The 119,085-nt window shown below is 45.6% G+C and overlaps 3 protein-coding genes across 5 annotated transcripts; 1 reads left to right on the top strand and 2 right to left on the bottom strand.

Annotated features, from left to right (window-relative positions):
- The first annotated feature begins 17,179 nt into the window (after positions 1-17,179).
- On the top strand, positions 17,180-38,533 carry CHRNA4 (cholinergic receptor nicotinic alpha 4 subunit). Its single transcript, XM_051803400.1, has 6 exons — positions 17,180-17,751; positions 18,990-19,141; positions 22,731-22,775; positions 22,866-22,975; positions 31,655-33,035; positions 37,939-38,533. The coding sequence occupies exons 1-6, from the start codon at positions 17,691-17,693 to the stop codon at positions 38,062-38,064; spliced, it is 1,875 nt and encodes a 624-aa protein (XP_051659360.1). The 5' UTR covers positions 17,180-17,690; the 3' UTR covers positions 38,065-38,533.
- A 5,910-nt stretch (positions 38,534-44,443) lies between these two features.
- COL20A1 (collagen type XX alpha 1 chain) lies at positions 44,444-95,723 on the bottom strand. 3 transcript variants are annotated; one of them, XM_051803123.1, is made up of 40 exons: positions 95,617-95,723; positions 92,388-92,472; positions 89,935-90,045; positions 88,120-88,263; positions 87,734-87,892; positions 86,618-86,818; positions 85,230-85,385; positions 84,169-84,288; positions 83,840-84,004; positions 82,460-82,624; positions 80,997-81,169; positions 80,250-80,379; positions 79,602-79,747; positions 77,859-77,982; positions 77,246-77,385; positions 76,519-76,648; positions 75,850-75,992; positions 74,646-74,778; positions 69,046-69,188; positions 68,300-68,429; positions 67,685-67,741; positions 64,837-64,875; positions 62,641-62,779; positions 60,780-60,922; positions 60,297-60,406; positions 59,462-59,620; positions 57,394-57,471; positions 56,673-56,759; positions 54,471-54,524; positions 53,414-53,509; positions 52,849-52,902; positions 52,447-52,500; positions 52,070-52,123; positions 50,623-50,694; positions 49,907-49,942; positions 48,498-48,564; positions 47,473-47,661; positions 46,113-46,190; positions 45,305-45,460; positions 44,444-44,808 (listed from the first exon to the last, which is right to left on the bottom strand). In XM_051803123.1, exons 2-40 carry the CDS (start codon positions 92,458-92,460, stop codon positions 44,795-44,797), a joined length of 4,422 nt encoding a protein of 1,473 aa, XP_051659083.1. In that variant the 5' UTR covers positions 92,461-92,472; positions 95,617-95,723; the 3' UTR covers positions 44,444-44,794. The 3 variants fall into 3 exon arrangements, with proteins under 3 accessions (XP_051659083.1, XP_051659084.1, XP_051659085.1); XM_051803124.1 differs by having other exon boundaries at positions 80,997-81,136; XM_051803125.1 differs by lacking the exon at positions 64,837-64,875.
- A 2,755-nt stretch (positions 95,724-98,478) lies between these two features.
- Positions 98,479-113,654, bottom strand: LOC127478018 (DEP domain-containing mTOR-interacting protein-like). The gene is made up of 9 exons (XM_051803145.1): positions 113,413-113,654; positions 107,370-107,548; positions 104,186-104,309; positions 102,730-102,908; positions 101,919-102,104; positions 101,414-101,554; positions 101,078-101,148; positions 99,901-100,005; positions 98,479-98,744 (listed from the first exon to the last, which is right to left on the bottom strand). Exons 1-9 carry the CDS (start codon positions 113,496-113,498, stop codon positions 98,616-98,618), a joined length of 1,200 nt encoding a protein of 399 aa, XP_051659105.1. The 5' UTR covers positions 113,499-113,654; the 3' UTR covers positions 98,479-98,615.
- Positions 113,655-119,085: the final 5,431 nt, after the last annotated feature.

Raw genomic sequence — 119,085 nt, 5'->3', positions numbered from 1 at the left:
GACAACATGGCACAAATTGCCAGCAAAAGTAGCTTGGAGAGCATTCAAGCCACATCTAATGACACCACTCAGCCCCTAAATGGTTGTCACTCCCATTACAGAATTAGTCCTGACAGGGAGTCATTCTCCCTGCAGTAAACACACGCAGAGTGTGCAGCAGGCTGCTCCCAACTTTATTCCTGTGATGGTGCTGCTGAAGCAGGCTGATGTTTGCCACCCTGACGAGGTGCAGTGAAAACAATGGTGATTTTCCAGATGTGTTAACAACCCCCCAGTTCTAACTTCCTGCTGAGCCACAAGCACAGGGGCTCAGTCTGTTCTTTCCTGCCATAAATTCACTTATTTGTTTGAAGTACACACCAAAAGGATAATTATTTATCACCTCGGCTCACCTGTCTTTTCCCATGCAGCCCATTTCTGGAAACCCAAGTGCCTTCTCCTTGGTGCCTGTCCCTCCTCTGGGGCTTCAGGTTACTGATCCCACCAGAAAAGTGGCACCTGCATCTCTGTGAATCAGCTTCCTCCTGTTTCATTTGTGACAAACAGAAAATATTTGGAAAGGTGGTTTTTAGGGGAAAAAAGACTGCAGAAAAGACAGAACCCTCTGGGTAGGTACTATCAATTAGGGACTTAGAACAGAGAAGATCCACAGTGTTAGACTCCGTCTTTTCAGGGTTTTCCTGCCTTCACTTCATGCCCTCAAAGCTGTTGTTCCCCATGAAATTTCATTCTTTAGTCTTATCCCTTCTTTTCTTTTTTTTTTTTTCTTTTTTAATTTTCTTAACTGAGAAGTGAAAAGAAAGAGAAATACAACCAGGACTGATAGGAAGCTGAGCTTGATCTTCTGCCTGACTCCAAATACATGGAGAGGCAAGGAAAGGGTGGAAGCACCTCATTGCTATGCTGTTGTTGCATGCGAGGGAAAGGCTGATGAATACACAAAATGGCCCATTCCTGCAGGGCAAGGTTATCTCCCTGCTGCTCAACCCCCCTGGCCTCAGCAAGTTCCTCTGCAGAAGACAACCAAAGTGCCACTGAGCCGGAGGAGGAATTAGGAATCCTCTTCTGCTCAGCATGAGCAAACAGCTCAGATCTGAGTGTTGTCCTCTCTCTGAAATGCCTTAGGCTTTCCAAACAAATACAGCACACAGAAATCACAGTTCTCTGCTGCATCATAATCCCAACCAGCAAGGTCTGAGGGTTAATAAACCCTAAAAATCTCATTCTCTCCATGCACATCTCTATAAAAATATGAAGCTTTGTTAACCCTGTTAACACAGACCTCACAATTTGCATAGATTCAGTGAGTTCCTTCTTGCTACAGCCTTCCTTATCTCCTGTTTCCTCTTTTAAGAGGTGGAGAGTTACCCTCAGACTCTGTTCTGCAGCAGATCCTGTGCAGAGGTGATCCTCTTGTGAGGAAGGTCTCACATTTCTCAGGAGTTTAAATCCACTGCAGACTAAGTGTGGATGTAAGTTTATTCAGGCAGAGGCTGTCAGCAGCAGTTTTGCTGGAATTTGTTTGGAATTTTGTTTGGAATTTGCATCATGCTGCAGAAGTCAAGTAGGTTGGTCATAAAGCTGTGAAGTGAGAAAACAGCCATGGCTTGTGTCCAAGTTCAAATCCCACTATCCCTGTCCTGCCTGAGCACTTCTGGCTCACAGTACCTTGTGTTTAGAAGTACCTAGATAAAGAATTTTTTCTCTGCTATATGGAGAAATCGGATGAGCTCTGCTCATCTGGAAAATGCTCTTTCTTTCTGGAGTCTGTTGCTGGTCACTTGCAGGTTTAAATTCCATGCAGATTGGGATCAGGTGAACCAGTTTTCATCCAGTGCTTGCCAGGAATGTGTAAACAGCACTAAATAGGAATCGTTCACCTGGTGTACAAGAAACAGTTTTTACACAGCTCTTGAAGACCTTGTGTCATTGACTTCATGGGATTTCCCATCCCATCTCTTCCCAGTGTGGGGTGGTCCAAATTGTTCCTGTGAGATTGGGCTTTGCAAGTATCTGCAAAACTGATCCACACAAACAAAAATAAGGAATTGTATTGACTTCCTGAACTCCTGAGAAACCTCTGGAAGAGTTAGACATGACTTTGAAGCTTGGTTCCACCTTGTTTCCCCCTATGCTGTTTGGTACCTTTTGAAGTTTCCTCTCATTGTTCCTCATGGATCAGTCTTTGATGTCCCTCTCAGTGAGTGACGATAAAAAACAATACGTAAAAATGTACAAATATATATGTGCATGTTATATTTATTTATCTATATATTTTTATATAAAATATATATTTTATGTGTCTATATAAATAGGGTGTTTTAAGTGAGGCTTTAAAGAGTTTCTATTCCCTGCTTAAAAATAAAAAACATATTTATGGAAAATGCAAACCTATAACTTCTTATGACAGTAAAGTTATGTTTATTTAACCTATTTCCTGTGCTGGCTTTCAAGTCTTATCCTGGAGAAAATGTTTTGCCAATGCGTTATCATATTTTCACAACTTGGACTTTAAAGGAAATAATCATCTGTGAGCTATTTTTTTTTCAGATCTTTGGAAAATTTAAATAGCATTTCTCTGCCTTCATCACAAAACCAGTTAAGCACTATCTGACTGAAATGCACCAGCAGAAATATCTCATTTCGTTCAAGCTTTTAAACTCTCCCTGTCAACAAATGATTTGAGCATCTCTGAAAAGTGTACTGTCACTTCTCTGCCATCTGTCAGATGTCACTCTTTCTCTCTCATTCCCCGAGGAGAAATGTCAATTGCTGATTTATATTTCATGTTTTCCTTTACGAAGGAAAATCCTGTTAAGATACAAATGAATTCTGTGGCTCTTACTCAACTTCTCAGAGGCTATTAATTGTTCTCTTCCAGGCACTATGTAATTCCTTCCTACTGACATATTCTGTTTGTCTCCTTTTTTTTATAATATTTTTTTTTTAGCAAGCCATACCTTCTGTTCATTTGAAAGTAAAGGAAGTGTAAACAAGTTTCAGCAAAAATACTAATTGTTTGTTGATACTCCTGGGAAGATGCTACTGTGGAATCAAAGGTCTGTGGATAAGATTAAATTAGAAGGGAGAAACATTATTATAACTTCTCATGTCTAGGACAGCCTCAGACTCACAATCTTTGCTTTTGGAAAAAATATTTTTAAATCACCCATGACAAGCCATTTCCAACCAGCTCTCACTTACTCTGGGGTGGTGAGAGTTTGCATATGGGCTGACGTGTTCAGATGGAGATAGACAGAATTAAGAAACCCTTTTGATTTTAAATCTAAGCAAGAGAGAGGGAAGAGATCCTTTTACTGCTGTATATTTAAATTGATCCATTTACATCCATGGTCTGTCCAGTTTCAGTTCATAAGAATAACTGGTAAAATGATGGGTTTCTACCCATGGAAAATCATTGTTAATTTTGAAGCAGAGGACCTCCTGTTTAGCAGTTTTGGCTCAAGAAGTGTGATGACAGTGTCTGACCTTCCCTTCTCCTTGGATGCTCCTGATGAGCTTCCCATCATCTGGCTCAGAGCCTTGTGGGATGAGTAGTGACAGAGGAAAAGGCACCATGGTGCCAGAGGGGAGCATCACAGTGGGTTGTATTGGAGAGCCAGAAAGAGCCCAAATTTAGATAAATTGTTAGAAACCCTTTTGAAACTCTCCATGCTCTTACTGCCTTTGAATTGTGTGGGCAGTGGAGGAATCCCAGATGGAGGCAGAGCTTTTGCAGCAGGAGTACTTCACTGCAACGACCCTGGAGGAGGAAAGCCGGGCTGGTGGTGCCCAGGGGTGGAGTTTTCCCTCTATAGGGGTGGGGGGCAGAGCTTGGAAATTTCCAGAAATTTTGGCCACAGTCTATACTTCACTCTCAAAAGAGATTTACTCTATACTTCACTCTCAAAAGAGATTTACTCTTTTGAGAGAAGAAAGTTTTGGACACAACAGGTAAAGAACCCAATTCGCAAATTTTAATAGTTCCCATGTGTTTATTTCTTCTCCATCTGCATTTGATAATTTCTCTCAAGCTCTTTAGAGTCTTCAGTTGCTGGGTAGGATTTTCACTTTAGCTTAGAAAAGCTGATGGTTTCAAGATTTAATTAAAAGTAGCATTTATGAAATTTCCCCATTGCACGGGGAAGTATCTGCCCCAACCTGGTGCTGTACATCAAATGATGCTACTCCATCTTTGAGAAGAGCCTTGGCTTGGATCAGCAGTTCTGACTGTGGCTGTGAGGTGAAATGGACACTCTGGACTGATTATTTACAACCCACCTCCCCTGCCTCACATTTCTTCCTTTACTGGAAAATACCAATTATCTTCTGTTTAAAATGCCATTAAGAGAAGCTCAGTCTGTGGGGAAGCAAACCAGGAGCTCTGGTAACCTTCAGTTGTACCCCTATGGTGGGATTCACTAGGAGAGAGCCACCCAACACCCCGTGCCCCTCCATGGCCTCACCAGGAGCATTTTCTCACTGTACCAGAACTCTGCTCGAGGTGAATTGTGCAGTTGGATTTTTGAGCTGGGCATCTTCAGCAAGAACAGGTGCAATGGGAAGCTAAATAACAGATGAATAATTTTAACAGAAAAATGTAACACATTGCCCAGAGGTGCCTGATGATGTCATTTGCCTTGTTTTCCCCATGCTTGAGATGATGTGCTGTTCCCAACAAAAGGTGAAAGACTGCTCACCCCTCCGGATTCCTGCACGTTACAAATTAGATCCAGATGAAGCTGACTTTGATTTAAACACCCTTGCAGCAGGAACATCGGGGAGCTAATTAAACTTGCAGCAGTTCACCTTTGTGAGAGCTTAATTAGCTGAGATACTGCCTTCTCTATATTTATCTCCTGTAGCTTCCAGAGATACGTGTCAAAACGGGGTTTGATTTGCAGGTTGTGTAACCACGAGTGTGCAGAAGCTCTTCAGTTCATCTCCCTGGAATGCTGGGTGATGTGTGGGGTCAAGGGTAATTTTTTTTTTCTAACATGGAGCCTGAATATTCAAGGTCCCTATAGGTTTTCAGAGACACAAGTCCATAATTTTAACCTGAGTTGCACCATGAGATGTATCAAACCCTTGCAGCGTTTGAATTGCAAAAGCAAAGCTGTTGCATGTCCAGAGTCTTGTGTTTCACCTCTGCAGGTGTTTGGATCAGGAGCACGAAAACCCAGTTTGATAAATAGTCTTTATTTCCAAAGCACATCCACTTAAATAAAATAAATGTTTATTTGTTTAAAATTTTTATTTATTTGTTTGTTTAAAATAAAGTAACAAAAGCCACTGAAATCCCACATCATCCCTCTGCACAGCACATGCCTTGCAGCAACTTTTCTTCTCGACTGGGTTTCTTGGGGTGTTAAATTTCTCCTTCTCTCCCTCTCCTCTGTTCTTTCTCATGTGGAGATGTAGGTGCAGGATTTCAGTGCACATGGGGCAGGTACTGCCTTTACTGAGGGCAACATGTGATGCTGGGTGGGAGAAGGACATACTATTTGTGCACAGCACATTTTCCCCAAACCCATGTGTCTGCCAGTTCCATGAAAATCTTGAGGAAAGCTTAAAATCATGAGGGTCTAGAGATGATCCAAGATTTGTTTTCATGTTTGATCTGCCTGTGATTTCTTAACCTCCTTTTTTAATTTTAGCTGTGAATATCAGATTTACAAGCTTACATTACAAAATAAAAAAAAAAATATAGATTGTTTTATGGCTCCACAATCTATAGTTTTAAAGGAAAGGCATTTCACAGGCAAGCTTTGTGAGAGTTGAGTTTGGAAAGTTTTGTTCATTTGTAGCATTTTTTTTTTTTTGGCAGTTACCACTAAAATCCTCCCAAATGCCATTTTGGTAGCCCAGACTAAACTAAAGTGACTCAGCTTTACCTTCTCTCTTTGAATGGTTTAAAGGCTCACATCCCAAATACGTGAGCATTGTGATTGTGTTTCATTGTTAGATTTGTACTCTCTGGATCTGGAAACTTTCCACTCCTCCTGAGAGACTGATACGACCAGTGGCTTCATTGAGCTGGCACAGAATGACACACACAGCCCAGGGTGCAAATAGCACCTTGATTCCTCAATGTATCTCCAAATAGTTTAGAAATAGCAGGTGAACACTATTGTCATTAAGGTCAGGTCACCTCTCATATATATTGTGAGAGAAGTCATTGTACTTGCCGTAAAAATTAAAAAAGTTATATAGAAATCATATAAATGCCACAGATCACTGCAGTTCTGGAAAAGAATTGCTTTAAAAGTACATATATCACTGCCTTCCCTCCAAAAATACCAGTGCTCTTGGACAATACCTGTGAACAGTCCATAATAGGGCAATAAATATTCATCAGGGCTTTGGTGGATGGCTTTGGAGGACTTCTAATTACCTCTAATTAGGCTTACAAAGCCTCCCTTGTGCACACTTAACTGGTTCAGACTTTTCTGGTTGTCAGTTCTTTCCTCCCCTGAAGGCCAGCTCAGGGCTCTGCTCACACCTGGCACCTTCACACAGTGTCCTCTGCCAGGAGAAGGAATCCAGGGAAGGGAGGTGATAAATTAAAATGGGGACCTGAGGAAAAGGGACTGTCCTGCTGGAGGTGGGGGGGGCCAGTGCCATCTCTGGGAAATGCAGGGAAATCAGCCTTCCTCCCAGCAGTGAGGGAGCATGGCTGGCACCATGTGGCAGACCACAGCCTGAAAACATGGATTCCTCTGGAAACCAATGCCCTGCTTGGCACTGGGTCATATTTTGCCAGGAGCTAAATGTCCCAGGAGTGATACTGGAGTGATCCCCAGGAGATGCTGTCAGCCCTGGCTTTTCCAAGCTCATTCTCTCGGATATCTCTGTGCTCAGTCTATGATTTTTTTTATCTGATTTATGCAGCACCTGGTGGTCTTTGAACTGGAAAGTGTTGCTCCACATGGCAGCCTGGCCTTTTTGGATGTGAGCATTTCCCTATCCAAGGAAGGACTAAAATCAGCATTGAGTTAAGCCTTGTTAAGAAAGTTTGTGGGTGGCTGTGGGACCCTGAACACAGACCTCATGAGGTAAGGGATCATTCCCTTGCTCCCAACTCCAAGACAAGTCCAGGAAGCACTTGATCTTTTGTAGGATGCCATTAGAAATACTCCCTTTGGAGCACTATCCCCAAATACTACAGTCCAACAAGGATCCCAGGTTTTCTGGGCACCAGTCCCTGGTGATGCTCTCTCACCACATCCACCACCACCAAACATGGGGCTTTCCCCTGTTCACAGAATCCTGGAATCACAGACCAGTTTGGGTTGGAAGGGACCTTAAAGATCATCTCATTCCAACCCCCAGCCACAGCTCCTTTGTTTGGCTTTCATTCAGGGCAATCAACCACTGCACAGCTTCCATGTGTTGCCATTAGTCAAACCCTAGCACAGCAATGGCAATGTTGCCTGTCATTACATGACCAATGAGTATCTGAGGAAAAAGAAAAAAATAAAAAAAAAGGCATTAAATGGTCTGATAATGGAACCTGAAGCTAGGCAGGAGGCACCCAACAAAGCTCCCATTATCCCAAGGCCAGGTCATGCATCTTGCTCCAAAGGGGATTTCTGTGTGTCTCTCAAGGTGGTAAAAGGGGAGGTTTTCTATGAAAACATCTTTTTTCTCCAATTGATTTCTTCTGGCTCTGCCTCTGATGTGCTTTCACTGCACTGGGATCATTTATGAACTGCTGATCCTGCCAGCCACGTGGGAATCTTTACCATGTCCAGCACTGCCATGCAGGAGGATGTGGTGGGACAGGTCCTACCCTCATCCACCCTGTGGGGATGCCCCTGGCCATCTCTAGCCTTGGATGCCTTAAGCACCCAGCAGCTTTATGGGAGTTGGGGTATAAATTTAAATTTTTGGTGCAGTAGCATCTGAGGGACAAGGAGAGCCTTGGCAGGGCTGGACAACACTATGTGGATAAAGCTAAAGGATGTACATGGCTCTGAGCTCCTGCACTGTGACCCACACTGCTGACCCCCTTGGATATCACCTACACAGAGATCTGTGCAGGGACTGTTTTGCAGGCATCCTGTTTCCCACCTAATCAATTCCCAGGGCTGCCAGCAGCTACATTATTTGGGTAAAGCTGTTTGCATCTTGGATAATCACTGAGAAGCTGAGGTGCTGATCTAGAGTGATCCATCCCCTCAAACATTTGAGGAATTGCTTGTAATCAGTTGTTGCTATGGCTCTGGACAGATTTCTCTGTATCCTAGCAATGATTGTCTCTGACTGAAGCTTTGACTGCTACAGTTGGGATCCTGATGGAAATATCCAGACTGTCAGCCCCTTGACTGCTCTTGTGCCGTCTCTTCCACGAATAATCTCCTGCCCCCTCCACAAAACTGATAGCTTGCCTCAGGCAACGTCATTCCTTGCAGCCAAGCAATTTACACCTTGCTGAAACGATCGTGATATTAAAATAACATCACTTCTGCAAGGGACCTGACTGGATTTTTAATAAACCATGGGGCTGCTGTGATCAGTGCTTATGAATCACTGACTGTAACAGAGAGGAGCCACTCGCTGCCTTCCCAGCCACTATCAGTGAATCCCCTTCCAGAAGCCTCATTGATTTTTTCCTGCATAATTTATACATTTGTGCTTTCCTTCTGTGTGACTAAAGGACCAAACAACGGCAGTACTTTGAAGCAAATATCCCTCAACGAAACACCTTCATGAATTCCAAAACTCTTTCACTGACAGAAGGAGAAAATGCTAAGTAGCAAATACCAGCAATAAAAAAATATTGATGTTATGTGGGTTATCAAAGCCAGAAAGTTTTCCACAGTTCCAGGAAACAGCATTTTCCAGAGTAGGGCAAGCCATGATGAAATGGAGCCAGAGGTTTGCCCTTTCTCAACTTGCTTCCCCCTGGAATTCTGCAGCAGTGTCACTGGCACAGGCTGAATGTTGTCAACACCTGGTTAAGGGCTGAAGTTTGGGGCTGCCAGTTCTTGGGGTTACACCACAGGGCTGGTGATGACTGCTCAACAGCCTCTGCCAGTGAAGTCAAACAAGCATCTGACAGCCTCTGTTTTTTTTCCTTTCCTAGAGCTGTAAAAAGTTGTAGCAAAGAAATTAAGTATACGGTGTCTGTAGGATGGGGATAATAAAGATTGAAAAGAACCTCATATATGTGTATCATATCCCAGGATTTTTAAGAAAAACTCCTGCTCTTTGGACTATGACCCGTGTTTGCAGGCACTTCTCTATGTTAAGTGGTCAGCACTTTCTTCCTTGCACAAAGCAAAGCTCAGCACAGTGATTTGAGTCTTCATGAAGGACTGAGATGAGAAATCTCTCTCCAGTAGAAAGGAGATGCCCCACAGGAGCCTCTTCTGCTGGAGGTGTTTGAATACACGGAACAAAATGGCTCTTCAGTCCTGCAGCACAGCCTTTATATTTGCTGTTATAGTTGATTGATTTTTCACTCTGTGCTGTGTGCAGCTCTCTGTCTGATTTCTATTTAAACCCCCCGTTGCTCAAGGAATTTATAAGTGTTATATGTTATATGATATATATCCAAAGCCAAAGGATCAAACTCAGTTGCTCTCACGTAGGAACAGCTCTGTATCCACCAAAATTTTCAATCCACAAAATGGACATAATTTGTGATTTCAGTGTTCTCCTATTCCAAGAACCTGGCTTGATTCCACTGCCAGTAACAGGATCATGACTGAGAATATTTGAGGATTGCAAATATTCTATTATAAGCACTTTCTGAATAGGCAGAGGGAATAATTTCTCCATGACCATCTTTTTTCCTTTACACAAATCTAACTTCTTGCTACAGCCCACAAATTAGTCAGATCCTCTCTGCCTGCAGGAAAATGTTTTCATCAGGTTTTCAAGAAAAATAATGTTAGCACAACCCTAGCTATTAATGAGAAGGGGGATTGTAATCTGCTGCACATTTTCATGTGTGAAAAAGTCTGGGGAGTCCTTTTTAATTTCTCTTCTAGTCCATAATGGCAAAATTTGAAAGAATGGATGAACTTTTACTCCAGATGGTCTGGATAGTCCTGAGGACTTCAAGGAAAGTAAGCAGAGACAGGTTGTTGTGGGTTTGGAGATTGTTTACAAAAACAAATCATGCCAGTGTCCTTATCTTCAAACTTCTGTTGAATTTGGTTGCATTTCCATCATCACAGATGAGAGAAGGTGGTAGATCTCATTCTTTGGGTGTACTTTGGGTGTTGGTTTGCCATGTGGGAACTTCAAACCCATGGAGCAGGAGATTAATCATACCAAGAGTTGTGTTCCATAAGGGAAGGAACCGTTTGATTTTTAAACCCAGAAGCCAGAGATAGGAATGGATTTCTGTTCCTCCAAGTTCCATCAGAGCTGAACCTCTGATCTGAAACCAGTTTCCAGTTGGAAATGCTACAGGAGATCAAAAGAGGAATATTTCATCCCCTTAGAGAACAAACTTGCTCAGTGTAGAAAATGTCTCCTTCCTCTTGAACAGTGAAATAAAAATGACATGACTGTTTCCATTTGCCAAGAGCATTTTCAGCCTGAGCCAGCCCAAAGGCACAACTTGGTATTTTCAAGTGTCAATCATAGATGCTTTCCCTTCAGCTGGTGCAGGGTCCAACAATGGGCCATATGGGACATCAGTCTGTGCCAAAAGAAGAAGAATAGAATCAGGAATAAAATATGTCAAAGTATCTTCATGCTAATTCCAAGCTCTACAGTCACAGTGATGGGAGTCGTTGTAGTCATGCCAGCCCAATCATCTTGGTTGGCAAAATTAGAAGCAGCCCAGGTATAAATATCCCTGAACTTCTGGATGTTTGGAGTGGCAGGATGAGGCCTAAAGACATCACGATAAATTGTTTTTGTAGACAAGTGCAAAAAATAACCGAGTTCTTAAATAGCATGAGACTGCTGTGGTTTTCTGACAATTTGCTGGGCATGGTCCAGATCTCCAAAGATATTCAGGCACTTGAAATCAAGTGTTTGTGTTCCTCTACTCAGACTGAGCAGTGTGTAGTGCTGTAAATAACTGCTGTGTAAATACAAGTGTTGCACATGAATCTGAACCCAAGTAAAGGCCAGTGTGTCATTACCATGCAGGAAAAGAAGCTGTAATTTTAGAGGAAGACACTATAGTTTTTTGGAAATCAGTGGGAAATGGATGCCTTTTGGAAAAACTTCCTCCTTAATCAACAAAACTCTTGTGATCCAGAAAACTGTGGGAGTAACAGATGGCTGATGTTTCTTTTCCTGTGGGCCAGTCAGCAGGAAAATAATAGAAGCATATGTCTTAATGAGCAGAAAGAAGATGTGAGCCTGGAGGTACCAGTAGCATGGGAGGTGGATGCAGACAAGTCAGGTTGTACCTTCCTGGTTATTGAAGGGCTCTCTCATCTGTTGCACAAAAAGAGATGTCAAGGGAGAAAGGATCTTTGGCCCTAATCCAGGCTTATGGCATGTCTTTCTGGAGCTCTTGGATTGCCCCTTCTCCACCTTCATAGGTGCACACTGGGGAGATGCAGCATCCACATCAGGTACCAGTGAGCGTGGCCACAGCCTGTCTGCAGACATAAAAAGCTCTAAAACCCCTTTTTTATTATTTTTAAACTATGAACATAGAATTTGTAGTAGGTACCAAAGGTATCTCAAATGGCTTGATCATAGCCAGGCAGGATTGTAGCATCTCAACAACTCCCAATTCCATACATTTCCTAAAAATCCCACCTTTCTTTTCCTGTTTGTGCAATATTTCTGAAGATTCACATCCTGAGACTGTCTGTCAGCTACATATGAATGAATCCAGCCAGTAGTGAGGAAACTGATGGACAAAGAAGAAGCTGGAACAGAACTGTCATTACATCTACTGCAGGAAGCTTTTGGATAGAGCTTAAGGAATTATAAATATGTATTTTTTTTTCATGTCAGTTCTTCCTAACTTAAGAAGGAAAAAAATGCTGTTGAACTCTGGAAATCAGAAATCAGAGTTTCAGGGTTGCTTCCAAAGCTGTGGGAAAGCTGCCCTTATTTCCCACACAAGCAAGGCAGGACCTTGGTGCCAATGAGTGTGAGCCAGTTACAACTCAACTATAATTGAGATTTAAGAGCTATCATTTCCTATTGGTTAACCAAGGAAATATTTATGGCCAAAGCTTTGTGCCAAGCACAATATTTATGACCAAGTTTTTAGCACTGGCTGCATTTTTTAATGCTGATTCTTGCACAGAGGGCACAGATCCCATTCACACTGGTGTGGGCATGAAAACAAAGCCTGAAGTCATCAAGGCAGAGCTTGGAGTGGCAATGGAAGCTCCCAGCTCCTGCTCTCCAGATGGATGGACAGAGCCCCTGCCCTTCATAGCCCAGGGTGTTCAGCAGATTTATGACACTTCACATCACTACATCAGGCCAGGAGCTCAGAGGAGGACAGGTTTGTACTGGCTGGGAAGATGTGATCTGTAGCTGCTGCACATTATGGAAAGGAAAGGGAATAGATTTGTCAACCAGTCAACTCCAGATTTCCTTAGTGAGTAAATTGGGCACTGTTTGCCCTCTGGTGAGGAAGGACAAGAGCCTAATTTAGATCTAAAAGCTGAGCAGTGAAACCAAAGCTATCCTTGGAGAACAAACTTGTCTGGAGAAACATGCTTCTGTTCTCTAATTTAAAAATCCATCTTCTTGGATCTTAAGAGAAGTGAAAGCCGCCTCCTTGCTCTTTAGGGGCTCTTTACAATGAATTCTGGCATTTACAAATAAGACATAGAGGTTCATCTGATCTGTAACAAGAGCTCTTTAATAGTTGTAGAGCTGGAAGCCTTAATGAGGCCATGAGTTGCTGCTTTGCTTCCTTTCCTCTTTCAATAGTTGGCTCACTTTGTTGCTTTGTTTGAGCATAGCCAGAACCACAAATCCTCCTGTTGCTGTATTAATAAAGAACCCTATTCAGAAATTCCTGGGATATGTCTGAGTGAGCAACAGGAAGAGGAGAAATCCAGAGAAGAAGAAATGTCTGTATTAGTGCATTTTGTTGACATCATGAGTCATTGGTCAGACAAAAACAATTATCACTGTCTTACACAGCTGTGGACGGGAGAGGTGGGAACAAGTCAGGAGACAGAGGGGGTGAGAGAATTCCCCCTACTCTCCATCAGCACAGCCTGTTCAAAGGTAAACACAACTGGATTCTCCCCAGAGCTTCATTATGGAGTTAATCCTGCAAGGTACTGAGCTCCCTTAACTCCCAGCTCAGCAATGCGTGAGAATTCCAAGGCAACACAATAGGTTAATGCTTTAGGGCTCTTGTGCTTGGATTCAAATCTTAATGAGCACAACAGAGAGGAGGGAGAGATGCTGCATTAGCCCTCCTGCCCTGCTGTGAAGTGTATGTATTGTCTGCTCCAAGCCCCATTGAGCATCTCAGCAGGGCTGGAACAGAGGGGGCTGCCCAGGGTCAGGACTGGGGTGTCCTCACAAGACAACATGTGCCTGCAGTGTCCCAGGAGCACAGGGCTGGCTGCCAGGCTGGGGGCTGCCAGTGTTGTGTGCTCACTGGGTGACTTTTGAGAGGGAAATGAGTCTAGAAGGGAATCACGTGGGTGATGCAGCTTTGGAGCACCTCACATCAGACATGTTGCTCATGGCCAATGGACATCTGGGTTCCTCCTGTGGGTACTGTAGGTTCTGCAAAACCAAGGCACTACCTTTGTTTGCAGAATCTGGACATTGCCACGAGGATGCTCCAGGAAATAATAAGAGGCTACATTAGTATTCTGTGGCTGGAAACCCACCCACTCCACAGCCAACTTCCAAGAAGGCAAGAAACCTGGGAGAAGCCTGGGTTCCATAGACATATCTACTGCTTTGTAAATAGCCATTACTGCATTTGCTGCTTCACTCTGTTGTGTTACTGTTGTTCTTACTCCCATGCAGGTGTCTTGGCTCCCTGGCATGGCCAGAAGTCTCTTACACAGGAAAAATCTTTGATTTAGTTAAAAATGTCTTTCGAAGTCTGCTGTTGCTTCAGAGACAAACTGAAATAAATCTGAATAAATCAGAGTCACTCTTGTGAGGCCAGCAGTACCTTGCAGATTTCCCCAGAGGCAGATGGAGCCCGCTCTGCTGAGAAACAGCCTTGCACATCCCTCTGCTCTGCTCATTTCAGTGCACTTTTCACTGAAAGGAGATCTCTGCCCCTTCAGTGTTGGTTTTCTCCTCACTGCTTTTGCTCCACCTGAAGCCTCTGTTGATGACAAAGCAGTTAGGAATAGGAGAAGGAAATCTTTATCATAGGAATGGAGACAGAAAAAAATTCAGATCACCTTTGAATGCAAAGATGGTTTTTCTCAAGCATTCCATTAACCTGCTTTGTCCCCTGTGTCAAGCCCAGACAGGGAACAAGTAAGGGGATATTATCATTATTATGTCTCACTTCTGTAGATTTAAACATTCAGACGACATTTTACAAAATAAACAGAGGTCAAGGGCTTGCCCTGGAGAGCTGGCTGTGACATACAAGACAAGATCATGGAGAGAGAGGGCAAATTCAAAGGAAGTGTGCAGTCCTAGGATTCCCTGTCAGTGCAGCTGCCTCTGCCTCCTTCAGCAGCTGATTTTTTTTGATATTGAACTAGTGCTGGTAGGAGAGGGGGCTCAGACACAGTCTATGTGCAGGCACCCACTACTCAGGGACATTCAATCCCCTTCTGTCAATGCCTTTTTTAGGATAAAAATTATTTGAGAAAGGGCTAAAGTAGACAAGAGATTTACAGGAGTGCAGAATGCAAGGCAGTGCAGTCAACACTTACCAGATCCTTGCAAAATCATGGAATTCCATTAAATGACCCCAACCACTTAAAACTGAGCTTGTTACTGGCTTTCTCGTATTCCAAGGACAAGTTGAGATTTCACTGAAAACCTTGGGGAAAACACTGCCTTGGTTCTGTTTTGTTCAGTCTTCAGTCTTCAATAGCTGGGATTTTTGAGTCAGTTTTTGTGAACATCTGGATTACCCAAATTATCTACATCTTTATCAGACAAAGGAAGATAATAATAATGAGAAGGCTCAGAGCTGGGTGCCTGGAAATAAGGCTGGAGTCACAGCTTTCTACCACAATAAAAAAAAATCATTAAAACCTTTAAATGGCATCTTTTGTTCCAGTCAGAGTCCCTTGCACATGTACCAGTGGAAGTCGTCGCCTTCCAAATACACACAGGAGCTGATGGAAATTTTGTTATGGCCCAATGATGCAGAAAGAAACTGGCAGTGAGATTTAACAAGGTCACTTCAAGGCACAGAAACCTCTGTGAAATATGCTCATTCCCCACATGGCCAGGGAGGTGAGGGATAAACCTTTCACTTATAGGAAATAGTGATTTACTATTAATTTCCAGAAGAAGGAAATCCTTTTTTAATCAAAATAATTTATAGGGTTAATCTAAAGGCAGTGTTTGCTCACCAGAACAGAAACCAAGGCAAGGTGAAGATGGATGGGGTTCGTCCATGGGATTTGAATCAGCTCAGCACAGGAGGGCCTGTAGTCAAGGATACCTGTATTATTTATGGCCAGGGTTTTCAAAAGGGAATAGATGGCCTCGGATCCCCTGGGTTTGGTCGCCCAACGTGTGACCTGTGCAGAGTACCAGCCTCCTTGAAAAAACAGCCTTTTGAAATCCTGTTTCCCACTATTTCCTTCGAGAATCCATAAGATTTGTTGTATCTGGTGCTTGTTGCTGGTTGTAGATGGGCTGAAATCCAGGATTCCCCAATTGAATGCTGCTGGATTGCAACTGAGCACGGCTGAACCCAGCAAGGAGCAGAGGAGCCTGCAAATTCCACAGGGAAAAAGGGTTTAAACAAATGTTGGTTTGGGGGTATTTTTTTCTGGTTGTTTTTTGGGAATGTGTGGCTGCAGTAGGTGACTGAGTGATGCTGGTTTTGCCCCAATGAGGAGTGATTGCCCCTCTGCTCCCCTGTTCCTGGCTATGGGAGAGGTGCTCAGTGCTACACAGGACCTGGCTCTCAGGATGTAATCCCACGCTTCAGCTTCGAGTTAATTTGATCTCACATCTGCTGCTTATTAAATTAATGCTGGATGGTTCCCTAAAATGAGCACTACAGATTTTTATAGCATATCACAGGTGCTCAGGTGCTGCACTGAGGGTCAGGCCACCGAAAGCAAAGCAGGGAACTGTACAGGAGTCCACACAACCATGGGAAAATACAGTGTGGTTTGTCACTGGAAAGGCTGACAATTGCTGAGGAAGAGATGAGATAAGAAAAACAAGACAAGTTGAGTTTGGTACTACACTGATGTTATTTATAATCTCACTACAGACCTAATTTCTCTTGTGACTGTAATCCTCCCCATTTGTAGCAAGCAATTTATTATATTGGAAGATATTTGAGATGCTTTGGGAGTAGCGAAATTATTATACATAAAATATGTAGCTAATACTATTAGAATAGACTTTGATTAATTTTGCAGCTGGCAACACTACCCGTGCCTGAAAATTAAATCCATTTGCTATCCGTGTGGAAGTAATTGTGTTAATATCAAAGCTAGTTTTAAACTGAAATGGGGAGAGCTCTATTCCATGTCTCCCATGCAAGGAATCAGGGATGAGAGATGGAGGGCTAGAGTAATAATTTGTTGCTAGCACAAGGAATTATCCTTTTCTCCACAAAATTTCCAAGACTTCAACAGAGTTTTTTTTATTACATATTTAAGGTATATTCAAGCATATAGATAAATTCAAGTGACCTCATCTCAGTCTCACCTTTGATTTGCAATATTGCCCGTGGGGCAGAGACTAATATTTGTATTTGTACTACATGTTTGTACAGCACCAAGCACAGCAGAGCCCTGTTCTCATGGGCAGGTTCATCACCCCGGTAAATACCGACAGCAAAGATACGTGCCCAAGCCAGAAATATCTCAGTCTAATTACACTGGAGTGATTTTGAAAAGCAGTTGGACAAGATTAAAGAGACAGCTTTCGTTAATTAAAGACTGTTTGGGCTTCCGGTGCTGTAATGATCCCAGCTGGCCCCGTATCCTCCACCTCTGGCTGCAGCTGGGCTTTGCATATCTCCCTCTTTATTTCTCCTGCTAAAAGTTTTCTTCCCTGCAGCCTGTTTGCTGGAACGCAGGGCTTCTCTCCTCCTCCTCCTCCGAAGCAGGAGGTGGGCAGGTCTAACTACATTAAATATACAAACATACTGTGCTCACTCTCTGCTTCAGAGGCATCAGTGGCCCATCAGCATCAAAATCCGAGCACAGGCTGCCCGAAGGGCTGGGGGAAGGCTGAAAACAGCAGCAGCAGCAGCAGCAACAAATAAAGCCAGCAGTCAAAGCGCCCCGTAGGAAAGGGGAGAGGAGCAGCAGGAGAGCCCAGGGAGGTTGGGCATTCCGGACTCTTTACAGGAGCTCTCTGCAGCCCTTACGCATCACTTGTGAGTGTACGAGCATCAGTGTCCCAGGAAAGAGCATCTTTCCAGGAGCAAGAGCTGGAAATCTCTCAGAAGAGAAAAGGAAAAAAACCAAAGCACCAGCTGTTATCCCTTCCCTGAGGGAGAGAGAGTGAAAGGAGTTTAGGGGAATGAACCTGGAGGATCCAGAGACTCAGAGTGGAAAAGTTGCCCTGACGGGAGACTCTGCGTACTAGAGCTCTGCTCCACGATGGGATTTCTTGTGCCTAAAGGAAATCTCCTCCTCCTGCTGTGTGCCAGCATTTTCCCTGGTAAGTCTGAGAAAGCTTTTCTCCCCTGCTCTGCTCTGTAGCTCTTTTCTCCCTTATTCCTCTCAAAGACACGCTGTGGAGACCAGTCTCTGTCAACAAGGAATTTCCCTGACTCCTCCATCCTCCTGCCCCATCATTTCTGGTCCCCTGAACACCAGCCTCTGCTGAGCAATGCTTTGCCTTTATTTTCTGCTCCTTGTATGAAAGGGTTAAAGCCGCGGTGGAAAGGGGACAGGAGGGAGAACCCAGGCAGGGGCTCAACATCCTGCTTCTTGCCAGGGTTTTTCTTCCCTGGGTAAAGTGTGTTAATGTGTCTCGAGGCTACATCCCCGGCTGCGGAGAGCACAGCCAGCGCTCAGCTAATGCTTCCCTTTGTATAATCCAGGGCAGATAAAGACTAAGTAGAAGCCATATTCCACGAGGGACGTGGGGAGAGCCCCCGGCTCCCTCTCCCCGCTGTCTGCTACAGCCGGCACAGGAGCGCAGCTCCTCCGACAGCCCCTGCGTGAAACGTGGCTTCAATTTTTAATAACCAGCAGGCACCTCCGACAGTTCCTGTAGCCTACGTGCAGGGTCAGGGCTGCTCCTTGCAGCCTCCAAGTTTTAAAGTTGTGCCTGAGAATAACTGCAGTCTTGTTATCCAACCTGTGCTCTCCCCTGTCCTCCTCCTTCCCCCTTAGTTTTTGTGAAATTACAGCTATGAAGGTTAAAGAGCTGAATTTCAGTCTCCTTTTTTTTTTTTTTTTTCTGATGCATTTGGTGCCAGTTTTAATGTATAAATATGATCCAAACCCCCTATCTCCCAGCAAGAGGCTGCTTTTTCCTTTTAGGCTTGCCCTTCTAGTATCACTCTTTCCTGCTTGCAGACTTCAGCACTAGAAACTTGCCATAAAGTGACCATAAAAATTAGATTCAGGGAAGAATGGCCCATGTAGTGTTTTCCAAATGTGGTATTATTGGTGGCCATGCTGTGTTCAGACCAGTCCTGCTCTGCAATGGAAACCCAACATTAGGAATTGGCCACTGTGGGTGAACAGAGTGAGAAATACACGGAGATGTATAGCAGGATGTCAACTCACCCGGGTGATATCATGTGTCCCCATGTGCCCGTTGCTGGGGTTTGCCACAGTTTCCCCCCCAGAAGGAGCTGGTTGTCTGGAGCCAGAGAAGGCTCCAGCTGTGCCAGCCCTTGGAGCTGCAGGTGTTTTATGCTGCTGTGCCCCGTTCCTTCCCTGCAGCCTTCAGCCATGTGGAGACCCGAGCCCACGCGGAGGAGCGGCTCCTGAAGAAACTCTTCTCTGGTTACAACAAGTGGTCCCGTCCCGTGGCCAACATTTCGGACGTGGTCATTGTCCGCTTTGGCTTGTCCATCGCCCAGCTCATCGACGTGGTGAGTGCAACCCGTTGGTTTCGTGTGACAAGAGGCCCAGAGTAGCCAGGCTGGGGCTTGGGGAGAGGCTCCTGGTGCATGTGGGTTTTACTGGCTGATCCAGAGTTGGGTTGGGAAGACTTTGCTCTCAGCAGAGAATAGTGATTGTGCAGCCAGCTCTGCTGAAAGAAGGCATGACTCATGTGAGTAGCTGGTCATCAAAGTGGATCCTTTATTCTTCATTTACTATATCCTAAATTCCCTATCAAAAACCCATGGGACTGATTACAGCAGAGCAGAGGAGCAATTGGCATAAATGCCAGAGAATTCTGGCTAAGGAGAAGATTAAATACCTCACTTGGAATTTGAGCCATAATTACTAATTTACACCAGCTAATGGGAACAGTGCTTTGCGTACCTTGGGAAGAGACCTTGCTGAAGAACTTTCTGCAAATTAAAGTTTTGAGGACTTTTAGCTAATCTGGCAGATATTAACGAGAAAATTGTTTCTGAGTGTTTGCTCAAATAGAAGTTACACGTGTGCAAACTGCATGTGCTCTGAACAGAATGACGTGGTCTGCAAGCAGACTGATGTGCACTGAAATGGTATTTAAGGGATTATTCTGTCACAGTATGTTGAGGTCAAGTGTTGGATCCACAGGACGTCCCTGCAGGGCTGCAGATGTCAGGCACAGTCACAGGCTTTACAGCCTGTGCAGATCTTGCTCCCACATGCTTCTCCTTCCTGTCTCTGTTTGCACCTGGCACTTCCCAGGACAGCGTGTTTGGGCACCTGCACATTTCTTGAGCAAGTTTCAGAGAATCACAGAATAGTTTGGGTTGGAAGGGACCTTTAAAGGTCATCTAGTCCAACCCCCTTATTTTTCAGAAGAGGAGGCTCCCTGACATTTTTTACTGTGTTGATGTGGCAGAGTAAAAGAAGTGATAATGCCCCATCCCTGGAAGTGTTCAAGGTCAGGTTAGACAGGGATTGGAGCAACTTGGTCTAGTGGAAGGTGTCCCTGCCCATGGCAGGGGGTAGAATGAGATGAGTTTTAAAGTCTCGTCCAGCACAAACCATTCTGTGATTTCTACGATAAAGGAAAATATAATGCGACTTCAAGACATTACTTCTGTGGGACAATCATAACAGATGACTCTCCACACCATGACATATTTTGAGATCACAGTTTTGAGATGCAACGGACACAGAGCCAAGGTGTTGCAGGAGGTGGGGAATCAAAGACACCAGTTGCTGGTGAGTTGCATCTCCTTGGGCAGAAGCCATCAACGTTCAGCTTTGCAGCACAGAAATGGTCTTCCATTCCCCTCCTCGCTCTTACATCAGCCTGAGGGATCCAGGGCTGTTTGCAGTTGCTAATGTTGAAGTGGTACAGTTCTCATCTGAATAATTGATAAGACTAAAGATGAGACATTAGTGACTGTGGAAGCATGAAAGAGATTTTCCATTATGCAGCTGCTGAACTGTGGAAGGGGGGGATCGATACACCTGCTCCATAGTGCCTTCCCAGTTTACTTAGGAAGAATTAATCTTCTTAAAATCATGTCAGTGGTTAGAAGTGCAACTCACAGGCAGATCTGTGCTGAGGCCTGTGGGCATGGCTGGAGGAGAAGTCTCAGCCCCTCCTGCCCCAGTCTGTGTGGTTGGGACTGGTGACACCCCTGCCACCACTGCGGCACTTCAGCTGTGTCTCTCCCTTCCCGACAGTGACAGTTTTGGTGCAAACCCTGCTGCAATTGTTAGACCCAATGTTCAGCTCCCAAAGACAAGGAGTCTGAAAGAGAAATCAGAGCTGTATTCAAACCCCAGCTCCTGCTGACAAAAGCTGGGGGCAGGGGAACAGAAATCAATGGGGAACTTGACATCCCTGCATGTCCTTACCTCACCCTGGCATGCTGAGGGTTTTCTGAGCCCACAAATAAGTGGTGAGGGATCAAGCATGTGCCCAGGAGCAGCCACTGAGAGGCACACTTGGATTCCTAAGCCTGTTTCTCTTCAGGACCTCACCTACTGTGTTCACCTTGAGAAAAGGGGCCAGGCAGTGCAATCCCCCCATGGCTGCAGAGTCACTGCTGTTCTCCAGGCTGGCTCTGTGAGGAGCAGACAGCTGTGCTAGTGGCACTTGGTCATCAGCACATTGCAAACCTCCCTCCTGAGATAAACCCATGGGACTGGAGTCATGCTGCACTCAGGTCAGCAGGATGGCAGAGCCTCAGGTGGGATGGGCAGGAACTTCCACCAAGGGGGGTTCCAGAGAGAAAAATTTAAAAAAAGGACAGCACCTGAGAGACTGGGGCTGTGGTGGAGACCCTCAGGTGCTTGAACTGCAAAGTAGTGAGAGAAGCAGATGTTCAAGGATCGGTCCAGTCCAGGGTGTGCAGCCTCCTCCAGTGGCATTCCTCATCTCCCATCAGCACCCAAGAAAGTAGCTGGATATTTTGTCTTCCTTTGTTGCTCATTGGAGTGGTTTTTTATGTTTCTCCTTCCTCCATGCCACTCTGGTTCCTAACCCCCGAGGAGAGTATCTCTGATCAGGTTTTACACTTGGTGCACCGCAGCAGTGAGGGGGCTCAGGAAGGAGGAGGCACAGCTCCTCCCAAACCTCCTGGTACTTAATGTTCACAATCAATCCTGTACTGCCACAAGAGCAAGGTTAATGATGAGCAGTTTGCTTCCAAATGAGCCCTGCCAATTCAGCTGGGTTTGATGCCAACCAAAGAAGGAGAGAAAAGAAATAAACACACAAATAAGCTCTGAGCTCTGGTGTGACACTTTAGTCAGAGCAGCACTGGGCTCTGCCCTGGGTAAGTCATTTCAGTTACTTATAGAAATGTTGTAACAAACACAAAAGGCAAGCAGCAAGCAGTAATTAACTCTACTACAGTGCTACCAGCATTATATCTGCCCTATATTTTTTAAATATATATGTGTACAGTCATACCTTTCCATACTATTTCTAGTTAGAGTCAGGAAAAAAATCTACCTGTTGGCAGAATGGGAATACCCCAGGCTGTCCAAGTGTTCCATGTCAGCAGAGCAGCTTGGATTTATTCAGAAAATCCAATCCATATGCTCTCCTTCATCTATTTGGTAAAATTAAAACCGCTGCTGAGCTTCTGGTTTCCAGAGCTGTGTTCATGGGTAACATTTCACAGGAGAAGTACTGAACACCACTTGCAGATGAAGCTGTGCATTGTAATCCACCACACTTATGAGCAAGGGTGTATTTATCCAGAACTCCCTTCCTTCCGTGCACAGGTCAAAGCCAGGCTGTGGAGGTTTCTCCTCTACCTGGCATCATTGTCCTGGGCTTAATCCATCAGCACTGAGGAAAATCCCAACAAATTCCAGTCCATCTGCTCACAGGATTGCTTAGGTGCAGGCTCAGCTGTTCGGTGGTATCAGGCAGCTGTGCCCTGTCCCATGTCAAATGACAGAAACATCTGCTTTTTATTTCCAGGATGGGCCTTACATTTATTGCAGAGGTGATTTGTAATTACAGAAATGATGTACAATTAAGAGAAATTTAATGAGTCCTTCGGGCTGCTTCGTCTGCTTCCGTAACCAATATCTGATCTTGCATTTCAGGATGAGAAAAATCAAATGATGACCACGAATGTGTGGGTGAAGCAGGTGGGTGTGACCAAATATGTATATTTCCGTGTTCCATTTCAGTTTTGTGACTGAACCCTCACAGCTTTGTAACCACCTCATTTTTGGCAGGAGTGGCACGACTACAAGCTGCGCTGGGACCCCCAAGAATACGAAAATGTCACATCCATCCGAATCCCCTCGGAGCTCATCTGGAGGCCAGATATTGTCCTTTACAACAAGTGAGTGTGGGCACCGTGGCCAGAGGGCAAACCCATCCTTGCAAATTTTCTCTGTTCGTGGTGTTAAAATTATTCCTCTTTAATTTTGTCCTTTGTGGTTGGATTTCATGCAGATTCTATAATATCTGTCCCAGACGTGCCTTAAATGATGTGGCTGACATTCATTGCAAGGGCTTTGCTCTCCTAATGATCCTTTCTCTGGGCAGTGAGTTTTGTTAGGGGATGCCAGGTATTGTTTTCTCTTCACATGTCAGATGCACAATTGAGCTGGATTTGAGCTTTCAGTCCTCTTAGATTTCACTTCACCCAGGAGCTCTCCCCTAATTCATCACCATCAACTGGAAAAGCCAATTACTGAGGATGGGCTTAAATAAGGAAAATATGCTGAAACGTGTCAGGCTTGTGTGTCTACAAATAGCAGTGTCAGGTCAGCCAAATACCATTCTAGAATGATTCCTAGAATGATTCATTCTAGAATGAAACAGGTATTTGTTCCTCATCTCAGATGATTGGAACCTCTCTCTTGTATGGACACTTCTTAGGGAGCAGGTGATGGTTTTCTTTCTTTCCTTTGGAGCCTGTTGATATTCTTAAAAAGATTGCCCAAGTGCCCAGACTGTTTTCTCCTAGGCTTATTATACCACAGCTCTCCAGTCTCCTAGGATGTTGCATATACCAATTTCCCACCCCAGCACAGGCTCTAGAGAAAACGCTGCAGGCATCAAACAAAAACATCTTAGTATGTGGCTTACACTCAGAGAAAATACTCACAGCAGCACCCAGGCTTGTTTTTAATAAACAGTTGCCTGGTTCTAACTTGATATGATTTTGCTTCTGTTTAAAAAAAAAAATAAATGGCTGAAGCAGGAATCTGCCCAGGGAATTTTGAGCTCTGGAGACTACAGGAACTGTTATCTTTCCCATTAGCTCGTTTCTGATCCTCAGTGGTGTGGAGTGATTGCAAACCTCTTGGAAACCACTGTATCCCCACTCAGCACCTTTCAGAGATTAGCCCAATGGAAATGACTAATTCATAGGCACTTGGACCTTCCTGCCTTACAGGGACACACTCTGAGCATGAATATTGTATTACAAATGCCTCACACTGCAGCCAAGAAAGGTGTTCACAGCTTCCACTGGAAAAAAAAATTGAATGTCCTTGTCATTCTCACTGCTTAATTAATGACGTTGGCAAGAATTATTATTTCTGGAGCTTCTGGTGGTTGTTGTGGTGGACCATGGTGCCAAAGGAAATAGCATGGCACAAATCTCCACGGGCCCTTTGTGCTTCAAACCATTCATTTGCTGGATGGTGCCCAAGAGCCTGATGTGTCATCTCTGCTTCTGCTCCCTTGGCTCACCAGGCTCATCACAGCTGATGAGCATGGGCCATGCAAGGAGGGGCCTAGAAATGAAGAATCATAGAATCCTAGAATGGTTTGAGCTGAAAGAGATCTTAAAAATCATCTGATTCCAACCCTCTGCCATGAGCAGGGACCTCTTCCACTAGACCAGGATGCTCCAAGCCCCATCCAGCCTGGCCTTGAATGCTCCCAGGGATGGTGAGGCCTCCAGAAGGAGACCTTGGTATCCTTTTGTGTTTTGGGCATTTTGGGACTTCATGCTGAAGGCATCCCCCAGAGGTCCATGGGCACTCAGACCTCCAAGCTGGGTACCCCTACATGCTCTGCCCCTCTGCTCTGTTCTAGTTCACTGTCACTTGAGCATCATCAGGGACTCCAGGGAGCCCTGGAGTCAGAGCACCTACTCCAGAATGTCCTTCTTACCCTCTCCTGGGGCACAAGACTTTCAACCTTGCCCACCTCATTGCTCTGACTTGCAGGAGGTTGGGCAGGTAGCAAATCTAACTGTACTGGGGACCTGCTGCCACAAAGGGGAGTTCTAGTGCCCCAGCTACCCAAATCCAAGCTGCTTCTCTCCCTTCATCCATACTTATCATTAATAATCATGCCTTCCTCTGTTGGTTGTCATGAGTCTATCATGCATTTTTAATTGGTTCCTTTATCCATGAATTAAACATGGATGTAGACACCATCCATTAGCCAGTCAGTAATGGTTTGCCATTAATTCTATACCTCTTTACAGCTATATTTCCCCGTGCTCTTTCATACAGCCTTATGTGAACTGTTTTCTGCCCTGGGATGTACTTCTCTCTTCTACCTAACTTCCTACCAAACACACCTGGAGCTGCAGTCAATGTCTTAGTTGCACTGCTGTGTCAGGTTTCACATTTTTTAGGGATTGCAGGACAATACATGCAAGGCAAAACCTGTAGCATGATGGGATACCAAGATGAGGCTCTTCTGCACAGCAGCTCACCAGCTGCATTACCAGCCAGGGCTTCTCCTTGTGGGCATAGAAATGATAGTGACTGCTCCTGGGTGATGCTAACAAGGATTCCATCTTATATTTTACATGCATATATAGTTTAGAGGGAATTTAACATAGGTGCAGGGAATTCTGGGTCTCTAAGAGTAAGAGAATGTGCAAAGGAACTTTGGTGGAGGAGAGCAAGTGGCCACGTTGGCCTTTTGCACTCTTCAGGCCTTTTAACATGACCTAATTAATGCTTGCCACATGGTATTTGTGTTTGGGGTGGAATCCTTTGGAAAAGAGACATTCTGGGCAGGAGATTATACAAATGCCCCTTCTGTTTTTATTTTGTGTTATATATATAAATGGTAGAATTTAAATTGATTTCAGATTTACATCGTTAAGGAAATCTAACCCCTTGTGGTGAGGTTATTCTCATATCTTGGCTCATTATTGTTGAAAACCCTCCATTTACCCACTCCAGAGGCCCAAATTAAATCAGTAAACTCAGTTGGTTTGGCCTAGAGAGTATATGTAGTTGTCAACACTCATAAGGAATCTAAAACCAAATTAATATCCTACAGGGAAATTAATATGCTGTTGAATTTTCAGGCTTGATGAGACAAGTTTCAAGACTCTGTAAATAGTTTCTACTAGATGTGATATAACATATGCATAACAGAGGAATATGAGTTCATGGTGAAGTGACAAAGCCTCCTCTTTGCCAAGAAAACTGGCTGTTCCTTATCTGAGGTTGTAAAGGCTCTTCAGGCACCACCAAATCATTTATAAATGAATTATCTAATCCTCTGCATTGATTTATTTTCCCATTCATTAATGGATTTGAAGAACATTTTATTTTTTTTTAACATATTTGAAGTAAAAAAAAATATATATATTTCTCTCTAAAAAGGCAATAAGCTCTTTGGGCTGCATTTTTTTTTTTTTTTTTTTTGCTTCTTTACCAGTGTTTGAGTCCCTTGGCCACTGTGCAACATAGGAGCTCCAGAGCAGAAACCCCTGAAAGTGCAGGTTTGCATCCAGGTGCTCCAGATGCTAAAGGCTGCCCAGGAAAATCCAAGACATGTCCTTGAGATTAATGGATGGGCAGGGAACTTGAAATGTGAGCTTCACTGCCTGTTTTTCCACTGTGTATTTGTGGTAGCATCATGGCATTTGTCTTCTCTAGCCTGATTGTAAAACCTGGGAATGCTGAGAATTCTAAAGTCCTCGGTATTTTCTGGTGTTAAGTGTTCCAGAAAATAATCCCTGCCTTAGACTCCACAGTCACAAAAAGTAAAATAAAATAAAATAAAATAAAAGATCTGACGTGAAGGGAAATCAAACACAAAATTCTGTAATTAGGAGTAGGAAATATCTTGAGGAATTCACCCAGTGGTAAAATGGACACAAAGGATTACTGGGCTGGGTTAGATGACCATCTGGCAGGCAGCTTTTGAAAACCATGAGAAAGCAAAGAGTCCTTTTGAACTGTACTGCAGCAGCTTGTTCTTTTGAACTATTCTGTGATGTTTGCAACCAGTTTTATTTCTGGAGTAATGCTGGTTTCATGACTCATCCAAAGCTCTTTGGAGGAGAAATACCAAAAGATGCCCCAGTCTAACCTTTAAAATATTGGAAACATTCTTGACATTTTTCTTTGTGTGTGCTGGCACAGATCTCATCATTGTGCACCAGATTGTACTTAACTTACAATAGACCAAAAATCACTACTTCACACTTCAGCTTCCCTGATTCTTCTGGGAGTTCCAGTGACTGTAATTCTGGAGAGGGATTATATCTTTAGATGCTTTGAGGTTTTCTGCCAAGCACTATCCAGTAATACAGGAACTGATGCAAAGAAATCTATAGGAGGGATCTCTCTCCTGGGCTGTTGCTGTGTTCCCATCCAAGGGCTTCTCCTACCACTATGCTGAGGACAGAGCTGGAGTTTTGCCTTCAAAGTGCTGACAAGGATCTTTGGCAAAGGGAAGAATTGGAGCAAAATGCACCAATTCAGCACTGTTGGAGCCTTCTGAGAGACTTGTGCTCGTTCCATGGGCGTAGCACAGCCGTTTCTGAGACAGATGCCTATTTTGCTGAGGGACAATCAAAGTATTGGTTATCACCAGTTTCTAAATATCTAAATCAAGCAAAAGCTGGGATGTGACCCAAAGAAGTAACATCAGTGACAGACACTTCCATCTGTGTACCCAAAATGTTTTTTATCCAATTTGCCAAGACCTTGGATATATTTAAAACCCAACCAGATGAGATCCTGGTCCTCTTGTAGCTGATCCTGCTTTGGGCAGGGAGCTTGAACCAGGCAATTCCAGAAGTCCCTTCCAACCTGTGCATTTGTAGTTATAATTTTGGTAGCAGAAAACAATTGTTTAAAACAATGTTTTCTGGTTTACCTTTGGAGACAATTTTAATCAGAATATTACAGAAGTGTCTCTTCAGTGTGTACTGAAAGGGTGCTGAGTACATTCTTTACAGGGATCTTAAAACCACAATTTTTCTTGGCTCCTGCTGGTTGATGAAAAATGCTTTAAATGAGGATATTCTACTTTATCCATATATGTATATCACTAATTTCCAGGCTTTTAAAGCTCTGTTTGGATTTAAATTTTATCATCAGAAGTTAAAATAAATGTGTGCCTCATTTACATGCATTCTGAAAACGTTTAATTTTGTGAGATGATGTATCTCACAACTACAGGAAAATAGAAACTGACACACACACAAAAAAGAAAAATTCTCCATTAGCAGAGCTTTTTAATGAAACATGGATGATGGCTGCCAGTAAAACAATGCCATCCTTGAACCCTTATAAACTTAGGAGATTTAGGAGAGCAGCCTTTGTTCTCAAAATGAGAAATCAAAGGCTGCAGCACACAGTACAGCTTTTTCCTTGGGAGAAAAATAAGCAACTGTCTTTCTTGCCGTGCAGTGTTGTATTTGGCAAAAAAAAATGTGAGATCTCCAGTACTTTATTACTGATATATTTTTAAAACTGTCAGGTCAGAGTAATCAGGAGAGCCTGACTATCTTAGTTCTCCAGATCTTGTGATGTTTACCTTGCACTCATGCCTTCTTCCAAATGGTTTTTCATGACAACTGTCACAACAGAGTGGTCTCGACTGAACGAGATGAAAATGTGCTACTGCTATAAAGGAATGGCTTCAGATTTTCTCTGTCCCACTATATCAGGTCTCCCACCTTCCTGCCTAAGGAAATATTCACATTTGCAGTCAGGGCTGTCGGCACAGGAATGAGTTTTCCCACAGCAAAGCTGTCCCCAAGGAAACAGGGTTTCCCCAGTCTCGTAACTGCAGACTCTGCTTGCAGTTGGCTGTCTCACCTTTATACCCTGGAGGAGACTGAGAAAAGACTTTGGAAGACTGTCAACAGCCAGGTGACCCTGTTTGCTCCCTCTCTCATGTGGGGAGAAGCAGAATGAAAGTCTCACCCAGGATGAAAGCATCTCTCTGGGCTCGCACCCGAGAGAGCATCTCTGCAGGTTCCCCCTCACCGGCAGGGTGCCAGCAGGAGTAGCTTCCAGTCCAGTAAACATATGTTTGAAGGTCCAATGTGGGTGGTAAGCTTGGGGAAGGAGGCAAAAATATATATACATGCATGAAGGGTTAAGATAACTGAGAACACTGCCTTTGCATGACATAGCTGGCTGGAATACAGTCTATGTACACAGCACGGCTAATTTACCCTGCTTACAAACTCCTCTGCGTTGAACTGCAATGAGAAGTTCAAACACACTCAGTAGAGTCAGGAAATACTTCACAGCCCTGTTAGGTTGGTGAAGCAGGAGGATCCCGGGGTGTTTTATGGCTCCTAAAAGTCAACAGCTGACTAAATCTAAGAAGCTGTTCTGCTGCTGGTTTCACTCCTGCCTTGGCAATGCAGGCAAGACCCAGCCTGGAAGGCAGTACCAGTGTAATTTGTAATAACTTGTGAGCCAAAGAGGACCCAGGATGAGGCTGGGTTTTTTAGGCAAGCAGTAAAGAAATACATTCCTCATCAAACATGCAGATTATTTACAGAAATAATTGACATACAAATCTGCAGCACCACACTAGTTCCATCTACACTTGCAGAAGAGGTATGTGGCTGGTCACACAGAGGCTGCAAAACTGCCAGGCAAGGGGACTAAAACACAATTACATGAATTTATGATTCCTGGATGACCTTTTAAGAAGAGTTTCATGCCCTTTTCCAACAGTTTGCCAAGGAAAAATGCACACCTCTGTTGTTTCCCCAGCCACTTACACATTGTTCTACCTGACAAGTGAACCACTAGTGGATGCTCATAATCCCTTTTCTGTAATAAGATCCAATTATAAACATTGTTCTATTAATGAGCGATTTAATCATGCCTCAGAGATATCATTAAATGCAGAATTGGATTCCATATTCCTATAGAGATTTAGAAAGAAAACCACTGAGAAGAGCAAACTCTGGACTGTCACTTGCTGTGCATGTTTCATGTCTCAATCTGGCTTTACAGTGCAGGCAAAACCCAGGGGAAAAAAAAAAAAAGAAAAAGAGGTGGTTTTCATCCAAAGCACATGTTCTCAGGGTGTAAATTAAATTTAGGAAAGAAGAGGTAAGAAAGGAGCTGGGTGGATTGTACAGTGGTATTTCTCAGGTTTATTTGCTTTGGAGTAACTCACGGTGCTCCCTTAATCCCTTTGAGACAATCTGGGTTTATACATAGTTTTTGCTTTCCTTTAAAAAAAATAAAAATAAAAGGCATTTTCGATCTTCAGAAATAATCCAGTTTAGAGATAAAAAAAGCACTAGGTCCTCTTGTGTCCTTTTGTTTCTGTAAAATCTGCCACAAAGCACAAAGACTTTCCATTAGAGAAACAAAGAAGAGTTTAGTAAAACCACACACGAATGTTGGGTTTATTTTTTTCCATTAATTCAACCAACCTAGAAAACTATCTCAAGAGAAAGAGGTCTGGGCTGTGATCATGGGGACTGGGGGCATGTTCTACCTCTACCCAGATACCACGTTGACCAAGCAGCTCAGTGAGGGCCAGACCCTGCCACTATTTCCCAAAATGAGCCATACTACACCAGGCTCATTTTTAGGATGTTTCACAGAGCAAGAAGGAATATGTGATGCAAGCTATGATGCACTGGAACAGTTTGCTCAGTTGTTCCAGGCTGAGCTGATGGGGTTTGGAGCAACCTGGTCTAGTGGAAGGTGTCCCTGCCCATGACAGGGAGTTGAAACCATATGGTATTTAAGGTCCTTTCCAACCCGAATAATTCCATGATTGTCTGATTGTCTGAAATGTCAAAAAGTCCTTTTTCACCGTTTTGCATATGAATGAATTGGTGTTCTCCTAAAGAAATGAATTTAGGGAAGTTCCTCTGTGTTCTGCAGCTTAAGGAACTGATCCTGCCAGATCATTCCTATGTTGTTCATCTTGCTACTGGTGAGAAGTAGCAGAGGTGAGACCCCTGCACACCCTGTCACTGTATGGCTGCTGTCAGGGCACATCTGGGTACTGAAGCAGCAGAGCAGGGCCAAGGGATTTTGCCAACTGCTGGGAAAGCAGCTGCAGGCTGGGCCAGCTCCTGCAGGAAGGGCTGGGCAGGAGCAGAGAGCTTTCTGTCTGTATCAGCCTGAATAATTCATCTCAAGTTTTTAGCAGAAGCTCTCTTCCCCTGCTCAGCTTCCCCTTTGTCTGGTAGAGCTGCTGTTTGTGACTCAACTTCTTCCTCCAAAAGCCTGGAAAATGGTTTTCTGATACAAAATCCTGGGCTGTTATCTGTTTATCCTGTACTGCCACACAGAACCCGACTGAGAGTCCCTGTAAGAAGACACCATAAAAGACAGTTCTCTTCCTGACTGGGAAATCAAGAGATTGACTTCCATTATTCCTATTAATAGGATGCTCTTGCTGGTTTTCATGTAAGAGACCGAACAATTACCCAACATTGTTTCATTTTTAGCAGCTGTCACAATTAATTCTGCAGAGCTCACAGCTACACTGCCTGAGAGTGCTTCCTCCCAGCCCTCTAAAGCAAACTCAGCCCATTCCAGGGCACTTAAAACTTGTGCACAATCACCTCAAAGAACTGACTTATGCCAGGTAAAGGCTGACACTGCATGGAAATTCAGGGCTTGTATAAGCCAACAGAGTTCACAATCCACTGGACAGAGCAGATGGATCCAGTGTTTGCACACAACGTGCTTCTTGAATCTCTGTCAGTGTATTTTTGGAAGCCAGGCACTAAATATCCTATTTCTTTAGCAGAGTTGACACGTCCTAGAGAAGTCTCAGTCTTTTTTGATCTTCCATCTCTCCCCAGTGCTGACGGTGACTTTGCAGTCACCCACCTGACCAAGGCTCACCTCTTCTATGATGGGAGAATTAAATGGATGCCACCTGCTATATATAAGAGCTCCTGCAGCATCGATGTCACCTTCTTCCCCTTTGACCAGCAAAACTGCACCATGAAGTTTGGCTCCTGGACCTATGACAAGGCCAAGATAGACTTGGTGAGCATGCACAGTCATGTGGACCAGCTGGACTACTGGGAGAGCGGGGAATGGGTCATCATCAACGCCGTGGGCAATTACAACAGCAAGAAATATGAATGCTGCACAGAGATCTACCCTGATATAACTTACTCCTTCATTATCCGGAGGCTGCCGCTGTTCTACACCATCAATCTGATCATCCCCTGCCTGCTGATCTCCTGCCTGACTGTCCTGGTCTTCTACCTGCCCTCCGAGTGTGGAGAGAAGATAACCTTGTGCATCTCCGTGCTGCTGTCTCTGACTGTGTTCCTGCTGCTCATCACAGAGATCATCCCATCTACCTCCTTGGTCATCCCTCTGATTGGGGAGTATCTTCTCTTCACCATGATATTTGTTACCCTGTCTATCATCATCACTGTCTTTGTGCTCAACGTGCACCATCGTTCCCCACGTACCCACACGATGCCTGACTGGGTGAGGAGGGTCTTCCTTGACATAGTCCCACGTATCCTTTTCATGAAACGCCCCTCCACAGTGAAAGACAATTGCAAGAAGCTCATTGAATCCATGCACAAAATAACCAACGCACCGAGGCTTTGGTCCGAGATCGACGTGGAACCCAACTTCACTACCTCATCTTCCCCCAGCCCCCAGAGTAATGAGCCTTCACCCACATCTTCCTTCTGTGCCCACCTCGAGGAGCCAGCCAAGCCTCAGCCTATCTGCAAGTCACCTTCTGGGCAGTACTCCGTGCTGCACCCAGAGCCTGTACAGGTGACCTGCTCATCTCCACAACCCTCATGCCACCCCCTGAGTGACACCCAGGCCACCTCTGTCTTGAAAGGCAGATCACTGAGCGTTCAGCAGATGTACAGTCCCAACAAAGCAGAGGAGGGGAGTATCCGCTGCAGGTCCCGGAGCATCCAGTACTGCTACCTGCAGGAGGACTCTTCCCAGACCAATGGCCAGTCCTCTGGCTCTCCAGCATCCCAGCGGTGCCACCTAAACGAGGAGCAGCCCCAGCACAAGCCCCCTCAGTGCAAGTGTAAATGCAAAAAGGGGGAGGCAGCTGGCACACCAGCCCAAGGGAGCAAGATTCACGGCGCCAAAGAGCAACACCTCGTGCTGATGTCCCCAGCCCTGAAGCTGGCAGTGGAAGGGGTTCACTACATTGCAGATCACCTGCGAGCAGAGGATGCTGATTTCTCAGTAAGTATGCCAACTTAGCCTGCTCTCCTTTAGCAACCCAAAAATTATCTGCTAGGGAAGCCCCACCAACCCTTAAGGCTATACAGAGCATGTAAGTGCTGATGTAGGCTCAGCCATCCCTGATATTGTGGCTTTTGGACTCACTGGCCATTGCAGACACAGCTGGAGACGTCCTTGGGGTCTGGGCCAAGAGGGCAGCACAACCAGACCACGCTCAGGGCTGCTCTAGGACAATGGATTCTCCAGCAGAAAATAGGAATAAAGTTGTTGTTAGGTAGGGAGGAAGCAGGTAAGGTTGTGAGAGAGACCCAAAACGCAATCATCTGGTGGGAAGAGAGACTTATTTTTTACAGAGAAGCCTCTGACAGACAGGGAACTCACACACTCTGTTTTTTATTAAGCACTGACTTTGACTATGGAGCCGAGGAAAGTGAATTCCCCAAATAGGTTGTGGATGTGGGAAGCACGTAGTAGCATGGGGATATTGCAGGGTGTGATTCCTCCTTAGTGGACTTCCACTGGAGCAGTGCAGGGAGGTGGGTGGACAGACAGATGCCACGCTTACTCTGTGAGGGTAAATATGGCTACAAATAGAGGAAGGAAATAGAGGCTGAAAGAATCTCTTTCAACGGAGATAGTGATGCACATAACGAATGCCACATTCTTTCACACCTCCTGTAGCTCTTTCCTGCAATACTATGGATACAGTGTGCTAGGAATTATGACCGTAATGAAGGAAGGCACAAGATAACCTGAAATTAGTCATGTTATTAATGGAAAGTCTTACCTAGCTTTTTCTAGACAGATCCATAAGCAAAAGTTACTTCTTAGTTGTGCCTACAGTTTAAATTTTTCAAGATTCAGAATCAGTGCAAGTCACAGTGCTTTTATACAAGACTTCCTGGGCATGAAAAGTGTCTTTTATTTGCACTTTTCACAGCACTGAGCACTTAGAAGCAGCAACAAAATGTTGAATACTACTGTCCTCTTTGATACCATAGTTAAAGGCTTCTGTTCTTTAATGTATTTCACTTCACAACATCCCTTTGAGGAAATAACTGTTTATTCCTCATGTTGAGGACTGACAGCCAAAATACAGAGATGAAGTGACCTGTTCAAGGTCACAGAACAAATCTGTGGCAGAGATGGGCTGTGAATCCTCATCTTTATTAGTTGACAGCCCAAAACTCTTTGCCAGGCTAGAGCACTTCACAAGCACATTAGAAGTGCAGGAATTAAACTCTGCTCTCTCCCTCTGGCAATAACCACAAGTAAACCCAGGGATGGCAGCTGAGTTTAACTCACTCTTTTCCCCATGGTGCAAATGAAAGAATATTACACCAATAATACTTCCCATTTCAACTGATTCTCTCTGCTGAGCTGGTTGGTATCATCAAGAACTGAGTCAATTAACATCTTGAGTTCCTTCCTTTTAATTCTTTAAAATGAAAACAGTCTTCAGAAGCCATGAATTTTCTTCTGCTACTCTTCCCTCCTGAAATGATTATCCTGAGGAAAAGCAATTTAGAGCACTAAACATCAAAAGCAGAAGAAAAGGAGCACTTTTGAGCCTTTGGTCTCTGACCCAACCTCCTGCCAGCCTGTGAGCAAAGGCACCAAGAAATCATCCAGCAATGAGCTGTGGGCAGGTCTGTGGGCTCATCTTGGGGAGTCTGGAGCACTGGTGTTCCTGGGGGTGACCTTTTGCTGCTTTTGCACAACAGTTGTTGTTGGCACAGTAGGCAGAGCTTGGGTTTTCAGATCTGGGGGAATAATGCTGACCTCAGTCTGAGGCTATACTATTTTCTCTTTCTGGATCCAAGAGGTATCAAGTGGGAAGGCACATTTTTTTTCTCCAGGTGTAAATGAAAAAGAAGAGGGAAAAACAGTTTTCTGGAATTGAAATATACTGTGAGGAGCAGAACTCATCGAATAAAATGAGAATTTATTGGGGAAAAAGTCAGTACTCGGGAGTTTGCTTTCATCATAAAATCAAATTGTGGCATTTCTTCATGGAAGTCTTCCATAAATCTATCAGGAGGTGTTTCTGATAAAACTGCTGAGGCACAGCTTGCTGTCTCATGGGCAATATTTCCACAGACATGCACCTTCCCAGAACAAGAACAGAGCTTCTTTTGAAGTTTTTTTTCTAAAGCTCCATTGCCACAGGGGCAGCGCTTCTAAATTAAAAGTAAATAGCTCATTTAATTAAGTGCTTCAGCGAAGACAAAATGGGAAATGCAAGAGGCAGTTGTTTGTTACAAAAGGATATCTGCAAACAATACAAGCACAGTGGGACACTGGGGAAAACGCAAGATGGAATTGTCCTGGCAAATGATGGAAATGCCATTAGAAATTAATTACAGACTGAAAAGCAAAACGAGTTGGATGTCACACACGAGCCAAAATAAGCAGACACCAACAGCACCATCTGGGAAGCCTTGCTGTTCATGGTTGTGTGTGTCTGTGGAATACTGTAATATGAAGATTTTGAAGACAGCTTAAAAATAAAATGGGAAAGAATAAAGCTGAAGGGGAGGAGACAGAGGATAATCTCACTGGTTTATTTTTAACAAAGTACAATAAAACCACCTGGGACTGCTCTAATCTGTGTTGCAGACTCCAGATCCTGGGGATCAGATGCCACCAAGTCACCTCAATCCTCCACTTAAATCCTGGGGCTCAGACCCGTGAGGAGCTGGACCGGGAAAGAGCTGCAGATTCCCTGACTTTTTGGAAATTTGAGGGTGGGGGAATCAGTTGCCCCTGATTCTTTTCTGAAAATAGTTTTGAGTGAGCTTCTTAAAAACTAATCAAAATGCAGCTCAGGACTTGTGGTGGCAGATGTTGGCAGCTGCAGAGATGTCAGAGGGACGTCTGCGGATCCTGCCCCACGTGAGGTGCTGGACCACAGGGAAATGCTACAGTGCTGGCAGAGCACAAAACACAAAATCCAGATCATTTTTTTTCTTCCTCCTCCTTTTTTTTTTCCATTATCTCTCCATAATTTGCAATTTCACCCTCTGTACTCTCGGTCTGAAGCTGGATATTGATTTTACAAACTCATCTAATGCACTCCCAGCCATCATTTTCAAGATGGGCTGAGTATTTCTGCATACACCATTACATTTGAAAGCAAATTTCTGTCAAATTTTCAAGTTGTTCCTCTTCTCCCATTTCCCCCTTCTTTTCTCAAAGAGAAAATCATCTAGTTTCTTTTCTTTGCATGATCTAGCACTTTTACTAGCCTGAATATCCAAAAAAGCTTATTTTGCCAGAATGGGGCACTATTAACTCAATCCAGCTTTCCAGTTGGACTTCAGATGGTACATTTCAGATTTTCCGTACACATTGGTTATGTCATGAGACACTAAACACATACATACAGTAATCCAGAGCTTACTTAGCTGCCCTTCTCAAAAGAAATTTGAAGCATCAGAGACTCACTCCAACACTCAGCAAGTGATGAACAGATCAGAAAATAGGTGCAGCAAAGGGGAGCTATTGACTTAGACTGTATCCTGGGGATGCCATAACTACTTTTGGTTTCAGTGGTCACTATTTCTTTTACTCTAATTACAGATGGTTGTACTGAGGGCTGTGCAATCATAAAATAATACGATTTTCCCCAAGAAGGTGACAAGACACAGGATGAACCTCTGTTTGTTTCCTCTACCTATTCAGTAATAAAGGCTGGCTTAACTCGGTGCTGGTTTTATAAGGAATAAATCTATCCATTGCATGAAAATATTTAACTGATTCTTACACTTTTGGCAACGTTCAGGTGCTCCTGAAATTGAAAATGCTTTGTTCAGAGGAAATATGATTTGGTCTCCAGTGCATGCCTCATTTCCCAGTTCACAAAGCTGCTTACTGAGCCAAGGAGCTCAGTAATGCCACTGTACCTGTGGAAGCATCATCTGCTCAAAATGACATTTCATTGATCTTTGGATTGCTTCCTTCAACAAAATGAATTTTTGGCAGCCTTGGCTTTGCTCTGCCTCCTTCTCCTTTCACCACACTCCTGACTTGGTGCACTCACAGCCACTGAAGAGGTTTGAGCGAGCTCCTGCTGAGATGTTTTCCCTGAAGAGTGAGGCAGCGTGCCAAATTTCAGCCCTCGGGTCTATTAATCACCAAGTGGGAAATTGTAGGAAATTCTAATGGGTACAGTCATATCAAATAAAACTTTGCCATCTGATCAGTCCTCTTCCTTGGAAAGAAATTATTAACAGCAATGTAATAAAAGAGGTTTTCATATTATGTGGTTTCTTAATGAAACAGCCATTTACAATTTCTGCCTGATGGTATTAATAAGTACTAGACCTCCCCAGAGAGGAATTGCTGGAAAATCCTCCCACAGCAAGGCAAAAACGGAGAAAAAGGAGAATGAGGGACACCACTGCTTTTATTTGCTGGTTCATTTTCACTGCTTACTCACCCAAAGCTTTAAATCCCTTTGCAGAAAGAGGTTGGCTTCATTAATCTGTAAGCAAATCTGTTTATGAGCCAGGGGAAACAACTCATTTCTTACCCCTCACCCTCCCCAGCTTGAATCTCATCCTCATTTACACACCCAGTTACAGCTGTTGCTCACGGGAAATGGGATAGTGAGTGTACAAGTGAGGAGCTTAATTATCCATGAGTGTGTGTCCTCCCTGGGGATCTGTGAACAGGGTTTGTGATTGCACATGCACACCCACAGACCTTCTGGGAATCTGTCTCTCACATCAACAATTCATAGATTAATCTTTGCCATTTTATAGGACCACTAAATGTGAGACCTTTCCCTTCCTATCTCTGGAATTAAACAACAATATCCTTTTTTGGAACAAAGCATTCATAGTTTTCATAAGTTTTGGTCTCAAATAAATGTTAATAATCGACCTTTCTGTGTTCCCAGGTGAAGGAAGACTGGAAGTACGTTGCAATGGTCATTGACAGGATCTTCCTCTGGATGTTCATCATTGTGTGTTTGCTGGGAACTGTTGGCCTCTTCCTCCCACCGTGGCTGGCAGGAATGATCTAAATACAGGCCCAGAAGGAAGAAAGAATTATCCCACTCTATGGATTTTAGTTCACCTGGAAGGAGAGGAACAGAGAAACGGAGGAAGCCCTTTGAATAATTCACTGCGTGTCCATGCTTGAGTTGCTCCAGAGCTCTCGGGGAATCCTTTCCGAGGTCGCGTCATTTTGCCAAGACATTTTCATCTCCTCCATCTAATCTAGGGGAAAAGTTCTTATTAAAGTCTGTCCATAGCATGGTGGCATTCATTGGCATATACTCAGCAATGTAAGAACACGAGCTTGTCCCTAAAGCAGCACATAAAGGGGCTTTGCATCCCCAAACCAGCCCCTGGCAATTAGCTCCAGTCATCCTCAGAGGTCTCGGTGTGCCCTGCCTAGTGATTTTGCCCTGTCAGTCTGAAGTGGTTCAGGGCTCTGTGTCCCTGTATGAGTCATTTTATAAATAAAGTTCTGGATTTGGGGTACCTGTGGAGGATGTGGTCTGTGGTCAGCTGGTGGAAAGGCTGAAATAACTGCTTGGGACCGACAGTGATCATTAGCACAGCAGATGCAGTTTTTACACTGACAGATTTTACTTTGGCCAATGACCTTCAGAAGCCATGGGGACCAGAGCTGAGTGAGGACCATGCAAATGGAGGGAGGATTTGGGGTTAAGACTGGGACCATGTTAGTAGCACTTTAGTGTACTTTCAAAGGAAATACCCTGGATCCAAGCTGCAAAATAGCAGAGGGTCACCTTGAGCTGTAAAACCCGTGGCATAGGTGAGGAAGGTACTTAGAGAATGGGAAGCCTAACAGAAGCCCAGGATGACTTTAGGATAATAAGGAAATAGGGGAACCCCAAACAGGACACACAGGCTCGGGAATTCAGGATGACACTTTGCAGAAATTACAGGCCTTATACATGGCCACTTGTCTCAGCAGCTGTGCTCTTCCCAGCTCTACCCAAGCTAAATCAACCTTTTTGCCCACCTCGTCCTTGCTTTGGGACCTGCAACAAGAAGGCAGGGACAGGTAGCAGCAGCCAGAGAGAGAGGGATTCCAAAGCCCTGTCCTACTGCAGGGTGACATTGGTGCTCCAAGGCTCAGCTGAGCTAGAGGTGTGGGTGAAAGCCTGGAACACAGAGGGCAAATGTGGGCTTCGCCTGCCTTCTGCCTGTTCTCTGTGTGCAAGTGCAACTGCAGGAGACTGACCACACTGGAACAGAGTCAGGTGAAGCCAGAGCCGGGTGACACCCCAGGTGGGTGTGCCACATCTAAGGGGGACATGAGGCTTGCCCGTGCCACATGGCTCAGTGAGCAGCAGAGAGCTGCTCAGGCTTGTGACAGCAATACTGGAACTGAACAATATGGTTTAGAAATGTCTTTGAAATACAAGTTACTGCCCTCAGTCCGAACAGCACAGGCTAAAAATCAATGCAGTGATCAGCCTGTGTGGATTCGTCTAAGAAGTTACAACTGACCTCCATGTTCACAGACTCAGCCAAGTGCTTAAAATCTGTTCAGCTCACAAAAAAAAACAGAGTAGCTGAGCTTTGGGCCAGTTCCCGAAGAGCTGTGCTGGCACAGCACAGGGAGGGAGGATGAGGGAGCCTGAGCTGCTGCTCCTTGTTGCTTGTTTTCAGAATAAAGAGAGCCTCGGTCTTTGGAGATGCTAATTTATCCCTTTTCACAGTCAGTGAGTTTGCTTATGGCAATGAAAGGAAAACAAACAGTCAAACATCTTCAAGGTCTAGTGCATAAATGTACCAGCACAGCTGCAGTCTGTGTGCAGGGTTGCCAGTGGAGGGGACAGCGGGGCTGCCTCACGGTCTGTGTGACAGGCACGCCGGGCTCACAGGGGCAGCCTGAGCCCTCTCCAGCACCTTTTCACATTTTGAGTGCACCAATAATCACGAAAGTAGAAGATTTGTGACCCTGGGCATTGCTGGGTCAGGGGCATCATATCTCAGCAATGCCCATGACAGATGTGCAGAGCTCCCGCTGCCACCTCGTCCTCCTCCTCCCCCTGAGCCCATGAGGATTGCTGGCAATGGAGCAGGTGGGAGGGTTGACTGTGCATGCACATTTTTAGCAATAAAACCACACTCATTTTCCAAGCTAGGATGGAATCAGCAGCATCTCAAGTCTCTGCTCACATCTCCCAGCAAACACAGGCTTGGGCAGCAGATGCCCGAAGCCAACCCACGGCAGGAACCCACAGAGGAGAGGGGGCCTGTACAGCAAGAGCTGCTGTTGGGCCCATGAGAGCAGAAAGGAATGATTTGGAGGCAGCAGGAGAACTCATAAAAATTTAAGGACAGATTAAGAGCCGAATGTTTAAGGTGGCATATTGGGAAATTCAGTAGGGACAGGCATAGGCTGTATTTTGTTCACAGCAAAGGGCCCATTTCAAATCTTCACCTTTTCTGCTAAAAGTTATTGCCAGTGCACACAGTGTGAAGTGCAGTGTCTCAAGGGGAGCGTGGCACTGTGACAGCAACAGAGAATTCTCTGGCAGAATGGCCCTGCCAGGCAGGAGGAGGAGGAGGAAAGGGCTCCATTAGCACATCAAAAGTATCGGGTGTGATTAGGAGTGCTAAGGATGTGGTTGTGTCCCTGAAGAGTAAGTGCCACTTTGGGATCAGAGAGTTTGGCAGGACAAGATGGCAAGTGACAGCTGAAACCAGTTACAAGGGTGTTACTGGTGTTTGGGGAGAAACTGGGGTAGATCTCTGGCATCCCCTGCCTTGCTAAAGACAGAGTATTTTTCCCACACTGGTAGCTACACTCCTTCTCATGTTGCATCAGTAGTTTCCCACTTTAAAGTTCAAATAAATTCTTCCTTCTGCTTCTGACATGCTTCCCTGTGAATTCTAAAGAGAGAAATTAGGAATCAACACTTACCAGTCTTTCTTAGACAAGTTATTCCCTCTTGGAGGTTGTTTGGGAGGATGCTATCCCTCCATAGGATTCAATGATCAGAAACTGGAATAAAACTGGGACATGAACCAGACTATAACTGTAGAATAATGAATAATTCTGCTATTCCTAACCCATGAAACACAAAGAGAGGTTTTTAGCATATGAAAGACTCCAGGAAAATGCATGCAGCCAGACTGCTAGCATTTATAATGTTCCCATCTCAGAAATGATTCCAAGGACTTGACTGAACAAGCTGACGTCAGAAGAAGAGTGAGGAAGCAAGACTGGGATACAGCAGGAGCTCTAAAACTGTCTTGGAAGAGATTCAGAGCAAAGTAATGGGTTTTCAGGCTCCAGGAGTACAAAACTAAGCCCAGAGACCCCAAAGGCACCACAAACAGCAGATATAGGTGTTGACCTTTTCTGTTTTACTTGAGCAGGAGATGTTGTATCCTCAGCATGATGATTCCTGCTTCCCCTCCAGTACAGTTCCTTTGGGCATGAATGGAAGAAAACTGACTGTAATAACCTCAGTTACCACCATTGCTCTCTTTTTCCCCACATCCTCTTTCTTCTCATTCCCTAATGTTCACTTTGTCTAGATCATCTTCCCAGCCATAGAGGATGCAGGGTATTTTATCTGCAGCTGGATGGCAGGATGATCTTGTAATCCCCTTTTCCCCAGCATTTTCAGCACTGTTCTCTCTCTCATTCTCCAACGAGCTAATCCACATAGTTTATATCACCTCCCTTTTGGATAAGTTTCTCTAGACATTTTGCAAGAAACTGTACTCAAGGAAATCCACTGGTGTAGGGACAGACAGGCAGCAAGATGCAAGTGTGAGATGCAAGATTCACGTACAGTACTAAGAAAATCCCCCCCCAACAGCCCCACCTGGCTCTCCCCCACTGCAGTGAGGTCCATTTATGAGATCTTTCGTTCCTATCAAGGATGTCTTTTTGTTTCCAGCCCTTTAAATCTGGCCCAGCCCGACTGTTGAACCCTGGAGAAAGCCTTTGCTGCTTGTTAGCGGTGTTGCTGGTTACTCCTCTATACTTGTATTTTACTCCTGAGAGCGATTTAATACCTTACAACAATGCTTTTAGCAAAAATATCTGTCACTGAAAGGTCAATGCCAGAATTCAGCTGCACCAGGTGGGTCAAACTCTGCAGCAGGAATAAAAAATCTAAATTTATTGCAATTTAAAGACTGGAGGATAGAAGGTTTAAAGAAAATTGAGAAATGATGTCACACTACAAATGGTATGAAAAAGAAAGTCTCTATGGCACAGATTACTTCAGGGCACTAATAAAAATGAGCAAATCAGTAGAAAGGATTTTAATAAGGACCAAAGAGAAGGCAGGGAAGCAGGCATTGATCTGCAAAGGAGAAAAAAATAGTCTGAGCGTGTGGGTTTTCACAAGGATATGTTAAATTTTTATAATTGAGAGCCAAGTCCCCACTAAGGAAAGACCTGCAAGAGAACTCTTTAAACTGCATTGCTAATGAATTACACTACTCTGAACTACAGTTTGCACTAAAAATGATAAACTGGAAGGGAAAAGCACAAAGCACTTAAAAGAACAGCACAAAAGGGAAAACAACAGGTTCTGTTCAGCAAAGAACAGAGGGTCTCCTGAGCCTCCCTGTACCTTCACCTTTAGGGCTGCTGTGTTTCTCCAGCCGCTGAAATATTTTCTTTTTGGATTAGGACACTCTCAGCGCCCAAAATCTCCCCGCAGAAATGCCCCTTGGCTCAAGGAATTGGGTTACAAAGCACTGGCACAGGCTCTGTGATGTTACATGGGCTAAATAGCCGTGATTTCAAGTAAATAAAACCACTCATGGGACAAAGTTTAGGAAGATAAATGGACAAGTTGTTTGTTCAGGTTGTCTGTCTCCCAATCAATAGCCCTTCTGGGACACAACTTTGTTAAAATCTGACCCTTCCTCTTGTATCTGAAATAATAAGACAAAAGCAAATGTCACTAGAAATTCCAACAAATAGATTTCATCCCAAGGCAGGCAGTGAGGGGGTGTGAGTAACCTTCAGAAGCAGTCGATAAAGAAACATAAAGGAGCTCTGTCTCAGTCACCTGCAGTTACTGCACTTGAACAGGCAGAGCAGCAAGTCCAGAACTGGGAATTTGGCTGCACTAGTTTGGGACAGAAAGGAAGCAGCATCACCTGCAAATGCAGATGTTCCTCGTTGAACTGCTCACCTTCCCCAGTTTGTGAGCATTCCATGGGAACAATTTTCAGTTCTGCTGTGCAGGTACCTCTTTTACCTCCTTGCCTTTCCTTTCATCTGCCAGTTATCACAGCTGTAGGGGTTTATATCCAGTGCTAAATGCAGAACCATTTCGAATCAACTTCATGCAGGTTTGGGTTGCCTTTTTTTCTTTGGTTTAGTTGTGGGTTTTTTTTTCCCCTGAGAACAGTGAAAACACAGTTCAAAAGCTTTTTGACCTGTATAAACAGAAACACCTGCAACTCCACAGCACCTATTCAGGGTGTCCCAGTGAATGTGTCTCTTCAAACACTGTGTTCTCAGTGTGCTGGAACCTTCAGCTCCTCTGACCTCTCCTTTTTCTTCTGCCTGGAGCTTTGTCTGCAACAACACTTCATCTGAGCTACAAAGATTTCTATTTTATATGTCAAGGCAACTCTAGAAAGCTCCATAGTGACCAGAAATGTTACTTCTATGAGAGTGCATACTTCTATGCAGGAATTTGCACAATGCTCCATTTTTTTACCTCTTGACAGCTTTGAAAAATACGTATTGATAATTTTTGTGTCATCCTGCTTTAGCAAAAAAAAAAAAAAAAAAGAAATATTTTGTTGCTCTAGTTTTAAATCAGAGCTCAGGAAGGATTGTTTCTGAAGCAGGGGCAGAGTACAAGCAGTGATCAAGCACAGCCTGAAGTAGTGACTGCAAAGGAGGTACATTTTTATCAGTATCTGCATGGTTTGTTGTAGACATATGCCAGACAATGGCAAGGAAAGGGGATGTAACACGACAATTACCTCCATATCATATGGGTAAAAGCCAGACTCGGAGCTGTTCAATATTCCTGCTGATAACATGTAAAGTAGCTACTCAGACTGCAGGAGGGAGAGATGGAAAAGGCAGCAGGTTAATCTCCAGCTCCTCTCAGCACACTGCTGTGCTGTGACTCATATAAGGCTTTGCTTGAGTTACCAAGCCCCAGTGAAGGAGGCTGGACAGTGGAGGGGTTTGTCACACCATGGGAAGGTCTGCAATATTTGTGTACATAACACTCCTGCAAGGAAGCCACATCAACATTCTGCCAGAAGCAGAAACAGGCAACATGGTGCTAAACTTTGTTACCTTGTCAACTAACAGAAAATTCAGCTTTTCTCCAGTGGATTTGCATCTTTGGGATGATGTGCTGTTTTTCTCTGTGCGGGGGACCCAGAATAAAAATTGACAAAAAAAAAAAAAGGCAGACAAACGGGCAGAAATTATCTGTTATTTCTGAGCATTTAAATACAGTGTTTGTTTTTCCTACAAGTCTGTCAGCCTGCATCTCCAGCTGTGCCTTTGTCTTGCTGTGGGACATGAAGTTTGAACACTGCAGGGGTCCAGTGCTGAGAACCAGAGAGAGGGCTCACCCAAACACAGGCTGGTCTGGTGGCTGTAGTGTTTGATTGACACGTCCATATAGAAATGATGAGGCATTAAAAAAAAACATAAACAACACATTTGGTATTCAGGTTGCTGCTTCTTTTGGAAGTGCATGGAGTTTTCAGCCAGAGATTTCCAGGGAAAAGCAAAGTCTTCATCTGCCTCCGCACCAGCCGTCAGGGGACGAAATCTGTGTGTGGAAAGGATGAGGCCACTGAGCAAATGAATAAATAAGTGTCAAGGTCTGAGAAGGAATGGCACAGAAATAATCCTCTTCCCTTGTAAATCTTTTGTTCCGTGCCGGTGAATTCCTTCATTGCCCAGGTCTCTGCAGCACTGAGCCCCCGTGAAATGTGCGTGTGGGAAGTGAGTTATCGTTCCTCTCTATCCACCACGGAAACATTGCTGGGGACATTAGGAGCTGAGGATACCCCCATGATCACCCCACCTGCTCGACCACTGATGCAGTTATGTGTTAATCCATGAAGGATGGCTGAGGAGCAGTCAATGGAACCGCCTTTTATCCCTATGGGTTGCACTGAATCACCCCGATTGCTTTGCAGGGGAGGCTCTTGCAGGATTGATGGTGCCTGAAGGATGAACAAAGGTCTCTGCCTGGCTTAAGAGAAGTAACCAGAGACCAGCCATAAAATGATAACTTTTGTACTGTGATAGTCAGGACTTACCTCTTCTACCTGCCCCATAACATCCAGAGATATCACAGGCCCCTGGATGTCCAGGCTGTCCGGGTTGTCCTCTGGCACCAGGAAAACCTGGAGGACCAGCATTCCCAGGGTAACCCTTTGGACCTGGTTTCCCCAGCACAACTTCTCCTGGTGGGCCTGAAGAAGGAGAAGCATTGTAAGCTGTAGCACATCTACTTTAGCTGCTTCAATGTAATACCTCTTCTGTATTTTCCTCCATCCTTGGCTGAAAATGGGTCCTGGTTATGAGAATCCAAAATCCACAACATGCCAATGCGTAAAATCACCTTAACCCCATGATCCATCCCAGAGTAACTGGTTTTTGTGGTTTTACATCTCAATTATAAAAATTTAAAAGAATGTTTGACTACACTCTCTTGATAGTGCCTGGTTTGTTATGTCAGTGGCAAAGCTCCTGCTGTCTGCCAAATCCTAACAGATCACTCACAAACCCTTACGTGTCACGAGCTGAATTTTCAGAGTTTCTATCCCCAGAGTATTTGGCCTTGCATGCAAAAAGGTAGCAAAACTAAAATTCTCTGGATATATCTCAGGTCATTAAAGTACATCATCACCTGGAAATTGGTACCTGAGAGAAGAAGCTGCCTGAAATAATCTCTTGTGTCTTAGCAGAGAGGAACTGTCCAGGATGCTGCCAACAGTGCTGGATGGGGAAGGCTAGTCCACCCCACCACAATGGTCCTACAGCTGGTTAATGTTTTGAATCTGAGAGCTGGTGGGCATCAGATGGCCCTGCTGGGTTAATGCAAAGAGGTTGTATTCACTCTACCTGTTCTGCCTCTGGGTCCTTGGCTCCCCTCCTCGCTGGCTCCAGATGGTCCTTTTTCTCCTTTGGGCCCTGGGGCACCTAATTACAGATAAGAGATAAATGTTGCTTCACTGCATTTCAAATTTCACCCTGAATTGGTGCTCCTGCAGTCTCCCCACATGTTGAAGTGGAGTCACAGACCTCGGCAACACTGAGAAACATCCATTTGCTTTAATTCAGTCTGGGCACCTACTCTCTTGCTGTGACCAAAAGGGCATTGATTTCTTTGATCCAATTAGCATTGATTTGCAGCCTGATATGGGTGGAAATGAACTTTTTTCACAGAGAAATTCACAGTGATAATGTTAGTGCACCAGCCTGAGGGTGAGATCCACCTCTGTGCTCTTCACATCGAGCAGACAAATCACAAAGCTGAACTGTCTCTTCAACCAGGGGCTGGTTAGTCAGGATTACTGGTTTTGTGTTAAATTAGTCACAAAACCAGCACATCTCAGAGAAACAGGTACATTTTTAGAAAACACAATTTTTGATTGTTTTAAGATGAAAATATTTTGACCAGCCACGTCCTCAAGATGGTTTTACAGTGAGATTCATCTTCTCCCATCTCCAGCTCGACAGGCTGGAAACATCTGCAGGTTGATACTCCCTTTTCTCTGAAGTGACATTTTGATAAGCTTTGCAGATACCAGATAAGGCTGACTAGTGCAGGAGTAAGGAGCTAAACAGCACATTTCTAGTTCCTCAGAGGTGTTAGGACAGTGCTGAAACCAATGTTTTTCATTTTATTTTGACAGATAATTACTTGAGCCACTGCCAAACACTGTCTGTGAAACAGACATCTTCCTACTATTCACTCATTCCTGTGCAATAACTGATGCCACATCTGAGATTACATTAATCTATTTCTTTAGTCATGTGTGAGTCTTTCATTGTTGAAACTACTGCTCCAGAAACCCACTTCCACTTTCAATATTGCTTCAGTTGCTTCATGCCTTCAGTCAGTGTTTTCCAACACTCCTCATTTCTGTCCAAAGGTGATCTGTTCCACCACTATATGCTCACCCAAAGGGCTGTTCCTTTTGCCTTTCTGTAGCCCTGAGCCTCCTGCCCTCTAAAATAAAACTCTCCGTCCCCCAAAACCTTCCTCTCAATGCAAAGGTTGAAAAAACAATGGGCTGCATCTGGTTTCTGCCTACTCTTTGAGAGGGGGTGTCTCTTCCTAGAATTGAGAAGTCTAAAAGGAAAACAGCGATGAGATGATATCATGGATTATCTTTACAGTACTGCTTGAAGCACTGAAATGTTTAGTTAAGGTAGCAAAGATACAGTAAAAAATGTTTACAAAGGCTTCTGTCCATACCTCTCTCTCCTGGATACCCATCTTTGCCTGGCCGTCCAGGGATGCCGTTTTCTCCTCTTTCTCCATTGCTCCCAGGGGGACCTGGAGGACCTGGTGGTCCTGGTTCTCCTGGTTTTACCCTTTCTTCCCACATGGGAACTGGCTTCCTTGCGTGTTCATGAATGAATGAATCAAATTTCAACACATGAGCTGAGAAAGCAAGACGGAAAATTAACATTTCCTTGGCTGGGAAATTCAGAAGAGAGATAAAAATCAGAAGATGTTGTCTGAAAAGGTACTTAAAATGATCAGATAGTGCTAAATAGCTGTCAGTCCAAACTGAGGAAGCCAGAAGATGAAGATGGGCAGCTGAGTCATGACTTTGCTGCCTGACCTTGGTCAAACCTTTATTTCTCTTTGTGCATCACAGCACAGGAGCTTTATTAAAAAAGCATCGTCTCAAGAGGAATCAGCACATATCACCAAAAGAATTATTTCTTTCAAATTAGTTTCAAGCTTTCCCATCTAAGAAATAAAGAAACCTCTGCAAAATACTAAAGGATGCTGCAAAGAAATATTTCACAGGTCTCTGTGCCAGTGCCACCCAATAAAGCAGCACTTAGAGCCTGCAATGGGACATTTGTTATGTGCAATGCTCAGCACAGCACAGGATGGAGGAGCTCCTGGGGTCACTTACAGCTTCGTGCTGTCTCTCCTCTGTTTTTTTCACTACTGGGGAGTCATAAAACCATAGAATGACAGAATGGTTTGGGTTGGAAGGGACCTTAAAGATCATCTTGTTCCACCCCCCTGCCACGGGCAGGGACACCTTCCACTAGACCAGATTGCTCCAAACCCCATCCAACTCAGCCTTGAACACTTGCAGAGATGGGGAGTCCATAACTTCTCTGGGAAACCTGTGTCGGGGCCTCACCACCTTCACAGAGAAAAATTTTTTCCTAATGTCTAAAATAAATCTGCTCCTTGCAGTTTAAAGTCATTCCCCTGTGCCCTGTCACTACAGGAGCTGGGCTGGTTATACTCACTCTGAATCATCCGCTCACAAGCCTGGCTAACAAGCTGGTAAATTGTGGCCAAGGACTGTGGTTCCCCCTGAAATGAAGCATTTGTTTTTTTTAATGAAGAAAAAAAGGGAAGCATTAATATCTTTTATAAAGGATCGATATCATAGTTCATGATAGCTTTCTGCACATTCATTTCCTCAGCTTGAGTTTCAGAGATATTAATTACTGTGAAATGCGGCTCTGTTTATTTATCACAAAGCTCTGAAACCAGAAAATTGAAATTGGAAACATCAATAATTGCTTTTCTCCTGCACATCAAAAAGCCCAGACCGAATCTAAATAATTACCGAAGCTACCAAAAAAGGGAGAGCAAATTTCACACTCAAATTTTATCAAAAAAGATGCTAAGTCTATAACTCAGTGTTCTGTGATATGTAAAACATTTAGTATGATCAGATATTACAACATCCTATCTTTGACTCAATCTTTTATGAATATTGATTCTTACTGTTACTGTATTCTGAATAAATCATATGTGAGGGGTCCTCTAGAAAGTTTGAGTAAAGTAAAGAAAAGTGATAAAAATTCAAAAAAATGCTTAAAAATAAACACTAGTTCTGTGAATATTCATGCCTAATGTACTGTGTACTTCCAGAAACATTTATAAAACATGCATGTCTGGCTGGATCACAGTGCAGAACACCCAGACTTTTAAATCTGCTCTGCACAACAACCAAGGGAGGGGGAAATGGAAAGTTCCACTGGAAAAGAAAAAAAAAAAAAACAAAGCAAAAAAACCAAAGAAAGTATAGAAAAGGAAAAGCTGGTGGGATTGGAAGGAGAATGCTTTTAAAAATTATAATACTGTGGCATTAGCTTGAGACAAAAGCACCTCAGCCCCTTCTGAAGCCTAATTTCCATAAGCCAGTCTTGGCAATGAACCTCAGACTCCTAGAAAGTCATGGGGTTTCTACTTAATCAAAAGTCAGGATGAGAAAAATTTCATTTCCCAACAAAACAACCTTCCAAGGCAGTGTGGATGCCCTGACCTCCAAGGTTCTGTGCTGGGGCACAGCTGACAATTACTACAAATGAGTCCTCTCATGCAATGCATTAAAACAGAACAATTCGGTGAAGCTAAGCGGGTTTGTTTTTTCCTCTTCAGCAAAGAATGGATTTTTCTGTTGACATTTCTGCTTCATTACTACAAATGATACCAAGGAGCTCCTGACTGCTGTGGGATTATTTATATCTCACCAGCACAGCCCGTGCAGGTGAATGAGAAGGCAAGAAACAAAAGGTACATGAAGTTATTCAGCACTAGAAGTTTGGCTCATATTTGTAAGCAAAGGTTGCAAATCAGGTTACCACATCCACTCTTTTGAGTGTAGGATACAGTGACAGTGTTACCTGGCACCAGAAAAACTCACTTTCTCTCCTCTTTCTCCTTTTGGACCTGGCAGCCCCTGTAGGGGGAAAAAAATAAGATAAAGAAGTCTAGGGAAAGGAAGAGCAGAAAAAAACCCAATATAAATAAATGGGGATATGGGTTACGATAGTGGGACACGGAGCACAAAGTTTGTTTCTCACAGTTTTGTTGTTTGCTTGACCTCATGACAGTGACTAGAAGAGCTTTAAGTCCGTAAGAACATTTTGTTTTCCTTTTAAAGAAAAATAAGCAGTAACTGGAGTAGTGGCATAAGCACCAACAACAGGGATGCAGAAATTTCTCAGATGCAATCTTAGAATAGATTTCCCAACAGGGAAGGTGGTTTTATCATCTGAGAAAAAGAAATACCTGTGACATCTTGATCTGTGGCTGCACCTACAAGCTCAACGCTGGCTATGCCAGCTCAGGACAGACTCCCTCGCTTTATTCTAGAATCTTACATGAGAAATTCACTTGGCTGTTGGATTTTGTGTAGCCTGTGAATTTACAGAGGGCAAAGGGAGGTGGGATTTGTCGAATGCTTTATCAACAGTTTAGTAGCCTGGGCTTTGTGTGTCCAGACATCTGCTTAAGAAGGATGAGAGTGAATTCAAACTATTCTTTAGACCCTGGGAGAGAGCTGCTGTGGGAACAGCTCGTTTCCACTCACGTATTCCATGTCTTGGCCTTCTTTGATACCCAAAAGCAGAAACTTACTGTTGGCCCAACATCACCCGGAGGTCCCTTCTCGCCACTGCTGCCTCGGGTGCCCGTCGCTCCTTGGAAACCCTGCAGAGAATACAAATTAAAAATCCAGTTATTTCCTTTCTTCTTTTTCTGTTCAAGGAGCTCCAGGGGCACCAGCAGTAAGATCTTAGAGGACTCTAGCAAGGGCACTGCAGCCTTAAGTTGCCTGTCAGTACCTCACCCATCCACGAGCCCCATGTTAAGAGGATATTGTGTGTGAGTCATGTTCACATCATTCCCTATTACTGTCTCAATTATGGCCAAGTCAGCAAAGCTGAGTTTTACCAACAAACTGCAATGTAGTTTATACCCTACAGGCTTGGCTTTAGATCCTTCATTATGTATTCAGATTTAGACATAGCCTAAAGCACAACCCTTTTCTTGAGCCTCCCAATACTATGTGGTTGTTTTCTTTTTGCTTTAAGACCTGTGTTGGCCTCTAATACTTTTCAACAGTAACAGCAGCTTAGAGAGTGGGAAGTGCCCTCTGTGGTCATCTCCCCTTTATCAAGTCATTTGGAGACTTAAAGGGAAGAAAAAAAATAAGCCAAAACCAACTAGCAAAAATATATTGTTTTATAATTCTCCAGCTATTACATTTAAGCTCAGTAGAGATTAACAACTGTTCTGAACAGTGAACATAAAAGAAGTCTTCAAGGCACCAGAACAGCTTTCAGAGCTTCCTCTGAAGGCTACAGTGCTTTCCTCGTATTCAGAAAGCTGAGGTTCAACCCTGCCAGCTTCACATCTTCCCAGGATGAGCAAGTCAAAGTTATGAGCTGAATTCAACCTTAGCTCCCATAAATAACTTAGCACAACTGCTGCCAAATTCCTTGTAATTGAGAAGTGAGACTCAGCTGTGAGAATCAGTAACTTATCAGGTCTACCATCCATCAACTAAACCCAAATTTGGTTCAGTTTCCCATGTAAAATGAAATGTACCTGTGGTGCCTTCAAATTAACAGATGTAAATCAATAGATCTGAAGGTTCTGCTACTCTGGGCACAGCAGAGTGCAATACACTTACCTACATCCAGCCCTGGCAGCAGGTATTGGCAATGGTGTGGGGAGTAAACCTTTCACACCTGCCTCCATCCTCCAGCTCCTGCTGATTTCAGTCTAGCAAGCCAAATTACTTCAAACTCAACCAACAGTTGGAAAACAGTGGCACCAGGAAAGCCAAAATAGCAAAACAAGCATCTCATTGCTGGAATAAATCTTCCTCAGGACTCGCCAGAAGAAGCCAAGGTTTTTCTTCTTACACAGAGAGTGCCAGGGGAAGTTGTCACCTGCCCAATGTGCCAGATATTCCCCATGGTGCCCCAAGAAGGGTTTTTGTCCTGACACTCCCAGATGAAACCCTGAGATTCTGCTGAGGAAGAGATTCTGGCATGGATCACTCTTAATGAGTACTCACCCTTGGTCCAGGAGGTCCTGGAGGCCCAGCTGTGCCTTCTAGTCCCCTCACCCCCTGCAAAGCCAAATCCAGTCATTTACTAATGAAAGAACTCTAACAGACCTCATAAGCAGTAGGATGTTTTTTCCATGTGCTGCTTTTAACAGGAACTTGCTAAGAATGGGTAAAAAATGCATCTACCAAACAGCAAGAAAGGTAGCACCTGCTCAAATTTGGCCAAACCTGAGATGACCCCATTTTTTGACCCAATCCCTCTGGCTTTGTGAAAAGACTGTTCACTTCTGCACTGAGTGAATTGGGAGAACTGGATGTTTTGGTACACTCACAGCAGATTTTTAGGCACCCGGGCATGAATACTCAGAGGTGAGGTGTTTTACCTTTGCACCTTGAAGTCCATCCCTGCCTGGAGCTCCCTGCACACCAGGAATGCCCTGTGAATCAGAATTGCTGGATAAAGTTGGCATCTGATTATCATTGCCCTAATTCATCTTGTGACAGTGGACAGAGGAAAAAGATGGAAAAAGATGGTTATTCTTTAAACAGAGCAAAGACTGTTATCCCAGCTTTAATTCTATTATATCTGGCTTCCAGATAGGTCTGTCTTTCTTATCCCAACTGACTCAGTTTCCCTTGGGAAAGTGATGACACTGCAAAATGAAAGGCAGTTCCCAAGCAGACAACAGCAACAGCTCTGTGGCTTTTCAGTCTTGTTTAAAATAGTTCCTGGGACAAAAGGACAAATCTTTGGGACAAGTAGAAGAAATGGTGTCTTTCATTACCTGCATGCCAGGAATTCCAGTGTCTCCTTTCTCTCCTTTAATTCCTGGTGGTCCCTTGGATTAAAACAGAAGCATTCAGTTAGGCACATGGCAGCAGCACCCTTTAAGGAAAACAGCATCCTGCTGCTCCACATCCACATCTCAGGTTGTTCCTGCTCCCTGCAGTGCTCCAGGGTAATTTGCAGCCACAGCACATGCGTGGGGATTCTGCCATCCCAGACATGCATGCAGAAGCTACTCCCTGCCAAGCAATGATGATCACTGGAAAGGAAAGTGCCTGAATATTCATAGAATATCCTGAGTTGGAAGGGACCCCACTGGGCTGTTTTCAATAAAAGCCCATTAGTGAGAATCTGGACAAAAGCAGGCTTTGGCTGGAATGAAAAAGTGCAGGGCCTCATCAGCACAAAAAATATTGATTGTCATCTCTCCCTGGTGCAGCTGTTCAGCTGCTGGTAAGGATGATGTAAATACACAGATCACAGCATTGAGACACCCATTTCTGAGACATGTTCTCATTGCAGAGAGCAAGTAACAAAAAAAGGCAGTGGAAGAGATCACATACCACAGGACCCTGAACTGTGATTCCTTGGGAACCTGGAGAGCCTTGCTGGCCACTGGGACCTGCTGGTCCTACTTGTCCAGGTGGGCCTGGTTCACCCTAAAACCAAAGACAAGAAAAGAATCATAAGGAAAGGAAGTGTTTAGTGCCTGCTCTCCTCATGGGCTGCACTGCTGACCTGGTTCAGCATTCACCATCTACAGGATTCAAGATAAAGGTGGGACAGTGAGGGGATCTCTAGTAACCTCAGCTGCCTTTGCCTTTTAGGTCTATGGTTTTGGTTCATCTGTCATGAAAGCAGAGAGCAAAGCTGCAGAGGGTGCTTTGCAGAACATGATTCACCTTCCCAAGCAGCAGGTTATTCCTGTTATTCAAGATGGTCTGAGAACAAAGGGAAATGTTCCTTAACCCATGGCTGAGATCTGCATCCATTCTCATTCCTTCCCCAGAATCTTTCCCCTCTGACCATGCTGCTTTCCCAGAGGTCACCCCAAAGAAGGTGACCAGTGGGCTGCTCTGGCTCTGCCCTGTGTTCATCCATGCAGCCATGAACACTTGCACCAGGGTTTGCTGCCATCCCCAAGGTGGGGGGATTGAGACCCAGCCATTCCTCAGGGCTCCTCCTGAGAGCTCTGTGTGGTTCTTGCTCTGCCTCCCTCCTCACATTGCTCTGCCCCAGAGCAGTACCAGCCTGTCTGGTCCAGAGGCTTGGCACCCAGAACAAGCACAGCACAACGAGTGACCATTTTCCAGCACAGCTGCTCTCAGAGGACATTGCTGACCACGTACAGTGCCTTAATTCAGCACAGTTGGGCTCATCATCTCTATTTCCAAAGCCCAACTGATCATTTAATTCATAATAAGTGATCCTATCCTTCACAATGCACCATTAAGGCTCTGTTTGGGCTCAGCTTGGTGCAGTGAGACAGTCCCCAGCCCAAGGAGTCCAGCTCAGACCAGGAATGAACTCACCCAGCTGCACTAACAGAGGGTCTGCACTCCTGCTCCCACACAGCCCAAGCAAACAAAGCCAGAAGTAGTGCTGAGTATCAGGACTCACCTTGGGTCCTGGCTCCCCCTGCTCTCCCTGAGGTCCTCTCCTCCCAGGGCTGCCCTGCCAGTGGGACACAAAAAACATCATCATATTTATTGCACTGTAGCCAGGAGCCTGGGGGACAGAACTTTGTGCACTTTGCTACACGCAGTGAAAGGTGTTTCCTGCCCCACAGAGGTCACAGCAAATAGGGACAAGCAGAAAATTAATCAAGTCATCCAGGAAACGTGGAAAAGGGAAGAAGAAAGGAACAGCACACCCTCTTGGTGACCAGCACTGGGAACTCTGCACTCACCTCCAGCAGGGAGAGATGGAGTTTCAAACTTTCCAACCTCCCTCCAATTCCCCCAGCAAATCCATCCTGGGACAACATCACATATGGACATGGGAACACACTTGAGAAGAAAAAGGAGTGCTCACACCTACAGCCCTTTGGGACTCTGTTGGGTTTTATACTGTCACCCCAAGAGCAGAGACGTGCTGAGATCAGGGACAGCAACCAGCTCTGGGAGACCTGGCTCAGCTCTGCCTAACTGCTGTGTGGGGAGAAGAAACAATCCTTCTGGCATGAACTAATATTGTGTGAATTTTCAATATCTGAATCTGAAAGTTGCTATTCCTGAGTCTAAAAAAACACTGGATTTGTTTGAATTGAGGAGCACCTTTGGGAAAGGTGCTTTCAGAAGTGCCCAGAAAGTCATTTCACAAGTCAGCTGGATCTGGTCAAAAACCCTCATTATGGCAGCAGTGAATAGGTGGGACAAGTCCTGCTAACTGGAATTTTAAAAATAGCAATGAGTGCTGTTGTGACTGCAGCAAATTACCCAGGGTTTAGTGGTGTGAGGATAAGGTTATGTGTCGAAACCCGATTTCCTCTAATGCTTTAAAGAGTCCTGCTCTTTAAGGAGTTGTCAGTGGAGATGCTCAAACCACAGGGCAATGCAAGTGGTAATTACACACTTAGGATATTGGAGCAAACTGTGACAGTGGAGTGTGCTGTTAATTAAACTTGCACCGGAATGAGCAAGTAATTACTCTGCAATGAGAAGCTGTTCCTTGCACGGAACTGAACTCACAGCTAAACCACAGGGCAATGCAGGAGGTGATCTGAGACCTTTTCACTTTAGAAAGGAGGCATATGCTTTTTTTAATGGTTATTTTCCAGGAGAAAAGCAACTGGAATGGTTGAACTGAGGTGCTCTGGTCAGACTGTCAGGTTTCAGCTGTTTTGTGCAAATAAAATGTTTTCCCCCAAACTTTCAAAATGCAAATTTTTTGATAACTGCCTCCTAGTGTTTAACTGGAATATTTTCTCCTGCGATTTAAGCCTATGGTGACTTTCCTGCATCCATAATGGATAGGGTAGAATATTGCATTTGCCCTTTATCCCTGAGCGTATTACATATGTAATGACTGCTTTCTCTTCCCCCTCATTTCTTCAGGGTTTTCTCACAAGAGACATTCACTGAAAAGAAAGAGAGCTTTGGGGACAGACAGGATTGCAAAGTCTCCCCTTTCTCTTTACACCGCCCACCCACACAGACACTTAAAACAGTCCAGTTTAACATACTATCCACATAGGAAGGTTTTGTGGTGGATTGAGGGTTTTTTTTTAAATTTAGAGAGTTTCAGAGCCTACAATCTATGACATCTCTGCAGACATGAAGGGTGACCTGTCCTCCTCTCCTAAGAGGATTAACGTGGTACCAGGAACTGCTCAGCCTGTTCCCAGCTGCAGCTGTTGCATTGCCAGCTCACCATCTCCCCGTTTCATCAGCATCTGAAATCTGAAGGGCAGCTCTCAGACTTGCCCTGGCACGAGTAGGACCTCAAAGCTCCCCAAGATAGGATGAGAGGAAGTGGCCTCAATTTGCACCAGGAGAGGTTCAGGTTAGGTATGAGGGTAAATTTCTTCACCAAAATGGTTTTCAAGCACTGGAACAGGCTGCTCAGGGCAGGGGTGGAGTCACCATCCCTGCTGGGATTTAAAATGTGTACATGTGGCACTTGGGGACATGGTTTAGTGGGCTTGGCAGTGCTGGGTTAATGAGTGGATTCAATGATCTTAAGGACCTTTTCCAACCTGATTGATCCTGTGACTCTAAAGCCTCATGGAGCCCCAGGAGCACTTCCCTCATACCCGTAATGCCCAAAAACCATGAAGCAACAGCAGCCCGTGTAATATTCTGCATGGAAGGGTGAACTCACAGGGGGCCCTGGGGGTCCTGGCAAGCCTGGACGGCCAGAAGTGCAAGAGCAGGCAGGAGCCAAGGTAGGGCAGGTCTCCTCATCCCTCTGAAATGGAATCAAACCAAAGGGTCATGAGCAGCTGCATAGCAAGAGCAGGGGGGATCACAAATAAAATATTCAGTGTTTCAAAATTCAGTCTTTCAGTTAAAGAAAAGCAGAATTTTTTTTTCTACTCCACTGAGATTTTTGTGAGCAATCAAGTGCTTTATTTTTCTGTCAAATAACAAGTTAAGACAAAAAACCCCAGCGAACCATCCCTGCCTATAATGTGCAAAACACATACTGGGAGATAATTTTTCTCCTTGCTAAGTATTTATACACTCCATAAAGCAGTTTTCTGTGTCGAGAAGAAAAGTGCAAGCAAGAGTGGGAGATGTTGTGCCTCAGGGCTGAGATGGCAGCAAAGCTGCAGGGCTGTCAGGGCTGCTGTCACGGATGAGGTCGTGACAGGAGGCACAGACACTGCACCAGGATTTGGTGCAGGATTTCTTTTTGAAGCAAACATAGTTCTGCTTACTTCACCAAGAAACACACTGATGTTATTCCCAAGAGAAGAGGAAAAAAAATATTTTCCCTCCTGAGTCTGTCAAAATCATTCACAGTGTCAGTTCAGTGCCATGGACTTGTTCCATCATCCCCAGTTTCCTGTCAATAAGCTGAGTGGTCCCTCTTGTCTTACCAGTGCAGGGAGATCACAGCATCTGTCTTCCTCTGCCCCTGTGCTGCTGCACAAGATCTTCAAAGACTGCAGCTGGAACTGGGAAAAAGAGAGAGTTTGATAAGAAAGTACCATTGGCACCCACCATCCATCACCAAATCTCATGAAGTTCAAGTGACAAAAAAAATCTTCAGTGATGATTTCTCAGGACTCTTCCATATGATCCCATCTATAATTGTGCCACAAAAAAAACCACAGCATGAAAAGTATCCCCAGATATTGAGTGTTCTCCAAGCCCTCAGGTCTCTGTCTTGCTAAGCAAGCCAAGGAGCAGCTTCACAGCAGCAAAGACAAGTCTCCAGTTTACTCACAGCCTTGCAATAGCAGCAGGTTCTCAAGTAATTGGGCTTCAGCATCACCAAAATGTGAAAGCAGACTTTGATTTATTCCCCTTGGGGGTGTGGAGATAAGAGTAAATGTGGCAGCAGCATTTCCCAGGGCAGATGTGACCCCTTCCCAAGAAATCCCAACCTGTCTCTCTCGCTGCATCCCTAACAACCAACACATCTTCCCATTCTGATTAACAAAGGAGCACACAAAGCCAAACAAAATAATGAGGCAGAGATTATTTTTGCTTTCCTTGACACCATTTCTCATCTTTTTTTTTTTTTTTCTTTCACTTCATGCATTTAAAAACAAGTGACCTGTACAGCCCAGGGAGGGTGACAGGCAGCATATGGATATAGATGAGCCCTGTAGATCAAGTGGCATTTAAAGATATCTTAAATTAAATGAGGCTCCATGATAACCAGTAATGAGACACTCTGTCTTCTCAAGGGCAGCAGAGCTGTGGAAGATGTGAAACGTTTCTGGGCTGGAACGGCAGTGGGAGTAGGGGCAGCACAAAGCTGTTCATTACTTGGCTAGACCTGCCTAGCTGAGCTGCTGGCAGGGAGAATTTGGGAGGGATGAGGAAAGCACAGATTCCTGCCTTCTTTGCCACAGACTTGTGATCAGATTGCTACAGAATTTATTTAGGAATTAAGTGAATAATTTTTGAATACCAGTGTCTCTTGGTTTGTTTCACAGTGGACCCCAGAATTTACAGGCATTTCCAGTGTCCATTTTTTTTCCGGGTATATCTCAGTTTGCAGCTGGGAAGGCACGTGGAACAAACTGTTTTTAAGTGCTGCCTTAAGGCAAGGGGAGTTATAAATCACCTGATGAGCTATTTTCCCATGGACTTATAGATCTAAGAGCAGAGCCAAGGAGTAAAACCTTCACATCAGTGGTGAATGATTTCCGACAGCCCCAGTAGCATGTTGTGAGTGATGAACCTGTCACTGATTGTGCACATAATTAACACTCCTGTTTTGGGGAGTAAGTATGGAACAGACTGCCAGGAGAAGGCATACAGGGGTGTTTTTGTCCTGAGGAATGTGCACTGGGCTGTCTCAGGGCAGGAAACTGAGTCCACACGTTCCCTTGTCCTTTCCCCTGGCAGTGCTGTGTGAGGGGGTCAGGACAAACCCACAGGCTGGCACACACTGTTTGGGTTGTTTTCTTTTCCAAGCAGCAGCTGATAAAGGGTCTCTATACTGAAGATTATTCTCCTTTCATTTGCATCTAGATAGGCAAGTCCAAACACACTGGAGACTGAGGCACATCCAGCCCCACTGCCTTCAGTCACCAGCATTTCCCGACATCACTCCATGGGGGCTGATGAGCACAACCTCCCCTTGCAGAAGCAATTCCCAAACCCTCCTGTCTCCTTCAGCATCTCAGTGCAGGAGCTGCGCTTCCCCAGTCCCCAGGGGATGCAGCCAGCAGAAGGCACCTCTGGGACACGCTCACGCTGCTGCTTGTGATCACCATCCCCAAACCCCGGCAGGAGGCGGGAGGGACGAACGCGCTCTCCCGGTGCTGGGAAAGCTCATTAAAATCACAGGGATCAGCGGGATCAGGGCACGGCTGTGCGTCACAGCGTGTTGGGAGGCATTCAGAGAGACAGTGCTGTGAGATGGCTCTCCTCTCCATCTGCCCACCCCAGCCAGATCCAAATGGAGCCCCCCCGTTCTCCGGCACTCACCGGTGCAGACCCGCTCCTGGGTCCTCTGGTCCTGGTCACTTTTCCCAGCATGGTGAAGCCGGCGGTGGAGATGCTGCCGACGGTGTTGATGGGTTTCTCTGCTATTTTCTTACAGTCCAGATAGAGTTTGATCTTGAAGTGGCTCACGGCCACGTGCACCTGGGCAGCAGGTGGAAAAAGGTGTGTTGGAGCTCTGCGACGAGATGAGGGAGTCTCTTACAGACAGTAATGCCTTCTGCCCACTTCCCAGACTGCTGCTGTTGATCCCCTCACCTTTCCTCGGGAGAAACCTTTCTGGACCTGTGATATTAAATACCTCAATCTTCAGAACTAGCTGAATAATGACCCTGCCCACAGACACTGATGGAAAGTGCTCGTTGCACATTTGGGTGCAATACCTTTTCTCTGAGGACCTAGATAGCCAAAACCCCCACCCTGCTATGAGTGATAAAGTGGCTTTCTCCCAAAGCTGGATTCTTTTTTTTTTTCCTTCTTCCAGCACTAAATGATCACCAAAATCCAAAATTGAAAAACAAAGAAAAAATTGTTTTTTCATTTTTCCCTCATTATTAAGACCTAAAAACCACCTCAATTTTGGAGTTTCTGGGGAAAAAGGGAATCAATATGTGGAAATCACGTTTTGATCACAAGAAAAACCTAAATGCTTTACAATTATAACTTTCAGCATATCAAAGAGGTCTGTCAGTTCCCTGGCAATCAGGATGCAAAGCATTTGGATAATCACTCCTCACTTTGAACTATACACATTGCTGGCATAACACTCCCAGACCAGAGTGGGATTGTGAGCCACATTTCTCCCTCTTTTGATAAGGACCTTATGAAAGCTCCCATAGAATATCTTCTTCACTTCCTGCTGGTCAAAGGAGACTTCCTGTAAATCAGCCTTGTAGTCATGATTGAAATAGGTCAAGGATTTCTTACTGGCTACAGGGGAAATAAATAACAGCTTCGAATTAAAAGAGAAATTGATTTCATCCACAGACACAATAGTAAATAATTAGACTTAAATAAGGTGGAAGATTTAGTATACTATCATGAAATACTTCTAAACAATGGAAAACAATATGTAAAAATAAAGAATAGGTTACAAGCAGAATGAAAATGAAAATATGTCTTTTAATTGCACTTCAAGGCAGTATTTTAAATGCAAGGAAGGCAGCAACGGGAAATCTTCTCACAAAACCACTGCTGAGTAACAAAACCATTAAAACTTTCCAAGTGAACGCCAAAGCGAGTTCTGCTGCTCGCAAAATGCATGCAAATACCTGAATGTAATGTATTCAACAAGAAAGCTTACGGTCAAGGTTAACCCCCAGGAGAGGCTGGAAGTCCTCATCTGTTATCTGCCACACGGCAAAGGGCTCCTTGGGGGTCTCGGGCAGGAGGCGCAGGAGGATGCTGATGGTGTGCTCGGGTGGGATGGCAAAGAGGTGGATGTCACTGCAACGAGACAAGCCAAGGAAACATCAAGTGACTTAAATCAACAGGCAACATCCTCCAGGCAGGGCTCGTCCAGCCTGTTTCCTGGGCAGGGTGGCCTGGAAAAGCTTCGCTGCCGAGAGTTGATCATGATACGCCTGGAAAGAGCCTGGACCCTGTTTGTGCGTCCCTCTCAGGCTGTTGAGGTCTGTGCTGAGCAATGAGCACTCATGGGCCTTCCCCTCGTGCCTGGGGGATGCTCAGGTCAGTGTCAGTCCATCACTGCCAGAGCTGCCTTAGGGAATGCCAAGGCACAGCGAGTGCAGCTTTAATGCTTTCCAAAATAGAGCCCAGCAGAGGCTTACAAAACACCCCTGCCAGGTTCCAAAACACTACGCCAGGTCTCCTTTTCAAGAAGGAGGAATGATTGCCATATATCATGGGGTAAATCTTTAAACTCTTGGCTTAGGAACATGGTTTAGTGGTGGACCTGGCAGTGTTAGGTTAAGCGTTAAACCTCGATGACCTTAGAGGTTTTTTCCAACCTTAATGATTCTGTTAGTCTAAATCAGTGTAAATACCCTTCAGGGATAAGCACTGAGCCCACAGAGAAGCCCCCAGTGGGTCCCCACATCCCAGCTGCAGGATTTAGGTTCAGCAGCAGTGAGAGGATACAAGGCAAGTGAGGAAGGTCACATTGGTTATGCCTGAAACATGCCTGTAATGTGAAACAGGACACATTTGCATGGGCATATACACAACTCATTAACCATCTTTTCAGGACTGAGTCATAAATAATACGAGGTTTTTCTTTCTTTTTCAATTTCTAAAGGAGTAATGTCCTTGGAATGGCATCTATAACAGCTGAACAAAAGGATTTGCCCATCCTTTTCTGAGTATTTAGACCAAAGAGTTCTCTGAATCTCCCTCACTCTGTTTACTCTAAGAAGCTTTACTTCTTTAACTAAGATTAAGCGGAGCCAGTGCCTCAGTAATTAGACTTTAAACAAAATAGCAATGTCAGGAGTCAGATCACTCCTGATTCATAATCATAAAAAATGAATGAGGTCATGGGAGCTGCCTGGCCCGCTTGGGACCCTGCAGAGACGCTTTGTACGCAACGAAACGGGGTCAAGTCACAACCCAGAGTCAGTGGTTACTCCCTCTCATCAATACAGCCCCAGCTGCACAGAGCAGCTATGAGAGTAATGTTTTCTAAAGCAAAGATCTCTCTCCAAACCAGAGATGTTGGGAGAAGGGATTGAAAATGAAAATATGACCTAAAACTGCCATCACTGAAGAGTAGGTGGCTGTGGACAGAATGCCTAAGGAATGGTGCAGTGTCCATACATGACATGATCCTGATGTCCATCACAGCAACTAACACTGCTGGAAAAAGTGATTTTGTGGAAATGAAAAGCATCACTGGGAAAATGTTTGGCTACACAAAAGATGCAATAAATACTGTTGTGTTCCCTTAACTTCTGTGTGACATGTTCCAACTCATCTTGAGAAAAGTCAGAGGTTTATTTATAAATACATTAGGCAAAAAACATCTGGCATTCTTTTCAGTCTGCCAGTGGTTTGATTTAGCTCATCTTTACCATTTTGTTTCGAAGTTGCCAGTGGGGGCTGCATCATCCCTCCCCAAATCAGTGACCTTCTTTCCCATGCTCACAGCTAATGTTCATGCATGAGACTGAGCATGAAGGTGACACCAGTCACAGCTCTGCTCCCACCTGGTCCTCTGGGTGAGCTGAATGTCTCTGAACAGGGTGAAGGTGCGGGAACCGCTGAACACGAAGGGCTCCATGGCCACGCCTTTGATGGAGGAGTATTCCTTCTCTACTAAGCCAAAAACTTCCATCATGTCAAATCCTGGAAGGGACAAACAGAAAAATCAGTGATTAGAAAAAAAATGCAAAAGAAGTGTGTTTGAAGAGCAGGTAGAATTGGCATGGAGAAGGCAGTAAGTGTAAATGCATGGCAACATGACACCAGCAAGGCTGTCCAAACTCGAATGTACCCCACAAATGGCAGCCAGGGAAAATAAGTTTGTGTCTGTATCCTCTGTGCATACTGGCTGTATTCTCTTCCTCTCAGAGGAGAGTGGACTAAAGATGGAGACTTTCACAATTGTGTTTTCAAATCTTCAGAATGAAAAACAAATGAGAAAGACGTTACTCCAACAATTTCTCCTTTTCAGCTAGACACAAAATATTATCTTCAAATGACGTGGGATCAGTCCAGTAATTGCTAGCAGGGAGAGACAATTATTTCTGCTCTGAAATGCCTTATATATGAGAGTCAGAAACTGAGGAAAGAACTTTAAAATATGAGCGTTTCCATTTCTCTCTATTTTCACCAGACACTCGGGGGTGACCTGCCTCATGTGGTTTACAGATTCTCCTCTGACACCTCTGACATCGCCTCCCTGGCTCGTGCAGCTTCATCTCTCCCAGCTCCAATTAAAGCTCCAAGTAATTTTTTTCATTTCAGTTTCCTGTTCAGCTAGACAAGATCTCACAATTTGGATTCTTTCTTAGTTTATCTGAGTTTGCAGCAGTCTGGGTGAAGGAGATGGTTCCTTCTTTAGCAAATGGAAGGGCTACAGCTTCATTTCAGTGAGGTGCTTTCAGTCCAGATTCCCTCACTCTTTCACTGTTTACAGTCTTCTGCAGTTTGTTGCCTTGAGTTTTTCTTTTGCCTGGGGGTTGGTCGAGGATGCTTTTATTTTTATTTTTTTTTTTCATTTTCCAACAGTACTAGGGAGTTTGCCAAAGTAAATTACCTACTTGAGGGCCATTAATCTCTGATATGGAGCTTCTGGCACTGGAACCTCCTTTAAGAGGTGCAAATGTAAAGACTGAAAAGAAGGCTTGAGTCACAATTACAGACATATTGTAATATAATCGTATTATCATCATAGAATCATGGAATCATAGAATGACTTAAGTTGGAAAGGACCTTAAAGATCATCTAGATCCAACCCCCCTGCCATGGGCAGGGATGCCACCCGCTAGATCAGGTTGCTCCAAGCCTCATCTGGGCTGACCTTGAACACTTCCAGGTATTCCATCACACCATGAATCTGTCATGGAATGGTTTCAGTGATCTACTTGTCAAGGAAGAGAAGGAGAGGTCAACACTTGTTGTGGCTTTATGATTTGACTGCTTTGGCTTCTGCATCCACAGACTGGGCAACAGTGCTGAGAGTCTCCCAGGTGAGGATGCACATCCCTGTGAGCTGGGAGGGTCAGGGCTGGGAGCTGAGCAAAGATGAAGTGACTCAGCCACAGAGTAACCAGAGTTGGGACCTGGAGCCAGTTTGTCGGTCTGAACTGTATCACAAAATGCTCCGGGAAGGAGGTGATACCACTTTATAAGCAGAACTAATTGTTTTCTAAGTAAGAAGTTCTTACAGCTACCCCAACAGCATGAACAGCTGCTGTGGCACAGACAGGAGAAATGGGAAGTCACTGCCCTAGCAAAATCCATACAGCCTGGCTGCAGAGAGCTCCTCGGGCATCTAATCCTCCTCCAGAGGATGCAAAGATGATCCTGGGGACAAACTGAGAGGTTTTGTGTTGGACATACTGAGGAGCCTGCATGAGTTAGGAATTTAAATCCTCTTGACATTCAATGGCTGTTTGAAGCTACACTTCCTTAAGGCCCATGAAAATCCTGGTGTTAAGCATTAACAGCAGAGAGCACGAGCTGGTGGAGCACGAGCCATTGGGAACACCAACTGAGGTACTGCAGAATATTCTTCTACCTGATAAAGGATATTTTCCAATTTTGGTCCTCACACTTCTCCCCTTTTCCATGGGACTTCCCCTGACCCCCCCTCAGCTTTTGTGCGTGTTTCAAAAGCCAAGACCAGTGGTGTGTTGAGTCACAGCCCAGCATCACCAGGGCGTGATCTGCTACTGTACCTCGTGTGGAGCCCTCGGCAGAGGTGATGGTGGGGCAGGCTGTGAGAACAAAATGAAGAGGAAAAACTGTTAGAGGGGGAAAAAAAGGCAGGAAGGGGTTATGGAAGCAAAACAAACACAGTTCCTCTAGATAAAGCAAAGGAAAACCATAGAAAAACTCAGAATATTCCGCAGCTTAAATCAGAGCCTGGACTTCAACTTTGTTTATATATTTACGGAGAAAGAGAGAATTTATGCTTGTGCAAACTTAAAAGTTGTTTCTTGGCTTGCCCATCATAAAAATAAAAATACTGTCTTTCATCATCAAACATCTTCATGATCACTTTCTTTTGACTGACTCACCTGGCACCTTATGATATGAAATACAAGGGAGCATCATATTTGGCAGGTTTCTCTTTAAAAACAGACATCAAAGCACTTTTTTTTTTTTTTTTACAGTGCCTCGGTGGTGTTGTAAAAGAAAGATACCAAATTTTGTACCTGAAACTTGAAATACACAGAGCAAAACTATATATCTCAACTTGAGAGTTTGGCTTTTGAATGTGTTTCAGAGATTCCCTTGATGAAACCTCTGAGATGCCATAGGACAGAAAGCAAAACCAGAGGTGCAGAGACTGGGATGTGACGCTGGAACAGGAGGCACCAGGGTTATGGGCTCTCTGTTGAAAAGGCTCAGGTGAGGGGGTGCTTTAGAAAACAGCTCACGGATGTTACTTTCAGTTATCTGCTGCCACGTAAATCCCAGGCCATGGATGCCAGATGGAGCTGGAACAAAGGGAATGCTTGATGCAAAATGAGAAAAGTCCCTGAAAATCAAGGACACTTGACAAGATTGGCTGCTTCAAAAATGGTTTTCTAGGTCATCAGTATAATAGAATCTAGGAGATCATTTTACTGAGGCTTTGTTGTAGCCTTGCCATTCTCGCATCAATGCCATTTTGTACCTCAGCAGAAAATCAGGCCTTTCAGTTTTTCATACCTCGCTTTTGTAAAATACGTAAGAAATTTAAAGGGGGTGACTTACCCTCCCCGAGAGACCTGAGATTCCTAAGTCTATAGGAGTGTCAATGCCATTCTTCAAGATTGAGAAAGGGCACCCAAACCTATGATTCTGATAGCCATGAGACTGCCGAAGCCAGGATTTAAACCACAAAGACTTACAAGTTGCCATGACCTCCATTGTTCAACCTGATGCTTAGTTTTACACGTAAATACCATAATTCTGTAGAACTGGGTATAAAACTATTGAAGAGATCCATGGAAATCAGTTAAAAAATCAGTGTCTGAGTCTTGAGCCTCAAAACCATCTCTTTGAGTTTGACCCTGGTTGTGGAACAATGTCCTGCATTCAGGGTAATCTGACTTAAATCTCCTACTTACACACTGCTCTTACCCCAGCCTTGAGCATGGGGCATCCACAGCTTCTCTGGACAACCTGTGGCAGGCCCTCACCATCCTCACAGGGAAGAATTTCTTCCTAACATCTAATCTAAACCTGCCCTTTGTCAGTGTGAAGCCATTCTCCCTTGTCCTATCACTCCAAGCCCTTGTAAAAAGTCCCTATACAGCCTCCTTGGAACTGAAGAACAGTGAAGAAAACAAAATGCCCCCAGAGTCACATAAACAGGCTACAGACTTGTCCCTTCTCCGGGTATCTGACTTTCTTGCTTGGGGAGTCAGTGAGCTCATTCTGACTCTTGTCCAGGCTCCAGGGTCCCTCTCACTGACATCCCTGGCAATTCTCACCTCCTTCCCAGGCTGGTGGCACTGGGATTGCTCACAGTTCTTTGATCTGGCAATGCTCAGTTTAGGTGAACCATATCAGAGTCAGGGCAAGGATCCCTGACTTTGGCAGTTTCACTTCTGCTTTGAAGATTTTTCCCTAGACTTTCCAGCCTAGGATTCCTGCTGTCTTGTTATTCTCTTTGTTTTTTGTTTTTCTCTCCAAACCCCAGCCCAGTGCAGTTATTCACTGTACAATAAACATTCACTCCTGCAATGTCAGATCATTTCTCTCAATAATTTGGTTATATATCTTTTTCTGCACATCCAACTATTGTCTCAGCATTGCTACATATTTCTCTCATTCTTCAAAAAAAAAGATACTTTATAAAACATGCTGAATTTAATACTCCTTCTCTTGTCTTTTCAGCTTTCATAGCCAAACAGCTATATTAAATTCTACAAGGTGACTCATCAGCCTTATGGGAGGATTGTTTTCTGCTTGAAAGTTCACAGAACTTTTCCACAGTGATCTGAACACCTCAATAAACCATTTGAAAACTTAATCCGATATATTCTTTGTTGGTTAAAAATTAGCAATTTTTTCATCTAGGTTGCTTCATTCTTCAATCTTTACTTCCCTCAACAAATTTGAAAACTGAAATTTTGTTTGGAATGGTTTCAAATAGTCAAGAAAAGCCAGCGATGACATAATATCTGTATTCTAATATTTACTTCTTAATAACTTTTTATGACTCTGTAAATTCAACATTTCCTCTCTAATTCATTTCATAGTTTGCTTTATATCAGCTATGAGAACATATGCTCATTAAATTTAATAAGGGACTTTACAAGGAATTTTAATTTGAAGCATGTCATCCTTCTCTTTGCTCCATTTTGGTCAAGTTGTACAGAAATCCTATAAATACTATCAGTCTTTATACTAAATGAGTCTGATTTTAAGAAGTCCTGTGGTTTCTAGTTGTCCTTGGACAGTCCCCAAGGGTGTCTGTCAATAACTGACTGACAGACCTGTTCCTGCTGCTCTGCAGAGTCCACACTGTGCCGTTTGCTACAGAATGAAAAACAACAACAGCAAAGCAGAACTTTATAGGAGATCATTTACCCTCTGGTTTAGGTGGAATGAATCCTCGTATTGAAGGGAACTTAGACAGCACTGGAGCTGAAAGAGAAAACAATCATAGTTGTTAAGAATCACTTCTTATCATGTTGATAAGAATCACTAAGGCTGGAAAAGACCTCCAAGGTCATCCAGTCCAACCTTTGACCGAATACCACCACGTCCACTCAACCATATCACAAAATGCCATGTCTACTTGCTTTCTGAGCATGTCCAGGGATGGTGACCCCACCGCTTCTCTGGGAAGCATGCTCTGGTGCTTAACCAGTCTTTCAGTGAGGAAATTTTTCCTAATATCCAACCTGAACCTCTCCTGGCACTCCTTGATGCCACACGTGAGCTCCGTTATTCAGGACTGTGGTCCCTGGCTCGAGACCTGGAGGGCCTTCACCTCTTCCCACTCATCCCAGAATTGTCTGGAGTACAGAAATTGGGGTAGGATTTTCATTTTTCAAGGCCAGTAGTTTACCCTTCTGAGCAAAACTCCGGCCTCAGCCAGAGCCCAGTGTGAGTGAGGACATTTCTGCCCCAACAGAGACTGCCTCTGATCGACAGATGGAGGGCTACAGAGAACATGTCCATTCTGACAGATACATTTACCTGTCCGTCCCGTGGTGGATGTGCTCTCACTCTCTCCTGTGTAGTGGATAGCAGAAATGGTCACTTTGTAGGCTCTGTCAGGCAGCAGTGACTGCAGGGTCACACTGCTACTTTTGCCAGGAGCCATGATCTAAAATGGGATGAAAAAAGAGCCAAATGTTAGGGCAGGCTTCTCATTCTAGCTCTTATTTACACCCCAGAGCTCGGTACAGGAGTTCTAGTGTCAAGTCCTGGGACATGGAGCAGTATCCCTGCTCAGCTCAGCCAAGGAAGCCTGTTGCTCTTGGACTAGACATGCCCAGGGGAAAAGCATTTACCCATGTGAAGACACCAATATTCCTCATAGAAATACAGTGGAAGTGCCTTATGATAGAATAACCAGTCTGCATTTAAGCAGAAAATCTGTGTTTTAAAAGGATGATGTTTAAGCTCCCTAAGTAGGAGGGGCAGTAGATTTATCCCCCACCTCCCTCTGCCTCCAGAAATTCTCCACCCCAGTTCAGGGAGCAGAGAAAGCCACATTATTAGTGGTTTTGATGACATAAGTATCTTAATTACAAAAAAAGGCTCGGGGTTGTGTTCACAAAGCAACACATCAGGAAGAAGAAATTTAGGTTTGTAGTCCTGTGAACCTGATATCCTCATGGCAAACCTGACTAGAGTGAGCAGAGCTCCCCTGAGCACGACACTGTCCCCTTGTCCCTCTGGTCCAGTGTCTGTCACCCACAAAGGAACTGGAGCTTTACCGTCTGCTGGGCACCAGCATCAGAAACAGGGCTGTAGGTGATTTTGTAGTGTTGTACACGGCCATCAGGGGGGGTCCAGTGGATCTGAAGGCTGGTGGGGGTCTCGGAGTCGATGAAGAGGTTGGTGGGTGGGCTCCGGGAATCTGCAACAGGGATTAAAGGTGAGCAGCACAAAAGGTGGGCAGTGATTCCCAAATGCTTCAGGGCTCTGCTGTGCAAGTAACCAACGCTCAGGGCAGAAACAGCCACCTTGGGGACCAGGCAGGAGAGAAAACAGATTTTGAGGGGATGAGGATTGCCCAAGCACAACACGCCACAACTCAAGCATTCAGCAATTCACAGACTCCCCTCAAAATTCTTGGAAAGGAGAAACAGTCCTGAAGCACAAGGCAAAGAGATCCTTTGTATACAACACGGACAAACATCAAAGCATACTCTTCATAAAGACCCAAACTGAAACTGAATTTCATCAAAAATCTAGAGGCACACTAGACAAACAGCTTTACTGCCAATTAAACTCAGATCCCGTATCAAAGTTAATCCATCATAATTCCTAACACTTTCCATTTTTTCTTTCTGATTTAAAATTACTCTTAAAAACCCCCAGGGTATCCAGCACACCACAGTTTTGTTTTGTACTTCTGACACCAGCACCCACAACCTTGAGGAAGGGACTCACATGCAGTGCCTGAGTTACTCCCCCTTCTCTAGCCCTGCACTGTGATGTATGGATGGATCCAAATTGGTGATGGTCTGAGCCACAGTCAGCCAGAAAAGGGTTTGCCAGAGACCAAAGCTGAGTAATTTTTAATTATGTAAATGCATTTGCTTCCCTGGGGTCCTGCTGTGCAGCAAACTGGACCTGAGGACAGAGGTTGTTATGCTGGAGTGAATTCTCTGAGCAGAAACTGAGAGTTAGTGAGGGAAAAGCAGAGGTGGCTAAATCAGTTCAAACAAGGGGGCTAGACAATGGGGTCCTCTGCTCCCAGGATTTGTTTCCAAGCAGTGTCTCACTCTGTATGAAGGCATGTGTCTGGTCTTGAACCCATGCTGGTGTGAAGACACAGAAGTCTTGGGCTCAGAAAATGAAGAATTTATTCAGAGGAGACCAAAAATGATGGATGAGCCCTAAAGATGGTCAAGGACACACACCAAGGTGATGAGATTTCTATTCTGCAGTTTTACTTGCAAGGATCTTCTGCCCACCCAGCAAAGTGTGGGGTGACCTTAGAGCACAGGTTAAGTGAGGATTATTTGCATCTCCATTGATTCTCCTTCCCTTTTCTGCATAAAATGAGTTTACTTTTACTGAGGCTGAACCAAGACTGCAGCAGCTGAATCAGGCTGGAGGCTGTAGCTGTGCATCACCGCAAGGTAAAACAGAGAAGAAAACAAGTGTGGGAGGTAAAGTCACTTCAGCAGCACTATTATTAGTCAGTCCTCTATGTCTGCATCTTTACTGGCTGCACTGGCTGTTTCCTTGAGCTGAGGTAAGTGCAGACTCTGCTTAAATGAACTTTGAAGGGAAAGTTAGGGAAAGTCTTCTGAGTCCGGTTTATTCCAGAAAGCCCTCAGGCCTGGCAGGATTTGATGGCATGGACCTGACAGCAAAAGGAAAGGTCACCTCCTGAAGCTGCCCAGGAGGATAGAAACATCTCTGACACAGAGGACACCATCTGTGTCTTCTGTAACCTCTTGAACCTCTGCTCCTCCAGAGGAGGAATCCCAGCCTGCCTCAGGTCTAACCAGAATGACAGGTACATATTCAAATAAGAAGCAAATGCTGGACTCCACTCCATTAAAATACTCATCTACAATGATTATTAGCCCTGTTTTTTCCCTGCTACCATGGGTTAAAGCGTCATCCCCACATTTCAATCCTTTTTATTTGCCACATATGCTCTGCTGGGAGGAGCTCATTGTGGAGTGGGATAAAGAGCTTGAAGACATTTCCCAGCCCCAGGCTGGAGATGCTGCTGGCACAGCTTAGCTGGAGGAACAGGGCACATAACTTCATACTTCACTTCAGTGCAAAGGCAGCCAGAGTGGCTCAGCCCAGCTTCAGCAGCAGTTCCAAACTGTATCCAAACTGCTCTCTCCTCATCCTTCAGGACTGTTTTATTTTTCTCAAGCTCCTTTTCCTCAGCCTGGATGAAAGAACTCTCCCTCAATATAAAAGAAGCCCCCATCTGCTTCTCAGCAGGACCAAAGCCAGCCCTTCCAGCATTTTCCAAGGATCACCTCCCAGCAACCTCTCCATGTGCCAGCAATTTCCTCTTCCAGAAAGCATCATCTGCACACCCACGTGCTTGCACGGAAGGTTTGTGTTGGTTTGAAGTACCATTAAAGTTGTTCATTAGTATGACAAATGATCACTGTGTAAAGCCTTTGGTCAAGGATAAGAACTTTGTTACACTTGACAAGTTACACAACACACTGAAAGGAGAGCTCTTAACTCAAATGAGAATTCAGTCTAAATATAACAGAGAGACAAGAAGAAACATCAGAACCATGGATAATCACATGGTAACAATTTTGTTGTCCATGGGAAATACATCAGTGTGCTTTTGTTCCTGCTCTGCCTCTTGAAAAGTCTGCAGGGAAAGGTTTGCTAACTAGGTTACTGAAAAATAATCCTAAACTTTTCCTTTTTTTTTTTTTCCTTGTTAAGGCTGAGAATTGGAAAAAATCCACTTCTTACATGTATTTTGTGACAACTAAAGCACTCCCTTTGGCACCAGGTTTTTCCTTGGGTTTCAGGCTCATGTAGGAGTGAGGCAATGGCAGAGAGGGACCAGACTTATGGAAGGAGAGAGGGGCATCCCAGCTCTCCCTCACTGGCACAGCAGCAGGGAGGGGTTCCTCCTAGAAGGACACCCAGACCACGTGGCACTGGTGGTGGGAGTGAAATTAGGGTATCTCAGTTATTTATGTTGCAATGATCTCACTCCATTTAAGTAGTTAAATATCTAAAAAAAAAAAAAATTATTTAAAAAGACATGACCTGAGTCTTTCCAGCTACACACCTTAACTCCAAAAGTAATTTTTACTCCTTCGTGCTCTCTCTTAATATTAAATTAAACAATTACATCTTAAGCACTAAGTGCTGAGCAAGATAAGAAGACAAGAATGGACATGAACCATACCACAGCCCCAAATTTTGTTTCCCTTCCAGCTGAAGCTACTCACCCATTCTGAATTCATAAAGTGACACATCTCAAACTGTAACTTTGAAACAACCTTTCTTCCTGCGAAAAAGATGAGAAACCTCATCCTAATCCTTCCAAATGACATGTCACAGTGATGAATGTTGCTGGTTTTCATAAGAGGATGACGTGTCTGGTGACCTGTTTTCCTTGAGGGATTGGTGTCTGCAGGGCCCCAGAGTGGAACCCATTTGGTCTCAAAATGGGCATTTGAGGTGGGACAATAGGGATTAGTGGTCCTGAATGAAATGACCTTGGTGTTCTCACCTCACCCCCAGGGGAGGGACACGGTACCATTTTGCAAAACCAGCATGCAAAGGGCATCACTCTGACCTGGCATTTTTTTTCCTTCACCTTCAAAGAAGTATTCCTGGAAGGATGAAGGACAGGGAGAGAATCTTCTGTTACCAGTGCTTCCTGCTGAGTTTCACTTCAGACACTGCCCTTAAAGTTCAGCATTTCTTGGAAATTCTACCGAGACATTTTGAAGAAGAACTTTGTGACTTGACCTGTTCTTATATAAAGGGATGTTGCCAAGAGAGGAAAAGAGAAAAACCATGATGAAAGCAAGAGTGGTTTCTCAACCTCCTCTAGCACGTACTTCTGGTTTTGTTCAGCATAACCTGATCAGTGCTATTCACCAGGCTTCAACTCAAAGTCTCTGCCATCCTGAGGAGAACTGACAGGTTTCATTGCTGTTTCAGCCCCTAGAATTTCATTTTGTAATGAAAATTAAGGGGAGAGGGCTCAAAAATCAAATCAAGGGGTTTGGGTTTCCAGATAACATAAGAGGTTTCCATGCTGTAGCTGGATAAGTTACTATTCACCAGTTCTGACATGTAGGTTGACACTGTTGGACATCCTGATCACTCAGCACAGTATGAGTGGGTAGCTTCTGCTTGAAAGACTGAAGATTTGAAGTATAACCAAATCCCAGAATTTCCCATATCCTACAGAGTGCCACATCTTCCCATACATCCACTGCACAAGCCTCCAGCAATTTTCTGGCATCCCCAGGTTTCCTCTGAACTGCCCAAGACCAGCACTGGAAATCACAAGCCACCCCTTCCTCTGGGTCACTTCTCTGCAGGTACTTCTTACTTTAAATTTTAGGAAAGAATTAACATCAAAACCACTAATTTCATGTGCAGATATCATCTGGGAGAAGTGTGGCAGTGTCCTGGCTGCCTCTGCAAACCGACCAGCAGCACCCAGGCACTGCCCCCCCTGCCCAGCTGCACACCTGGTTTCTTTGAGCGCTTGGTGATTTCTTCGTGCAGAAGGCAAAGCCTGACATCCCCAAGGCGTCCTTGCTCCTGAACAAGGACAGCAGCTGACAAGCAGAAATCAAATTGCTTTCCCTGTCCCACCGGGCTGCCAACAGCAGCAAGGACTGGCTTGTTCCAGTGTGCCCAGAAAGGCACTGTCACTGTGCTGGCAGTGGGCTGAGGGAGCTCCGCTGACACTTCATAATTCACCACATAAAGCACAGTAATTAATTTTTGAACCCTCTAAGCAGCCCTAATTTTCCATTTATCATTATATATCTGTAGGGTGTTTGCTTTCTTGTTTTTTTCTTTTGTCAGTACATTGCTCCAAGGCACTTGTCTGAGGTAGCTTTCTACAAAGATATGTTATTATTATTTATTATTAATAAAACCTGAGCTTCTTGTTCCAAGACTGCCACTCACTTTGAGTTTCATCAGTTCAACACCAGCCTAAATGAGCTTTTTCTGCGAAGGAGGTTGAGAGCTGAGAGATGGAGGAGGAGGACTGCTGTTGTTGAATGGATTGCATTCCATTCACTGCCAACAAATCCATTTTACACGCAATATTAATTACAAGGACCTCTGGGAGTGCCACTTTTTAACCTCCTATCCTGCCTGTACAAAGCCAGATTTAGATAATGCTTCCAAGGCATTATCCTGCAGGATTCTCTCCTAATTTTATGAGTGCCCTCAGATGAAGCACAGCTCAGCAATGACGTAGCTGAAGAAATCCTCACCCTCCTTAACAGACAATGTTTTACTAACAGGAAACATTCATTAGGCAGCACAGTGACACATTCAGCTGAACACCCTGCAGAAAGCCAAGTCATTTGAATCAATACACTACACAGAAGCACGGGGAGGGAAGAAATATATTCTACATGAAACACATGCAAGGGTATCAGATGCCTTTAAATGCACCAGGCTGATGTGTTTGCCCAGTCTATTTTTGTCAGGACAAACTAAGAACACTTTAAGGCATTTGTAGCTTCTTTTAGACATTTGGGTTTGGGTTTTCAGAGCTGGAGGTGACCAGGTCTGAGTTGCTGGTCTGTGATAAGCTCTGAGGCATCCCATGGCCTGTTTGTTATCCCTGGGCTGTGGATTCCAAGCACTCATCACTTACTGGTCCTGTGATGAACAGAAACCGTGTCGCTTCGAGCACCATCTTTGTAATAGGCCCAGATGGATATTTTGTAGTCAGTGTTCTTCTGCAAGCCTGGCAGGACAGCTGTTGCCACATTTCCAGCAATGGAGAGCTGCAGCAGGGGAAGAGATGAGTCAGTCACATTCCCAGGCATCCCCAAGCTGGTTCATGACATCCAGGTGTCCACCTCAGTGGTTGCTCACAGGCACAAATGAGTTAGCACTGGGCTTTGGGGACAAAGGGTACTGTCTGGGGCTGCACACATGTAAGCAAAGGCAAAATTCCATCCCTGATTAATGCAGAGCAGATGCCCATGCATTGTAGCCCAGTTATATTGAGGAGCTCCTTCAGTATCACAACACAGTGGTCTGACACAGTCAGCCCACCTGGAGCACAAAATCCCTTTGCTGAGTTTCCAGCTTTTAGGAGAGCTGGGGACAGAAGCCCCAGTACACCCCTGTTCCAGCCCAGATGTGAAGCATTGCAGGAGAGACTTGTGTATTTAAGCCACCATTTAAACTGCTGTTTGACCTCATACTCAAAAAAGGGGTTTGAGATGGAAAAGGTCACCTGGTCCATCCCTGCCCCTCCTGCACCAGCTCTGTCTCTGGTCATTCTCCTCTGTGTGCTTCTCACCTGGACCTCATCCTTCCTGAAGAGCAGTATCCCAAAAGTATCAGTGTTTATAGCTCTGAGGGGAGCAGAAGTAGCTTCACCTGTCTTAGAGGCAATACCTCCAGCTATAAATATTTGAGTATTGTCTTTTTCTTGTCCACAACAACTTGACATTGTGGGCTGGTGATTCTCTGCAACCCCAGATCTTTTTCTACTGAATTGCTTCTTAGCTATTTGTTCTACATCCTGTATACCTGTAGTTAATTATTCCTGCCTAAGCTTAATACTTTCTGCTTGTCCCTATTAAATTTCATCCTTGAGGTTTCCCGGAACACTTCTGCAATCTTCCCAGAGCCTGTAGGACTCCTCCCTACTGTGCCTTCTGCTTCCAGCACTAAAGGTGACTGCTCCACTGAAAGCCAGATCCAGGACAGACCCTGCTGAACTGTTCCATTGCTTAAGAGTGTTTACCTGAGCAGTTTTACACCACCCTGTTGTAGGCGAGTTCAGAGCCATCAATCAGGCACAAAGCCAACCCAGCTCCCCAGAGCTGTGTGTGGGTCCATACCTCCTGAGGCTTCTCTCCACTGGCTGTGCTCCACTTGATCTGATAGACAACCACATCAGAGGCAGCGACAGCTTCCCACTGCAGTCGGAGGCTGTTCCCAGAGAGCTCCGTGACCTTCAGAGCACGCGGCGGGGGGACCTTTACTGAGGGATGCAGGAGGAAAAGGAGCTGAAGTTTGGGCACTGACAGCACCTTGTCAGAGCCAAGGTGGGGAGCAGATGGCTGGGGAGCAACACATCAACCAAGCAGATGTCTGAGACCAGCCTGTCTGTCACTTCTTCAGACCCACATGACAACAGTCATCAGGACAGAGAGGGGTAAATTATTTTTAAAGCCCTAATTAAGAAGGATTATCTCTTTTATGGAGAGGACACATGTCACATTGGTTTTGTGAAGGGGAGAAGGCTAGGAGGGCTCTCAAGGACACAGAGGTTAGTGATACATTATGCTTTTCTTCATTTGCTCCTTTTCTTTATTCCCTCCACCTAATTTTGAACATTACACAGTTGGACATATTCCACACACAAAGAACAGCAGCCATCTGTGCTTCGTGCAGGGGTTTTGGCCACGAGCTGCTGGGAACAGTCTCAGAACATCCCTAATTAGACTCACACAAACCAACTTTGTCACCTGTTACTGAGACTAAAAGTATTTCCATTCCCTACTTACAGGTGGTAACATTGCCAGTAATTGGAAAGGAGTCCCCTTCATCATATGCAGATCTGACACTGATGAAGTACTGGGTGAGGGAGGACAGAGGTCTCAGGACAGTGGATGTTGCAGTGCCAGGAACTTCTACCTGCAGTGGAGGAGTTGTATGAGTTTTGTACGAGACAGGCTGAGACAGATGGAGTTGTTCAGCCTGAAGAAGAGGAGAGACCTTACTTCAGCCCTTCAATACTTAAAGGGTGCTTATAAGAAAGGAACAGACCTTATAGCAGGGCCTGTTGTGATAGGACAGGGGGTCATGGTTTTAGACTACAAGAGGGTAGATTCAGACTAGATATAAGGTAGAAATTATTTTACAAGGGTGGTAAAACCCTGGCACAGGTTACCCAGAGAGGTGGTGGATGCCCCATCCCTGGAAACAATCATGGCCAGATTGGACAGGGAGCTGAGCAACCTGATCTAGTTGAAGATGTCCCTGCTCACTGCAGGGGAGTTGGACTAGATATTTATGGATGTCCCTTACAACCCAAACCATTCTATGATTCTATGATTAGGAGAGGAACAGGGGTACAGCTGCAGAGAGGTCAGCAGGTGGGTGGTAACTGCATCGGAGGTGCCCATTTCAGTAAAAGTTAAAACACTTCCAGCAGACGAGCTCTCCCCGAGCTGTGGAAGGAGAACAAGTTTCCCAAGTTTCTTCTCCTTCCCCCAGCCCCCAAGGACTCACCTCTCCAGTGTTGCCCCCTCTGCTAGAAGCATAGGTGACGTGGTGAGCTCTCACGGCGGCAGACGCGGCCTCCCAGCTGACTCGAACGGACGCGTGGCTGAGCTCGGAGAAGCTCAGGAACCTGGGGGGACTCAAGGCCACTGCAACAACAGTTACTGACAGCACTCTGAGGCTTCACAGGCTGCACAATGGCAGTGCCACTGTTTGCCTCCTACTGTTCTTAGATGATCCTACCTTGAACTAAGAAGCTCATTCACCATGCAGGGATATAATCGCTCTATGTCACTACCATACATGTGTTTGGGAGGCTGTGAAAAGCTACCTGGGTTTTAGGTGGAGAAACAGCCAAATAATTCTCTTTTTCTCACAGACAAAAGAGACCTCAGGGAACAACTTTTTCTGCAGTCCTTTTTAACCAGGGGAAAATCACTCCTTTTTCACAGCTCACCATGTAATTAGAGATCCCCTCAGGGACCAATATTCGCTTAAGATCAGGCAGGGAAGAGGCAGCATGTTTACAAGCCACATGCACAATATGGGAAGCACCTCATTTAACACATCTCTCCTGCCTTAAGTGTTTAATAACAACTCAATAAGCAGCAGCAGCACTCACAGGTGGTTTCCTGGATGCTGGCGGGATCGCTCGCATCTTCCCCGTACATCGCGTACACCGCCACGGAGTACTCAGTGCTGGGGGACAGCCCATCCAGCAGCACCTCGGGCTGGGTCACCTTCACCTGTCGACAGAGAGCTGTTTTGGGGCACCCTTCAGCTCTAGGGTACCTGTCAATGCACTTAACAGAGAAGGATCTTACAGAAACACAGGCCAAGGTCCCTTTGGTTTCACTAAGGAGACTTCTCCACCATAGGTCTTAGAATTCAGAATATCCTGAGTTGGAAGGGAGGCACAGGGACCATCGAAATCCAAGACCTGGCCCTGAACAGGACAGCCCCAAGAGTCCCATCATATGCCTCAGAGTGTTGTCCAAATGTTCCTTGAATCCTGGCAGGTTTGGGGCTGTGACCACTTCTCTAGGAAGCCTGTTCCAGGGGCTGGCCACCTTTTCCTAATATCCAACCTAAACCTCTCCTGCCACAGCTTCATGCCTTGGGTCCTGTCATTGGTCACCAGAGAGCAGAGATTGGTGCTTTCTTCCCTCATGAGGAAGCTGCAGACCATGATGAGGGCTCCCTTCAGACTCCTCCAGGCTGAACAAACCAAGTGACCTCAGTCACTCCTCCTGTGGCTTCCCCTCCAGAGTCTCTTATATGAAAATGCTGCAGCTGTTCTGAGTAGACTGGGGGTATGCAAGGGATGTGATCCCACTTTTCTCAGACACATGGAAAGCTCTGGCAGAAGAGCTGGCTGCTGCCAGCACCTCCAGAGCAGCCGGGCTGCTGCCATCTGCTGCTAACACGGCACAGTCACAGCTATCCTCCCGCAGCCTGTTCACTGCAGAGATGCACCCCAGAGACTTTTAGGAGTCTGCACACACTGAAGCACAGTTTATAAAAGGCTGGGAACGTTTTAACGCTAGTTTTGCAGACATGGGGTTTTTGCATGCTCTGGGGCATTGCACTCTTGCAGTGAGTAGGTCAGGAAACTGTGGAAATATTCCAATATGCTGAAGTACAATTTTAAATGTTGGGTTTGCTTCAAATGCTCTGCATCTTGTAAAAAAAACCCCCACAATTATGCACTGAAAGCAGAGTATAAGTATTAACTGTTCTGTTTTGAAAACCACTCTGCAATTGCCCCTGTTGCTGTGCATTCAGGGGGGAATCTAAGTCAAAAAGGCAACACGTGTTCCTTCCTACTCCTTTTTTTTGTTTCAAATTCATATCCTCAGCCTACAGGTACTTCAGATAACTCATTAAAATGCACAACAAAGAGTTCTTAAATGTTTCTAAGGGTTTTCCATTCATCAAGCATTGTTTTATTCATGTGCAGTGTCGTAGGTCTGTTTCCAGATGTCAGCAAAAACCACCTAACACATTTTCAATGAACATTTTAAAGATAAACACAGTAAAGATGTTTATATACAGCCTCAAGGATACAGGAATTACACTTGGGGCTGCAAAGATGTGAGTTCAGTGCGTGGGTTTCCAGGGTCCCATGAGTGAGTCAGATTCCTCCCATGCCTTAATTTCCCATGTGAAACCCTCACAGTTATAAATCATTCTGAGACACACCATAAAAAAACCGATCTTTTAGGAAAGATGTTTCTGGCAATAATTCTGATACATTTTTTTTTTCTGTGACCACACAATACCAGTTGACAAAGGTTTAGAACTAGCACTAAACTCAGCCCAAACAGAGAAAAGACAATATTATAGTTATTCTCACGAACTCTACCTCTGCTGTATAGTCCTCTGCTCCATCAGGGGCTGCAGAGCAGAGCACCAGATAGTGTGTGGCTCCCTGGGCTGCTTTCCAGCTCAGCCTGATACTGTTGTGGCTCAGCTCAGAGACGCGCAGGGAGCGAGGGGGAGACAAAGGCACTGAAGAGAAAAATAAGGCAGAAAGACACCTTCAGTGTTATAGGTCTCCAACAGCTCGAAACTCAGAGGAGACCTGGCTTTGCTACAGTTTCTGCAAGCTGCTGGGCACCTAACCCTCATCTAAAACACAGTGGAGCAGTTGCTTTACAGAGAATAGGTTTAATTCACTTAGAGACCAAGGATGAAAAAAACCCAGCAAGGATTGCAATGTACTCCTAGCAGGGTGTGTTACTGCCACATCAGTGGGCTGCTCTGCAGAATGACATAGGAGGGAAGGACCCCTGAAGGTCTGTGGTCCAATCTGCTGGTCAAAGAGCAGCTTACTCAGGATCTTGTCCAGTGGAGTTCTGAACACCTCCATGGACAGAGAGCTGTAGAGAGACTGAATTTGAGGAAGGGGGAAATACACAACGTCAGGTTCCAGCCTGAGGTGGTCTAAGAGTGAGCTTTGTTCACCTTTCGTAGCCATGCATCAGCATAATTCTCTCTACTCACGACCTACATGTGGAGGTGACGCCTCTCAGCCCATCCCCAACAACTGTGTCGTAAACAGGGAGCACCGACACCAGGTACTCGGTGTGAGAGGTCAGGTTGGAAAGCCGCAGAGAGGAGACTGCTCCATCCAAAACCACCTGGAAGCACAGGGGAGGGCTGTCAACACAGGGAGGTGCCAGATGCTCTCTGGCAGCAGAGTGGCTGAACTGGCCATCCCTAGCAAGCGTGGCTTCTCTGTGGCAGTTCTGTTGCCCTCTGAACTTTGTGCAAGCTAGCATCTCCCCAAAATAGGGAGGCAAGAGGAAGTAAGGATTCCTGTTCCCCACCTGGGATCTATGCAAACACCAAGCAACAGATTCTAGCTATGCTCTCACTGAAATCAGTGGAAATCCATCAACAATTTGGATTTGCCTTTCTGAGTCATATCCATCACAGATGAGCATCATCGGACAGCTCTCTGTACTTGAGTGTCCTCTTTGAGTCAAAACATGCCTTAGGGAGGGGATAACACTGTGTAAGAGAAAAATCAGCGTCAGCAAGGCTCACACTATTTCTAGCAAGTTGATATTTATCCTGCTCCCTCTTCTGTCTTGTCACCCTATTATCTCATCATATTTACACTCAGTGTGCATTTAATTAACAGATGTCCCACAAGAATTCTCTACCTTCTTTTTGTCCATCCAAGTCTACCTAAATTCCCAGCCACCATCTGGAAGTCGTGGCAGTCTCAAATGTCTGGAGAAAGGTCTCTCACCTCTCTGGGGGTACCACCCTTGGATGGATAATACACAACCCGGTATTTCTTTGGTGGTCTCAGAGGAGGACTCCAGGTCAAGTTCATGCTCTTGGAGGTCACAGCTGATATTTTCAGGTCAGTTGGGCTCAGCTGGGGACCTGTGTTCACAGGGAAATCTTTCACAGTGCTGCCTAGGAATCAGAAACACAGTTACTTTCTTATAGTCAGACTTCTCATGCCAAACGTACTTTCCAGCTTATAAATATGAGTGACATTTTTCAAATCAACTTACAACCTCCTTCCCTATAGAGTACAGAAGCTGTTCCAAACTGCTCTGAAATAAATATTTTAAAACTGGGTGTACAGAGAACATAAATACTCCGTAGAGAACAGGCTGTGTATTTTGCTGGGTGCTGGGAATATTTTTTCAACACAAGCCTGCGTTTTTGCATGTATCCAAAAGATGACCCACCTTTCCCTCAATCACAAAAATTTATCAAAATGAACAAGCAAAAATTATTTTGGTTTCTTTTTTGAGAAGCCCATTTTTCTTCGGCCTAATCGTCACCTTTGAAAAACGTGTACTTACGTCAAACAAATACAAATTAATGAGGATGAATCAATTAAAATAAAAGTGTGCTTGAAAGTTAGACTTTCCCATTCTCCTTAGGCCAATCTTAGGGCAGAAGGAGATGGAAATGCATAGAGGATATTTCTCCTGAGAATCTAACCTAACATCTGGAGTGGTTCTTCATACAAGCTGTTTGCCAGCAAAGGAAAGAAATAGGCTGTTTGATTTTAATTTGAAAATGCCTTGGAGGTCCACCATTTAAAGTCTTGTGGAGAAAAGAAGGAAGTGTTTAGGTGTTTTGTCAGCTCCTCATCCCATCTCCCCATTTACTCTGTACACTTTCCCTAATATATTCTCACATTAGTGTTTTTGCTTTTTCTGCCTCCTCTTGGTTGGAAGAAACTCAGAAAAGGGGATGATTAAAACACATTTATCACACCATATAATAACGGAAGAGGGAAAAGAAGCCCTCCTTTCCCTGTAATGGTAATTATTGTCATTAGGTGATTATATCCACCAAGAGCTGTCCAAACCCCTGGTAGGAATGGACGTTGCCTACATTGGCTCACTGGCCAAAAGCAGATTCCTAAACCAAGAGTATCAAAATGGAAGCATCTCCAGGTGATGAATTCTGTGAAATGTTAGAGGCAGCAGGTGTTCTGCAGCAGAGTAAGGGTGGAAGGACTGCATCTGGAGGGTCTTGTAGAAGAAAACAATCACAAGAGAAATTGATGTGGCAGCAAGAGGGCTGAGCAAGGAGATCAGCACTGAAGGAGAAGAGTCAGGTGGTGATGATGGGTGGTAGATCTCATGGAGGGAAAGGTATGAGAAAGGGTCAACCCTGACTGCAAAGGAAGGTGGATGGTGAACAGAGGGAGGGTCAGCCCTCACTGAGGAGGTTTCACTTCACCTGTGGTTTCCTTGTTGCTCTTCTCTTTGATCCTGGTGCACAGGACCCAGGTGAGTTTGCCAACCAGCGAGCTCAGCAGTGGGAAGTCCAGCACGTTGTACACGGTGAGCTCCAGCGGCTCCGAGGCCACCTGCTTCAGCTCTGCCTCGTCCGCGTTCTTCACCCCTGCAACCAGCGAGAGAACCAGGCTGAGAGACCCCCCAGAGATGAGCAGATGGACCCCCCAGAGATAGGTTCACCATCACCCTTCTCTCCAAGCAGAGCCTCCCAGTCATTCCAGTGCAGGGGTGGTGTCTGAGTCGCCCTGGGCTTTCCTGCAGCAACCACCTCAGTCCAGCCTGGGAAGAGCTTTCAATGCTATGAGTTCAGATTGTCTTTAGGGCCTGGAGATGGTCTAGTGAATCCTCCTTCTGTTTTCCTGCCTCCTCATCACTTGCAGGCTGTGCTCCCAGGAAGGCAGATATTTTTCAATCTGAGAGGCAGTGGGCATAAATGGGCAAAGCACTGAATGAATAAACAACAATTTGATATTTATGAGGTGCCAGCACTCCCCACAGAGAGTCTGTTGTTCATCCGAGCATCACACTGTATTTCAAGAGTCAGGGATGAGTAAAAAGGAGCCTGCTTATATAACAGAACTTCTCCATCACAGAGCATCCTCCATCCATTTCCTTCCATTCCTCATCCAGATTAACCCTCTGCAAACCAAGCTTCACAGTACAACTCATTTTGCTTCCTAGTGCTACATTCGAGGTTCCCTAACATTGTCCAAGCAGTAACATTGCCAGACCAGGAGCCAGCCTGATTTCTCAAGTCCAAGACCTTTACCCTAACAGCTTTGCCCTTCTTCTTTAGGAGAGTTTTCTGTGTAACTTTATTGCTCATGTATTAGTCTCTAGCAGACTTGTGTAGTCATCAAGGATAGAGTTGCTCAAGGCCATTTTGCATCTCGTTATTGCTGCTGGACAGTGAAGAGCAGATAACATTATTATTCAGAGAAGTGGGAAGTTGTGAGAGGCAGTAATTATACTGGAGGTCTTCTACCATCCCCAATACAATATTCTCTTGCCTAATTCCACAGTTGAGAATATTGTTTTTATTGCACAGGTCCCTGGGGCTCCCAAAGGTCTTTAGATTGGAGGTATGAAAACTCTCATGTGAATGCTTTCTCTAAACAAAAAAAAAATACCCTTTGAAGACACTGCTTGTGCTGAATAAATGAGTTAATTTTCATCTTAGCCAAAATGTAATTAGCTCTTACCCACTACCTTAGTTTTACAGCCTCAGGATGCTCCTATCAAAGTTGAGGGAACATCATCTTCAATTTGAAGATGACCAAAAGCAGGTTGACTTCGTCCTTACTGATGGCTGTGATCTTACCAATGGCAAATATCTCTATGCCCAGGTTCTTCAAGGTCTGAGCAGCCAGGTTGGCATCATCCTGGGATTTTCCATCAGTCAGCAGTATTACCAGCTTCTCAGCCTCCAGCCGGGCACCAGCGTCTGGTTTCAGATTCTGCTCCAGGACGTGGGTCAGCGCCAGACCTGGGGAGGAGCAGAGCTGGATATTGTGCTACAGCCTCCCAGGCAGCCCCCCTTTACTCTTTTCTCTGCTCCACAATGGCCTTGGTCCCCACAGAGCACATGGTCCCGTGGGAACAGCTTCCCCCGCACAGACCGCTCAGCAGAGACCCGGGAGATGGAATTACCTGTGAAGGTGTTGCCGCCCTTGTACCGCAAATTCCTGACGGCCTCCAGCAGCTGTTCCCTCGTGGAGTAGGTGCTCAGATCCCACTCTGTGCGGGGGTCGCTGCTGTACTGGGACAGCCCTGGGGAAGGCAAGGGCTGTCAGCACTGTGGCAGCCAAGGTGAGCTGCAGGAGCCCCACTCTGGGGAGGGGATGTCAGCCTGGACAGGGGAGGTGGCACAAAGTAATGAAAGGGAGTGGGGGTGAGCAGGTTGGGTTTCTAACTCCGTTTCTCTGCATGGTTCTGAGGAAACGGCACAGAGCTGTGTCAGGGTAGGTTTAGGCTGGATATTAGGAAAAGGTTCTTCACCCAGAGGGTGGTCAGGCATTGCATCAGGATCCCCAGGGAGGTAGTCATGGCACTAAGCCTGTCAGAGCTCAAGAAGTGTTGGAAAATGCTCTCATGCACATGTCTGGATTCACTTGGACTTGATAATCCTTGTGCTTCCCTTCCAACTCAGGATATTCTATGATTCTACAGTCCTTGTCATGCAGGCAGCAAAGCTGTGCCTCAGACCCCACGTAGTACAGGGGTACTTACCCCTGTTGTGATAATCAGGAGTGTTTGTTAAGGTCTCAAAGTTAATTGGGGTCAAACTAGTCAGCTGCAAGGGGTGAGAAGGATTTACACAGTCCTGTTTCATGTACATCCTGACTGTCAGCATCACTCAGAGCTGGAAGCAGCCCCATTCCTAGCTGAATTCACAGCAGCCCCAGAGCAGCAGTGCCACTGTATCCAGTGTTGTGGCAGCTGTTGTAGGCAGCAAATCCCAAAAGTATCTCAGCATCACCACCCAACCTGGTGCTGCCCAAAGTCATCACTTCTGTTCACTGTGCAGCTATTTTTGACCACCACTAGAGGCCAGAGCTTGCTGCCAGATAGGAAAAGCTTTCAAGAGCAGCTTTAGGACCCCATCCTAAAGGAAAAAAACTCCTCAGAGGAGCACATAACCACAGGAATAAGAGACCAAGGCCCCTTCAAACACAGACATCCTAAGGTCAGGAAGCAGGAGTGTGTCCTACCTACTCTTATCTTGTCTTGGGCGATACTGAATGGGGAAATCAAATTGCTCAGAAACTCCTTAATGAGCTTGAAATTGTTGCGGCCGATGCTCCAGGATCCATCCACGAGCAGGACAATATCGGTCATTGCAGGTGTGTCACACTGGAACTGGGAACCTGAGGGGAGAGAGGTTCGATATTGAGGGAAGCAATTGTAAGGAGGAAAAACTGCTTCAGTTTTAAGAGAAAGAGTGAATCTGCTGTGCAGGGCTTTGTCTGGATGGTGGATTGGACCATCTGCCAGTCTGACACATCTCAGCATCTTGTGAAAGCCACAGATCCAAGGATAACCCGTCTCAGTACCGAGGAATTGCGTGGTGCACAGCTGCAGTTCTGCAAAGAATGGGTTAAAGCTGTCAGGAAGCCTGTGCTAACCCAGGCACTGCTCTCTGCAAGCTGTCAGCTCCATTCCATCTCAGCCCCAGCCCAGTGCTTCCCTTTTATCTAGCCTAAGTCTCCAAGAATTGCAGGTGATTTTTTAATTCCATTCCATCATGAGATCCCCTGTGGGCTATAATTATTTCGTGGGTTTATATTAAGTCCAATCTCTCCATAAAAACCTGCTGGCATCAGAGATACTCCAGCCCTGCCTTTCTCCCCACCCCAGGCCTGCAGCTTAAGGGGGGATAAGATAGGGCATGTTGTTGATTGAATGCATCTTCTTGAATATTTCTTTGATGGGGAATTTTCCATCTTTTGTGGAGGGAAAGAGATGACCCCATCAAGATTCAACAGGCTCTAAAGAGGTTTCTCTCCTATCTCATTTCACAGATGTGGATTCCTGCTGGTCTAAAGGGACCAAAAGAAGATGCTCTGGCCCATCCCATTCCAACAGAGCTGCAAGCCATCACAGTCTCAACTGAATCTGGGGGATCATCCTGGATCAGTTATCTGTGAAACATGAGGAACAAGTCCAGAAGGAGGGGAAGGTTGGATAAGGAAATCCCTGATGTGCTCCTCCCCTTCTGAAGGCTTGGAAAAGTCTGTGGCTGGGGATGCTCTGCTGAAGAATACGAATGCTTACATGAATCTGCCAGAAGCAGGGGGAGATGACAACATGAAGAGAGAATAATACCAAATCAATAAAAGTCAATAAATTAAATCATCTGGAAGGAATTTTTGGCCCAACTCCTGCTTTCCTTAAAGTTCAAGTTGTTATACAGAACTCCAGTTTCTCCAGTGAGCCCTGACATCTCCCAAAGCATGACCTAGTAATTGGAAGCACCATCAGCAGGACTGTACTCTCCAAAATCTCGTGGGTAGAGAGTGGGATAGAAAGCTTGTATTCAACGAGCGTTAGGGAAAACAGCAGGGAAGAAGGAGCAAGACATGTTTGAAACCCTTCTCACCTCGCCTCGATGAATCCTTTGTGGGTTTTTCCTTTCCCAGGGACTCTCGCTCTGAGTTCACAGGAGTGCGCGGGGGCGATTTTGGGGTTCCTGATGTTGCTTCTGTCACTCCGGCCTCCGCACTGGGCTGGTGTCTTGTGGTTTCTCCTGAGCCCTTTGGCTGAATCCCCTTCTGCCTTTTCTTTTCAGCTCTGTCCTTTGCTGTGCTCCAGAGAGAAAAATCCCATTGTCCTTAATTGTGTTATCCCCAACCAACTACCCCACTCTTCCACTGATTTAAACCACATTTGACACAGGTGCAGGGGGCTCAGAGAGGGTAAAAGTCCTACAGGCTTATGTAAATAGGTAGCTAAATAAAGACCACCTTCAATCTTGCCTCTCTGAGAGGGCTGCGTGTGGGCTCATGAGTTGCTAATGGATCACATCAGAAGTTTGCCCTTTCCATTATCTTTGGTGACGAAAAATGATGAATGTAAATCTAAATCAGGGAAAACATACCATGGCACCTCATACCCAATGCCTCTACAGAGCTCAGAAATCTGTGACTTGCACCCTGAGCTAGTGCAAGTCTTTTTAGATACAGGCCCTGCTGGATCTTTCTTCCATCAACACGTGTAATTGCTTTTCGAGTTCATGCAAACCTTGTTGCCAGATACATGAGACTCTCTGTGGTTATATACAGTCCTCAGCCATAGCAGGTTGAGGAAATCCTTCTTGTAGAGCACTTGCAGCCAGCCTTGGGACACAGACTCTAGGGAAACCAGCACCATTAGCCCCAGCACCTTGTTCTCAAAAGATCCACTCCCAACTCAAGGATATGTCTGCATCTGCTGAATTTGGATACCTGTCAGCCCCAGGATGTGCTTTTCTAGTTTGGCTGGTGTGAGGGGCAAATATTTATGGGTTGTTTACTGTGTTTCTGTAGCTGAGAATTGTACACAAGGGCCTGGGCTAGCATGTCTCACTAATTAATGTCTCCAATGGAGTAGGTAAAGCAGGGAGAGGGTGGGATTGGTTTTAGGGACATCTGAGCTTAATGCTCCAGCCATGGCAGCAGGGCACAGGCCATGACTCAAAATCAATCCAGTGTGACTCCAGGATGGTCAGAGCACCCACCTGTCTGTGTCAAGACAGTGTTCAGGGGTGGTGGAGTGGCCTCTGCCACCCCACTGTGCTCAGCTGCCGAGCTGCCCAAAGAGGTGAGATTCTTTCCTGATGCAGCTCCTGCATTTCTTCTGTTATTTCTGGTCTGGGATGCATTTTTCAGTTCCTCTACTGTGGAAAGACCAAAAACAGAGAAAGTGTCCATCTAGACAGGTCTGCGAGTCACAGTCCATCCCTCATCCCTTGGGTCTTCACCATCTCCCTTTCTAACCTTCCAACCAAAAGAGCTTTGTGGTTGCCATACAGTCTACAGGGAGTATGCCAGAGGATGAGCTCAGAGGAATCCCCAAGAGCCTCAGGAGCTCTCTGAATGGTAAAATGTAGCCCTCTCCACTTACTCACAAATTTCCTCTTGGCAAACAGGGCTTCCTGGGAGCTGTTGAGCACGTAGACCTGCAGTGTGTATTCCTTGGTAGGGCTCAGCCCTCCCACTGTGGCTTTGGGAGTCTTGGTTTTCAGCATGACTTCTTGCTCTGAGTCCCCTGAGGTGGGATGAAGCCACAGTTGAGAGCCTGTTGGAGCTTAAATTTAAGCTGACAGTAGTGAAAGCATCGCTGAAATGCAGGGAATGTTCTGCCTAGGGACTGCAGTCAACTCTTATTTATTCCTTAAATTTTGAAGATCTCTGATTTTTACTCTTTTTCTCTCTGTATAGTTGAGAAGATTTAGGTGGGGTTTTTTTAAATTCCTTACATGTGCCCAAAATGGAAAACCAGTTCCCATCCAGTATTACTGCAACTCTGGCCAACTTCCCAAGGAGTATTTGAGTGAAAAGCTGGTCTTGAGAGGGTAAAAACTGGCTACTACTAATGAAAACATCCAACTGATTGAGGTCATATGTGACAAAATGAGGAAGTGACTTGGTGTCTCTGGAGGTCATTCTGGCACTTGGGACTCATCTTACTTATCCCAGACACTCTCACTGTGCTATCTTTGCCCCAACTCTCTAAGGGCAGCTGCTCTCTGCAGGAGACAGCTCATTTCTGGGGCTGGCACTGCCTCCAGACCCCTCCACAGTGATGTCCCATGCTGTTGGAACCTGCCCTGGGACTGTGATGCCTTGGCCACTCAAGAACTGGGGTGTTTCTGTGTTGGCAGGGCAGTGAGCAGATGGAGCAAGGCAGCAATTGCTGCCCCACAGGCTCTTTGCTACACAAAACAGAGAGGGTCACACCAGCTCCCTAAACCCCTCTGATTGGGAGAAGTCTACAAGCTTTAAATTATGGAGATGGATGTGTTTCTGACCCCCCCATCCCTGTGCTTGTGCCTAGGGCTGGAGACTCCCCAGCCAAAGAGGGAAAGCCTCAGGCATGTGCTGGGAGAGCCAGTGGGGATTCCCTGCATTCCCAGGATGCTCTGCATTCCCAGGATGTTCTCTGCTGAGCTGAGGCTGTGGGGAGGAACAGGGAAGGAATGAGAAACCTCCTGCTCCAGCTTGGGAAACAGGTGGGGGCTGAGCTAAAAGCGGGTGGATGATCACAGGAGCTGTGCCGCAATTCTGCCTGGCAGCTCCCTTCTCCAGCTCGCTGGGAAAGCCTCAGCAACAGGAAACCAGATGCCAGCCAGGACTAAGGTTGCCTCCAACCGGTGCTCCCTGCCGAGGGATGTCCTGTCCTTCCAACACCACCAGTTTCAGCATCTGGAATCATGGAGCAGGGGTAGGGAGCCAGGGGATGAGCCTCCCCACACACACAGAGTCAAAGACTTCCCATCCCGTGCCTGTGCAAGTGGTGGCAGAGTTGGGAGCTCTCACAGAAGAATCAGGCAATGAACCTTTCCTCATCTTTTTTATCACACAGTCCCAAAGAACAGCACTTTCTGGCTAATCCTTTCCCCCAGGGTGAAGAGAGCTGAATTTCATCTCTCTCTTGTGAATGAGTGGCAGAGGGACTATGGGCTGCTCCCATGGTGGCCATGGAAGAAAGACTTCTTGTCTGTACTACAGGTACAGCCCAGAGAAAAGTTTTGATGTAGGTAATCAACACTTGGAACTAGAACAAGCCATGGACAATTCCCTCTGACTTCTTTCTATCACCTTAAGGTCTAAATAATACTCCTACTTAGGTCCTGTTCTCCACCAGAAAAAAAACCGTGGATGTCAGTCCCTCATTCATACACAGATCTCTGCTGATGTCCAGTGTCTCAGCTCATACCTGCCATGGGCTTTACCCGAACTTTGTAGCCACTGATGTTCCCTTCAGTCTCTTTCCACTTCATCTGGAGCCTGTCTTCCGAGAGGACAGTGAGCTTCAGCCGGCCTGACCCTGGGGAGGAGGAGACGTGCCCATGCTGTTATAGATGCAATTCCTCCCTCTGTGTATACACCCACAAAACACCACATGTGCTGTCTCCTCTAAGGACCCGGGAACAGCAGCAGTGCAAAGGAAGCCTCCACCGTCCCACCCAAGTCCTCACTATCCCCTGAGGCTGCACAGCAGCTCCCGCAGTTCCCCTGCACCTCTGCAGACCTGTATCCTCCACCCATGCAAAAAGGAGTTTCTCAGGTGCTCAAACGAGTCCTCATTTTATACCTCTGAAAACAGGAAAAACAGCCCCCCACAGAGGTAGGAGCTTTCTCTGCACCCCTCACACCTTGGAGGACTCCCCCAGGAGCTTTCCTGCAAAGTGTTTTGTTTCAGCAAGTGTGTTCAGTGCAAACATCTGAAATGGGAGGGCAGGAAACAGATAAGGGGGCTCAGTGAGGCTCTTCAAGGGGCTTGGGCTGCTGAGAAATACAGAAATTCCCAAGGTGATGGATCCCATGCTTCTGCAGAGAGATCATTTCAGCAGCAGCTCCAAGGACCAGCAGGGTTTGGAAAGAAGGCAAAAAAAAAAAAAGAAAAAAAAGGAAAGAAAGAAAGCCTGATAAAGTGTAAATAACAGCTCCTGGCAGGACCATAACTCATAGGCACCAGCTTGTATCAGTTTGCTGCAGGGAGCTGCAAACCAAATGACAAATCCCAAGGAAAAAAATAGTAGCAGACAAGGAGGCAAAAAGAAGAAAGAGCACATTGCCTTATCATCTCTAGATTTCACAGCTATCTGTTAAACCCCAGCTAGATGTCTGAGCTCGTGTCACTCTTTGAATCAATGATTCCTGTCGTACAAATGCCACCAAATGAAACTTTTTCACTCGGCTGGATGTAAGATGGCAACTCAGCAGATTTCTCTCCTCTCCTTCTGACACTGTGCCCAGAGCTGCCTTTCCAGCAGGATGCCCTAATTTGCAGTGAGTGAACACACTATAAGCATCTGCACTCAAGTGCCCTCCCACATCATTTGCAGCTGTTACCAGCCTCTTTACCATAACTCATAAAAAAAAAAGCTTAGGGTGACCTGGAGAGTCGACTCAGTGCTGCCAAACTGTTACTCAGGACTCCTGCCCAGGAAAGCAGTGAGAGCCTGCAGTGAGGACTTGCTTGTCTCAGCCCCACATCTGTGCCTTAACCTTTCCTCACAGAGGCTTCCTGCAGGCTGCCCAACAAGCAGATAACTATTTTGGGGAAACAAAGCTCAGATTCACATCTCACCCCAGGCAAATCTGAAGGGGAAGAAAGAAAACTTGGGAAAGAGGGGTGAGGGGAAAAAAGCAAATCCCAGAATCGTGCCTAAGAGAAATGGTAAAAGATCATGGAACAATGAGGGGAATTCACAGTTAGATTAAACATGGAGCTGTCTGCTTTTGGCCAAGTGTGGTCCAGCTCCTTGGCCATCACTCTAGGAGCCCAGAAGCTAAAATACAAGAATTTCCCCAGGCAGACCAGAAAGGACAACATCTTCTAAAGCGCCATTATGTGCTGGATGCAAATGATCCCCAGTGCCATGAAAGCTTCACTGTTTCCCTGCCCTGTGTTGGATGTGCACCATTTGATGCTGTAACCTTGCTCTCCAGCTGACAGGGAGTTAAGCCCAGGCTTAACTGCAGAGCCTGGTCTGGAAGATAACACAGCACAGAGACACATCTGTCCCAACTCCGCAGCACCATCACCTCCCTAGAAACATTTGTGGTCACCAGTTCCACACAGGGTTCAAATATAATGTGAAGGTGGTTCTTCCACATCAGAAGGGCAGTGGTGAGGCGCTATAGGTATGTTCTGGTCACTTGTGGCACTACCTGAGCAAAATGTGTTGCAGGAGGAAGGCAACTCGTGTTTTCTTATCCAGATGTTGCATCACATGTCACCATAGGCATCCAAAGCACCAGGAGAGAGGTAGTGACTGAGAGAGGCACCCCCCTTTTCCTTCCTGTATCTCAAGCTCCATCTGCAGATCACATAAGCCCCTTCATTGCTTGCACAGGCTGAAATGCATCCCTGGTGGGAGGGAGTGGCACGTTGAACTGCTGCCAGTGCTGAGGACAGGCTCTGCAGGGTGGGGAGGGATCGAGGTGCTCTCCCCAGATGGGCCCCTTGATCTCTCATTGCTCTTCAAGCGTGGGAATAGCTTCACCAGCAGACACCAGAGCACAGCAAGCCCCCAAAATCCTGCATGTCCTTGGGAATGTCCCTTGCAGTGGTGCCACTGCCAATGCCCAGGGCTTGGGCAAGGGCTGGGCTATCCCAGGGGACAGAAAAAACTTAGGGGCAAGGGCAGGTAGGCTCCTTACCTTGGCCCACTCGTCCCCAGACATGGCTCAGCACAGGCAGGCAGGCAAAAAAGAACCAAGTGTGAATCAGCATGATGACCAGGACCTACAAGAGGGCAGATATCAGGAAGGAGAAGTAAAATTTATATTTCACCATATCAAAATCCAGTTTTTTGCAGTCCTCACTTAAGGCACCACAAGCTGAGATCTGCAGCTCTGGGCATCACTGACGGCACTGAGGGGTCCGCAGACTGAATGGAGTTTGTATGCCAACAGTTTACAGAGAAGAGGTTTGCTTCTTATCTCACAGTGGAGTTCCCAAGGAGTTACATTCGGGACTGGTTGGGATAGTCTTGCTTTAACTTGTTCACCTGAACAGGCTGAAAGCAGAGGCAGTTACAGACCTGATCGTGGCAGAGGATCAGTTTGGCTCAGGAATTAGCTCTGCAGCAAGGACAAAGCTGGCTGGCTAAGGACAGCCAGCCCTGGACCACAGACCTCGAGCACCTGCACCTGTTTTGCTGGTCTGGATTTCCTTGTTACTCAGTTTGGTCAGAAATGTCAGGTCAGCATCCAACGACCCTGGTGGAAACAGTGCCTCCCCCTCATCTTGATCTCAATAAACCAGGTCTTAAACACACTTTGTTGGCCTTTAGCAATGCATCATTGGCATCTGTCATTTCTGTGCTCCACATTTCAGCCTTATTGCTTTTGGCAGAACCAGACCATGCACCCGTTTCCTCCACTGCCGTCTGCAGTGACATTTCACTTCTATTCGTTTTGATGGACAGGTATTTAAAGGTTCCTGGCAAATGTCTATTTCCCCTCAAACACGTCAACGTTGTAGCAGTTTCAAGCAAAAATAAATACACACGTGAGTGATCCAGCCATGATCTCCTGGGGTTTAAATCAGTTCTAAATTGCTGGAAGAATGAGTGGAAAAATATGCAAGTTATAACAGGGAGTTGTTAACCGCCCTGCTCTGCCTGTGATTATTTTTTTTTTGATTGAAGATCAGGTTATATGGAACAACTGCAGTGTAACCAAAGCCTTTAGCCATGGGAAACACTTGCTTTATTTTTCCAGCTAATGAGGTCATTGCTTATAAAAAACAGCAAACATTTTACTGGGGGGGTGTTTGGGATTCTGACTATCAGCTCCAGAAAAACAAAGCCTACCCTGGCTTCAGAGATGCATGTGCCAAACAGCAGCAAGAAGCAGGCATTCTTTTTAAAAAAATCCTGAATTAAAAGTTCATTTGTGCCCTTTTGCAATGCCACCAAACTGCCTTTGATTGCCTTGCAAATTCCCCGAGGCTCTGCTGGCAAATGAGATGCCAAACTCTGGTAAAACTACTGGATTGTGTATTATCTTTTCATGTTAACCAGAGTTACATGGAATCTGAAGTCCGGAAAATTAAGCCTGTGGGCTCCTCCAGCCTGCACTGATCTGGGTTTATTGCAGGCTCTGTTTGCCCTGAAGGCCTGAGCTTCCACCTGATGGCAAAGATGAGTTAAATATTATCATATAATCACAGAATTGTTTGGGCCAGAAGGGACCTTAAAGTTCATCTTGTTGCAGCAGTGGGGACACCTTCCACTATCCCAGGTTGCTCCAAGCCCTGTCCAACCTGGCCTTGGACACTTCCAGAGCTGGGGCAGCCACAACTTCTCTGGACAACCTGTGCCAGGGCCTCACCACACTCACAGCAAACCAGGGGTTAATCCAGGCTGGATGCAGTTTGTCCTCAGGGTGTGGATCTTTACTGTAACTAAAGTGAAGAGCAAAAAATTCAGAGGCAAATCCATCACTATTCAGCATCTTCTCCAACATTCATTTTCCTCCCTTTAAATCACAAATAACAAATGCACCTGTTTGAAATGGTGGAAGACACACAGCTGGAGGAGCTGTCTCCTACCCTCCCTGCAGAGCTTCCTCTCCACGGGTCACCTGTCAGGTCTCAAGCCCCCACTCCAGGGCTCTATGGTCCCTCCCTATCCATTTCTGCCATCACTGGTGCCAGCATCCAGCCAGGTTGAGCTGTGGACCCTGGGACTCAGGGGACCACGGTGACACCAGCCTGCTGGCAGGCAGGGAGCCTCTCTCCTGTTACTTACCCTCAGGGAAGGAATTTGGAGACAGCAACACATGGAGCATGTGGTCAGTGTTTCCAGGGCCTGGAAAATAGGGGTGTGTGTGGGACACACCACTTTCCACTTGCCCCAGCTGTGTGCTCAGAGAGGATTTGGAGGTTAATGAGGCCAGAGATCCCCTTATTTGTACGGGAAAATTTATAAGCACTCACTTTATTTTAAGAAAAAAAAGATCAGTGCAAAAAATTCCTGCCACTTACTTAAAGCAGCACAACTAAAGGTGAGGATTTGGGGGCACTGTGAATAATTTCTGCTCTCCACAGCCACAGTTTGGGGATGTTTTCTCATCCCAGAGGTCATCACTGTCTCTGCACAGAAGTGCTGGCAGAAGCAATGTCACCTCGTGTCCCACTCGCTGCCGGACACACAAGCAGTGCTGGGGACAGCCCTGCAGGCAGCCAACTGCAGGGAATAAATCTGTCCCACATTCCCTGAGTGCTTTGCCGGTAGAAGGACCTAAACCAGACTAAAAAAACACATTCATCAACCCCTTTCTGTTCTCTCCTGGAAAGTTCCTGTATTTCAGTTCCACTAATCAACAAAAAGTCTCGATTATCCCAGCACCAGCCTCAAAAAGGCAGGAATAAGTTTCACTTCTGGGTTGAACATTTGCAACGCTCCCAACTCATCAGGCTGAGTAACTTCAACTTGATACCGACCCACTCACACCTCCAGGTGGGAAAAACTCACACAGATAGCAAACCCTTCCAAGCACTGTCCTTTCTGGCAACCATTTCCTGCAGTTTTGTACTATTAACCAAAAATAGAACAAAACAAAAAAAAAATCAAACCAACAGGCAAAAGTGCATTTCTCACAGCCATCACTCCTAAAGAATTGCCAAAGTAGTCCTGGCAGTATTTAAACCGACTGGCAGGGAACGTGAGCCTCGAAGCCACTTCACAGTAAGAGAGAGACCTGTCACCCCTGTGTGGCATCGGCACTGCTGCCCCGAGCTCAGCTGCACCAGCTCTAAGTTTCCCGGAGAGCAAAACCCTGCAGAAGTTCCCTGCTTGGGATCCCCACACACTCCCCAAAACAGCACAGCCCCCCTGGGCATCCCTGCGAACCGAGCCCCAAAGGGGAACGAGCCACAGACCTCTGCGGAGCGGCGCGGCTTCCCCTGGAGTCAGCCGGGAGCTGCGGGAATCCAGCTACATTCTTAAATTGTGGGAGAAGCTGCCCTGGCGCCTCGTCCGCTCCTCGGCGCGATTAAAGATTTCAATTCCCAGACGTCAGGAGGGACAAGGAAGGGGAGGGAGAGCAGGGGGAGAGGGATGGGATTCCCCCACCTCCCTCTCCGCACGCAGCGGCTTGGCCCCTTCGTGCAGCCAAATAAAGCAAGAGTCTGCTTCTATGAAAAGCAGTAAACGGCTTTTAGTGGCTTTGCTAACTAAATAAAATATCCGTCTGGGAATCTGCACGCCGATTTCCTAGAACGCAGCAACAAGTCGTGGCTCCCGCCCACCACCAGACTCCCCGGGATGCACCCGCATCCCATTAAATGATTTTGAGAGCCCAGCATGTGCGCTGAAGGCGAGCTGTGCTGCGTTTGTTTAAGGAAATTAGGCACATCTGTGAGTTTTGCAAGGCCAGAGGCTGAATCACGAGCTGGAGCTCGATGGTGCCTGCGGGCTCCCCGGCTGTGGGAGACAGCCCTGATCCGCTCCAGCGTGAGGTGCTCAGAGCCAGGAGCACCTGGGAGAGACATCCAGCTCCCTGCCAAAAGTCTTTTGGAAGGATTTTGTCCTCATTGGCAGGAGTGGAATGACTGACAGTGTCATTTCTCATTACAAATGGAAGCCACATTTTCAGCTGCATCTACAGGGACTGTCAGCATCACTCTCCCATTGCAACCAAGTGAGCTATAAGACACTTGGAATTGCCATTCCATGGGAAACACAGGTGCCTTTGGAACAGTCAAGCTAGATGGAAAAAAAGTAATAGTTTTCAAAACATTCTGCATAATAAATGAACATTTGTTAGTTCATTGCAGTTTTGTTTCATAACTTTGTAAGTGTTTTAAAGCATCACAATATACAGATCAAAGGACAACGCCAAAATGAAGCACTTAAATCATAGAATCACAGAAAAGATTAGAAGGGACCTTAAAGACCACCTTGTTCCAATCTTTCTGCCATGGGCAGGGATATCTTCCACTAGACTAGGTTGCTCCAAGCTCAGTCCAACCTAACCTTGAACATTTCCAGGGATGGGGCAGACACAGCTTCCCTGGGCAACATGTGGGCAACAAATCATATTAAAACAAAACATGGAGCATTTGGTACCCCATGGAGAGAGGGTTGTCTCTGCCTTACCTGTAAATACCACAAATTACCTCTTCTGTAATTCCTACTGGATTTCAGAATTTGCTCAGATTTGCTACAGTTTACTTTAAAAGTAGGAGAAGGTGAGAAAGGAAAAAGCACATTTCTCCTGTGCTTCACTTCGTGGAATTCAGATGCAGAGCTAAAGATTCCTGCTGTGTTTACATCTGAAAAATCTGGACCTGTTTCCATGCTTGTGTTCAGGTTGCTGCTTTCTGGTCTGCCTTTCCCAAGGTGCCCACACAATGCCTGGATTTGACCTTAGTTCAAGTTGAACACACCTCGGGTTAAACCTTTGGGCCATCGGGGACACCCAAACGCTCCCTGAAGAGAATTTAAAAAACAAAAAGGCAGATTGAGGCTGCTTTATTTGTGCACTGAATGGCTACAAATAACAACTGGGAGTGTATTGACAAACGGCTGAGAAGATGGTCTGGTTTCACTTAGGGGCTGGAGGGACCCCAGTGGATTATCAATGCAAACATCTTGCCTGCACCATGTTCCAGGAATGCTGAGCTCCAAGTAGTCCTATTACTTCGGCACCAGAACTGGGGGAACACATATCCCTTTATACCAAGGGAAAAAAAAAAGGCAGCCAGCAGTAGGGCAATACCTAATACACAGCTGCCACCAGATTTTCCAAGAAAGTCAACCCCACTTTAACACAAATCAAAATTACTATTTGGGGACTTTTTTGGGTTTGATTTGGGTTTTTTTTTAAGGCTTGGTTTGTGGCCAAGCTGCACGGAGAGCCCTGCCCCAAGTAGGAGTGCTGGAGATCATCCTCCCCATGCACAGCACAGCAGGCTAATCACAAGCAGGATGCTCTGTGAACTGGAAAGCAAGAAACCTCCCCGATTTCTTGTTATTACCTGTTATTCTATTTTTAGCTCACTTTCAGGGTAGTTTGCAAGGAATATTTTGCACTGACTACAAACACAGTCATCCTGCAAGCAGCAGAGTCCAGGTGGGCTGCATTTTGGTGGCTTTCACTCTTTTCTGTTCCCTCCCTGAGTCAAACTCCAACTAGGACACACTTCTGGGCACATTCTGCTTTTGGTCTCTCCTTTCCCCCACTGCCCCCCACCACTTGGTTGGTAGAAGCCTACAATATTTGGGACCTCTCCTGCCTCCACGCTGAGGTGAAGCTGATTAATTAATATAAGCATTATTAAGGGATGGGGGCACAAAAAGCACCATCATGGAAGTCTCCCCTTTTCAAGAAACAGCTGGGAACAGCAACCAGCCCCGGCAGTGAGTGTGGCTAAGCCAACAGAGTAGCAGGAGCCTCAGACTTTCCAAGGAAGCACACATTCCTGTATTCATTTCCTTATTTTCTTGACAGAGCCGATGGCACAGCTTATGGGGCCATCTGGAGAGCACATTGTGTTCTCGGTAGAGTGCACAGACAGCTCAGGGCAGCTCAGACATACTCACTGGGTATCAAACTTCTTGCTGCTTACCAGCTTTACCACCTGCCTTGCAGCCTGGCTGGTGGATGGCTTGTTCTAAGGCTTGGGTCATAAAGTGCTGAATTCTCACACTGGCACTAAAAAGGAGCTGCAAGAGCTGAGGCATACCTGAGAGCAGGGAGAGAATTTGAAGAATGTAAAAATCCAAGACTTGTCCATTATAATGTATTTATTTGAAAATATATTAAAATGCCTGGGTAACAAGTCACAGTGAATGGTCAAGCTTGGTCCCTCTACACAGTCCATCCCTGCTTAGTAGAGTGTCCTGCCTTTCCAAACAGCAGTGGGATGAGACTCCTTCATTCATCACTGGCTTCCATGACTTCCATCACGAGAGTCCGTGGTCCTGTCATGATGAGGCTGCTGATGGTCTGATAGTCCAGATGCAAAACACACGCACCATTCACTGAGAAAACAAACTGGCACACCTGCAAGAGAGGAGGGAGGGGTTACCTTCAGTCTCTTGGCACCTTATACCCATGACTGACTGGAGCCAGAGGCTGTGATGCAAATAACTTGCCTCAAAAGCCTTGAAACCCCAAAGCATCACCACTCCACAGCTACACTGATATCACAGCGCTACAATCACTGTATCATAAAAATGGGACCAAAGGGATTTAGACTGTGAGCTAACAGAGAAAAAAAGACTCATTTATGAGCAGTGGTTCATTTCACAGATGGAAATGAGGCACAATATTAACATCTAGCAATTTGGTAGCAAATGAGATTAGGTAAAGAGAAATTAACTGGGCTCTTGAGTAAATGAAACAAATTCATCCATCCCCTCCGAATCCTGCCTGAAGCAAACAAGGAGTCACACTCTGCCTCTGAAGGATCCCATTATTTCAAATATCCATGTGACTTTAGACTTATATCAGCTTGTAGAAATGATTTTCTCTGGCTGCTGGGGTCTTTATAGGGAACTGGGAAACTCAACATTTCTTTCATGCATGCCTAAAACCCTATAGGTGAAACTCATACATGCCTGGGCCCAAAACGAGTTTCAAGATCTCAGTTCATTTCACTTGAGCTGGAAATACTGGAAGTTACTTGATGAATCAAATCAAGGTATCAGTCTAAGGTTATTCAGCTTTCATGCACATGGAAAAAAGTTCCATGTAGAACTCCATTGCTGATAGCAGGGAAACAAAATGTGTTGCATCTCAGGAGCTGTGAGAGCAGGTGATCCAGGATAAAACTCTGTTCCTTCCCTGCTTCACTGGGAAATCACTGGAGCTGAACTGGGAATTCTCTGCTTTGCTTTCAGCAGCTCAAACAGTTTTGACAGCTCCAAAGTCTACCATGGGGATGGTTTAGTTTTGAGAGAGTTTTTTGAGTTCTAGCTGCCCACAGCCCCTGTTCTGCCCTGGCAAAGGCAAATCCTCCTCTGTGCCACCGCACAGGGTGCACTTTGCCTGCAGAGGTCATCCTTCCCTCCACCTCTCCCACAGCTCCATGTGCCGACTCCACAGGTCTGATCTCCACTGCAGGAGGTGGGGTTATCATGGAGGATGTGTTCAGCCCAGAAAGCTCAAACAGGACAGAAGTCTTGCCTCCAGTTAAGTCACCGTGAGGAAGAAGTACCTTCATCCCTGCAGCAGCAGCAGGTCCTCCTGGGTCCACTGCCTGGATGTGGCAAGGTCTTCCTCCTCGGACCACAAACCCCCAGCCCACTGCATCCCCCACGATCTACAAGCAGAACAAAAGGGTTTTAAAAACCAAGGAATGGGCTGGACAGAGGAGATGCAACAGTTCCCAGAGAGATGGAGAGCTCATGATCGTAGTCTCTTCTGGGTGGGAGAGAAAGGGTTGTGCTCCAGTGAGATGCAGAACTGGTTAATTGCTCTCTGCAAAGCTGCTTTGTGATTAATATTCCCTGCCAGCAAGAGCAGAAGAGTGAAGCACAGGCAGCATTAAGCTGAAGTGCGAGGCATGCACCGAGAGTGTGCTGAGAACATCTCCAGAGCACGCACACGGTGCCTTTTCCTTGGCACAGCAGAGCATTTCCAGGGTGGAAGTAGCCCCTCTTGCCTTTTCCACTCTGATCTCAGTCTATCAGAGCAGTTTGCTGTAGTACTGCGGCCCTCTGATGTGACTAAAAGAGAAAAGGAATTCCCAAGAGACTTTGCACATCACCCATATAAATAAATAACAGCAACTGCAGAGCTAAGCAGGAGGAAATGAGCCATGAAAGGCCCAGGCTGGCAGAGTTGAAGGGCAGGGCAAGAGCATTCAGGAGGAGAATGAACAGCACGTCCTCATACGTGCCATGCTAATCACCAGCTTTATTTTTCTTAGTATGGGTTGGATTGGAATGGACCTTAAAGATCATCTCATTCCAACCCCTTGCCATGGGCAGGGACACCTTCCATTCAACCAGGTTGCTCCAAGCCCTGTCCAACCTGACCTTGGACACTTCTAGGAATGGGGCAGCCACAGCTGCTCTGGGCAACCTGTGCCAGGGCCTCACCAAAAAAACCCCTCCAAAATGGGAGGTTTTTCCTGTCCAGGAAACATTGTCTTTCCTAATCTACCCCTTTAATATACATTAAACTTTTGCAGGGGCTGAGCACATTTTCACCCACAAGAATAAGTGAAGACATTTCCCCGCTGAGAGTCACCAACCAAAAGCCAGGATGATGTGACAGGCAATCAAAGTTATAACACAGAGAGGTCAGAGCAGCCAACAGAAAGCCATCCAAGCACAGGCAGGGAGCTGGATACTGATGGATTGGCAATGCCATTCACAATGGTCACTCACAGTCAGAGTTTTCTTGACATAAGGGGCCCCAGGGGACAGGAGCTCTTCGTTGGTGACGGGTCTCTTTAACACTAGAGCAGAAGGTGACAGATTCTGTCAGAATCAAGGGGTTTGTACTGTAAAGTGCATAACAAGGCAGCCTGGGGATTACCCATTCTGCACACAGAACTCCTTGCATTCATCTCAGGGTTTTTCCAAACACTTGCACAACTTTTTAAATCACAAAGCACAGGTGAGGCTGACCCTCTCCTCTTGAAGAGTTGGGGTTGAGCGAGCCTGTGCCCTGAAGGAATGGATGTATCCCATGTAACAACAGGGCAATGCAGAAGCCCAGACCTGATTTGGGGTTGCACTCGGCCACAGGAGGGAATACCAATGTAGGAGCAGCACTGAAGTAGGGGTTGGAATTTCCAGAGAGGGAAGTGATGCTACTCCTTCGAACTGCTGAGACAATTTTGATCTCCTTGTTGGTCTGGACTGAAAGAGGCAGAAATAACAATTACTCAAGAAGGAAACAGCCTAGTTTAAAATAACAAACTTCACCCCCAAGCCTGACCCACACCTGAAAGGTAAGCACCCGCTGAAGATGGCATTTGAGCTTAGAAAGAATAAATCCAACTTCAGAGAAAGATCTAGAGCTGAGTTGATGCTAAGCTGAGTTATTTTCCTGGGGTGGAGCTGTGACAGAGATTGCCACTGTGTTGTGACATCCACCACAAAACAGTTGGATGGGGGGTCACATGTCTGGAGGGACATCCTACGCTCTGCTGGAGCAACACCCTTGGACACTCTGGTAATGTAATCCTTGCTTTCACACCCCTCCACAAACACATCCAGTTACCAGAGAGAAAGCTGGTGTTGCCTGGGTCCGGGTTGAGCTTGCGAAGGCAGAAGGGGCTGTCGGGGCTCTCGGAGAGGGCACGAGAAGAGTTCTCATTGAGCAGCTCTGTGAGACGACGACGCCGGCGGAAGTTGATCCAGAAGTGGTACAGGATGTCACTGTCAAAGAAGTGATGCCGATTGGAGACTAGGAGAGAACAGGGGAGGAGGGAGAGGCTGAGGGGGTGCAAAAAACATGTAGCAAATATCCTGAGTGACCCCACTGAATTGCTTTTAGTGCCTCTGTGCTCTACTGTGGTTTTTCTGACTGTTTGAGAATGCTGCCTGCAGGGAGGGAGGGACAGCAGGGCCACCTCCCCAAGAGGTGCCATCTCCCAGGGGTGCACTTGGTGTCACAGCCCTCCACCTGCCCCTGTCCCAAGACACTCAGAGGACTTCCTGCCTTCCGAATTGCAGGTTTAATTCCGGCAGATGGTTCTGATGCCCAGCCAAGCAGAGCTAAATGTTACATCCTCACACCCCAGCCCTCCAAACCCAGGGGTGGATCCCAGGCCTGTGGCCGGCGGCTTTGAAGAACCAAAGAGCAGTAGCTCAGATTTCAACTCAAAGCCTTTGCGGGTGGTGCAAGATTGCTCCGGTTTCAAAGGTCACCAGCTCCAAACATAGAACTAAAAGGCTCCATTGCCATCTCCAAGTGGGCACTTGACCAGCACTTGTTGCATGACATGAATGGGGGTTTGTTCCTAGCACAGCCTTGACAGTTACGCTCATCCCTCGCTTTCCATCCCAGCTCCGGCCAGACCCTTGCTCACCATGCTGAATGATCCCATGCTCCAGCAGTGCTTGTCCCAGCTCCACGGCTTCCTGTCTGTTTTCTACTTCTCCCTCCTGAACGAGCCAGTCGACCATCTCACAGCCCAGGAAAGTCCTCTGGTACTTCACCGAGTTCTCCTCTCTCACCTTCAGAATTGACTCTTCCACGCTCACCAGCCTGGTACAGAGGTGGGACAAGGCTCCCGTGACACTGCACATCCCTGCCATCCCTCACAGGAGCTGCAGCCACACAAAGCAGTGACACGGCTCCCATGATGCTGCACATCCCTGCCATTCCTCATGGGAACTGCAGACAGACAAAGCAAGGCCAAGAGAAGCGAGCAAAGCATTGCAGCCAAAACATTGCTGCCTGGGAGCAGTGGGAAAGGAGGGAGGAACACAGAGCTGCAGTCAGGCATCTTTATAAATCTTCATCACAGCAGAGGGAGCAGCTTCAGCAAAACCAGTTCAGCTGCCACCTCAGCTAAAGAGTGCAGGGAAAAGCAACCAAATGCAGGAAACACATGGCAGATATCCAAATGGATGGAGAAGGTGGGTTTCAGACAGCACATATTCCATCTGCAACATATGTGAGAGCAAAATCCAGTGTCTCCACGAGAGGGTGCAGCTGGCTCAGCCATGAGACAAGTTGGCTGGATGCTCTCCCCATCCCACAGACACTGCTGCAGATCAAAAGCAAAGTCCAAGGGATGCACATCTGGAGAAGGGGCACGGAGACACCCGAAATCACCACCTGCCTGGATGAAGGACTTCTCCTTCAGTGCCAGTTTGTGGCTCTGATGAGCAGGTTGTGAGGTCGTGAAGGTGTGAAGGGGCTGTTAAAGGAAACAAGTCCAGAGGGTGAGCTGAGGCTGAACCCTGGGAAGGTGGCCCAGATTTAAAGCCAGAAACAATCAACACAGGAAAACCTAAACACTTGGAGGTGGAAAGAGTTTTCTTTACTGTTTGAGAATTAGCTTTTCCATGACAAATTTTGCAAATAGATTGAGACACAGGGCCCCAGGCTCACAAGGGTGTTGAAAATCCCATACCCTGCTGACTTTGGCCACAAGTCCTAAAAGAGCTGGTGGAAGCAGTTGATTGGAGGAGAGTAGAAGGTTGCTGGGAATGGCCACTGGACATTCTAATCCCAGGAGCACTCAGATGAACTCTAGTGCTTCCCCATACAGATCCCAGAACCTGCACGTGGGCTGGAGCCCTTGGAAGCATCCGTGAGTTCATAGTACAGCTCCTGCCCCATCCCCAAGGATGGTGGTTGTCCTGCAGCTGTGGCAGGGCTCAGGAAACAGCATTTCCCAGAGGGACAGCATTGGGTACAGAGAAGGGAAAGCGAAGCCAGCAGGAGCTGTGGCTCCCAGCTGCAGAGCACCAGCAGCCAGCACAGCCAGCAGAGCACACTCCCAACACCCCAGTGCCGGGACAGGACTCACGTACTTCTCATAAAGACTCTGCCCTCGCATGAACACCTTCACATCCTTGCTGAGAGGGAAGGTCCCGTCATCCTTGCGGAAGCGGTAGAGCAGCTTGGCATCCTTGTAGTCCGAGTGCTCGTCGCAGACTGGAAGAGTTCAGGGGAGGGATGTCAGTCCGTGAGGGACAGGCAAGGCTCACACTCAGCAGGATGTTGTCTCCAGGTTCAAAGCTGCGAGGGCTGCTCCGTGTCCTTCTCCGTGCCCTTTGCACCATGGAGCAACCAGCATCCGAGCCTTCAGTCCCCAAAAAGTAGCTGCTTATAAACACCTGCAGCCCATGCTGGTGGGAGAGGTCACTCCCAATGTACAGACCTCGGGAAAGCTGGAGTTTGAGTCTGCAATTGATCCAGACACTAAAACATTCATTAGAAAAAGCAGGGATTTTTTTTCCCTCTTTTAATTTAAATGTTTAGGTTTAGACTAAAAGAGAACAAACAGAATTCCCTCAATCAACTTTTTTTAGAAAGCTGCTGCTGCTGTAAGCAGATTTGGATGACAGAGGAAAAAAACCCACACTGCATCCAAACCCCCATGAAATCACCTCTGTCTGGCAAAAATACTTGTAAGCTAAAAAATATAGTGGCATGAATTTTTCCACAGCATTTTGTGCCAACCCTGCCCAATCCATTTGTGTGGCAAACTGACCTCAAGAGAAAGTTTTCTTCAAAGCCAGATACATTCAACTGCAATAATCAAATCTGTCTGAAAAGCCTTGGTTTCATCTTGGGCATGGGCACACAGTCTGTAAATGAATGGCTGTTAAGTCCATGCAACCTTTAGCAGGTAAATATTTGGGATGCAGCTTTGAGATGAACTTGTTTGCAACACATTCCTAGACTACAAGTTAAAAAAAAAAATAAAATTATGACAAAAAAGCAGCCCAAAAATCACACACCAGCTTTTAAAAGCCAGCCTGTGTTCAGGTCCACACATCTGAAGCAAGAAGAACAAAGTTCAATGGTAAAAAAAAAAACAAAACCCACACACAAAAAAACCCAACACAAACAAACAAACAAAAACAACCAAACAAACAAACACCAGAGAAAATAATATGCCTGCAAAACAAAGAAAAATTGTCAAGGGAAAACAGAAAACCCACAAATGTTTCCTCACTAAAGTAATGTCATCCACTAGAGTGAAATTCAAAAGGCGCAAGACACTTCTTGTGAAAATTTTAACACTTTTTCCATCCTTCTGAGCAGACCAGCAAAACCACATTCCCCTTTTGGTGAGCAGCAAATGCCAAAACTTGTCAGATGATCTGGAGTTCACCATTCCTGCTGAGCAGTTGTCTCGGATGAAATCAGGACGCTAAAGCCGGTGAGTCATCGAGCAGGAGGGCAGGATAAGGTTGTTTGAACAGTGAAAGTTTGCATCCTCATAACTCCAAGGAGCAGCCATTCTGATTGCATTGCAATCAGGAGTAGAACTTAAAGCCTTACAGGACTGTGCCCATAGAAAACCAAAGCACTTTTACTATTTAAAGACCATTTTCAATGTGTTTTCAGCGTGTAATGGAACCAAAGCTCAAACCACATCAGACAATTAAGAGGAAGCACAATGATCTTCACGAGATAATTATCATCTGGATCCCAGCAGAGAAGAGGACAAACAGTTTAGTCAGGTAATTGCCAAGCACCCAGAGCAGTGCTGCATTAGCAGGCAGCCTTCTTTCCACAGGGCTAACAAAAATTAATGGACAAAAAGCGAGTTGGAAAGTCAACTTCTGTGTCCTGCCAGGAATTATTACAGAGGCAGGATGGGCACATCCCAGTCAGCAATCAAAACAACACTGGCACCCAGTGCTGCACAGGTTTAATTAACTAATGGACTTATTTGAAATTGTCAGCTGGAGAGATGGAAAATTAATCAGCTTTAGGTGTTAATGGTTAACTGAGAACTCCCTGCTTCAGCTTTGTGCTTTTGTGATAAAGCACAGCAACAGTCTATTTTTATTCAAGGCAGTTTAATGTAAAGCAAGTAGCAGATGGCAATAGAGAGTGTTTGCATTGCAGTGGTCAAAGGCAGCTGTTTCTGGACCCTGGAGGAGAGAGGGGAAGAGAGGACTGGATTTGGTGTGGTCATTGCTTCTGTCTCCTCAGCTGCATCCTCGTGTGACAAACCACCCCCCAGCTCCAGGTTACCACATCTCCTGTCCCAAAGACCTGGGAACAAGAGAGCTCAGCCACAGCCCTTCCCACCGATGGCAAAGGTGTCCAAGAGCTATTTGATAATCTGGGACTTTTGTTCCTGACTGTGCCTGAAAATCACATGGAGAGAAACTACCTTTTGCCAATCTGAAGCATTTGTTTTCTGTTGTTATATTGGGATCAAGGGCTGGACCTTGGGGATTGCTCTGCAGCTCAGAGACAGGCACAGAGGTCAGTACATGACCTGAGTTAATCCAGAACTCCTGAAAGTTCCAAATAAATTTTAAAAAGAAAAAAACCTGAATTACTAAGAGCTGGGCTTCAGCATCAAGCTGCCTTCTCCCCTGTCCCCATCCTTTTTTTTTTTTTTTTAACAAGTTCCATGAACAAGCCTTTGAAACACACTTAAATCCCAAGAGAGGCATTCCTACAGGATTGCTTCAGCTTCAGGTTCACAGGTACCAGATTACTTTTGCTTGGAGTGATGTGGACTCCACAGCCCCACTTGTCCCATCATGGGGAAACTGAGGAACTGGGCTCTTATGGAAAGAAAATTAATTTTTCTGCAGATGTGAAGTGTGTGCTGTAATTCAGCTTCCACTTCTGCATGACACAAACATGAGCCAGACCGGCTGCTGTACAAACACCCACCTGGCTGGATACAGGACAATGCAGGCCAGGTGTTACTGAACTTGCTTCCAAATGGGAGACACTTCAGATGCCCTTTTACCAGCACACAGCCCAAGCCCCTTTTCTGATGGGCAGGGAACTGGCACGTTCCCCAGAGCAATGCACCATCACACGGATCCAGCCCCATACAGCCTCCTGCCTACCCATCCTCTCCCAGCTTCTCTAGGAGAGAAGCTTCTTCCCGTAGGAAAGTGGTGGGCAGGGACCTGGCCACACTTCCGTATCCTGGGCTGACGGACACACGGTGAGCAGACACACAGACACCTCCCTGAGGGGGCTCAGCAGGCAGCAGAGACACCCACACACCGTGATGGATGATGTAGTGGTCCATCAGCTTCTGCATGAGGCGGATCCCGGTCTCCCGGTCCGGCGCTTCCTTGTGGTCGATCAGCCAGTCCGTGAGTTCCTTGGCCACGAAGCAGTTCGGGTACGTCTGGAGGTGGAAACGTCTGTCCTTGATGAGCTTCCCATCGTGGAGGCGAAGCCTGGAGGGAAAGGCAGCCACTGAGCACAGCTGGTGTCACAGGGGAATTGGGTCTGACTGCCCAGCATCTGTCCAGCTTGGAGACACTGCTGATGAGTTGGGACTTCTGGCAACCACCCAGAGACTAAAAAATTCAACCAAACCCCTTGGCATTGCAAGACTGGATTAGTCAATCCTAAGGAGCCCTTCCATCAGGCCCTTCTCTCCTCTTGTTACTATGCAGGTTATATAATTGCCTGCATCAGGCATAGTCTGACCCACACGTGTCTTTTTGCTCTAAGCAAGCCTCTAAAAGACACACAGCAGCAAACCAGAGGGGGTGAAGAGGGGACAAAACTCAGGAAAAAAAATAGCAGTACGTATATTTGTCATCTTGGCACTGTTCTGTGTCTAGTTCTCCTTCCCCATGACCATGAAAACAGGAATAAAGATGCCCCCAGGACAAAGTCTTAGTTCATAGCTCCAGGTGGGAGCAGTAACAGGAGCCTTGGTTTCTTCTGTCAAAGCAGCGAGTGCCAGGTGGATCCCATCACTACCCGCTAATCCATGAACCACTAATCCACAGCAACAGTGGACAACAGTCCTGACATTTTCTGCTTCAGAGTGGGATTGACTGGGACAGAGTTTGCCAAAACAACAACCTTCCTATCCTGAAAACCCCGATGTTATGGCTAGTCTGCAGCTCTGATGGAAAGATATATATGGGCAAAAGTACTCAGGTGAGCATGGCTTTGACTTTCAAAAGGACTTTAACAACTGAGCAAGCCACAAGGCACAGAGTTCTTCTGTGTTCCAGCCAAAGCCAACCCAGTCTGGCAGGAGATCTGTCCAGGGGCCAAAGTTCTGCCCTATAGTCATGACCGTTCCCAAAACACCAACCCTGGAAAATGCAGGCTGTATGCAGCAGGCTCAGAAGGGAGATGTTAATTAAACTTCTCTGTAACTCCAGGATGTTTTTGGTTTCAAATTATTCTCCTCAATTCCTGGTTTTGCCCTGGGCCAGTGTATTTTATTAAGGCATTAATCACTGCAGCCTTTCGTTATTTCATGCCTTGAGTTCTTTTGTTCTTTGTGGAAAAGTTCTGTGTACAACACAGCATGCTGGACAACAGTTTTAGGTACCATATGAGAAGTTTAAGTACCCTAAAAATCTGTCAGATAATAATGGATTATCCTCTACTGTAGGATTTACAAATACTAAGGTCCTAAAAATCTAAAGATAAAAACTTCTTTGAGATGAAAAATCAGTAATTGATTATTGCAGTTAATGCTGAGGCTACTACAAGCCAGTATGATTAACAGAAATTTTTAGACCTTCCTGGAAATTCAAAGTTTAAACCAAAGATTCGTGCAGAGCCAGCTCCTGGCCTTGCCTTTGGCAGACCTCCCTCAAATCCTGAGGTCTATATTGAGCATTTCACTCTTTACCTGGAAGGCTCATTCCCACAGGTGACCAGAACTCATTCTGAATACGGATTTTACCCAGAAAGAACAGTCCACTGACAGTTGCCTTGCTATTTTTAGAGGTTTTGTCTTTTTCTTTCCTTTATTTCGTGGTCCACTGTCAAAGTGCAATCAGGCACAGCCAGCAGTGACTACAAACAGGCTCCCCCTCCCTCTGCTACGGGGAAAGACACAGTCAATTTTATATGCTTTCTTTCCTTTGCAATTAGCAAGTGGGAAGGCACTTTAGAGGCATGTTTGGTAGAGATAAGAAATGTTCCAAGAGTGCTCTATTGCCATAAAGAGTCTGCAGGACTCCATAAACATTATATATAGAGATATATACACACACACATATATATACATTTATATATATACACACACTCAGACATGCCTTTCACATAAAATAACACATAGACACACAAGGCCTGAATCATTGGGAGAACACTATTTCCCCTATAGATATTTTTTTAATCATGTTTCAGAATACGGAAAAAAAAATTCAGAGGTCTTGCAGAAGAAAAATTAAAGAAAGGAAAAATTATTTCCAACAAACAGTGCTGCTAGCACCTAAGATTTAAAAATAAAAATAAAAAATGCATTTATTCTGAAACTATCCTGTTGGGGGAAATTGTCAGGACAGGAGTTAGGTGGTATTTCAGCACCTCTGGAGCAGCAGCACGTTGGAGCTTTGTGGGCTGTTTTAAGCCTGTGACAAGTTTTCCCTCTGTCCCACAGAGCCAGGGCAGCGGAAAAGGCACGACTCGAGTGTCCTTGTGCTCTTTTCACTTTCCTCTTGTTTACTGTTTCCTGTCAACTCTGAGGAGACAAATTTTGTCCTTCAGACACAGGATGTAACAGCAACTGCGTCTTCCAGCAGCTCTTGTATGATGGTAAAACAAAGTATGACTGGGTTATAATCATGCTTACAGATTAAAAAAAAAAAAATTAAGGAAATATATATAATGCAATATTATGAGTTTTCTAGACAGCAAAATCTACCCTGTGAACATATTATTTCTCCAAAAGGAAAAAAAAAAAGCAGAATAAAACCAGGATAAAACACTTCCTGGAACATGGGAATGGGCTCTTATGAAACGCTCTTGGCTTGGCAGTCAAAGCACTGCTTCCATGTGCATTTGCTTTGCTTTGGTTGTGTTGGGTAAGCAAATTGTTTCTCTGTCAAGGTCACTACAAAGCCATCATTATTCATCCTTGTGTAACCTTGTTGAAAGGGACATCCACAGCAGTGCCAACAGAAGAGAAATAAACTCTCCATCACCTCCGTGTAAACAGACCTTGAGCATCTCAAATGCCAAGGTGGATCTTTCAAGGATACTAACTGCAGTTCACATTCCCAAAGCAGTTCAGCACTAATGAATGGCCTTGGAAAGATGCCTCATCCAAAGGATCTTTTTTGTTCCTATTTTCATAGAAAAAAAAAACGAACAAAAAAAACCCCCAAATCAGCTAAGTGCTCACTAAAAGGTAACAACAGCCACAAGAGAATCTCTGCAAAACAGCTGCTGGAGAGGCACATTCAGGTGACACAGGCACTGCAAACAGTTTGTTGCACCCCCAGTCTGCAAAAGCACCAGTACATGTGGGAAGAGGGGAGAGCTTTGCCTGCCTGTGGCAGCCCAAAGTGGTACAGAGATGTTTTCTTTTCCTGCTTGTATTTAAAACAGACCAAAATCTCAAAAAGAAACCCCAACAAGCACAAGTCTATTTCCCAGTCCTTGCTTTTACTCAGCTTTTAGTGCTGAAAATTTAATAATTGACTTCTAAAAGTCATTCTGGCTATGTAGTATCATCTTCTGAATAACATTCACTGCTGCATCAAGCAGTGCCTCACGATTCTTCAAGGAACACATCCCCACTAGAAGAGATACAAGTCCAACAGAGAACCACCAAAACTCCGGCAGACCCAAGATTTTCGGGCAAGAATACAAATTTTTGCATGTTCAGCTACACATCTTTAAGTGAGCCCAATTTCCAGAGCATCAAAGCATGAACACTTTGTTTCACAGCATCGCAGTTTGATTATCCAAATAAAACACTTGTCACCTCTGAAAACTTGGGACAGTGGCTGAAATCACAACTTTGTTCTTCATAGGAGAAAGCATTCATTGTCCTCTCACTTTTTCTGTGGAAGACATAAATTTTCTGAGTATATTTTATGTTTAAGAGTGATTAATGCAGCTTAACAGAGTTATTAGAGCCCAGCTGGTTCACTTGACCATGGGAATACCCAGGTGAGAGTGCACAAGGGCTTGTCCATACTTGAGAGTCTCTGATTACAGCAGGGTGTGAATGCAAAGCGTGGAAGCTGTTCCAGAATATTTCTGTGCAGATAAGCCATTTGTTGCAATTAGAAGTGACTAATTGGGCCTCTCTTACAGAATGCCACCCAGGAACACACAACGCCCAGTAAAACTGGTGTGATTTTCATGTAAGTTTATATGTCTGAAACAAGAAGACTGGCAGCAGATGTGAGGAATGAGCCCAAGACAGCAGTCCTCTCAAACTCCAGACCAGAATATCAATTAGAATTTTTATTTTCATCTTTTTAGTGGAGGGAGACTCAACACCCAAAACTCCTCTCCCCCTTAAAAGACCAAACAGCAGCATCCTCATGGAAGCAGAGAGAACCTAGCAGATAGAGAGCCCAAACCACACTGGCCAATCTCCCCTCTCTTCCTTTGGGATCCATTTCATTCCCAGCCATCCCCACGAAGCATTCCCTCACCCTTCCCTCGTGCAGCTATTTCTGGCTGGGAAACACATCCTGACACTGAACAGACTCATCCCTCTGGCCAAACCAAACTCGGAGGGATTTGCAAACTTGCTGGGAAGACAAAGAACTGTAAAGATGGAGCAAAGGTTTGTTTGACTAAATGTGATAGTGGGGAGGCAGGGCAGGAAGTGGAGAACAGGGAAAAACAAATGTTTGATATTTCATGTAGATGCAACAATGTTATTTGCTGATGGAGGTTTACAGAGTCAGGGCAGCCTGCAAGGCTCCTTCACATGCTTCTGTATTCCATCTGTGGGGAAAAGCAGGGGGAGAACAACATGGATATTTAGCCATGTCCATCTGCTGTTGTCTGAGACATCATCCAGCCTCTCTGCCTCAGCTTCCCCATTGCTATGCATTGGAAATCCAGGTCCCAGGAAGATTCATACCACTAACTACTTACCTGCCAGGCTGTAAGATCCTCCAAATAAATATTAAGCATGTTCTTCATCACTCAGTTCTCCTTCTAGCCAGGGGTTCAGGGAAAGAGGAGCCCAGCTGCAGGCTGGTGTCCATCTCTTCACCCTCCTCCCCAGGTTTCATACCCTGTGCTGGCCAGGGTATGAATACCTGATCCCTTCCTTTGGCCCTGGCTATAGGACTCATTTTAAACCTCAGTCACCTCAGATTAGTAAAATACTGAAAATATAAATAAGACAGAAATATGAATAAACTTTCCCTGCCACTTTGAACACTGGCTGTGTTTTCAAGATGGGGCCCCAGTCCTTAGCTGGAAGTTATCAGTCCTTGATACAGTGCAAATAATAAAGCTAAAGCTAACAGTACTCTCTGAGAATGGACAACAGAGCAACACCAAGCTAATTTTAGGAATCTGATGCTAGCAAAAATCAAACCCTGGGCTATTTACATTATTCAAGGATATATTTCCTAATTTCCACCCACATTTCAAAACAAACCAGAATGGCTCCAGATACAAACAAGCACATTCTGCTCAAGAGCTAGGAAAGCCCACAGTCACATGCTTTGAAGCAAGTGAGGGTTCTGACCCCAGATGCACAAGGAACACGCTTTCTGAGCCACACAGGTTTTCTTGCATAGAATAGATTTTTGTTTTCATAGGAAAAAATAAATCTCAGAAGCTGCTTAAAAGCTGGGACTACAAACCAGCAGAAGTTCCCAAAAGTGACTTTCAAGAGAGGTAAGATCCAATTCAGGCACATGGCACTCAGGAGATGCCCTTCCAAGTCACCCCAAAGTCCAAGCATCCCCAGAAGTGATGCTGACCCCATCCAGGCAGGGACCAGGGACCTTGGGGGAGCTGCTCAGTGCCAGCACACCATGCTCTGCACTTGGGGGAAGGTGCAAAGGGAGAAAAAAAATTGTTGCCACCTCAACCCACTTGCCAGTTCCTGGTACCTGGAGCTGAATTGCAGGAGATGCCACAGAGGAGCAGCAGGACAAGATAATGTGGGAAAGGACCTGGCTCAACGCTGGTTTGGTGGGTGAAGGAAGGATCAGCAGGTACTGGGGAGGGGGCGATACTGATACCTGGGGGGAAAGTGCTTGCTCAGAGATAAAGCTTTGAGCCTCCTGCTGACGGGATAGAGCCCATAGCCCCGGATACAGCCCTGCCCCAGGCTGGAGGAGGACCCCACACCTCCTACCTCAGCTGCTCTCCAGCAATCATCACCTCTGCCCGGTAGTGCTGCTCGGTGGCTTTCTTCTTCAGGCTGCTGCTCAGGCTCTCCATGCCGGGCTGACGGCGGGCGGCGGTGGGAGATGCTCCCCATGGGATGCGGCTTGGGAAGATTCGGGCCCCCAGCGCCGTCCCCGGCCGCTGGCAGGGTGCAGGTTGGCAGCCTGAAGTTGCTGAGTCCTGCTCCCCGCCTCTCCTTCCCTCTCGGCAGGCTTCGGAGGAGGAGCCTGTTGCAATCCGAGCCTGGCTCTGCGGGCTTCTCACCCGCTGGCTCCAGCCAGGCTTGGGCTGGGAGCCGGGAAGGTGGCAGGGATGCTCCCAGCAGGCTGCGACAGCGTCCGCTCTGCTCGCTCCGGAGAGGTAACTCCGGCAGGCTCCGGGCACACGCGGGTTGGAGGATGAGTGGTTTGGTCAGCCATCAGACGGACAAAGCACTTCCTTCCTTAGGCTGTAACTACCCTACAAGGGTTCAAGGTGTGCCATTCCCCAGCACGAGCCAAGTGCCTTGTTCTCATCCTCCTCCCCGAGGACTTCCTGCCTCTCCCCAGGGTGGGATGCATCCAACACTTTCTAAAAAGGGAGTTCAGAGCAGCTTGAGCCATTCCTCAGTGCAGCAGCCATCACATGGATGGCTGCTGGATGGAGAAGCACAGGCTGTAAGGAGCAAGAGCTGGCAGTGATGAGTCTGGGGCTCTGCAGGTGCCAAGCTGACACCGGATACCACCTTTAAAACCTGCCTCCAGGCACTGGTACCTGCTTAGCTGCTACCAGGCATTTCCATTACTTGAGGTACTTTCTACAGGCCAGAGCTGACCTAAAAGTGACAGTGAGCAGCAAAGAAATGGGCAGAGGAAGTGGGATGTGGAGATGGTTAATTACATCCATCATTACCATCAGATTCATCTGAAATCAGATTTCCATTAGTTAAAGCAGGAGTGAAAAATATTGGCTGGCATAGAAGATCAAACCTCAGAAACACTGAAGAAACCTACCAAAAGAGTGTGTGGAGAAGACAGGAGCGAGGGAAGGGAAGGAAATTTTATCAGCTGAGGAGTTTCTACTTCAGTTTGAAGCCTGATAAAGCATTAGTAAACTAAATGCTGTCTTTAATTAGTTCATCTTTAGCAGCAATTCATAAGCCACCAGTGAGTTAGCCAGTACCTTCATCAGCACAAGCAGACCCTTCCAGGCTTATGTTCCATAATACTGCTAAATCCAACAAGCCTGGGTTAGGGATTTGAGGAGCACAGCACAGAACAGCCAGGGCCAGAAGGAACAGGAGACACAGGGTAAAGGCACGGCAGTAACTGCAGGCACACTGGTCTTCCTAAATCCAGCATCACTGCTGGTTCTCTGCTGCTGGAGGAGCAGCAAAGGTGCAGCTCAGGGGCTGGACAAACCTCGCTCCCAGCAATCCTGTCCAAGCCAAACACCCACTGCAGCCTGGCCATGCAGGGAGCAGCAGTGATGGGCTGAGCCAACAAGGCTCCCTCTATCCAGACTATCCCAGAGCACACTCTCTCCCATGTGCTGCTGTTCATGCCAGGCCATAAACGCAGGGGAACAGGCTCCCCTTGTGCACACAGCAGGCTCAGCTGGCAGCCCTGGGGCAGGCTCAGGACGGCTCCTTGAGTCCCCTCCAGCAGCAGCAGTGCCGGTGCTGGTGTGTCTGTGCCAGGCCTGAGGTGCTCCCGGGGCAGGCACGGGAGCAGCATCCTTCATTCCCAACATAAATGCCGTTGGGGGAGATCCCCAAGATCCCCAGACCTGCCCATCTCATCACTCCCCGTATTGCTTCAGCTAGGGAAAAATTGCTGCTCTCTTAATCATTGCATAATAAATATTTTCCTTAAAAAAAAAAAAAGAAAAAGAGAAAAAGAAAAGAAAAAAAGAGACACTCAGCTCCAAGCCTGAGAGTGTTTTACTTTTACAGTAAAAAGGTAAAGGATTCCAGCTCTTACCAGCTTCTTTCCTGAAAGACACAGGAGGAAAAAAGCTTATTGCTCCCATAAATAACCTTGTAAAATGTGCCCTTTAAATTAGACATTAATATTTCTACTTAAGCTGCAAAAACAAGGAAGAGAAGCTACTAAAAATATATTATCTCCCATTCTCAAGTCTGGGAAGCACTTCAGTCAAGAGAGCAGAGAGAGGGCACAGCAGCCAGTGATATCCAGAGCTGCTGAGGATTGTGGAGCTGTGCTCAGAAAGCTGCCTGTGGGCATGACAGGCAGATAGATGGACTGAAACTTCTCCTGAGAGGACAGAGGACCACTGTAAACCCACAGCTGTTAAAGAGAAGATGACTGTGGAGTAGCTGTTTTCCCAACAAGGACTCGACCAAGCTCATAACATAAGCTAGTAGGCTTGAGACAAACTGGAGGATGGTTTTTCCCCTTCAGCAGCATAAAATTAAATTGTGCAAGTTGCCATCACTTGATATAAAGCCTCAAAACCTAATTGATTTTAAAAAAGGACACTAGGTAAATTCATGCAGGACATGGTATTGGTATTGAACAGGGAAATCCAGATGGTTTCTTCTGTCTTCACTGGTGGAAGCTGCAAGAATATGTTAGTGGAGAGGTTACTGGCCATTTCTCCTCCTCTTTCCCTGATTTCTGTTACTGGTCCACATCAGAGCAAGGATCCAGGCCTGGAGGAACTTCTGCTCTCCACCAGCAAAACACTCCAAATGTCACAACCTGAGGGGTTTTTGCACTGACATTTAGAGGGAAGAGCATGTCTTCAATTCAGGAGCAAAGCCATGTTAAACCGAAGCCCTGTGCCCCGTGCTCACAGCACCGAGCTCTTATTCAACCTCAGCAGTGCCCTTTGCAGATTTGACACCTTTCATCCCAAGCAATTTGTGTCACTGAAGGGAATGTAGGGAATACACCCTGTAAATTGCTGTTAATGCCATCCTAGAGGTGACAGCATTTCAGGGCTGGGAGAAACAATCCCTAGATATGTGTCCCTCACTCCCCACACATGAAGGGATTTATCAGCTCCATCTACAGATGAAAAGAGCCATTCACAGCATGGCTTTGGAGTCTAAGCCACAATGAATTGCAAGCAGCACTGCAGAGTCCCTTCATCTAGCTCTCCCCTCCAGAGGGAGTGTCTGAATTTTCCTGTTTTGATAGATTAGGAAGTAGTTGGACTCATTAAGTGTCCAGAAAAGATAGAGGCACCTCTGGGTACAGCCATGTACCTTGGTCTTCAACTCCCAACATTGTTACAGCAAGTAGAAGGTCTAGCTCCCACTGATTTTTTATTTCTTTTTTTCCTTCTTTTTTCCCCAGCAGGGTTGAGGAAAAGACAGGAGGGAATTAGATGAGTTTGTTTTGACAAGCTGTAAAAAGATTAAAAACCTGTTTGTAAGGCTTGCCAGGAGACAGCACAGAGGACACTGTGAGCTTTCACAGCCGTCCTTGTCATTGACTGTAATGTTTGCCTTAGTCCTTTGCCTAAATTTTGTCCTCCCTGTGGCAGTTCAGGCTCTGCATTTCAAGCAGAGAGCTGGAGAAATCTCCCGTGTAGGGCAGCAGAGTCTGGTAACAGAGAGATTCAGATTTTTCCTGCTCTGAGCTGGCACATCTAACGCCAGCAGTTGGCAGCCAGCCATCACTTCTCACCCCACACACCAACTTGCATTTAGCTTGAGCAAAAAAACCCTAAAAAATTTAAAAAAGGAGTTCACAGCCAACATCAACACAATAAACCCCCTGATTCTGCAGGGCCCATGTTTTCTCTGAGCGAGACAGCCCTTCCCTGGCCAGCTGACACTGAGCTGTCCTTGCCAGAGGACATTTCCCTCAGGGGTAAGTCCTTGTCACCAGCAAGGTGTGCTCACCTGGGCTGGAGCCCATCCAGAGAGCCCAGCATTGTTTGGGAGCCAGGCTCTCCCTGCTGCTTTCAGAAAAGTTGTTTATATTTGGCAGTAAAGTTCACAGTCCACCCCTGGGACTATTTGCTGCTTAACTCATTGGTGTCAGTGCCACAGCAAACGCTGGAAGCCCCTTTGCATCAAACATCTCCATAAAACCCCCACTTGGAATAGCACATCAGCAATACTGGGGGCATCTTCTCTGGAGACTCCTCATCCCCAGCACCCAGGGAATGGTTTTGTAATCATAAAAGGCAGCCTGGATATTGCTGTGCACCAGGGAAATGTGCTGCACCACGGAGACCCCTCCACTTCTGTGTTGGAAGCTGCTCAGGGGACTGGTCAGCAGTGTTCTCACAGCCCAAGAAAATTGGGAAGGTTTATTACCTTCTGGTGGCAGCAAATGAGCACGTTATTCAGCAATTTCTCATTACCTGGTTATAAATCTGAGCTGGAGCTCTCTTGTCATCGAGTGTCCTTCATTTTTTTCCAGAAAAGAAATTTGGATGTTCGAGCAATATATTGCTTCTTTCCACAGAAAATAAAGACTGCTAACCCCAAGCAATCAAATGCAAGTCAAAATAATTTGGTTGGCTACAAAGTAGCAAATAGGAGGCTCTTTGTTTCCCTTAAAGTTGTAAGCAAACACACCTCAGTCATGGTTCTCCAGAACTACAAAGAATAGAACTTTAGCCTGGAAAAAAACCCATACAAACAAAGAAACAAAAAACCCAAACACTGAAAAATGAAATTCTCCCGTGATTGTATTGCTCCAGGACCCGCAGCTTTAATAAAAACACCACCAAGCACTCACTTTCATTATGAACTAAGAAAAGCTTTCATTGGGAAAAAAAAAACCAACAAAGAACAAGTGACAACAAAAGAAATGCTCTTATGCAACAAGACACGGAATCTGTGTCACCTCCACTTCCCCATTCCTCAACATTAGAACAGTTAAAACTGTCAACAGTCCTTAACTTTCAGCTCCCAAACCAGTATATGGGTGTGAGACTTTGAAGCAGGGCACATGAGTTTAGTTCCCTCCATTCACCCTAAGGGTGAGACTCTTCAATGTGTTTTTTAGGCCACTCAGGTGTTGCAGACCACTGGGATGGGGACATGGAGACCTCCCTGCCCCTGCTCTGGGACATCTCTCGAGGTGCATCTCTGCTGCTCCATCTCCACAGAAGCCTCTCAGGGCTCGATGATCTCAGAGGTCTTTTCCAAGCAAAACGATTCCATGATTCTGGGAGGAGCAGACATCAGAGCAGCACTCACAGCTCCCCAGTATGGTCTGGACACCCTGAGCTCAGTCAGGGCCCTGCCAGGTGCTGCACAATATGTGCTGTGGCCAATTCTAGACCTACATTTCTCCCAGAGAAGGAATGCTCAAGCTTCAAAGGTGGGAAAGTCTCCTGCTGTAATGGGAACGTGCTAATTATGTTATAATTAGCCTGGACTAAACACAGCCAAAGGAATCACTCCTGGCAGGGGAAGTGTAATCCTATCACAATCCATTAAAAAGAACTGTTGGCTATAGCTGTGCCAACCTGTATCAGGGGTGATGGACAGACAGCCCTGCCCCAGCTCTGTACATGAGTCTGCTGCTTCCTCATCATAAAGAAAGGCTGCTACATTGGCTTAAAAGAAAAGGGACAGGGTAACAGGGACAAAAAAGCCTAGAACCTGGTATTTTTTACAGCCTGAGCTTTAAACTGCCATCATCCAGTCTGGTGCACTCGGTCAGAGAGAAGG

The sequence above is a fragment of the Manacus candei genome, unplaced genomic scaffold (assembly GCF_025592945.1).
Source record: "Manacus candei isolate 608988 ecotype Guabito, Panama unplaced genomic scaffold, ASM2559294v1 h1tg000057l, whole genome shotgun sequence".
NCBI lineage: Eukaryota > Metazoa > Chordata > Aves > Passeriformes > Pipridae > Manacus > Manacus candei.
Note: the sequence above shows the minus strand (reverse complement) of the source record. Positions and strands in the feature narration are given on the sequence as shown.

Excerpts from the sequence above, each read along its gene's own strand:
- CHRNA4 (XM_051803400.1), top strand. The coding sequence starts at position 17,691 with ATGGGATTTCTTGTGCCTAAAGGAAATCTCCTCCTCCTGCTGTGTGCC. Across the intron at positions 17,752-18,989 it reads GTGTGCCAGCATTTTCCCTG|CCTTCAGCCATGTGGAGACC; the intron begins GTAAGTCTGAGA and ends CCTTCCCTGCAG. Across the intron at positions 19,142-22,730 it reads TCGCCCAGCTCATCGACGTG|GATGAGAAAAATCAAATGAT; the intron begins GTGAGTGCAACC and ends CTTGCATTTCAG.
- COL20A1 (XM_051803123.1), bottom strand. The coding sequence starts at position 92,460 with ATGCTGATTCACACTTGGTTCTTTTTTGCCTGCCTGCCTGTGCTGAGC. Across the intron at positions 79,748-80,249 it reads GAGAGGCGTCACCTCCACAT|TGCCTTTGTCTCCCCCTCGC; the intron begins GTAGGTCGTGAG and ends TTTTCTCTTCAG. Across the intron at positions 75,993-76,518 it reads TACTGGCAATGTTACCACCT|TAAAGGTCCCCCCGCCGCGT; the intron begins GTAAGTAGGGAA and ends TGCATCCCTCAG.
- LOC127478018 (XM_051803145.1), bottom strand. The coding sequence starts at position 113,498 with ATGGAGAGCCTGAGCAGCAGCCTGAAGAAGAAAGCCACCGAGCAGCAC. Across the intron at positions 104,310-107,369 it reads CCACTACATCATCCATCACG|TCTGCGACGAGCACTCGGAC; the intron begins GTGTGTGGGTGT and ends GAACTCTTCCAG. Across the intron at positions 102,105-102,729 it reads GCATGGGATCATTCAGCATG|TCTCCAATCGGCATCACTTC; the intron begins GTGAGCAAGGGT and ends GTTCTCTCCTAG.